Source organism: Mesoplodon mirus (genome assembly GCF_964341445.2).
Source record: "Mesoplodon mirus genome assembly, chromosome: 7".
Taxonomy (NCBI): Eukaryota; Metazoa; Chordata; class Mammalia; order Artiodactyla; family Ziphiidae; genus Mesoplodon; species Mesoplodon mirus.
This window is the reverse complement of record NC_138983.1, coordinates 31,705,467-31,849,645: the sequence shown is the minus strand read 5'-3', so window position 1 is coordinate 31,849,645 and position 144,179 is coordinate 31,705,467. Positions and strand designations below refer to the sequence as shown.

Genomic DNA, 144,179 nt, shown 5'->3' with positions numbered 1-144,179 from the left:
GCTTTTCCTTTCTGGAAGCAGGAGACTGGACACATGATTTCTTATCTCTCTGCCTATTCCAGGATCTATGACATGTGGCCTGTGAAATGAACATTTTCTTTATATGATTACCTTAACCGAAAAAAGTTAAACCCAATTTCTCTCAAAGAACTTTTTTCTCTGCTTGATTTTACATTGGACCAAGTATCTCCTTATACCTGTGTCACTCTGTGATTCTTTGCCTAAGAACAACTGGTTTCTTGATAAATATGACATTTTTCCAATCACTTTCACATGTATTATCACTTTCTATCATAACACATGTTATGATAGCAGAGTAAATCAGAGAAAGAAAGAGCTTGGGGTCAGAGAGGAGAACTGAGACTAGGTAGTATAGGAACTAGATGGTTACCATAAGAAATTTGGATATTATTCTAATTTCAATGCACTTGAAGTCTAAGGAGAGGATCTATTTAGATATTAATTAATATAATATATGTAATATTGGATAATATTTGGGTATTATTCAAATTTCAATGATCTAATTTCCTTTTGGATATTATTCAAATTTCAATGCACTTGGAGGTCTAAGGTGAGGAGTAGTATGATCTGATTTACACTAAAAAGACCACGTTGGGAGGAGATTATATGTAGGGCAGCAAGAGTGGAATTAGGAAAGCCACTTGGATAGGTGGCTACAAGGTCATGCTGATGAAAGATGATGAAGGCTTGGGCTAAGGTGGTAATTGGAAAGACAGCAGGAACTGGCCTTGATCCTCTACCAATATGTCTCATTGTTGCTTCTGTCCCAGAAGAGTGTGTGTCATTATTCCCAACCTTCTTCTGCATTGATCCAATTTCCCAACTCTTGGCTCCACTTCTTCTCTTCCTCCCCTTTTGGATTTGACTCTAGCATTGCCTCCCTCAGGTTCTTGACCACCTTCCCCTCCAAAAGGTGGCTGGATATGTATGAATGACTACATCAGGCAATATATGGACCCCAGCTGACCCCTCCCAATCAAAGCTCCAACTCTGGCCCACCAGCCCAAGCCCTGTCTACCCTACTTTTTAGGCTGGAATGGACAGACCTGTAAAGGTGGAGATTTGCATTCAAACCACAGGCATGACTCACATGATTGCCTATTACACAAAGATAGCTGTGATCTCACTAAAGTTTAGACATCTCCCCTTTACTAATGATCTCAGGCATCACCACTGCATCTCTATTTATTCTGCATTTTTCTTCACAGGAGTTTTAAGATAGATAAGCTATATCTAAATACATAACTTTTCTTTTGAGGCTTTCAAATGACTTCAGAATTTGTCATTGCCTCATACTCAATAAGGGCACAGAGCATCCTATTTTGACTCTCACAGTGTTTACTCGTATGGCTTGTACATTTCACCATGTCTCTTTTTTGCCTTTCCACGAAAAACAGAAGACATTTTGTGTGTCAATAGCTTGCTGTTTACAGAGCAGAACCTGACAGCTATGATTAATGAGGGAGAGCCTCCATGCTTTGGGATTGGCAGTAATGACTTGCATTTTCCAGTTGTGAAAAGTTTCCTCCTGCAGGAGTTAAGGAAATGTGCTTCCTGAATGTCTTTTCTTGCTTTGATCTTTGCCCGACTCTAAATGCAGGCACTCCGCTCAACTTTCAAAACGTATGCTTTGCTGGCAGTCCCACTGAGTCAACCACTAACATTTTCCACATGATTCAACTACAGATTAAATTATAAAGAGCAGAAAATCTAATGGGTTTGTTCTGCTCTGAGGTATATTTTTGCCTACCCTTCAAGTGTCTGTTTTCTCCTGCCCTGGTTTCCCCTCCCCCTTGCCTTAGCAAAGCTCTTTCTCTCCTGTTTCCTCCTTTGCTCTCCATCTCTCCCTCTCCTTTTGCTATTAGGAGCATGGGGAGTAGAGGCAGAATTCTGATTCACATCATGACTCTGCAATTTATTAGCTGCAGAAGCTAAGCAAATCGTTTAACCTCTCAGAGCCTCTGTTTCCTCCTCTGTACAATGGGAATCATGACACGTAGTTTGCAGGGTTCTTGTGAGGATTTGATATGCCATTGTATGAAGAGGACTTACTATAATACTGAGCCAAAGTGCGTGCCACTATACCCATGCTGTCTGGCCATGGGTAGCTTATTGAAGACCCTCCTTTAAGAAGGGACCCCTTATGTGTTCTTAGGTTAAAATGAAAAAGATATGTTTCAAATAAGCCTTAGACATTGTATGTATGTGTCATGAACCTGTATGAACCTCCCCATTCTAGGCAGGCATCTCAGAAGCCAAAGATGTGTTTGATCCCATTCATGTAAGAGAAGCTCCTTTGCATGTATGTGTGCATACCTCAAACATTCCTCCCTATTTAGGCCAAGAGAATGAATGCTGTTGCAGGAAATAACAGTTAGCAAACTTGCTTACCTTTCCTTTCCAAATGTTGACAGTGTCTTTGCTTTGTGCCTTGAGCATGGGGATGATGCACATGAAAGAAACTCGGGAACTCAGTACTTGGGCAGCTACAGTGAGAGAACTTGCAAATCTTGGCAACAGGGTTATCAAGTGAGAGAGAATAAGAATATTAATTCCTAATATTCATTGAGCACTAACTACATATTTGGTCCCGGGTATTCTGGAAAAGTCCAGTTTTCAGGCCTGTCAGACTAAAACCAGAGCCCATTTGTGGTGACCTCAGTATGGAAAGCATTAGGGTGACAGCATGATCTTCTTTATGTAAATCCACACTCTTGCTATGTGATTTGCTGGCCTTAACTGCCTGGTAGTCCTCTATCACAGCAGTCCCCAACCTCTTTGGCACCAGGGCCTGGTTTCGTGGAAGACAATTTTTCCACTGGTGGGGCAGGGGAAGGGGGGATGGTTCAGGCCATAATGCGAGTGATGGGGAGCGGCAGAGGATGCTTCGCTCGCTCTCCCACCCACCGCTCACCTTCTGCAGTGTGGCCCAGTTCTTAAGAGGGGTTGAGGACCCCTACTCTATAGTCTTCAGGTCATGAGCTTGCCAGGGCTGGTAGACTGTACTGATCTAAGCCCTGTTTCAGCTCGGACATATGTGGGCTTCACTAAGAGGACCCGGGGACATTTGTATGCAGCTTGCAGACTTCCTGAAGTGAGAATTTCTGAAGTTAGTAATTCTCTAGCTTGCCTGCTTCTCCCCCATGCACTCTCTACCTGCGCTGCAATGGAAGAGGCTCTGGGTCAGTTGAACAACGACTCAGGATAGGGCATGGTGATCCCTGCAAAACACACTCAGAGAAGACTTGGATCTACATCCTCTTCAGTACAAAAGCAGACAGTGTGGCCCAGTGAACACTAATCTGTGCATATATTTAGCAGTAAATCTAAGGAATAAATAGTCAACATTTCTTTTCTAATTAGAGGAATTTTGTTCACTTAGGAAACTTCAGAAATAAAACAATTTTTAACTGTTTGGCTCAAACAAAAACTCATTCAGGCTCAGAAATTGGCAAAGGCCATACTAATGATAAATACTTATCCCATAATCACATTTTCCATAGCCCCTCTAATTTCCAAGAGTTTTGTCATAAAAAGAATTGCAGTGAAAAATCTGGACTGCCAGTTTGCAATAATGACATAATATTACCAGGATGTCAGGGTTTACAGGGCTCTCCCATTTATTCGGTAAAAATCTGACCATTACCAAAGCCACCACTTTGCTTTTCATTCATTGTTAAACAACTATTTTTCAGAGAGGCTATTCATTCATTTTTCTGTTCATTCAACAAATATTTATTGAATACCTACTATGTGCAATTACTTTACTAGATTCAGAGCATAATAATTGTAATAATAATGATAATAAAAATAAAACAATAGACAATATTTTTACACTCCTTACTATGTGCCCAGCACACTATTTTGAGCATATCACATTTATTTAACACAGGTAAACCTTGCAATAACACTTCAGAAGGTTTGCTTGTAAATTGCTCAATGACCTTTCTAGAATGTCACCAATGCCAATGCCAATGCCTTCTTCTTACCTCTTCCCTGATCCCCAGCTTTGCCAGAGTCCCCTCTCTGGCTACCAGCCTCTCCTGATCTGACCCCTCCTACCTTCTAATGGAATGCTAATTCTGGAAGGATTGAGCAGTCTTTAAATCAGGAGTTCAGGGATATTTGGAGAAAGTTCTTCCTCAGTGATCCAGGGAGTTAAATAAAACAAACTTTAGATTATCTGAGAAAGAAATGTTAGAGAAAGAAAGTTAGCAGGAGAAGACCTTGACCCCAAGCTCAAGTTTTCAGGATTGAGCCAGCCAACCTGATCATGAAACCCAAGATTTCAACATTATGTTAACCTCTGTCAGGCTAAAATAGTAATAAAACCTTATTTGTAATTACATCTCTAGACACAGTTTGGCCCTGAGAGCTACACAGTCTGAGAACATCAGAGCTAGAAATAACCTTCATAAATGGAGAATCGGAGATCCAAACAAGTGAAGAAATTTATTCCAGGTCATATAAACGCATGGTATTAAGGCCAGGATGTCACAGAATCACAACCCGAGGGGCCAAGTTCATCCCATTTACCTGGTCAGTCATCAGCTGCCTGAATTTCTTATATTATAATATGGCAGCCCTGCCAAGTGATAATACAGCCCACATGCTTGCACTCCTCAAATTGTGGTGCATTCCTTTGTCTCTGGAGGAGTGCATTCAATTGTCAGAGAGTTCCAACTCTTAGAAAGTTCTTCTGCAGTTTGAATTTAAATCTCTCCTCATGGAGCTTCCACCAGTCAGGGACCCACGGCTTCATTTATCCCTTTTCCATATCAATTTAATCAACGACCCGGCAGCTCCTTTGGCCAGGCTCCTTAGCCTCCAAGCTTTCCTTCTGTAGCATAATAACCAAGGTCTCCTTGCTCTACTTTATTACCAGCAAGCAATGATTTACAGTGGTTAAAAGCATGGGCTTTGCAAACCGACAAACCTCTGGGTTGAATCTCAGTTTTACACTTACAACACAAACATCCAAGGGCAGTTTATTTATTCTGACCATAACCTGGGTTCTTTTACATGAATTGGTGATGATGATACCCACAACATAGGATTGTTGGGGTGAATAAATGAAATAACATGAATAAAATTCCAAGCACTACACCTAGCACTTCATAAGAATTCAACAAATAGATCTGAATGGATGAATGAACCAACCCCAGGTTGGGTCTTTGTATAAATTCAGCATTATTAAGGGAGCTGTATAGAAAGAATTGCAAATCTGGAGAAGACCCTGTTGGGGAGAAGGCCAAAGGAGGAATGAAGGGGAGAGGCCTGAATGATTACCCCAGAGCTGCCACGGCTTATGACTGGCGAGCTTTCCATGCAGGGCATCCTCAGCCCTTCTGTCACAAGTTCACCAGCCACGTGATAAGCCATGTAGTCCATGCTCATGGCTGTGCTCAGTAAGGGGACAGGAGGAGTCTTAAATTCAAGTCTTTTTCAACTAATTCTGGACTTTCTCATGAATGTCTGACCACATGCTAATTTGAACGTCCAAACACTAAGTTATTTTGGGAATGGGAGAAAAGGTACTTTCTATCTTATCTCTCTCCACCCCCTCACCAGCTACAAAAACAGCTGAACAGACTTTCTTAACTCTTTCCCAAAACTTTCACGTTTGGACTGAGCTCAGCCCTGGAAGGTCTCACCGTCAAGAGAAAGACCTGAGAAAGTCATTAAAGGCAAGTGAAAGCCCTGGAATAGAAATACACAAGGAAGATGGGAATTCAGTTGGCTTTTTCTCCCAGGTGATCCATCTCTCAGTAACAGGAAGATGAAACCAAAGCAAACTGTCTCAAGGATAACATCTTTTAAAGCATATAAACTTCAACATAGTGTTAAGAAGGGGCTCTTGGGCACAGACTGCCTTGCATTGAATAATGGCTCCTCCTCTGTCATCTGGGTTATCTGTGGCAAATAAGTACACCCCTTGGGCCTGTTTTCTTCTCTATAAATGGATATTATGGTCCTTATCTCCTAGTATTTTGAAGAGAACCAAATGAGAGACTCCAGCTTGGTATACGGTCTGGCACGTATGTTACACTATTTCATTAAGTATAAAAGGACAAAGAGCAAGCAGTCTTTGTCCCATGAATATGATGGGATCAAAATGATTAACACCTAGAGTCCACACTCTTTTTTTTTTTAAACATCTTTATTGGAGTATAATTGCCTTACAATGTTGTGTTCATTTCTGCTGTATAATAAAGGTAGAGTCCACACTCTTTTTCCAGTCCCTTACCTGTTTGGCCCCTCCTCTCTTCCTATCTCCTTCCACGCTCTTGGCAAAAGGAAAAAACTGCACTGACACATGATCCACCACACTTCCCAACAAAAACGTTTTGAAGGAGAAAGAACCACATGCATTAGGGGGATAGAGTGTGACATGAAAGGAAAGGGATAGAGGCCAGGGATGCTGATCGGCATCGTACAGTGGACGGGACAACCCCCACGACAAAGAATTATCTGGCCTGCAATGTCAGTAGTGCCAAGGTTGAGAAACCCTGGTCTATAATATGTAAGACATAAGGGAGCAGGGAGACAATAGGGATGTGATAGTTAGATTGAGGATCTTGAATATCAGGTTAAAATTCTTCCCAGACATAATGGGTGTATTATAGAATTAAAGGCACAAAGAAAATACAAATTTCAGAAGATTTGTATTACAAAGGTTTGTCTAACATATTAGAACACAGAGATACTAGAGACTTTCAGACATCCTGATGCAAATTCACATATTTTATATAGTATCATGGTTATAATGCCCCAACATCTGGCTGAAAAGTGAAAGCATCTATCAAGAGGCTAATTTTATCTCCTTGGCTTCAAAAGACAACTGGATTTCTGGCCCTACCATTGATTAGGGCTTCCTCTACGCTCTGGCAAGACAATTAAAAGGGATGAAGGATGTTGATTTTTCTAAGTAATAGTTTGGCATGATGTAGACAAAACATCTGGTTGATTGGCACTTTCATTTTGCACTTGGTGGTTTTGATATGGAGGAAATGTAATCATTGTTGGATGTTGGCTAGTCATCACTGTAAACTTAGCTGATAGCAGGGTTCTCAACTGGTCCTAAAATAAAGAATTGTAGGTATGAATCTTCAACTTGAAAGACCATTGCTTATAAGAAAGAGGAGCTCTAGAGTTGAAAAGGAAGAACTCAAGCATAACCTTCATTTATGTCGCCCTGTGTATGTACTCTCAGTGTACTCCTGGGAAGTTTGTGTAATCCACCAAAACATTAGATCAAGCCACGTTCCCTGGACAAGGAATATATCTGCCTGGAGAATGGGGCTCCTTTATCTTCATGCACAAGTTACTGTCTGCTCACAAACTCAAGTGAATGCATCCACCCAGAAGGGGAACATTATATTTTTGTTTTTTTTTTAGTTTCCTTTTTATTCATCTACCAAGAGGTGGCATCTTGTTCTAATTCATCTAAAGGAACAATATAAACCAGTGAAGACCGTGGTCCCTTTTTTCTGCTTTTCCAGTTCTTACATGTCTTTCCAAGCCCAGCTCATACTACCTCCCTAAAGCCTTCTCTAGGGTTCCTGTCGATGGTGATATAATGCATAACAACTGTGCTTAATAAAGACTACCTGGATCACTGTGTCAGGTAGGATATTAAAGTCTTATCAATACAAGGAGAAAGAATTCTATGATCTATTAACAGCATCTTTTAAAATTACAAGATGAGGAGGATGTAATATGTAAACCAAGTATTTTCTTTCCTCATCCTTTCCTGACATTTACTGACATTATCATTCATTTTGGTACCCATTATAGACATTAATATAACAATAGTGAGCAACAGTAGATATTATCCCTGCATTCTCAGCGCTTAAAGTCTAGTGGAAAGAATCAGTAATCAAATAATCATTTACCTTCTGATGAATTAGAGATAGTCCTAATTCTTTGCTGCTTCATCAGGAGGTGGCATTTTACATTCCTCCCCTTGAATCTGGATGGCCGTGTGACTTGCTTTGACTAATAGAATGTGGTGTAAGTGACACTGTGCCAGTTCTGGGCCCAAACTTTAAAAGGCCAAGAGCAGCTTCCACTCTTTCCCCCTGGAATCTAGCCACAAAGTTGTGAAGAACATTGGGCTAGACTACTGCATGAAGGAGCCCACATGGAGAGAGACCAGGGAAGGTGAGAGGCCATGATGGACATGACAGGGTCAACTGAGCCCCCAGCTGAATGCAGCCACATGAATGACCTCATCACAGAATGTGGAATAGAAAAACCACCCAGCTGAACCCAGTCAACCAAAAGAATTGAACAAAATTTAAATTGTCATCATTTTAAGCCAAGAAGCATGGAGGTCATTTGTTATGCAGCAATAGCTAGCTAAAACACATCATATCTAAGATAGACTTCCACCACATTCTTTTTCTATCACATTACCCTGTTTTCTTTATAGCTCTTATCACTGCCTAAAATTATTCCATTTAGGTTTCTGTTGTCTGTCTCCCCCAGCAGAAGAAAACTGTGAGAGCAGGGACCTTGTCTATACTGTTTCCTGTGATAACTTCTATGCCTAAAACAATGCCTGACACAGAGCAGAATGTTCAGTAAGCATTGTAGATTAAATGAATAGATGGACAGTTGCAACTATGATAGATGAGATAACTGAGAAGTAGATGTTGCTAAAACAGTTTGTAATAAGGGAATTAGACCTGGACAGGGAAGTCAAGGATGAGGAGATTTGTTCTGATAAAACCTTCACATGATTTGTTCAGGAGGAGAGTGGTAGAGGAGCTATTTACTTTCTAATTATTGTTCAATTAATCATTCTCTTATAAGTGACATTATCACTTTAAACTTCCCATGGTGACAGAGCATAGAAATTTTTTCAAAATATTTTTAGATCAACCTTCTGAGGATCCAGATATTAAGATATTAAGTAGGTAAGTAATCTCCTGAATTATCTAAAAAATTTAATTTTACAAAAACTGCTGAAGAAAAGATGTGGAATCTGCTCTAGTCCTCTGCTAGAAATCTGAATGAAAGGGAAAATTCTTCTTCCTCAATTTGAGAAAGTACCTCTTTCTAAATGTGAGGAAATTTTGAGGTGTATTTTGTGTTTCCTAAGTGTAGAATCCATTTGAGAAACTTTACAGGAAGAAAGAAAGAGAAAGAGTTCTTAAAGAAGAGAGTCAGTGAGAGAGAAACATGGAAAGATCTTTTTTCTCCTTCTTCCTGGAAAATGTTTCCTTGCTGGGAAACAGGAAATCAGAAGAACTCTGGAGTTGCATGAACCAAAAACCAGAATGCTGTAGACACATAGTTTCAGGGCTGTGAGTGAGTTGGTGAATAAGCAGCTGAGACCCTTCCTTCAAAGCCAAAAGATGAAGATAAGAAAAGATCAGAAAGAGAAAAGGATAAAAATGAAAACAGTTAGGAAATAATGGAGCTGATAGCAATTTTGCTATATGTGTAAAATATATATGGAGTGTGTGGTAGAATTAAACCTATTTTCTTCCTTATAGTTGTATGTATTTTATAAATGTTAGTTTTATACACACACACATATACATGCATGCATATCTATAAATATATACATGTATCTTGAGTTTCTATCTGTTTTAAAATTTTTTTAATTACTCTTTTGATCTTTGTTTAAGCTTGGTTTGGGTTGTTTTAATGGAAAAAGATAAACAGCATGAAAGGAAGAGAAATTCATGGTTATAAGACTCTGAGATGAGTTTGAAAAGAAGCACACTATCAATTTGGCACACAGAAAGACAACGAGATTCAGATCAACAGGTAAACAGAGACTCTGGCTTTATTTGGACCATTGTCTGAATCTTTGATCCACCACTTACAATCTCTAGAAACTGAGAACACTACTTAATCTTTTATCTCTAAAGGACAGGTTCTTTCAATGTTTTGAGGTATTTATGCATGAAATAATATGATGTCTGAGACTGGGTTTAAAATAATCTAATAGGAAAGGTCATGAGGTGGGAGGGGATGTGGGTAGAGGTGAAATAAAATTGGCCATGAGTTAGCAGTCTTTGAAACTGGATACAGATGACTTTTTTGTTCTATTGTCCTTACTTGAGTATATGTTTGACATATCTATAATATAAAATTTTAATGTCAGGAAAAAATAATAAAGAAAGAACAAGTTCTTTCTATTCAGTTCAAGAAATATTCTATGCTTGAAGAACCTTCTATGCTAGGTTCTGACACTACAGCAGGGAGCAACACAGCTAGCTGTTGCCTTCATGGAGTTTAGATTTTAACCAGAGAAAGAGACATCTGGAAAGTAAATTATAAATGAGCCGGGAATCTCCTCAAAAATCTTTAAGAAAAGTTCCCTTATAAAGTAGTTGAGAGGATTTTGTAAAATAATACTTATAAGGTTTCCAGGATTGTGCTTGTCACATCATAGACATTCAATAATTTGGAGTTCCAAGCCCCTTGGCCTTGAAGCAAAGAGAAAGTAGACAACCAATATCTTCCAGATTTGAAAGGTTGATGGGGGCAAAGATCATAGTTGCCTATTGTTCACCATAGTTCTAATGCTTAGATTAGATTAATGAATGACTGAATTGATACCTCTTAAAGCTTAAATACAAAATACATTATGTAAGTGTGTAGCTTTGTAGCACTGCCTGTTCTTTGAAAGCCAAACAGTGTCTCACTTACCTTTTCCAAGTCCATGGTGAGTAGCACAATGCTAAAGAAATGATAGAAAGTATAGACCAATGGGAAAACACTGGACTGGTAGGAGAAATAGTTCTCTCTCTGCCAGTTCTCACCTGTGGATCACTTCATCTCTAAATACCAGCATCCTTACTTTCAAGTAGGTTTTGAAATCTTTGCTTCCCTCACAAAATAGTCAAATGAGATAATATAAGGGAAAGTGCTCTGAAAACTACAAGACACTACACAAACATAGAGGAGTGTTATTATTAAGACACTTTCATGCTCTAATCCACTGCAGTCTGGCTTCATCTAACCATCTCTTTATTGAGACACCAGCATGTCTGCTTCCAGGATAAGGATGCATCTGCCTGTGAGAAATGGATGTTTATACCATCTAATCAGAGCACTCTCCCCTCTGGCTTGTGTCTCTCTGCTTCTCTTTGCTGGTCAAAATCCCTTCTGAAATGACACATTCTTTCCTTAGATAAGGTAACTCCTTCAGTCAAGTTTCAGTCCTGTCTTACTGGCCTGAAAGGCACTCTTTCTTCTTTATGTAGCTTTGACCATCTCTAATGGATCAAACCTTAAGTGTTCATGTTATAGTTTAATTCTCATGTGGCCATCTTATTTCATTTTGTGTGTGTTTTTAGAGGGCACTTCATTGTTGCCCCATTTATCACCAAAAATAATGACCTTCTAATACACTTTCAAACTAAACGGCCCTTTTATGGTCCTCCTTCTCCGTCCTCCTTCTCCTTCCTCTCTAAGCAATATGACAAAGTCCACCTTGCCTGCTCTAGGAATTCCCCAGCATCATCCCTTTTCTCAATAGTACCCAATTTCTTTGGGAGGAATAATCTTCCTCCCATTGTTTTTGAAGTTGATAGAAGGGTAATTCCTGGCTTGCAAATGCACACCTCCAATTATGGACCAGACTCTGGTTTAGCCATGATAGGTCTGTGACCAAAACACAACTAATCAGATGATTTGGGAACTTTGAGGGACAATTATTCTTATCATGGGGTGGATGAAGTGGCAATGACTACAACATCACCAGCATACAAGATTCTTGGTCTTGCTGGAGATATCTGTTAAATGGTCCAATCTTCCTGCATTTTTTTTGGCCTCTGGATTGATAAATATATTATACACATATTTTTTATATAATGTATACAGTATATAATATATAACATATTATTATTACATAATACATTTATATATTATATTATATTATATTATACATTGATTCCTATTGTTCCTGAGCCTAGTCTACTTACTACCATTTTATTGCATTTAAGGACATTTTCAATAAAAATCTTGAGTTTGAGGTCTTGCCTAGGTAATTCCCTTGCATGAGAAGTCAGGTTTCTCTGATATAACACCATGGCCAGCTATGGGATTAATCAAAACCACAAACTCAAGCACAATGAATATTTCAATATTGTACTCAGTTTTTCACATTGAACTATCTCATTAGCTACAAGACAAACCAATGAAATTCTTTTTTTTTTTTTTTTTTTTTTTTTTCAGTACACAGGCCTCTCACTGTTGTGGCCTCTCCCGTTGCGGAGCGCAGGCTCCAGATGTGCAGGCTCTGCGACCATGGCTCCCGGGCCCAGCCGCTCTATGGCATGTGGGATCTTCCCGGACGGGGGCACGAACCCGTGTCCCTTGCATTGGCAGGCGGACTCTCAACCACTGCGCCACCAGGGAAGCCCCTGAAATTCTTAATACATAGAAGAAAACAATAAAAGACTAACTTTCTACATGCCCCCTGTTCTTTAGTCCTTCAGTAATAGTATTTAAATTGTTTCAAGGATAATAACATTTATGCATGTTTTCTCAAAATTTTTAATCTAAATTCTAAAAGGTATAAACAAGGATCTGTATTATCAGAGCCATTTTTATAAACTTTTGATGTTTATTTTGTTGTATATCTCACAAAAATGAATATCTGGGGATAAGGACAAATGTACAATGATAAGTGTACATTTAAGTCATCTGTGGTTGTATGAATTCTGCTTATATGGTTATTTGCTTATATGAGTGCTGTAAATGGCCAGATATAATAATTCTGTGTTCTATGACCCCTGAACACTTCCACTAAATCCTTTTGCTTAAAGTAGACAGAGGGATTTTTTTTGCTTGCTACCAAGGGGCTTTTAGTCTCCTCGTGTAAAATGAATACAGCAAAATGGTTTCTCTTCACCTCCCCCAGCACACTGCCTTATATATAATAGGTTCTCAATAAAGTCCGCATAATTGAACTATTGTGTGTTATTCAGCAACTATGGTTGAATTGAATTGAATTGCCCTGAATCGAATCAAATTGAAATGAATTGGACAGGCTTTTTCTCAGACCCACAGTAACTATAAAACTAGATTATTTGACCACCACTCAGAAAATTGTGCTCACAGGAATCTTGACAGATAAGATTTCAGGAACCCCTTATTTAAACACTTCTCAGACAAATGACATGTTGCACTGTATTACTAGGATTTCTGTCAAGGATTTCTAAGTAAAATGTTATTCCAAAGAAACTACCTGTGTTTGTAGGTGGTGTGTCATCGTGAAGTGGCCATAACAGACTGCAGTGTAGTTTGGGGCTCTGGTTTAACCACAGACTCTGACTCAATGGAAACACTGGTTTGCAGAATCAGATGGAGTAATGTATGCTGAATAGGAATTGCAGATAACAGCACATGGATTGGGTTTTTTCCTCCTGAAGCTCAGAAAAAAAAAAATGTTTTCTCTCTCTGTTACTGGGTTTCTATAGTACCTCCCTTATCCAGCGTTAGATCAATGTTATTTGGCAGTTGTGCAAAAGATTGTTAAATAAAAATGAGAGATCAGAGTTATGCTCATGGGAAACACTTCTTCTTAAGCAACCTATTCAATAAGACACTTTTTAAAATAATAAGAATAGACTTTGATTTTTTTAAAAAAGTGGTCCATATTTATGTGGCTCAAAAGTTTACCAAAACAAGACTATATGCTAACTTTGTCAACTAGTATTTTTACTTTTTCCTGAAAATGAACCTCTCTCCATGGAGAGAACCATCATTGGAAACCACCGGATCTTGCTGACCACAGAGATCTGGATTTCATCAATGAGGCCACGGAACTCACTAAACACCACCACACACTTGTACTGGGTGCATATATGCCATGCAGAACATACCATCTCAACAGTTTTTCACTTTTGAACCAGTGTGTCTTTCCCCAGCTTTGCAGAACACTTAAACCTATACTTTCTTCAAAGTGATCCTTGAATACCCTGGATGAAATCTCTACCGAAGGAGACGAGACACTCAAGGCACACATGCTTCATTTTTCATCACTGATTGTGATCAGGGAGGGAGGATTTGGAGGCAATAATATGGCCCAGTTCGAAGAACTTAAGAGAAATGGTTTAGAGCAAAGCAAATCAAATAATTTTGCCACTAAGAAAAATATAAAAAACAGTTTAAACAGCTTCACTAAAAAATAAAAAAAATTAACCTTGGTGAGGACAGAACCTTTTCCCACTCAGTTATGATGGGGAGAATTTGTCTAAGGGAAGAAATAATGAGGCCCATTCTATATCATGCATGATGTTAACCCAGGTAGAATGTCAAACTCAAATCCCTTAAGTACAAATGATGTAATAGAAAGACCATCGCAAATTGGTTATCCATACAGTGAAAAATAAAATTGGATTTCTGCCTGCCCCATAAAAATCAATTCCAGATGGATTAGAGAACTAAATGTCAAAAGTAAAGGTTTTAGTGGGAAATATAAGTGAATTTCTTTCTGACCTCAATGTAGAAAGGATTTCTTAAAATACAAAATGTGCTGATGTAAGTGAAAAAATGGATGAATTTAACTATATTAAAATTAAGGCCACTTGCTAATCAGAAGACACATTAAAGAAAGTGAAAATACCTGTTATGAACTGGAAGAAGATATTTTCTACATGTATAACCAATAAAAAATTGATAACAACATATAAAAATCTTTTGGAAATCATAAGGAAAGGACAAATAACACACTAACAAATAGTCAAAGGCATGAGCACACACCTCGAGGTTAAGGAAATGCGTGTTGCCAATATACATACAGAGAAAGATCCAGTATCATCAGATATCTGGAAAATACAAATTACAACATAAGATGTCATTTTAGACCCTTTTGATTGGCAAAATAATAATAGTAGTAATAATTTTTGACAAGTGCCAAGTGTTGAAAAGAACTTAGATAATAGGTTTGAGAGGTACATATTAACTCTCTGAGACCAATCCACTGCAGGCTGATCTCCCAGAAAAAGAGATGACTTCCTGCAAAACTTCATAGAAACGAGCATTGGTCAAATACTTAAGATGACGTCAATCCCGGTTAACCTCAAGGCTTAGACCCCAGCACACTGATGATGTCCCATGATGGACTGGTGCTTCTGTGAACATGAATACTCTTGCCAGATGACAAATTCTTCCATTCACTCACATCATCATACAGCTGCAACTGATAGATTGGGACCCTGACCTCCTGATCACTGCAAGGGAAAGGCTAATGGTACCCTCTACTGAGAAGACTCAACTAGCAAGATAGGGCTGGACTAAAAGTTTTGCTATATTACTTTGCTATTTTATTCTGAAATCTGACCACATTGGGAGAGGAGCTGGAGCACGCTTAACCATAGAGATTAAAAGCCCCACAACCCAAGAACCAGGGTCTTCTATAGTCCGACATCTGGTTATGCGAAATAACTGTAATCTATCCCATAATGGGTGAGCAAAGGGTAGTTTCAAGCAGTATTCTAGTTCTTATATTGAACAGTGAGTCCTCAAGTGTTTATTGTATTATTGAAAATAAATGAATAATTATAAACAAACAACAAAACAAATGAAACCATTCATGAGCCAGTGATGAGAGTGCTTCATAGCTAAAGACTATGATTAATCCAATCCTGTGCTCCTGGGTCCAAAATAGAAGGAAAAAAATGGTTTTCAAGCTTTAACTTAGATGGTTTACCTACCTTCTCTAAAGTCTTAATACGAATTTGTAATGTAGCTATTTTTGTATCCATATTTCATACAAAGTGAGAGGATCAGAGAGGATAAGTGAAGAGCCCAACACTAAATATCTAATAAAAGGTAAGTATCAGATTTGGACTTAAGTCTACCTGATTATGTATTAGTTTGATTAAGCTTCAGTGATACTAGTCCCCAAACTTTTACTGGCTTAACACAATAGAAGCCTCCCATTCACATAAGTGTCCCAGGAGCATCATTTGAGTCAGTGGGGCAGCTCTCCTTTATGCGGTCATCAATGGACTAAACCTCTCTGTCTTGTGGTTCTATAACCCTTTAAATCTTCATCATCATGTACAGGAAAGAACATGGAATAACAGATTGGGGAAGTCATATAGGCCAGCTTTAGAGGGATACTCATTATTCCTATTCAAGCTGTGTTAGCAAAAATGAAGTCACATGGGCACACTTAACTGTGAGGGGGGCTGGGAAATGTGGGAAGAGTGAATTTGGGTGGACAGATGGCAACTTCCACCACAGGCTCCAGATCTCATGCTCTTTCCAATCTTTCCAATGTAATAGGTTGCTTCCCTCGAAGAAAATGGCAGGCCATGAGCCACAAGTTCTGTGATGCTAGGGCACATGTGCTCCCTGAACAAATGTATTCATTTTACTAGAGTATAAAAGAAACATATCCCAAGAGAAGCTGTGTGAGGTGCTTCCTCTTTATGCTTAAATCCATGGATGCATATTAAACAACTGCTTTGGGCTTCCCTGGTGGCGCAGTGGTTGAGAGTCCACCTGCCGATGCAGGGGACACGGGTTCGTGCCCCGGTCCGGGAAGATCCCACGTGCCGCAGAGCAGCTGGACCCGTGAGCCATGGCCGCTGAGCCTGCGCGTCCGGAGCCTGTGCTCCGCAACGGGAGAGGCCACAACAGTGAGAGGCCCGCGTACCGCAAAAACACAAAAACAAACAAACAAAACAACTGCATTATACATAGAGTTGGCCATCCTTCAGTTGGTAACTATAGGAGAGAAACTGCACTGACTAATGTAGTGGGTATGTGTGCATTGGCATGAATATAAGGAAGTAGTGAAAAATGTAAACAATCATAATGTTGAAAATCAGTATATGTTGGTTGTCATCCAAGACCATCTTTTCTGGGCTTTGCTTCATAAAATATAACATATTTTAAATTTGTTTTTAATTTTGGCTAGTCCATTAGAGACTGATATATTAAAGAATTACCAATATTATTTATAGGTTCTTCAGAATTAGGACTTGTAAAAAAGAGAGAGTTTTTCAAACAAAATTAAAAATTTCTGTAGAGTGTGACTAAGTTATTAGAGGGCAGTAGCAGATATTCTCTAAGTAAACATGTATATGTCATACTAACTCAATCAGTTATCTGCTTTCATGTTTTTCTAAACAAGAGTAGCCATTTATTAAGCACATACTGTGTGCTAATAGCTTTATATACATTAGATCATTTAACTACAATAATGGTATCAGGTCGCTATTAGGATTCCCAGTTTTCAGATGAAGACACTGAACTTGGTTTAACTGCTTAAGGTCACACAGCTAGGAAGGAGTAGATCAGAATTAGAATGTAGATCTCTCTGATTCCAGCACCCTTCTTCTACCTCATCATGATCAGTAACCAGAAGTCCAGCTCAGAGTCAATAATGTTATTCACAAGGTGTCAAAAAGAATGATGATTTCCTTATTTTGATTAGAGAGTTTCTACTGGGAAGGCTACAGCTGGTACTATATATGGTAAGTTTAAGTTATATCCTTGCATCTTGCCTCTCAGGGTGGTTCCAATTAGCCACCCAATTCTGACCCACTCAGACATAGGGTGCCAGACAGCTGAACTGAGGATAGAAGAGATTAAGATGTTCTCTTGGTTTAGTCATTTTGGAAGCAATGCTTATCCCTAGGATCCCACCAACTAAGAATTTTAAGATGGAGCATTTTTATCCAAGAGAGGATATTTCCAGGGCACTCAAATTATATCCTGCAAGTATAATAATTTCCCTAGTAGCATGGCTGCTCTTGACTGGAAATCCCAGTTTCACATATACTAAGTAATATGAAATCGAATGGACTTTTCCCCATTTCCTTAGAATTGACTCTTGGGAGCCTCTGTTGATGACAAAGAAGTGACAAGTACCCCACATTTTAAAAAGACCAAAAAACAAAGGTGAGCCAAATTCTCTCCAAGGCTTGTTTAGAAGCAGTAGATCTGGCTCTTCCAAACCCAACCATGTCTCAGCTACCTGAGTCATCTTCCTCTCTTCCCTGCCACAACATCCAGCCTAAATAAAAAGACAGAGAGTTAGCGGTGTGTGGGAGTAGAGAGTCATTGACTCCCCAACTCCAGCTTCTTTTGGAGAAGGGAAATATGCCTCCTAACTTTACCCCAAAGCTAATGAGGAGGGCACATAAAAGACAATCTGAGAGCCTGAGGGTGTCCACAGCAACATGAAATTGTTATCTCATTCCCTGGTTGGACCTTTGCTTAGGCAATAATCATGTTAATCTGCCTATTTGAGCAAGGCAAAGGGACTGGGGAGAGATGGCAGCATGAAGAGAGGGACATCAACGGTGAGATTTGGCAAAGGTGTGTGAAATTTTCAAGGTTAAGTGGACATGTCAAAAGGTGGTTGAACAGGAAATATCTTGCTGGTAACACACCCAGGAGGGCTGGGCACCCAGTGAGATATCAAGAGCATCAAGAAGCTGTGGGAAAAACTGCCAGGAGCACACGCTGCATGGGTTCAAAACAGTTAAGCTGGAAAGAATCTCATAATAAAATACTAGACAGTAAGGAAAGCTCAAAGGGGCCTCTTGTACCCCACAATAGAGTCGGCATGTTTGCCTTACAGGGGCATCAGCAGCCAGTCCATCTTAGCCAGCGACTCAGAGATTGCCCAGAGACATGGAGAATTGCTGAGACCTGCTCAGTTAGCGATGCTTGTACTATTCCGTCTTTTTCCATACTAGAGAGAACAAGAAAAGGCAGATAAAGAAGAGAGAGATCTAACAGGTGCCCCAGCCCTAAATCAAGCTGAAGTTGGATGTAGAAGAGTAGAACATAAGCAGTAAATTGAATATGATATTGAAGCTTTAGACTGGATTGGACTTCTTTGTACCTAAAATTTACTGGAAACCTGTGGGATCTGTTTAAAATTGTTTAGATTATTCGATTTCATTAGATTGTTTGCAAATGGTCACTCCCTCCCCCTTGACCTCCTCCATAGACTGGAAGATAATGGCATGAATCCTGCATTCATGTTGGGCTCAGCTATGGCACCTGCTTTGGCATATGGATTGTTGGCAAGAACTCAACTAGAACTATATGGATTGGTTGGCCCTTTTGCACTTCTGCTTTTTACCATGAGAAGAACATGTCTCAGGTGGTCACTGGTCCAAAGAGGATGGGATACCCATGGAGAGGACATGAACCCAACTCATGAACTACAGCCAAGCCCAGTCTAGAACTGCTGGAGCCCAACCAACTGGCACAATGTGAGAAATAAAAGGATGGATATGAGTTAATGTAGCCATTCCACCATATTTATAGGCATTACGTTGTTTACCTCCTCAAATTTTTTAAATTCAGAGAGTGCTGCAATAAATATCTCTTTGAATATATCATTGTACATATGAAAATTAGTTCTATATGCTAGAAAACTAAAGAGGAATTTCTGAGCCAAAGGCACTGCACATTAAAACTTTGTTATATACTGCTTAAATTCCCTGGAAAGCTGTTAGAGTTCTTCATATCATCACTATCTACATTCTCACCCACTGGACCTAGGAGGGCCTGTTTCTCCATGCCCTCCTAAAGACAGGCCTTAACAATCTTTTCCAATTTTACCACGCCAAGAGGAAAAAACAAAATCTCATTTTTTCAATATCATGGTTGAAGATAGTAAGGCATTACTCCATGTGCTCATAGGGAAAGTTTTCCACAATCCAAGTGAAAAAGCAAGTTGTAGAACTATGTATATAGTATAATCTCATTTCTTATAACATGTATGAACTTATACATGCCTCTTGTATAAATGTATGTATGTATGTAACTGTGTGTGTAGGCATGCCTTTATGTAAATCTAGATAAACATTAAAAACCTGGAAAGGTATTCTCCAAACTGTTACCATGATTCTCTCTGGCAAATTAATTTGGGGACAAGAGAGTAAGGAGAGAACTTCAGTCGTGTACTTTACATAGGTCCATGTTGTTTAAAATTTTATGATCATGTAAGATTTTATAAGAAAAGAAAGTGAAACAGATAAAAATATTTCCTTAAATATAAAACAAAGATCTTCATTATCCAGAATTATACAGCCATAATCTCCATTAATGATTTCTTTTATTTCCAAACTCACTAAGAAATCAATAAATTAGTATACTCATATGATACGTCACAATTCTTCTGTGCCTGGTATTTATCATTAATGTTATTTAACTTAGTAATATATCAAATATGGTAAGTTATAATAAAAATATTTGGAATGTTAGTGTACTATAAAACAAACGAATTCCAGATTTCCATTTGTATTTCAGTCTCAGAGCTCTGTGTTTATTAATTTTTTTAAAGCCATTAATGGGCCAGCCCAACCCTTTTAAGTAAGTTATTAGAAGAGTAAAGCCTTTCCATTGAGATGTTTTTATAGCTCTAGTTTATCTGTCTAAAAGGAACTCAAAGTTAAAACTCACTCCTACGTTTGCAAATCAAGGACACATGTCTGGATGAAGCATTTTTTAGTGGCTCTTGTTACTCAAGAGGACATTCTCTGAAGTAGGAAAAAATAGAGTATTTTGAGAAGTTGAAATTTGGCTAGAAAAATAATGAACCCACAAATCATTGTTTCCCAAATGTTTTATATAAATGGTGTGTTAACTCTCTTTTCCCACTGTTCGAGTCATGTAGTGAGTGAGGAGTTACCCTCTTTCTGCCAAAAATGCCATCAGAGCCTTGTGAGCTAATTGGAAAAATGATCATGAAAGAAAAACAAAGAATGTTATAGAACCCTACAAAGCTAAGAAAAAATAAAAAGTATTGTAAATACATCTGGATAAGAAAGGAATGTGAGATTTAGAATCTAGTGTCAAAGGAACAAAAGACACTTAATATACTTTCTCAAGTGCAAGTCTGCCCACAAATTGCACACACTGGACCAGGTTCTTTAAGACATTTCAGTGTAGTATATATTTTCTTCCAGTCACATTCTAAATTCATCTTCCACAGTATATTATCAAATCCTAAATCCATTTACCCACACATATGTTTAAGTCTTTTGTTGAGGTATCCAAACAGCCTGGAGAGCACTTCATTTGTTAAACAACAAATCAGAAAACAGTACTATCTGTTACTTTGTTGAATTTGATTGCTGGCTTGCAGAAAAAGTTTATGCAGGAGATACACTCACAAGAAAACAGCAAGGAAAGTTCCCTTGGATCCCCCTGGGTCTCCTAGAATTTAGCCACAGAATAAGAAACATGTTCCATCTTTGAGATCACTTGAACTTTTGCCTTAGAAACCCCCTAATTTCAAGGTGGACCTATAGGCTTCAGACCCATGTTACAGTGTTGACTTGGGAACCATTTGATAATCTTAGGAAGGCATGTTTATCAGTTTATGTCCTCAAATCCATGGGTATCATTTATTTAGTCCTATTTCCAGCTATTTGTGTTAACCTCAACCACCACCAGTGTGTTACACATCTTTCTAAATGTAAAAATCTTAATTACAAACAGCTGTTTGTAATAATGCATGCTTGACCTAACTGTGCTCAATGCTATAGACAATGTTGTGTCTTGTGTTCAACAGGTGCTTGAACGAATACAATGGTTTGCATAGCTAAATCCAAATCTGTAGTACATGTCACTAGGTCTTGGCGGGGTGGGTACAAAGTAAGAATCTCTGGGAGTAAGATTGGTCCCTTGAAAGAAATATTTTTTTAAACCTGTCTTCGAAGACTCCTCAATTTTTCCCTCTTGTTTCTTTTACTCTCATCCAAGAGCAGATGCTGCTCCCTGCCTCCCATCTTCTGCCCTAAATGATTCCTGCTCATCTGTCTAACATCATCTCCTCCAGTTCTTTCCCTTATCACCATGTGCATCTGCAGTGGCCTGTCTGTTCCTCAAGGGCACCAGACTGACTCTCCTCTCAAACCATTTTCCATTGCTCTTCTCCCTGCCTGGAATGTTCTTATACTCTCCTGTCCTCTGTTCTCTCTGCCTGCAATGTTTTTCATCCTCTCCCAAAGGCTGGCTCTCTCTCATCATTCACTTCTCAGCTTGAGCATTTTCTGCATTAAAAAAAAAGCTTTCCCTGACCGCCACAACTAATATATTTTCACTCAAATTTCTCTCCACCTCATTCCCCTGTTTAGTATTTTTTACAGCACTTACCACTAACTGGTGAAATTATCTCATTATGAAATTAGCTCATTAATTTATTTCCTCCTTATTGTCTATGTTCCTCAGTGGAATAATAGCTCCCTGAGGAGCATCTCGAAGTGTTTATGGTGGGCTCTTAAACATGCTTGTTGAAGAAGCGAGTAAATGAATATTGCAATTACTTTTAGTCTCTTCATTGCTACATAGTGATGGGGAGCTCTGGTTTTGAAGTCAGAACTGTATTTGAATTCAAGCCTTGATAATTACCAGCTGAATAAACTTTTGAAAATTAACAACCTTCTCTGAGCTCCAGTTTACTCACCTGTAAAGTAAGAATAATAGTGTCTACCTCATTGGGTTTTGTGAAGGTTGAACAAAATAGAACATAAAACACTGGTTAAAGTGTCTGCTCCACAAGAAATGCTCAGTAAACATTAGTGACAAAGTAGTGCTTCTCTCAAAGGATATTTGCATTTGAAAAGATCTCAGGAAGAGACTGAATCTTAATGAGAAGACGCTTGCCTTTCAATCAATGGGACGCCTATTACTAGTGTGGTTTCTTTTGGCAGAAAAGAGATCATGTTAAGAAAGGAAGTTAACTAGCACCCTGCACATCATAGTTTGAAGACTGTTTCCAATGGAGAAGGCAAGAACTGTCTTTTAGAGGTTGAGACACGAGGTCAGATATTAGCGAGGAGAAGGTCTTATCCAGCAGCATTTCCTGGGTGAATTTATCTTAATCAAGTATTGGCCTTGTAGACCCAGAAAATGTCAGTTTCTCAGAGTTGATAACACTAAGTGAGACTGCCTTGCAATGTCCACAATGAAACATATAAACTAGAGACCAATTTGTTGAATTAGAACAAGAAATCTTAACTTTGAAATGGAAAATATTCCTATTAGCCTAAGCTGTCCATTTTCCCCCTCTATGAAAAAAAAAATCTGTGAAAGCCAAATTTTGATATAAAAATATCTTGGTAGTCAAGGAGAACTATTTGTGGGTCTCAAACGTTACTGGATATATGCTGTCAGACACTAATGCATCCATCTGCACTACCAAATCCTTTGGTGGTGCTAGAGGGGTGCTATCAGCTTTCTTCTTCTAACTCTTGTTTTTCAATGTTTCCTCACCTTCCAATTGTCACTTTCCTTAGGTAATCTTAATATCATTTATCTTGCAACTGCTTGGGTCTTACTAATTCAGACAGGTGAGAGTTGGAAGAAATGTTTCAGCCACTCAGTTCTATGCTAATTTCCTAGAATGAATTTTCTATAATTGTATTCTCAAAACATCTTATTTTTAAGGTTTTATTATGCCTTAGTATATATTATGTTTACAATTTATGTCTGTGAGTCCACACGCTTGAAAATTGTCAGTGACTGTAGGAGTGATAAGGATTTGCAGACATTGGGACAGTTCAAAAATATTCCAGTTTCGTCCTCCCAATAACACGGTTGGATTGCAGTTCTTTACCTCCTTGAAGGGATGTGTGATGATTGACTTGCTTAACTAATAAAATGAGTGGAAGTGGTATGTGACACTTACAGATGGGAGTCTTTAAATTCCAGGCATAATTAGCCATGCTTACTGTCCCTCTGCTACAGCATCTGGTGTTGTGCTAGGTAGTAGAGACTTCATCGGTCTTGATCCCCAAGTTCATGGAGAAGACCCCACTGCCCAAACATGATGGGCATGTCATGTGTGTGAGAAATACCCCACAGTTTCTTTAAGCCATTCAGCTTTTGCAGTTATTTATTTATGCACCATAACCCAACCCATCTTCACTAACATAGAAATGAAAATCTCTAGAGGACACCTAGATGATATCACTCTTGATGTTATCTGTTTTTTCTTTCCTTCAGAAGTATTCCAGATTCACCATCTATAAATTGAGATTTTAGATCAGAAGATGTCTAAGGTTCTTCCCAACTGCAATTGTACCTCTACATTTACTGATGATTTTCCTGAGTTCTACCTTTAGGTCCATGTGCATATGGATCAATCTGTGTTTCCATTCAGCAGCCTGTTCAGATGAGTTTTCAACACTTTTGTGGTCTGATCCTAGGATATTCCTTTTTGGAGATCTTTTGGAGAAAGAACTGTGGGGTTTTTTGATAGTGTAAAGGAAGATTCCCAGACAGATTTTTGCTATTTACAAGAGATTTCTTTCCCAGAGTTTTGAGTTTATAGAAACAGATCTCACTCAACTTTTTTCATAGAAATTGGGAGGTAAAACAAAAAGCTATTGGTGACACTATGAAAAGAAAACATGGCTTAAAAAAAAGGAAAGGAAGAAAAATTACACCTAAAAACAAAAGAAAGAAAACATGGCTATCGGCTAAAAAATATTGAGGAGGGAAAAAATGGTTCATTGAGTACATGGGAGCAATACTGAAATATTTTGGGAGGAAGAAAACACGCTCATGAAAAGTAAAATATCTGCTATTAGGAATGAATGAGAAAAAGCAATGCTTAAACTAAGTGTATCAATAACCAGTCAATGGACTATGTTTCACAGGTAACAACTCTCTCAGCAGAAGTGATTACTCATCATTAAGATTTATTCAGTTAGCCAAGCAAATGAGAGGGAGAATGCCTCTGCTGAATCTTCCTTATTTCTCACATGTTCATCTTGAATTCCTCACTGAGGATAGTATATGGAATGACTAAATCTCAACTACTAATTCAAAGCCCTTTTTCTCTTCACTATCCCAGGATACAAAATACAGCTGAGAACAAAGTTAGAGCATAAAACACAGCCTTTCCTTCCCTAAGCTCGAATAACAGACTAGCCAAATGGAATTTTACCAAACTTTCTAAAATGAGTAACATTGTGTAAGCACTGTTCCCTTGGGAACTGTATGAAAATGAGATGTCTGTCACAAATGATTCTCCAAGAAAAACCCTCAAAGAAATGGGCATTTGTCTCGACCTATAGACAACTGCAGAAAATTACAAAAACCTAAGAACAGTTTAAACTAAAAAACTTGAATTTTCCCCAAATATGATAATAAAAAACATATGAAAATTTATTGAAAGTCTATTATTCATTCTTTCAACAACATTTATTGATTGTATATAAGGTGCCAAGAACTGTGCTAGATGTTTTCACATGAACTGTATCATTTGGTCAAGAACTCTATAAAGTACAGATGAATTTATAGCTCAATGGCTTACCTAAAGTCATGCACCTATAAAGCCTCTTATCCAAGAGATATTTATTAAGGTTTACTATATTCCAGCACTTTTCTATGCACTAGGGTGCATCATTAACATTTGGCTGTGGGGGGGGGGTCCAAGAATGGGAGTACAAATTGAGGCTCCTATACCACAAAGCTAAATATTTAAAGTATAAATGATACCTATGCACAATGAGGCCAAACAAACTGAAACATCAGAGTTTGGAGCAGAGAAAGATTTATTGCAGAGCCATGCAAGAAGAATGGTTCCTGCATACAGCCAACTGTATGCATCTCCTCCCAAATTCACATTCAGTAATGTTGCATTGGCAGTTTGAATTTGGCCGTGGTGGGAGAATTTACACCATGGCAAATGGAAAACACTACAAATTGGTTCATTGTTTTTGTTGCTGTTGTTGTTTTCAGAGAGCCTCTTGTTAAACATTTACCAGCATACCACTGCTTGTGACAACCTAACTGTTGAACAAAATATGTTCTATCCCCCAAACTTGAAAAACATACCTTCAAAATAATCTAGGAGGCCAAGTTTGAATTTATAATTCCCAGATTCCTGTTGTTCTGCACCAGAATTTGACAGGGAAGGGAGAGCCAGCCCATAGACTCTAGCCCCCAGCCTGCAGCCTGAGGCCACAGCTCTGTCCACTTCTCATCAATCTCAAGTTTCACCCTTCACTGGGAGGAAGATCATGTGGACACTCGAGAAAACACATGTAAGCTCATCTATCTGTACACCACACACACAGGTAGAGCTGCCCCTGGACCACACCTTGGGCCTAGGGTTTTTCATGTCAGGGGTGCTGTACAACCTCAGTGGCCTAGCAGAAGAGAAGAGAATGGTTACAGACCCTTGTAGCAGACATAAGTTTTTGCAGGTCTGAAATGCCAGGGTCTGGATTCACAGAGCATCATCTAGAATGTAGGGATGGTACAGGTGCCAGGTGGGTCCCCTGGTCCCATGTGAAATCACCTATGGGGAGTGGTATGGATAGAGAGGGGCCAGAGTAGAGCCCCCTAAAACACAGGGCACAGCATAGAGTCCTCTATTGTTTGTTCTAAGAATGATACTAAATACAGAAGTCTCAAAGTCCTCATGGAGCTCATATTTCACTAAGAGGACATATAATAGTTTAAATATCAAATATTTAAATATTTAAAACAAATTATTTTCAAGATCAAATTGGTTATATTACCACCCCTCTTTAAGACTAGTAGTGACTATTAATCATAAGATTAATAGTGACTGTTTATGGACAGATTATTTATTCAGAACTTACTAAGTTCTTAAAGACTGAATGACAAAATTCAGAGCTTGGCTATTGATTTTAGTTCACAAAATGATTACCAATATTTACTTTTCATCACAGTATTTGTTATGATGTCTGAGGAAGAACCCAGGACAGTTTCCCACTCGATATAAGTGTTCCTTCTACCTACCTGAATGAGTCCTTTTGCAGATTCTGGGCGGGGCTTGCTCCTTGTTCATGGGTCCCATCACCCTAGATAATGAAAGTATTTTTGTTATTTACCTGAAAATTAGAAACTTGTGGACACAGAGAGCTGGTTTTTCAGTGCTTACAAGCATATCACTGGGTTACACATATGTATGGTAAATACTTCAGTGTAGACTAAAACAAATTATTAACAGCTATTACTTTTGGGAAAAGTAATTCAAAAGAAAGAGAAGGAAGGCTTTTTATTGATTGTATTTCCATATTTTTCTTAATAATAATATGAGGTCAGTGGGATTATGGGCCATTTTGGTTTTCTTCTTTATAGAGAAGTATGTATAAATTATAGTATTTTTAATATCATTAAATTTTTTGTGTGTTTTCAACCTTTATGAAATGAATACAATTTAAACAGAAAGAACGCTACTATCTATTGACTGTATAGGAAGTATCATGTGTAAATCCTGTTAGTTTTTCCTCCTTCATAAGTGGAAATGGTGTAAGCAGCAGAATCTTTCCATGGGCACTAGATTTCACTAAAACTAAAGAGTTCTGCCAGTTAACAATGTTTTCTTAAGCCCAAGTCACCCTCTTTAGCATCACCAGATGCTACATATGATACAGGTATGTTGCCACTGGAGTCTCCAGGCTCCAGTGGCTTTCCTCCTCTGGAAACACCACCCACCTTCAAATCTGCGAGTGAGATTTTGCTCAGTCTCATCAAATTCTGCCACTTGGACAACCCCAAAGAAGCCTTTCAAGTAATCAAGACCATCTTTCATTTGTGCATGCTGACTGAAATGAGGGCATCATTCATTCTATTTCTGTTTAAAATAAAAATGGAATTACAATGTGTTTCTAATGTCTAACTCATTGGCTGTACTTAAGTTCAATTAGCTGTCCTTAACATGGAATTAACTTTTAAAATAAACTTTTCTTCAGCTTAAACCTAAAAGAAACACATGGGCAAACTATCAACATTTCTGGCTCTGGTACGGATGTCACCTCTTGTGCGTTTTGTGACCTTCTGTAGTCCATGAACCTCTACAGTCTCATTTCCTCTATCTGAAACCCAGAATTTTAATATCGTTTGCCACTGCCAGGATAGTACACTGAAAGACCATATATGAAAACAAGCTGAAAACTGTAAAGGGTTAATACAGATAGAAGAGAGGCCTCAGGGAAATGCTTTTTTTTTTTTTTTTCAATCTTAAAGGGGCTTCTCACAGTCAAGAGTAGGATTTGTCTGTCTGTTTGTTTTCAATGTGGGAATTAATTCTTTATGTGCAGGTGTTTAAACTTTAACCTTAACAGGTTTGTTTGTTGATTGTTGTCATTTTGTTTTCTTTCACTCTTCTGTTAGAAACCGTGTTCATGCAACCCATTTTTTTCAACAACGTTCTGAAAGCTGGAACAGAATTTACCTAATTTATTCCAGTAATTGTTACTAAAGCATAAAGTGTGAAATAAAAGTCAGTGGAGTGTACAGACACCAAGGGGGGAAAGCGGCAGGGGGCGGTGGTGGTGGTGTGATGAATTGGGAGATTAGGATTGACATGTATACACTGATGTGTATACAATGGATCACTAATAAGAACCTGTTGTATAAAAAAATAAATTAAATTAAGTTAAATTTTAAAAAGTCAGTGGAGTGTATTTCTACAATATTATGTCATCTGAATGCTTAAAATATAATTAACTGATTGCTTCTGGCATACCTATCACCTCAGTTACTGTGGGTTTAAAGTGCTGGCAACACTGATGGAGGACCCCTATGTCCACACAGCTTCTCCTCTCGTATGTGGGAAATAAAACCTGCCTGATTTTCACTGGATTCCTGTGTGTCAGTCTTTTGACCTGGAGACTTGGGGGAGGGAAGGAGAAGATGGAGGAGGAGACCACTGATGAAAGGACACAGCTTAAGTTTTTACTGTGAAAGAGCTGACAGGGCATCATTAATGGAGGGGATCCTGCAGTTCTGGAAGGGGGGAGTTGTCCTGGGCAGGAGACCTTAGAAGAGGCCACGGAGAATGGATCTGCATTCTCTCTCTCTCTCTCTTTCTCTCTTCTTCTCTCTCTCATTAGCTCTTTTGTGGCTGCCTGTCTGAGTCTCACAGCTGTGGAGTCTTTCAGGCAAGAATCAACAAGTTGTGGGCTGAGGCTGTTTGGGTGTCTTCCTGGGAAGGGTGGTGTTTGGTGAGAGGAGGGCAGAGGGCTCATAGGTCACTTTCCTGGACTTCAGTTGCCACCTGCAGACTTTCTTTTAATGGAATCTGGACCCCCGTTAAGAACTAGGACCTGAGACTTGCCCACCAGCCCTCCCCCTACACCAGGCATGCACATACTGAAGGCCTGGCAGCCCACCAGCCCTCCGCCTGCACCGGGCATGCACCTACTGAAGGCCTGGCAGCCAGACTCTGGGTCCCTGGCAGGCTGCCCACCCCGGTCTTTCCCTTTTGTTGCCTTAAGGGCTGTGTGTTGGGAGTCAAGTCACTTGGCAACCAGGTGCCTTCAGAAAAGCCCCATGCTCTCTGGCTGCTACTGTTCACTCCAGCCAAAGCGGCAGAGAAAGGAGGGCATTGGGCTCAGGGGGACCATCCCAGCCTTCCTACTAGCCCCTGAGAACTAGTCAAGCTCCCTCCAAAGAGACCATATGGAATATTCTATGGACACGGAGGTACCGCCTCATCTCTGCTCAGGTGGGAGCAAGTAGCTCCTCCCTGTTAAATGTGAATCTCAATGTCTTTTCTCCAAGTGCGTTTTTCAACAATAAAGCTGTTGCTGTGAACAGGTGGGGCAGGAGTAAAGGAGTTCCTTCACTTGCTGCTGCTGGCTCAGGGGCAGGAGATAAGACAGGTGAGAACTCTTCTCCTTCTACCAGGAAAGATTCTAACTATGGCAATGCATTGCACTGAGTCCTGGGGTTTTATGGTTTTAGGCACTAGTAGAAGTTAAAGTATTTTCTCTTTCTAACTAACTCCTTCTCCTCTAGGCCATAAAAGCTCTTTACTTTTCTTTCTTTTTTTTTTTTAATCTCCAAGCACCCGTCAGGAGTTGTTACACCTTCAGATTGGGACATCCTTCCTCATTTGCAAACCTCAGCTGTGTCTGGGGGCAGGGCAGCAGTGGCGTTGCCAGGAACAGGAAGAAAGGCTTCCAAGTCAGAGCACTACATCAGACGTAGGGAAACTGGGGGCAGATGCATCTGGAAGGTGACGGGCATCAAGAGGCTACCTGCCCAAAGGACATTGAAGATCAAAGCTGATGTTTTCTTTCCTTGGTAAATTTTGCATGACTTGGCACACAACGCACATCTGAGAACAGGTATAATTGAGCTCAACTTTCCCTTATTTTGAAGGGCTTGTGGATTCGGGTCTACGGATTGGGGGTGGGGTGGGGGGAGTATCCAATTGGAAATCCAGTCACATGCATCTCACAGCCATGTGGGCTGAGACGGGGATGGTCCATCAGGCATTAGGAATAGGCTTGATTTTGGAATGCAGTGGATCTGATTGCTTCTTGGCAGCTTCCTTTTCCCAATTATGTTTGGCTTAGTCTAGTAGTCAAATTACTTTGCAGTCCCTAAGCTGATCCAGGAAGCATACAGAGGGCACAGAGAGGATACTGTCTAAAAAGTAGACTGGGTGAAGGGGGAGGGAGGGTTCTGGCTGGAAATTGGAAATGTTCACTAACTAATCCACAACCCAGCCCAAGGAAAGTGACTGTATATTATACTTTGGCCCTTTGTTAAGCCCCCAAACTGAATGTAACATACTTTTTTAGAATATTGGTCAATTAAGGCTATTGTGCCCTCTTTCAATTATTTTGCTTCCTGAATATAGCTCAAGAAGACATATGACAGGTATTTTGAATTGATTTTATTTGAAAACATAGAAATTCTCATAATGAATATATGTTCTGTTTCAAAGATTTAGAAACCTTAAAATCTAAACCCAGTACTCTGCTTTACCTTGGTAAACAAATGAATTGATAATTTGAGTTTCATTCTGAATGTAGTAGTGCCACCAGACTGAAGCTAAAATTTTCCTTTTTATAATTTAGAAAGGAAGTGTTTGCATAAAATGTGATACTTTAAAAAAAATGTGGTACTTTAAATAAGGGAGCAGTCAGAAGGGTAAACCTACTCAAGAGAATGGGCCAGTTTTACTAATGGTTTTATTCATTATTCCCATGAGAGTATATTCATGAATTATTAAGTAACTCAGCCACTTATTAAATCAAGTTAGAGAAAAAAAGCAATAACTTCTAAAAGTTAAAAGGACTTAGGTAGCAAATGTAATGAGGAGAGCATGTATGTATTCAAACCATATTAAGGTTCACACATTACAAATACAGTTTGGTCAATTTCTACCTTACCAAGTGGAAATTGAGTTTTATGATTTAAAGGTTGTATATAAAGGAATAATAATATTTTAAGCCTTTATGGTGTAATGTCTGAAAACTTCTTCCTGTTCTCTCCTTTCAATGATGAAATGTCGGATGGTGAGGTCAACCAACAACCAATAATCCTGAGAGTTAGCTGTTATTTTAATAGTACCTTTTTGGTAAATTGAAGTTATTGCCTGGAAAATTATTCAGCCACAGATTCTCCATGAGGTAGTCCTGTGTAGTGGTCACAATTTCTATTTCCTCTGCCTTCAAATCAGTTTCTTTACCTCTTGAAGCTTAAGAGCATCTGTAAAAGGGAAGTGATGGAATGGATCTCACAGTGTTTTCTGGAGGATTAAATAAGGTTTATGCAATCAAAAGTATCATTAGAGCAGCTAGAGCATAAAAAGTGCTAAATACATGGTTTTGTGATATACCTCACACACCTACCCATATGATTTGCATGTTTCTTGCATTTTGATCATTTTTTTTTATCCTAATACCTAAAAGCAGGAGGTTAAACACAGAGAATCCTATTCTATGACAACAAGTCTGATGACTTACCAGAGGAAGAGAAAATAGATATTAATAGATCCTGACATTTGATAACATGAGTGCACTCTATCTGGTCTTCCATGATAAAAATCAGTCCAAAAATGACAGCCTTTTATTTTGGAGGGCGAGTAATCTAGCAGATGAATCAGCCTTCTCAGGTGCATATTATTAATCTCCAGCAATTTTAATTTTGTATATGGTAACCATGTAGTTTCTACATCAACTTCCTGAGCATCCTAACTAAAACCTCTGATTCAAATTAGTTGTAATTCACATTTGAGGAATTTTTGCACTCTCTTGTATAGAACCAGAAGCTGTTCACTTTCTATGTGTGTACTGGACTGGCAAATCCAGGTTTGGGGCAACCTCTCCCACTAGCCAGCAGTATGTGCTTGGACAAATCATACCCAACATCTCTGTGCTTCCACTTTCCTTGCATAAAAAAGGAGGCTACTGGGCTTCCCTGGTGGCGCAGTGGTTGAGAGTCCGCCTGCCGATGCAGGGGACACGGGTTCGTGCCCCGGTCCGGGAGGATCCCACATGCTGCAGAGCAGCTGGGCCTGTGAGCCATGGCCACTGGGCCTGCACGTCCGGAGCCTGTGCTCTGCAATGGGAGAGACCACAACAGTGAGAGGACCGCGTACCAGAAAAAAAGAGGCTACTTAACCCAGTGATATTGAAGATTGTTTCTTTCCAGCTCTGAGAGTTCTAGTTCTAAGTTTCTTTTATTTCCAAGATCAATACATAAGGTAACTTTCAGAGCTACTTTCTTGATTTTCCAAACCAGCTGACAAAATTTGAGTTTATAAAATTTTAAAGATGACAAAAATTGCACCCATGGCTTAAGTAAGATAATCTCTAAAACAATTTAGTTGTGCAAAACAGGAGTGACAAACACACTTCCATAACTCTGAAGGGGAAAAATATGGTAAGTGAGTTTGGAAGGAAAACAACAAAAACAACACATATGCATCAAGTGATGGGATGAAATTAAAAGAAATCTGTCCCATCAGATAGTAATCCCCCCTGACCCTAATCCAAGGTCTATTTTCCAGGATAGGTAAAACTACTTCCTCCCACAAAACTCAAGCTGATATTTCATAAACGAAATTATACTTGTGAATAATAAGCAGAATAGTTAAGTATAAAATAAATAAACATTTTCATTTTATAGGACCTCTTTAATTCAGCAAAAAGATCACACTGAGATAGATATAAAGATATACATATATATAATATATATATATATATATATATATATATATACACATACATATCTAGGAGCATCAATCTTTCTCTTTTTCTTTTTTTCTCTTTTCTTCAGAGAAACACAATAGTTTATCAAATAACTAAATGGTCATTATGCTTCAACAGGGCTCAATTTTTTTTAACATCTTTATTGAAGTATAATTGCTTTACAATGTTGTGTTAGTTTCTGCTTTATAACAAAGTGAATCAGCTATATTTATACCTATATCCCCATATTCCCTCCCTCTTGCATCTCCCTCTCACCCTCCCTACCCCATCCCTCTAGGTGGTCACAAAGCTCTGAGCTGATCTCGCTAACAGGGCTCAATTTTAACAAGTCAAATTGAAAAACAGATTTCAACAAATCACACACATGTACAAGCCTATTCATTTTCATGAAGAATCTGCTTTCAAGTTCTGATGATACTTGATGGTTTCTTCCTGTTTAAATTTTCAGCCCATTTGCCCCAATACAGCTTTAAATAAATCAAGAAAAGTTGAAGAGGGAAACTGTTTTCCCATTGCTCCCTGCTTTTGTTTGGATTACCATTCACATTTGTCATGAAGTTGAGAAAGGAATTGTGAAGTGTAAAAATAACCCACCAAGTTCCTTCATAGATACCCAAACAATTTAACTTCAGCAACACCCAGGTCTTTCCAGTTCTTCCACCCTCTCCCAGGTGCCTCAGGCAGCCTCCATCAACCACCCTCCTGATGTGGCCACCGTTCTCAAAATACCCTCCTCAGAACATCCATTTCAGGAGGGCTGGGGGGAAGAGTCTCAGTTTCCCCTAATACCTGGGAATGCACTTTCCCTCTCCAGTTCAAATTTTCTAGGCAGAAGAAGAAAAAGAAAGAAAAAAGAGAGAGAAAGCCTAAAAGGGAAGGTTGGGTTGTAATTAGTGTCTGTTAGTGCAGATACATCTATTAGTGTGATCAGCTCAAGAGTTAGTGTGACTTGGCACAGTGCCAAGTTAAGTGCAGAACAGTATTTATTGTGGTAGGAGATGCACCCTTCAAATAATGTATCCATTAAGAATTCAATGTGTTATGACCCAGCAATCCCACTACTGGACATATACACTGAGAAAACCATAGTTCAAAAAGAGTCCTGTACCACAATGTTCATTGCAGCACTATTTACAATGGCCAGGACATGGAAGCAACCTAAGTGTCCATCGACAGATGAATGGATAAAGAAGATGTGGCACATACATACAATGGAATATTACTCAGGAATGAAAAGAAACGAAATTGAGTTATTTGTAGTGAGGTGGATGGACCTAGAGTCTGTCATACAGAGTGAAGTAAGTCAGAAAGATAAAAACAAATACCATATGCTAACACATATATATGGAATCTAAAAAAAAAAATGGTTCTGAAGAACCTAGGGGCAGGACAAGAATAAAGACACAGACGTAGAGAATGGACTTGAGGACACAGGGGAGGGGTAAGGGTAAGCTAGGATGAAGTGAGAGAGTGGCATGGACATATATACACTAACAAATATAAAATAGATAGCTAGTGGGAAGCAGCCGCATAGCACAGGGAGATCAGCTTGGTGCTTTGTGACCACCTAGAGGGGTGGGATAGGGAGGGTGGGAGGGTGATGCAAGAGGGAGGGGCTATGGGGATATATGTATATGTATAGTTGATTCACTTTGTTATAAAGCAGAAACTAACACACCATTGTAAAGCAATTATATCCCAATAAAAATGTTTAAAAAAATTCAGTGTGTGAAATTTATAAAAATCCTTTCTACCAAGACATTTTCAAGCTCATTAATAAACACTTTATTGACAATGAGTTAAGCTTAGAATATACACTGATACACATGAAAGTTTAATGATAAAAATAAGGATTTTTTTCCTTAATTGTCTTACTACTTGGGAGAACTTAAGATGGTATCATCTGTATTCTGATATTCCCCAACCTCTTTCTCCTGCTGTTAACTTCGGTAATTGCCATAGATTTTTCACTGGGCAGTGATGGTTCCAGTTAATTTGGGATATTATAACCAGACCCTTAAATAGCATACAACACATAAGAACAAAAAGAGTAAACATAATAAACTTTTCTCTAGCTCAGAGGTTGGCAAATATTTTCTGTAAAAGGGCAAATATATTTTTTGGTTCTGCAGGCTGTATACATTCCCTGTCACATGTTCTTGTTTTATTTTTTCAAACCTTATAAGAATGTAAAAACTATTCTTACCTCATGGGCTGTACAAAAACTTCTGGCCCACAGGCAGCGGTTTGCCTGTCCTTGATCAAGTTATGTAAGCCATGCTTTTACTTCAGTAGATACAATCTTACTTAAATACAGAATAGAGTTCTATTTTTCCTCCCCATATGTAAAGCTAGAGTTATCATTCAAATATATATTAAATATCTTCTATGTGTCTGCTGCACTAGAGAATACAAAGATCACCATGAAGTTTCAGACCTCAAAAAAAAGTGAGATAATTATGAAAGTAAACAAAAAATAAGGAAGACTGGGCACAAATGGCATTGATAGTTGTCTGAAAGGCTCCAAAATGCCTCCTTAAAGATGTCTATATGAGTAAGTCTTAAAGGGTGTGATCAATGCTGCTGAATGCATATTAACTCTATCTTATTCTCCTTCCTCATTAATAAAACATTGATTTCTGCAGAGCAAGCATGTGACTAGTAAACAGCTATGTTTCCCAGCTTCCCTTGTAGCTAAGGTTAGATTGTGATATAATTCTGGTCAGTGAAATATACTTGGAAGTCGCTAGATGGGGAAATGTTTAAAAATGAGGTAGACTTAGCTGCCACATGATGTTTTCCCTTTTCCCTTCTTCCTCTCTGGAATGTAGATGTGGTATCGGTGATGCAGCAGTCATTTTGCAAACATGAGGCAAGAAGTAGAAGGAGAAAATCTACCAGTAGCCTGGGCTTCCCATGGTTCTGTGAAATCACATTACATTAATGGACAGTCATGTTGGGACTTCTTTTCACACAAGAAAAATAAACTCCTTGCTTATTTAAGCCGCTATTTGTCAGATCATCTGGATACAGATAGGTTGGCTCATGAAAAGAAAAGTTTGTGAAAGGTCATTCCAAGCAATGGGGACAGAATGAGCTGAGGAACTGAGATTTGAAAGTATGGAGGTTGAATGATAGAAAATATTTAGTTTGGCTGGAGCCAGTGTACTTGGGCAAATAGTTAAAATAGCACAGGTATGATTACACTTTCAATTTGTGGAGTATTTTTCTCCCTTAAAAAATTTCCAGAGCTTTTATGCAAACACAAAAGTGCCTGTGTCATTGGTTCTGAACTTATTATCTAAAATTACTGTGAGAAAAACAAGGAATTCTTTTCATCTGGATCCTGACTCAGCACGTTTATCTTGTTTACTTTTAGTCACTGTGTTTCTGTTTACAGCTCATGAAATACTCTCATCAGAACAAAGGTTCTAGCATAGATAAGTGAAACCACAAGCTCAAGAAAATAGCAGAAGCCAGAGTCCATTTGAAATGAAGTCAAGTTCAGAGCCGATCTTCCTGAGAGTCCTTTTAACACTGATTTGTCATAGCAGGTAGCTGACAAGATTTACCCTCAAGGACCAGAAACATGCACTGTGCCATCCAAAAGGCAGAAGTGCTGGATGGGGCTCATTTGATGCGAATCCTCTGGCAAGATGGTGTAGAGTCTGTCTACCCCGCTGTGTGGCTGAGGGACAACTGTCAGTGTCCTGACTGCTACCTGGATTCTGCAAAAGCACGGAAACTTCTCATCGAAGCTCTTGATGTGAACATCGGTATCAAAGGCTTGACGTTTGACAGGAAAAAGGTAACTATCTCTAAATTATCTCTGCCTTCTCTCTCAACTTAAATAAAGGAACTAGTCTCCAATAATTTACATAATGAATTATATTTTATTTGGTCATATTTCATATATATAAAACCGTGATTGCATAGTCCTTGGTGCAAAGTCCACATGCTCACTAAATGGAAGCTTCTGCTATTATTATTACTATTTTTATTACTGCTGCTATTATTTTAATAAAATGTACAGTGTTGCTCATTATTCCTTCAGTGAGTGGCAGCCTTGAAGGCACAATCAAACTATGTCTCTAATAAAAGGAATGCCCCTGGGCTTCAGTTTACTCATCTGGAAATGAGGGATACTAACAAAATTTGTTCCTAGAGATGGTGTGAAGATTCAATGAGCTAATACGGATAAAAATCTTAGCATGTGGCTGGCATATGGTGAGCACTCAAAAACTTGTATTGATGAATATTTTTAGTTAAATTCGTGAGTAAATGTGTAAGGCTTTGTATGGGATTCCTGAAAGCATAGCTCTCAAAACCACAAACTAGATGTGGCCTCACCCTGTGTTTCTCTCTTCCAAATTTGCTAAGATAGTTATCAGGAGAGCAAGTGTGACCAGCAAGGTCATCGTCTCCCACTCCTGTCTCCATCTCGAATTAAGAACTTTACCCCCAGGGTTCACAGCTTGCTAGCTGTGGGACCTTAGACATGTTATTTCCTCTTACTTTGCTCACCTGAAAGATGTGAATATTAGTTATTGCTTCTCCCTCAAGTTGTATGAGGACTAAGTGGGTTATATTTATAGTGCTCATTGTATAGTGTACACTCAAAATGGTGTTATTCTTACTATTATTATCTGCCTCATCATCATCATTACTATTTCTGACACTCTTGGAAGGAATATTAATTGATCTCTAACTTCAAGTCATCACAGAAAGTTTAAGGACCACAGGTTTTCAGAATATAGAACAAGAACTCAGATCTAGCCAGGTTTTATATCTTTGTGATAGTTAAAGGGCCTCAGATCTCAGCTGTATCCCCTTGGCTTTCAGTTTCTTTGTTTTCCAAAAGCTTATTCTATGCCTGTGAGTATATAAGTTAAAAAACAGAAAGAAAAAAGAGCAAGGGCTAATTAGATTCCCTGATAACCTTAAATAACATTCAGAAACAGCAAGAGTGGAGAACCAAAGTACATAGAAGCATAATATACGTTTACGTGATATTTGCTTTCTGTATTATAAGGTTCATATCACGTGGCCAAACGACCACTACAGTGAATATGAAGCTGACTGGCTGAAGAAAAGATGCTTTTCACTGCAGGCCAGAGAAAAGATCCAGAGAGAATTGTTTTTGCCAGGTAACCTTGCTATGGTCTTCAATGTCCTTTAAAACTTGTCCGGTAAGCAATTTGCTCAGAAGCAAATTAAAACCCTTGTGCTTTGGTTAAAATATTATTGTAATTTATGTGGAATGTTTAATGATTTACCAACACAGATCATGTAGGTAGAGATGGAAAGAATCATAGAGCAGTTCTAGACATTCTAAAGAGACAGAAAGAAAAGAAATGCAGCAAATATTTATCCTCATCATCTAACACAAAAACTGGCACACCATAGACACTCCACAAGTGTTCCCTGCGAAGCAGCAGGATGAACCAGAGGCAGACTTGCCCTTAATAATTTTATCTAAGGCCAGAACCACACAGAATCAACAAGGCAAAAATTCCTAATCTGGCATCAGATAAAACTATGTGATCTATGAACCTCATGAAATGATATACACAACATTGACAACACTGAGTGTGCATGTGAGCGTGTGTGTGTGTGCATGTGAGCGTGTGTGTGTGTATGTGTCAGGCTTGTGCACAGCAAATTGCTTGGGGAGAGTTTATCTGAATCCCAAGGGAATCTGTGAACACAGAAACATTCAGAAAATCTCCAGTAAACAGATTCGGTCAAAAAGGAAGACTTTATTCTTTGTTGGTTTTTTTTTTTAATTTCCTTTCAGTCTTTTTTCTTTTTTTATTGAAGTATAGTTGATTTACAATGTTGTGTTAATTTCTGCTCTACAGCAAAGTGATTCAGTTATACATATATATATATATACATTCTTTTTTATATTCTTTTCCATTATGGTTTATCACAGGATATTGAATATAGTTCCCTGTGCTATACGGAAGGGCCTTGTTGCTTGCTTATCCATCCTATACATAATAGTTTGCATCTGCTAACCCCAAATTCCCACTCCATCCTTCCTCCACTTCCCCCTTGGCAACTATGAGTCTGTTCTCTATGAAGAAGACTTAATTTTTTATCTGAGAGACAAAGTAAATAGTTAATATAGATTAAAAGTTAATTTTTAAATACGATTTTTGGAGAGACACAGTAATACAGCTCAAACAGAGGTGCTGGGGAGAAGTGGGAAGTATTAATACTTTGCTCTCTCTGTATTTTGAAGATTTGTGTCATATGATGTGGGTCAAAGGCCCACAAATTCATGTTTTCAAATTCTGAAAACATGCTGATTCATATGTATTTACTAGAACCTTGGCTTCTACAAACACACTAACAAGCCAACTTTCCCTGAACATTCTTTTCCACTGTTTACCAGATATATTGGGCCACTGTCCCTTTGGACAACTGACCAGCCTTGCTGGATTTTATACACACCTCTTCTGGGATTTCTGGGTCATACACCAAGATAGAGATTTTACCTTACTCCTTTCAAATCTGAAATTCTCAGATGTGTGTGGTAACTGCATGGTTTTCAATGTTAGACTTACAACAGTTTACTGGGTGTGGAGATGTTACTAAATAGCCAACTTGAGCCCCACAGCTTCACCTTGTCCCATGGTTATCAATAGGGTATGACGTGGTCCCCTTCCTGTTCAAGCATAGTCCAGTCTTATCAAGAGCTAGCTTCCTCCATTCTCTTAATCTCAACATTCTGACAACTGACAATGTTTTGCTCTAGTGCTTTCTGTCTAAACCACCAGGAATCCATTTTCCTCTTTATCTAGTCCAGCTAGCTGGTAGAATCCAGATGGATATCCAGGGAAAGATGTTTTTCCTGCCTTCCCCCAGTGAGTGCTTTACTAAATTCTTCAAAGAGTCTTCAATTGCAAAACTGAGTGGCAACTGTCTGGGTCAAATAGTAATATCACAAGTATATTATTACTTTTTATTTATTTTAGATTTCTTCTGGTACTCAAAATATTTTTCCTTAACTCTGCCCTAACTTTGTAATCCCGTTGGATTTTACTTTAATTTCCTTTGAGTTCTTCTTTTGATTATTTTCAGGGAATAAAAACCAACTTTTTATTATTACAGCTTATGCTTCTAAGCATTGTAAAAGTATATGGCTACCCCCTCCATTAATATTTCTCGACGGGTTCAATTTTATAGCTTACATTTCTCAGTACTATCAGGCAGTAGCAGGATGGAAATGATACTACATTCAGTTAAACAGTGGAAAAAACTAGTCACACTGACAGGCTGCAATCATGAATAATATAAGGAGGACTGGAAACTATTTTAATGGTTTAAAACAAGATCAGATTTTGAAAATATATTCTCAAGCTGTGCAACTGGTAGGTGAAAGAAGAAATTAATGGACCATTTTTGAAATATTGTTTCTATGGCTTTTTGCCTGTAGAATTTGACACCTTATTTCCCTGCCATTGCATATTTTCAAACATTCATACTCAGAACAAGTAAACAAGCTCAGTTACATTTGTCAAAGAATTTTGTTTTTAGTCCTCAGTAGCAATGTTTCCTCTGCTGCTCTTTCCTTAGAGTGAGGAAAGACTTTTAAAATCTGGCGTCAAGATGCAGATCACTTTTCCTTGATCTTCACTTGGCACTAGATGTTGAACTCAAAAATGAAAAAAAAACATCAGCAAGAAAAAACTCTTGTCATGGGACAGCCACAGCTGGAAAGAAGGCATGGGTAACAATCATTCCATCATAAATTTCTATTCAACTGCACGTATATCGCGCACCTATCTTGTGTGGGAAGCTGTAAGGAAATACCAAGTTTTAAAAAGACATGGATTCTGTCCTAAAGGATTTATCCAGTCTAGGAGGGGACACTAGCCATGGAAAAAAATAAGTATAGTACATCATTTTAAGTACATGAAAGTGTGCATAGAAGGTTAATTAGAATGTAGAAGGACTCTGAAGAAACAAGGAAATGGGACTCAAATAAGAGTTAATACTTGAGCTGGGTTTTGAAGGGTCTGTCAGACAAAGATAGAAGGAAAGGAAATTCTCAACAGAGAAAAGGGTATGTAGAAAATCAGAGAAGCATAAAAGGGCAGGGTAGGTGTAGGAAACTGCAATTAGTTTAAAATATGGGTGAAGTTAAAATTGTTAGGCAACAAGGAAGGAAGTGGCTTAAGTACCCTACTAAGAAGCTCAGCTCTAAACCCTTAGGCAAGGAAGTTTGCTCAGCACAGAGGTCAAGTATGTTTCCTTCCATTAGTTTCCCAGGCTGATTCTCTTCCTAAAATTCTAGAGAAATGAGTTTAAGGTCTTTATAAGCTTGAGAAGATTGCTTTACTTATTTTCATTAGGATGCATTTTATATTTTCAGAGTTGTAGCTTTCTGATTTTTACCAAATGTATATAATTTCGTAAATGCCTACAAGGTTGTGAATGTCTTCTTAGCTTCCTTTTTCTCTTGATGCATTCTCTCTGCCTCCAGTGTACCCCTTTGGTTCTTGGTTTGTACTTATCTTACTAAAGACGGTGAAGTGATCAGTTCTGTGTTGTAGAAAGGTCTTGGTCATGGTCATCTGTGCTGGATGGATTGGCATGGGGAGTGCCTGGGAGCAGGGTAACCATAGCATGGCCTAGAAATTGTCCTGTAAGAGCCATTAAGAACTTAAACTAGGGAAGTAGCAGAGAGGATGGGGATAGAATTTGTACTCAAGAGAAACATATACTGACCTGGAGGACAGGAGGTTGCTGGCCCTCTAATCTCTACCAATTTAAAACCAGACTGTTGAAGCCTTGCATGTGAGTGTTTCCAGATAGGTGGATGAAATGGAAGACTTTAATAAAACATTGGCAATATGAAGATTTTTTAATATAATTGTATTTTAGCCTCCATGTGAAATTTACATTATACACTCATTTTTTGTGACTAACTTCATGATGCAAAATTCCCAAAATAAAATTGATAAGACTAAAATGGGAAAAAAATCAATACATAGCATGATCTTATATATATGAACCTAAATATCTGTTCTTCTTATTAACACTCAGAGGCAGAATGAATGCTTGTTTTCCTATCTATCTCCTTGAACTGGTACTGAAATGTTTGTATATTATTCTCTGACATCAGTAGTATTTGTCATTGTAAACTGAGATTTTAAATGTGGTAATTTGAAGAAAATCTTTTGTTCTATGGAAGGAGTCTGCTCAGTTTTCTCAGCAGTGCAGGGAGTGAGTACATTGCACGGTCAGAAAAGGATATTTCCCCTTGTTTTGATATGCCCCACTTTAGCAGAGCAAGTCTTCACCTGTGTAGTTTATCAGACTACAACCCTTCGGTACATAGCTATGACTCCCTCCTTTGTTTCAAAAGGAATATGCTACAAGAGAGGTGAAAATTCTCAAGGAGATATAAGGTCCCTCTAAGATCTCTGTGCCTTGCACATGGTGAAAAAAAACAAACCAAAAAACAGAGCTTCGCCTTTCTTACAGAGGGCATGTGTTTCCTTGAAGATGAAGCTTTCTATTATAGTGCAAAGAACAGAATTGATTTGGTACCTAGGCTAATTTTACAGAAATTTTCCAAAAGAGAAAAAATCACTATCTTTGAAAAAAATTAACAAGTAATGTACACAATAAACATGCCTAACTCCCATGTAATATTTCATCCATGTCCCTAAGCTTTGCCCCATGCTTCTCCCTTTCTTAAACCCCTAGAGGTGGGAATCTGCAATGCATGTCAGGGATGGGTGAGGGAATTTTTTCACGTATTACTTGGTAATTATAAAAAGGACTGGGGGGTTGTTTGTTTCAAGCTGCCTTAGGATGTTCCAACTGTATCAGAACTGCCAGGTCAGAATGGCTTCAGAAGAGCTCTGTTAAATCAGCTGCATTAGAGCAATCAACTCACCATGTCATGTACCAAAATACATTCCCTTCCCAAGAAAGACCTTATAAAAATTCCTTCCCTGAGGTCATCCAGGCTCACACTGTCTGATGCACAGGTGGGAGAATGGTTCAAAGTCTTCGTAAGTTTAAGAAGCCAGTCTCTATTCTACTTTGTCTGCCATATGTGAAATGAACCTATTGACTTTCAGAGAAATGTCTTTGGGGTTTTGATGAAATGAATACAAGTATCTTAAATGCTTGTGAGTTTACAAATGCATATTTTGCTTCACTTTTTCTCTGTGCCATAGTGATGTCTTCCAATGTGTCTTGTTCTTTTCTGAATTACATATCATTTATCCCACTCAGTTTCTGCATTGTACTTGGTAAACGTGGGCATAATATGTAAAGGGTCTAATATCCCTCCATGGGCTGTGAGTCAGTGAGTCCAAGATGGGAGATTCACAGCCTGGGAAGTACCCTGCTGTGCTGTGTACCCAGCAGAGGCCCCGAATCTACAGGTTGTTCCCACAGCCATCTGCCTAGTTTTTGATTCCACTTGTAAACTCTAGGTCAGATCCTTTTTCTTTTGCCTTTTCTCATATCCATCCATACCTCCAATTAGAAAATACATAACCACATACTCAGAGATAAGTATTGGGTTGACCAAAATGTTTGTTCGGGTTTTCGTAAGATGTTATGGAAAACCTGAATGAACTTTTTGTCCAACCCAATATTAAAGATGTCTATTTTACAACTAGATACATTACAGAAATATTGGGGGGAAAAAAAGCCTGTGTACTACATCTATTACTTTTTTAAATATAATTTTTATGTAAGAAACATTATATTCTTTGTAAAAAAATCATTTTTTTTTAGTTAACAACTTCATAAAACAAAGTATCATGCCATCATCCAACGTTAGTGTGAAATAGTATTTTGAAAAGCTGGTGTCTTCAAAAGCTGATATCTTTAAAAGACTTGAAAAAGTTTGAGGATATTTTTGAGAACCTAAAACAAATCTATTTTAAGGAAGAATTATTATGTTGTATTCCCTTTTCATATTTTTTCAGTATACTTACCACATCAAAAATTAAGAAAGGGCTTCCCTGGTGGCTCAGTGATTGAGAGTCCGCCTGCTGATGCAGGGGACACAGGTTCGTGCCCCTGTCCGGGAAGATCCCACATGCCACAGAGCGGCTGGGCCCGTGAGCCATGGCCGCTGAGCCTGCGTGTCCGGAGCTTGTGCTCCGCAACGGGAGAGGCCACAACAGTGAGAGGCCCGCGTACTGCAAAAAGGAAAAAAAAAAAAATTAAGAAAAATATACTAACTTTTTTAATTCTTGGAAAAGTAATTTTCTAGACTTACACTAAAGTAAATTTATTTCTTTTCCTTCCTTTTTCTTTTCAAACAGGGTAGAGTGGGCTTTTTTTCAGTGAGTGAAGAACTTCCATTTCTCACAAACAAGACTTACTTTTTCTTGCAGCCCAGGAATAAGTTTTATAACATTGGCAATTGGACTGCAAATTCAGAATTTATAAATTTAGAAAATTCCAAAGTGTGGCAATTTCAAGAAGTAAAGTTGGATTGCTTTATATGCTAGCTTCACTTTTACCAAACCTACACATAAGTTATAAACAATTACTTCTCACTTCTGGTTTTACTTTGTTCTTCAAGATGACAGAACACAGCAGAACAACTATAGTTTTGGAATAGTAGATATCTTCATCATACTTAAATTTCTTCCTTAAGATTCCAGTCCCAAACTTTCAAATATGCCCATGGAAAAAATTGATTTTTAATTTCTTTTTAAAGTTTTCTAACCCTGTAGGAAAAAATTGATTTTTAAAAAGAATTTTGATGTTGCTATTTACCCATTCTGTGTATTTGCATAATATCTAGCTGAGCAAATTAGGTAAATAATTTTTAATCACTGCTCCATTGAATGAATTCTCTAACTTTATTCTTTTCCTCAAAATTATATATATTTCTCAATCTGTAACTTTGCTCTTAATCAAAAGAGCAGTGTAGCACTGAAATTAAAAGTGCTCTTGAACTTAGTTCTTTCTAGGTCTGTGATCTTGAGCAATTTACTTAACCTGTCTATGCCCCTAAATCTTTAACTGCATGATGGTACCTACTTATCACCTTGAGTAGCGCCATGTTGAGAGAAAAACAGTGACTCACTTTACATATTAACTCACTTCATCTTCACAAGTTTCCCTTGAAAACAGTTGTAAATAACTACAGAGAACAGCCTTGAGAGACTTCTTGAACTTCTTGAACAGTATATGTTTACTGTTCAATGAAACAAAGGAAATGAAAAAATGTAGAATTCTATTAGTAAAATTCTTTCTCCTTTTTTCCATTAGCTGTCAAGCTTCCATGCACATCACCTGTTTGCCCAGAGAAGACTGACATTGAAAAGATTTTAGGGGGAAAATGTTGTATAGGTTGTCCTTCTTGCCAACAACTTAGCTGAAGCCTTTTATTATCTCACACTTGAATTACTGAAATAACATGGCCTCTGTGTTCACTCCCAGCATGCACAACTCTGCAGGGTAATCTTCCCGATGCCCACCGTCATCTTTCTTCCCCCCTGGCTCTGGTGTTTCACTGCAGCACAATAAAGTCCAAAGTCTTCCCTGGGACTTTCTAATCATCCCACAATGTAGTGCCCCCTCAGCAAGAATGTGGATTCTTAATTTTGTCCAAACTCCTAGTTTCTCAGATCACTTATTCTATTCTTTCGGTCTGGCCAAACTTCACCTTTCCATCCTACAAGGTCCAACTCACATCCCAAAGAAGCCCTTTACCAACCTACCCTATATTTATATTTATCCCCAAGTCAAACTACAAAATAGAGACCAGAAAGAAAGAAAGCCCAGGAAATGGACATAATTTCACTGGTAACACTAAAATGCAGAGCTATAATGTAACAATGGAAGCATATATATTTTTCTAAAAGAATTTTGTTAGAATTTGTTAGGAGAAGAAGTGAAAGAATGTGGTCTGCTAGGAAAGCGCTTCCCCCCATGAAACAACACAGTGTTTTGAAAGGAGAACAGCTTTAGAGTCAGCAGAGGGGCTTTGACTTTCTTCTCTGTGAACTTGACCTATTGTCATAAATGATCTGACTCTCACTTTTTACTTCACTGAGACATGATGGAAGTTTCTAGCCCAGAATAAATTGGTCAAGCACAATATATGATGGACAACCAAAAAGGAGATGTATAAAGTGATTTACTTGGAGCAATAAGAAAAAATGAGGAAAACCAGAGAAAATGTGAATCCTCTGATGGGAGCAGATGGTCTTAGGTAATCCTGTTTCACACACAGTCTTTCCCATCTCAGTTGATGGCAACTCCATCTCTCAGGCAGCAGGACCATCCTAGACTCCTCATTATCCCTTATACAAGCTACACACACAATGTGTCAAGAAAATCTACTAGCCCTATTACCAAACAATCCAGAATCCATCCACATCTCACTACCTCCACCACCAACCCTCCATCTGAACTACCAACAGCATACGCTCTCTTCCTCCCCTTCCTCTTCCCCTACTCCTTTGCCAGTCTTCCTTCTTCATATTTTTAAAGCATTGCTGTATGCCAGGCACAGAGCTCAATGCTTAATATGTATTACTCTATTTAATCCTAGCAACAAATTTACAAAGGCACTATCATTGTAACCAGTTTACACATGAGGAAAATAAGGCTGATAAAAGTAAGTAACTAGTCCAAAATCAGAGGCAAAGAAGTAACAGAGCCAAGGTTTGACTGAAGAACATCTGCTTTATTGAATGCCTTTCTGTCATCCCCCACCTCTTCTATGTGCTTGCAGCAATTTGTGCCAGCTACTCTTTTTGTGTCGCTGCAATTATTGCACTGAAGGGTCAATGTTGGTGTATTTGACTGTCATCCCCACTAGACAATTGGAATCCAGCGAAATAGCTAATATTAATAACAGGTACCGGGCTTCCCTGGTGGCGCAGCGGTTGAGGGTCCGCCTGCCGATGCAGGGGACACGGGTTCGTGCCCCGGTCTGGGAAGATCCCACATGCCGCGGAGCGGCTGGGCCCGTGAGCCATGGCCGCTGAGCCTGCGCGTCTGGAGCCTGTGCTCCTCAGCGGGAGAGGCCACAACAGTGAGAGGCCCACGTGCCGCAATAAAAATAAAAATAAAAAAATAACAGGTACCATTTATTGAGCATCTTCCATGCATTATATTTATTCAGCAAGTACTTAATGAGTGTCAGCTATGTACCAGCCTCTGTTCTAGGTACTGGGAATGCAGTGATGAACAAAACAGAGGTAGACTTTATCTGTAAGGAGTTTACATTTTGGTAGAGAAAGAGATCGCAAAATTTACAAATTTATCTACATTAAGTCAAGTGGCCATAAGGACTTGGGCACAGGCAGGTTGGTCGATGTGGCAATGGGGTGTATGGAAGTCTCTTCGGAGTCCTTCTAATTTTTTACTGAAATGGGAAGCAAAGTTATCAGCTAAGCATGAATAGGAGGAGGAAGTGTGGGAAGTTTGAGGACAGGGAACGTGAGAAACAGTCAGCTAGGGGAGCACAAGATAGAGTTAACTATAGATTAATGGGTGTGCAATAAAATCGCTCATCATGGTATGTTTTCCTCCAGCCATGTTCAGCTGCTCTGGGTCAAGTTCAGATTTAATTAAGTATACAATGTCAAGTTCTTTCTAGGTGTCATCTCATTTAAATTTCCCAACAACCCTGCAGGTTGTTTAACTCTGTATTTTCCAGATGAAGAAATTGAACTGAGAGAATGTATCACTTTCTGAAGGTCATGTAGACGGAAAGTATCAGAATTCAGATTTGAATCCACATCTGTCACCTTCAAACCTTGAGTGATGAATTTTGACACAAAGTCCCTATCAAATTGGACCCGCATCCTTGTGCTCGCTTTGGCAGCACATATACTAAAAATTGGACCCACATCCTCAGCTCTCTATGTGCTTAGTATGTTCTCAGTGAACTAGCTTTGGAAACTTGGCTGAGGAGGAATTCTTACACATTCTGGTTGACCGAAAAGTTAATATGCGTCAACAGACTTGAGACTGCCAAAACAAGGTTAATTAGATTTAGGCTGCCTGAATAAAAATGTAGTAGCGAGCCCACCATGCTGGCACGCCTATAGTATTATGTCTGATCTGAGATGCCCAGGCTGCTGTGGGACATCAGCAAACTTGAAAGCATCATCCAGAGGAGAGCAGAGAGCATAGTGCAGGGCTTGGGAGCCATAAAACATGAAAAATATGGGAGAGAAAGAGACTATTTAGCCTTGGAAAGAAAAACTTAGCTCAGTGCCTATCTTTATACACATCTCCAAGACTGCCATATTCTGTGTGATTCTGGAGCACAGAATTAGTGCCTAAAAGAAGGTGACAGAGGTAGATGTGCCTCTGCATAAGGAAGAAGATTGTGTTGATTGGAGCCATCTGGAACCAGGATGGGCTGTGCCATAGAGAGATGTGTGCTCTGGAATTAAAAGCCATCAAGAGGGTGTTCTGTAACCTTTTAAGAGATGTCAGAGGGGATAGTCACAACAAGGACAGAGGGTAAAACTGAACTTTCTGTTAGTCCTGTCAATTCCAATGAAGTCTGAGATAATAATCTCCCTTCTCAACATCCTTTGGTGCTTGTTATCCTTTGACAAATTTTTGTCTGAATATCCAGAGTCTAGTTCTTTGTGTGGGTATCCCAGCTCTGACATATATTAACTGTGTGACGTTGCATAACTTAGGTATGATCCTGACGCCTGTCTAATCTATAAAGGGGGAATAAGATAGAACCTCTATTATGGGGTTGTTGTGAGGATTACAGGGATCACTCCATGTAAAGTGCTTAGAAGGGTGCCTGGAATTACAAATGCCCAATAAGTGTTCACTCTCATTTTTTCAAATGTTTTTCACACACTCCCCTTTAGTGCTGCTTCATTATTTCATGAGTTCTTGTTTTTTCCAACTAAATTATCACTCTTGTCATAGGGCTGAGCATATATATATTACCGGGTACTTAATAGTTCAAAACAAAAATGTGTTTCTCTTCTTTCAAACAACATAAACTTGTTTAGAAACATCTTTTGAACATCCTCAGGGAGACTTTTCAAGTTTGGTGAGATTATCACCTAGAGGAAAGGTTTTATGGATTTCTCCATCTTTTAAAATACTAAAGTGTGCTCAAACACTCCTTTTTCAGGGGTTGCTTCTTGTTTGCAGTCATCATTAGGAAATAAGCAAAGATTTGTTTAGGATACAGAACATAGCAGTTTTCTGAAAATCTACTGGGTGCAAGCCCTAGGCTATATACCAGGGGGAGGAAGAGTAAGGGGGCAACAGTGGTGAGGAAATAAAGATAAGCAACAGGATCTCTATAGTTTGCAAGGATCATACAGTCCAGTGGCAGAGAGAGAAAGATAAGGACCTGCTTGACCCACACTTGCTTACTTTTTCCCTTCATCTGCAACACCCACCCCTTTGTCTCATGGGTCCTAGCTTCAGTGACTTTGAGTTCCTCCAACAAGCTAAGAGATCACCCCTCTTCCTACTGTCTTTCCTTGTTAGACACTTTCCCTACCCTTTGAGTGACTGGCTTCTCTCACCTCTCAGGATGTGGCTTAAACAGCTTCTTTTCAGTTACACCTTTCTTATCCGTCATGTCTAAACAAATAAGTTCTCCATCCCACTCCCAATGATTATTTGTCAATATACCCCATTTGTTATGCCCACATCACTTGCTACAACGTTTATTTTTATGTATTTATTTGTTTGCTTCATTGTTTATTCACTTTTTCCATCCCAAAGGCAGCAATCACATCTATTTTTATTCACCAATGCAACCTCTTTCGCATAGCCAGATTTTCGGCAAATACATGTGGAGTAAGTGAAAGATCCTTTCAGCATAAAGTGGTGAGCACAGGGACTCAGGTGCGTATTGGTGCTGGGGATCACAGAAGATAGCCATCTAACCCAGTCTTGGAGATCCTGAAGGAGGGCATTGCAGAGGCTGTCACTGCCCCATCAGACCTCCTCAGCACTCTTCCCATACTTGCCAACAGTTTGCTGTTGCAAGATTGCCAAGCTCCTGGAGGGTTCTCTCTGCCTGAGGGAACATGCTTGGCCAACACACAGGGAAGGCCAGAAAGACCAAGGAGTGAACACCCAGAAGCAGCTCTCAACCAATAAGGGGTAGGTGTGGGTGGCCTCTGCGTCTCAGCTTCATTGTCCCTGGGTGGGACAACTCTGTATCTGAGTATAGTCTACAGTGTTGCCATGAGGTCCAGCAGTGCTGAGCCCCAGCTGCAAAAGCAGTAACCCGTTCATTGAAACACCCTCCAGAGGCCCCCTTCCCTTTCTCACTAACCCATTTCCTATTGGTGCCTCCAGGGAGACCTCCTTAGTAAAATTGCATTCAAATCCTCATCTCAAGGTCAGCTTCTGGAAGATCTCAATCTAAAAAAGGACAAGTGACCAGAATTTTGAAAGGTGTGTCGAGTTCACTAGACAAGAGGTAAAAGAATTTCCAAAGAGGGCAGGATTTCATTAGTACAGAGAAGAGAATCAAAGTCCCAAAATCTGGGGGTCAGATTTTGATTATGGCTGGGCCCCTGCAGGATCTTTATAGGGAAAGATAGTAAGCAATCAGCTGATCATCAGCCCATGAGATGAGCTGTTTCAGAGCCAACAGCACAGTTCGGTGCAGATAGACAGAAGGTCCTAAACTCTTGAAATAACACATTGCAACCCTGCATGCTGTACTCGTGAATCTTTAACTGAAGAGCTTCTTTGTGTCTTTTCCTTTTTTGAAATACAACTCAGGATCCAGGAATGTGAGGCTTAACCCTGAAAAGGAAGCCTTGTACAAATGGTGTCTTGAAAGCCAGCATGTAGCCTGTTCATAAATTTTATGATGTGTGAAGCACATGTTCAAGGAAGTATTTATTAGTAAGTCCATAAGTTAAATTAGAAAGGGTGGTTCATGCCTTAAATATTCCGTCATTTTCCATACTGTTTATGTTTCCAGACCCAAGTGTGAAATTTAAATTTTCTTTTAATGTATTCACCTAACAAATGATTTACTCTAGGTCAGCATGTTTTCTTATGGTCCCCAGTAGTGAAGTTTTGCAGTTGGCGGGGGGGGGGGGACTGGGAAAATGCTACTAAAATACTTTTTCAATGGCAAAGTTTCTGTACAGAAATCATAGAATGATCTTACTCGTGGATTTATTAAGAAGATGTAGGTTATTTTGCCCGGAAAATTGGAGTATTTTATATCAGGGATGTTTTGATGAATTTGGAAACTGGCTAGTCATAGTGCTGTCTCTGAAAGTCACAATTGGCATAACTGAGTCTGTGAGTGGCTCATATTAGGACACAGATCCTGTGATGGGTTGTGGCCCTTGGTCACTGATTTTTTCAAAGCTCCTGCCAAGGTACACCAAAATAGGAGCTATAGTTGGAAAACTGTAAACTCTGTAGAATTTAAAAGGTATTGTGACCAACCCCTGATTGTAAAATCCTATGAATTTGAAATTATGTATAGTACAGACTATGCTATGTATGATATGAACAGCCTTATACTGAGTTTTATACTGAGTCTTTGTGTGAATATGGTTAATTTTACACGTGTAAAGAGTAACAAATTTATTAAAAGAATCTAACTCATTTTGTATTTTTAAAACAAAGAATATCGTGTGTGTATGTGCATGTGTGTTTGAGAGCGTGTGTGTGTGTGTGTTACTCTATAATGGGAAAATGACTCATGTAGAAACAAAAATTCATTAAAATATGCTATAATTATATATAGATGTATATAGTGTGTGCCCTTAACAGAGCCTTCTTGAATCCACAAAATGCTCAAACTACGAAAGTTTTGAAAATATTTACATCTTCTGAAAGTGTTTTTTCCATCTCTATTTATTACATTTCCCTGCTACACTGTCACTAAAACTCTCTGGAAAGTGATAAAGACCTTGAGTAAAACCAGACTGGCATGGATCACTGACATATACTGGCATAAATTTAAAAAAAGAAGCTAGCTGATTTTTAAGCCTTGGTTCATTTCACAAAAGCAATGAATAGCAATGCTGTCAAAGAGTTGTGCCATGAAACCTAGTCATAAAGCTTTTTCTGCATTTAAAATCCTAACTAGGAGGGCTTCCCTGGTGGCGCAGTGGTTGAGAGTCTGCCTGCCGATGCAGGGGACACGGGTTTGTGCCCCGGTCCGGGAGGATCCCACATGCCACGGAGTGGCTGGGCCCGTGAGCCATGGCCGCTGAGCCTGTGCGTCCGGAGCCTGTGCTCCACAACGGGAGAGGCCACAACAGTGAGAGGCCCATGTACTGCAAAAAAAAAAAAAAAGAAAGAAAAAAAATCCTGACTGGGAACCAAGGTTTTTCTTTAAACACTCATGCTTGAACATGTCCAGACAGAGTGTTCCTAATTGTAATTTGCCCTGCTTTCTTTTTCATCTAGAAAGTAGATTTCCTTTGTAGGGGATAGAATAAGCTGTGGACATTCAGACATAGGACTTAAGAATACATGTAACAACAGTATTTCAAGGCATTAAATGTTTATTTTCTGTGTAGTTGTTGAAATTACAGACTTTAGAATTAGTCACCTGAATTTGCCTAACTAGCTCTGCAAATCATTAGCTGAAAGACTTGGATCTCTGTTCCCTTCTCTGTAACATGGGAATACTGAAAGCATCTATCGCATATATTTATTACGGACATTAAAAGAAATAAGGTATGGAGAGCACCTAGCACTGTGCCTGACACCTAGAAAGTATTCAGCAAATATTAACTATTATATTATTATTATTATTATTATTATTATTATTAGTCTACTATGTGTCAGGCACTGTACCAAGCTCCTTGCATAATCTCATTGCATGATCAACATATGATCTGCAAGGTAAATATAAGTATGGTTATTTTATAAATTAAGAGATGGAGGATCAGCGAAAAGATAAGGAAACAAGCTGGTAAGAAGCAAGACAATGACTCAAACCCAGGCCTCTTTAGCTCCATGTTCTTTATTCTATTCATGTCCTGTTTCATACAGTATCAGTGATATGTGGCTATTTAAGTTTAAATTTAAATCAGTTTGAATTAAATGAAGGAAAATATTTAGTTTCTTTGTTCCACTAGCCACATGCCAAGTCTTGATAGCCACATGTTATTAGCAGCTATGATTCTGGATGGTACAGATAGAGAATATTTCCTTCATCTGTTCTATTTGACAATATTGCAGTCTAGACCATACTATCTCTCCAGTCTGGTTTGCTCTCAATAGGTCAAAAATTTTTTTTCTTTTAAATATTATAAAAAGGCTCATCAATTAATTACTTAACCCTTTGTAATAAAGACAACACATTGCTATAGATGACCATGTAGATCATATCTAATCCATCTAACAGTCTACACAGGAATGAAAAATTTGCCCTTGGCCAGATCATCACAGTGCCCAAGAACTAGGAGAATCCTCAGCTGTAGTCTAGATGATCTTTTTATTCAATAATAAGAACCCATGGTGATGGGAAATCCTAAAGCCAATGTGAAAATGCAAGATGAGTCTCCACCTCTCATCTACCTCTAATACTCTATGGACCTATAACTTTCATTTGGGGCTCAACAAGCTTAAAGCTGTTTTCAATATTTTTTAAGTTTTTGGGTGTAGTCTACATAGGTGTAAGCTTTGGAAAGAGGAGATAGTGATTTATTATGTCGTTAACACTGATATTTTGCCCAGGAAATTTTTCTCTTAACTGGAAGCCAAATGACTTTTCTAGCTAAGTAGCCAATAAGCAATATTTATGATATGTATCACCTTCTTTTCACAGACCTTTTTGATTAGTATCAGATATTACAATCTGGAGACTGTAAATGAAATGGGCAAATGGGAGTGGCAAAGCAAACAACCATATAATCCAATATTCAAAACAAAGTCGAATAGATTGCCTCTTTGAACAAAAGCTCCTTCATATAAAGCCAACTCTTATTAGAGAGCAGAGTAGTGCAGCAGAACCGCGCTGGGCCCATAAAACCAACTTTGATTTCAGAAGAAATAGTTGAGGCATGAGGGACAGACCTGAGGAACTTCATGCATATAAAAGAGCAGCTGGCATCGTAGAAGGAGCATTAGGTAAGGGATCAGAAGATCTGATATCTCTATGGTATCCTGAACGTACTTCAACTATAGCATCTACCATATTATGTTATTTATTTTTCAGTGTTTCGAATCTTTCCAGTGTTTTTTTTTTTAACATCTTTATTGGAGTATAATTGCTTTACAATGGTGTGTTACTTTCTGCTTTATAACAAAGTGAATCAGTTATACATATACATATGTTCCCATATCTCTTCCCTCTTGAGTCTCCCTCCCTCCCACCTTCCTTATCCCACCCCTCTAGATAGTCACAAAGCACCGAGCTGATCTCCCTGTGCTATGTGGCTGCTTCCCACTAGCTATCTATTTTACATTTGGTAGTGTACATATGTCCATGCCACTCTCTCGCTTTGTCACAGCTTACCCTTCCCCCTCCCCATATCCTCAAGTTCATTCTCTAGTAGGTCTGTGTCTTTATTCCTGTCTTACCCCTAGGTTCTTCATGACCATTTTTTTTTCTTAAATTCCATATATATGTGTTGGCATATGGTATTTGTCTTTCTCTTTCTGACTTACTTCACTCTGTATGACAGACTCTAGGTCCATCCACCTCATTACAAATAGCTCAATTTCGTTTCTTTTTATGGCTGAGTAATATTCCATTGTATATATGTGCCACATCTTCTTTATCCATTTATCCGATGATGGACACTTAGGTTGTTTCCATCTCTGGGCTATTGTAAACAGAACTGCAATGAACATTGTGGTACATGACTATTTTTGAATTATGGTTTTCTCAGGGTATATGCCCAGTAGTGGGATTGCTGGGTCATATGGTAGTTCTATTTGTAGTTTTTTAAGGAACCTCCATACTGTTCTCCATAGTGGCTGTACCAATTCACATTCCCACCAGCAGTGCAAGAGTGTTCCCTTTACTCCACACCCTCTCCAGCATTTATTGTTTCTAGATTTTTTGATGATGGCCATTCTGACTGGTGTTTAAAACATAATATGCAAATCATTAGAGAAATGCATATTATGTTTTAATTGTCAGTTTCCTTGTCCAAGTCTCCCATAGACTATGAGTTCCTGAAAACCTACTGCCTATCACAGTGTCTCACGACATGGTAAAATATTAGACTTATTGAAAAAATAAACCAACAAAAAATTATTGGGTAGCTAATAGAATCAAGGAAGACAAAGAACCTGTATTTTACACCATCCACCCTCCAAAAGAAATTATGATTATATCCCAAACCCTTCACACCCCATTGTTATCGCTTTAGCCAAATTGCTCTGGCCCATGTACTGAGCTGCTTCTCTTTGCCAAGCTGACTTGGTTTAATAGTAAATTCTAAGTTTTTTCTCTAAAAGCACTTGATAAAAAACACTGAAAAAAAAAGGAACAGGAACAGCTATAGTTCTTTCAGTTACGGTTAGTCCCACAAAGAGAAGAGTTAAAACAAAAATTAGGAACCAGTGGCTGAATATAAACTCGACTTCCTGAGAAGATACAGTAAGTCACCTGGAATGTATTCAATACTGAAGAATATTAACATTGTCCAAAATAATGAATGCAGCCACTAGGGAGGACTCATTTAGAGTTTGCAACTTAGGTCCTGAAAATTCTGCCTCATTATGCATTATGCAATATTATGCAAACTTTGGCAATATATGTGCCCCCTCCCCGCCCTGATACACACCTGCTCATCTCTGTGAATGTCCTCATGCAACTCGCTGATGGGAGATCAGGAAGTGGCTTCCTGCACCTGTAAGTATCTTTGCTACTACTAAACCAACATCTGATTCCTAAGAAATCCTTGGTTCTGCAGAAACAGCCGTGCTGACATCAAAGAAGAAATGATTCCCAATTTACAACTACTACAAGGGAACACTGACCCAATCTTTTGTCTTAAATTGGAGGCTCTGGCGTTGTTTTCTGTAACATGACATATATTTCCCAGTTAGAAAAGGGAGGCATTGCATAGGATGATTTTGAGATCATAAGACCTAATTCTGTCACTTGTTAGGAAGGCTTGCCTTCCTAAGGCAAATTCTTTCCCCCAAAATGAAGAAATCAAGTGGATTAGCTAGAGTGGTCTTTGCTGAATGTAATTGTTAATATCTGAGTTATTTTCCTTGACAAAATTATGTTTCCTCTGTGTTCTACCTCCTTTGAGAGAGTCTGGTTTGTAAGCAAATTATTTTCTACATTTGTTTTCCTTTCTGTTTTTTCAAGTAAACATTTTTATGAGCCATAAATCATGAGGAATCAGAAAATAAAGAAAGGTATTTGACTTTATCTCATGTGGTATTGTCACCAAAGCGTTTGTGTGTGCCATGAGCACAACTTTCATCTTTTCCTCCCCATGGACAGTTTTTGCTGACTCCTGTGAACAAGTTGACCCTAGAGAAAGCTTCTTATCAGGTAAAATAAGAGGAAGAAGGAGCAGTTCCTACCATGGCAAACACTTCTCACCCCGACCCCCAGGGATAGGCATAAGCTGTTCTAGCACATGATTCTGATTTTATCTCTATTTGGAATTGAGCAATATAACTTGGCTGTTAAAATACACAATATTTCAAGGCTATTTCTAAGCAATGTCCAGGCAGAGAAGCCCTAAGGATCTCTGTATCAGGAGCCATTGCAAGCTAAACAACATTCTCTTGACAAATGTGCTATAGTGAATACCTGTCATGGATCTTCCACAATTGTAGGCAGAAAGCATAGAGTAGACTGGCTTGGGTCCAGGGAAGAAGAGCTGGTAACTTGGGCATTTCTAATATGACTAAAATTTAATCAATTCCATGATAGAACAAAGGTCAGCTTCCATGAACTAGTCCCTTCTCTGAGGTTCTCACTGTATGTTAAAAACAGTGCAATCCCATCTGGTTTCTTCTTTTTCTTAATTCACAGAATGTCAGTACTGGGGCTCAGAGTTCCAGCTACCTACTCTGGATTTTGAAGATGTTTTAAAAGATGATGAGCATGCATACAGGTGGCTCTCCAGGCTCAAGAAAGTCGGCATAGTGCGACTCACGGGAGCATCTGACAAACGAGGAGAAGTTTTAAAACTTGGGAAAAGGATTGGTTTCCTTTATCTCACATTTTATGGGTGAGTCACCAAATAGTTGGTATTCTGCCATTATATATAGGATTTGATATACTTTCCAGACAGGGGACTCTTTTGATTAATGATATAGAAATTTCCACAATGTCTTGACAGGAAGTCAGATGAAAATCTAAAAGTGGGATTTCTCTGAGAATGACTGGAATGAGGTCAGTTGCCAAAGACAGGATAGTTAAAGTTCGAGGATTAATTTGCTAGGGCCGCACAACAGAATACCATAGACTGGGTGGCTTAAACAACAAAAGTTTATTTCCTCACAGTTCTGAAGGCCAGAAGTCCAAGATCAGGGTGCTGGCAGGTTTGGTTCTTGGTGAGCGCTCTCTTCCTGACTTGCAGTTGGTCACTTTCTCACTGTACCTTCACATGGCCTTTCCTCAGGGTACCTGCACTCCTGTTATCTCTTCCTCTTCTTATAAGGACACCAGTCCTATTGGATTAGGGCCCCGTCCTTAAGATTTCATTTAATCGGAAATTCCCTGGCAGTCCAGTGGTTAGGACTCCACGTTCTCACTGGAGAAGGCCCAGGTTCAATCCCTGGTCAAAAAAAAAAAAAAAAAAAAGATTTCATTTAACCCTAATCACCTCCTTAAAGGTCCTTTCTCTGAATGTAGTCACATTGAAGTTTAGTGTTTCATCATATGAATTTGGGGAGGACACAATTCAGTCCATACCAAGTGGGATAGAAGACTGTTTCTCTAAGCCTTTTAAAAAATATTCAGCTTTACAAATGTGAAAGTTTATTAAAGTTTTACCTCCCAAGAGTTGGCACAAAATTAGGTTGGGCCCTGGGGAAATGAAACCAGCCACCAGATGTTTTAAATAAAGCTAATATGCAGAAAATTAAGTCTACACACTTTAGCAAGTAACAGGAAATACAATTGATTTTCACTTTGGAACAAGAGGCTGTTTGCATAAGAATTGCCTGGGAGGTAACATTAATTATGGATAAGAAAACACTAGCAACAGGAAACACTACCTGGAAGTGGGGGTACGACTGTATTTCTAATCTTTAGGGTGAGCCTGTCATTTGCGATGGAGACACTTATTCTTGGGCTCAGAGTAGAGGGCACTAAAAGTGAAAAGGACCTGCAAAATGCAAAGTTTGCAAACTGGTAGCACATGGGCAGTATTCAGATGTGTTTTGTTTGGCTCACATGATGTTGAAAAAAAATGGAATCAACATTTAAAAACTGGGAGCTTTTACATTAAATATGGAGTTGACTTTTCTTGAAAAATCAAACGTAGCAACAACTGAGCTTAAACCCCTGCTTGCCAGCAACCTGCTGGAGGTAAGAAAAGGCTGAGCCCTGAAGAGAGCATATTCTCACTCTCCAATTTTGCGAATTCTGCCCCCAACTCCCACCTCAGACCTGCAAGAGCCCTGCTAACCTTTGACTTTGCCCTTAGGTTTGCTAATCTAGAGCAAGAACTTGTCTGTAGGTAAACAGAAGGTCAAAAATATTCAGTCACTTGCCTCCAATGATTTGAGCATGTTTATTCATGGTAGAAGACTCTATCATGTTTAGGCTTGGATGACCCAGTCCCCACCCCCATCCCAAGAACAAACTTTTACCATTAGCGAGTTTGTGTCATACAACATTTTTATCTCCCCTACATCTGTAAGAATTTAAGCTTCCTTAACAGATTACAGCAGCAACAGCAGACAAAGGAAAGAGGAAGAGTCTTGAAATTATTAAGAGCCCCAACTGTATTATTTTCTCTCTATTTATTTTTCACAACATTCTGGAATAGATATTATCCGAGTTCACTAATGAGGAAGCTGAAGCCCAGAGAATTAAAGTATAAACCCAAGTTTCCACAGATAGTAAACAAGGAACCAGAGTTGGAATCTGTGTCTGTCCCATCCCTGGGCTTTCTAATCTACCTCACTATCAATCATAGTATGAAGGAAGAACATGGAAAAGATGCTTTAGGGTGCTGGAGGTAAACAGAACACTTCAAATATCTTCTAAGTTCTTTTACTTCATTTTTATTTGCTGACAACAGACTTTTTGCACTGATGCCAACACATTTCACAGTTTTATTACAGTGGCCAAATTTGGGGCTCTTTGTTATGGTTCCCTAACTTCCACCCCCATCCATCACATTAAGGGTCAGATCCTTAGTCCTGATTTATGACTTGTGTTTTATTTTGTTTTGTTGTTACAAATCCTAAAAAAGGCTTAATAATTTGGCCACTGCTCTAATATTGTGAAATTTATTGGAATGAATACTAAAGGTTTGTTGTCAAAACAAATCAGACTTCCTACTACTCTTCCATTCCCTTTGTCCAAGATCTTTGCATCTCACCACATAGTTTACCTACACAATTTCACCTTCAGCAGTTGATCACATTTCTTCCCTAAATCTCTCAAACTATACCACACTCCAGAAAATGCCTTTTTTTCCACCTTACTGCTTCTTCCACCAATGATTGCCAAGATCTCTTTTTTTAATTTTAATTTTTTTTTTTTTGGTAATTTCTAATTCCCTACCTCAAGAACTTAACGATGAGAACGGTTTTGTTGTTGTTGTTGTTGTAACTTTGATTTTGTTTGTTTGCTTACTTGTTGGGGGGGGGTTTATCAACAGAATGAGAAAAGTGAATATTTTCCCCGAAGTTACTTGCCTTTTCTATACTGTTGTTAGGGTAACATGAGATTTTTTAAAAAAAGGAGATATTTAAGACAATGTTTCTCAACCTAGGCTGCACAGTGGAATAACCAATTTAAAAAATACTGACATCTGGGTCCCATCTCCAGAAATATTTTTTTAACAGGCCTTGGATTTGGCCTGGGTATCAGGAATTTTAGAAACACTTCAGGAGATACTCATTTGCAGCAAAGGTCATAAGCCTCTGGTTGAGAGGAAGGGTAGTTCAAGAGAAGGCAGGTCACAGGTGGTATGGAGCTTGGTTTCTTTACATCCTCTGAACTCTCACAATTATGTAGACTAAATGGCACTTGTCATGTTCTTCTTTGTACTGTGGTAATGCCTGGACATGACTTTAGAACAGAATCAGTAGCTGCCTTAGACAGGGTCTCTCCCTTTTATATCTTTGTTTCTCCACTGGCCTTACTCTTATTTATTTATTTATTTATTTATTTATTTATTTATTTTTGCTGTGTTGGGTCTTCGTTTCTGTGCGAGGGCTTTCTCTAGTTATGGCAAGTGGGGGCCACTCTTCATCGTGGTGCACGGGTCTCTCACTGTCGCGGCCTCTCTTGTTGCGGAGCACAGGCTCCAGATGCGCAGGCTCAGTAGTTGTGGCTCACGGGCTTAGTTGCTCCGCGGCATGTGGGATCTTCCCAGACCAGGGCTCAAACCCATGTCCCCTCCATTGGCAGGTAGATTCTCAACCACTACGCCACCAGGGAAGCCCTGGCCTTACTCTTGTTTGAAAAATAACTAGTTGGTGAGTGAGTGAACGGAAAGAATAAATGAAGGCAATAAATAATGAAGGCAATAATAATAATGCCAGAAATAGGAGAGGGACAGAGAAAGGAAAGTGGGGAATGTTAAAGGTAAACTTTGTTTTCCGGATAGATTTTTCAAGGAGCCTGGTTTCCGCTCTTGCTTAGATGCCAAAAACAATAATAGCTTGATGCTACTTCACACGTGCTTGCCTTGGGAAACTAACCTAGTACTTTTCCATTCGAATAGGGTTACTAGTTTAGAGAACTTAAATGGCGTGGGTCTAAAGTGAGAATTATAATGACTATTTTGGGGTTTTGGCTGCCATCTACATTGTTAGATTGTTGGTTGGATAAACAAAAACAGTAGATTCCAGAACTTTCTGTAGTTTTAGCATATGGTAGGCAAGGAATAAATGTATAATGAATAAATTCACACCTAGTTTTTAAAAGACTATAAAGCAGCTGACAAATGCAATAATTATTAGAGCATTTCATATTATAAAATTATGTTCACCTACTAAATCAAAATGGCAATAGCTTTGAGGATAAATGTTTACATCATTTTCCACAGCTGTATTTTCTCAGATACTTGTCATTTTTTGACAGTGCATCATCTAGGCAATATTTTTTCATGTAGCCATATGAAATGCTCAGTAACCTACTGCCTTAATGATGAAATATTTCCTGGGAGAAAAGAATAAGAGTTGGTAAAGAAACTTCCATTGTCAATTTTGTCAAATACATATACATGTGGAGCAGTATGTAAAAAGATGACCTTTTCAGGAGGATTTAAACCTTTGACTTGGAACAATGTAGTTTTTACAGAATGAGGCCAAAAGCCTCATCCCATATCCCTGACCACACCCTGCCCCCACAAAAGGAATAAAAATAGCTTTCTGGATCATTTCTTTATTGAACAAAATTTCTGAATTTTATGACATAATTTAACCCAATGGGAAATAGTCATTGTAAACTACACTCCACTGCCATCTTCAATGACTGAATGCAAGTTAGAATAATACATTCGACAATGCATCCTACAGAGTAAACCTTAAAGAAAGTACAATCACTGTCAGTAAAAGAGAATGTCCTGGTCGGTGGTATTGTCATCTTACTCATCCATACAACAACCATTCCTTGAATACTTTACCACATGCAAGGCACCATGCCAGGCATTTTGTTCTGAACTAGATCTGGGTTTCTACTTTATGGAAAACTATCTTTGGTGATTGCTGTATATGGGTGAATATAAAGAGTTGAGTTACTTCATCTAGATCATCTGGAACAATAAATATTCCATAAAACCAAGGAACAAACTGTAAAGTACCCCTGGACTTTTGGCATTACAAATGAGGGAACAAGATAGTCAATACATGCCAACAGTAAATAAAAAGTAGCACATAGCTGAAGGGTGATGCTCTGCCAGCCTGGTAAAATCATGGTGAAGATGGGGTGATATTCAGCTATCAATATGGCAACTAGAGAGAATGAAACCAGACTCCTTAAACTTACACAGGCTACCACTGTATAAATAGGTGTGACATTACTACATACATATTTAATTATGACTATATAATTCCATACAGCTCCTCCCCCCCATCTCAAGCTAGCCCAACTTAGATGCAAACCATTTTATCCACCAAAGAGAGTTGATGGGGAACAACTACAGCCATAGTTCCTTTCTCACGTTGCTCAGATTGCTTTCCTCCCTTCCAACTTAACACCTTCTTTCTTGCATGCATCTCCCTCACTTTTCCATCTCCTTTATCCTGTCTACAAACAACCTGTTCCAAGTCCTCCTCTGATTTTGACTGCTTTTTGGCCTTTCGTGCCTTTGTTGTTTGACCTATTAATCTTCCCCCTCCTGTGTTCCAACCACCATCCCTGCTACATCCTCCCTTGATCTGGTAGCCTCTGCAGTTTTAAGGGAGAGAACCCCTCTCCCAACCTCAGCTCTGTGAGATCACTCCCAGCGCCACATCCCCATGCCCAGGCATTACAAGAAAACAAAATAAGTACCTTACTACTCATCCTAGGAGCCAGTTTTGCATTCTGAACTGCCCATCCAGAAAGAGAGGTGGAAATTCCCTTCTCTCCCATATATTCCTAATATCTAGTTAGACAATTTCTGTTTCCTGTGGAAGATTCCACTTTTAGGGATAATGCATGCAGTGTGAAAGAAGATAAACTACTGTGTTGTAAAATATCACTACTGTTAGTTTGCTGGGTTGTAGTAATATTTGCTAGTCATCATATTTTGAGACTGTAATTAAGACAACAATGAGAAGTTCACGTGCTCTTCCCTAAAAAGGCAAAAGCATAACCTGAGAATTTCTTCTCTTATTAGTTGGACAACTAAATTAACTGGTGAGGTCAGGGTATTACTATTTATATGTATGTGTGTGTGTGTGTGTGTGTGTGTGTGTGTGTGTGTGTGACACAGAGATGGGGTGGGAGAGGAGGGTTCAACATCATATTTTTTAGTGTTTGCCATTAATATTGTGTATTAACTAGTTACCTTGCTTGTGACTACTAGCCAGGATAACCTTTGAAAATAAGGCATGTATATCTCATTGCCATTGCCACCATCATATTGAGCTCTTTTCAGGAAGAAACGGTGGCCTGCTCAGTACTAGCTTGGTGTCTCACACACACTTATCTCTCAGGAAACGTTAATGAAAGGGAATGTATGCTGTGATATTGAGAAATTCCATTTGATCAAGACATCAAAAATTCTTTCTTAACATTGTTGACATTTATCAGTCTTTAGAAAATTTACCTCATGAACAACTCATCAGAAAGTCAAGAGGAAGAAAAATACAAATTTCAACCTTAGCTAGCAAAACTCCTCTTTTCCAGATCAGAGCCCAGAAGTTCAGTTCTTTCTTCCTCTTTCTTCTTTCTAAGAATATTTTATATTCTAGCACAAGCAAGATGCAGTAACACATGTAGCAAGGATTAGACTAAGAAGAATAATCAGGTGAAAATTTAAAAATATATTTTTCTGAAACACTAATATCAGGAATAAAATAAAGATGATGAGAGACAATGAGGAATAGGGGTAAAAGCAAAGAAATTTATGAATCTTGGTGGTGGTCAAATTTTATCTTGTGGAGACAGCATGAAAGATACGTAAGTGCTGAATAAAACTTATAAGGCCACAAATTGTAGTGGAAAATAAATAAACACTTTGAAACACTTCCTTCCAAAAAGTTTAGGAAAGAATTGAGGACCCAATGCCCCAGAGCATCTGTATTGCCTTACTGCCCAGAGAGCTGCCCATGGGACCAATAGGGAAGCAGAGCTTAATCATGGCTTCACCACCAGCTATTTGTAGGTGAGAAGTTGGTGTAAACTTTTCTTTTAGTTTCCCAGAGTTCTATGATTCTCCTCTACTGAGGCCTTGTTTCTCTTTCTAAAGGAGTGTTTTAATACCTATCATGCCCTTTGAGGCCTTTGGATGAAAATTTGCTGGAAAAAATCAAAAAATGCTACTATTGCTGCTGAGTTTTGCATCTGCATGAGTACCTTGCATGCAGGCTTCATGAGATGAATAAAATAATGTCAAACAGCAAATGTTTCTATTGGGCTGTTTGTCAAATGCACCAGCCAAGCCAGTTAAGAATTAACATTATTGAAATAGCCTCTGGGGAGGACAAACATATCTCCTTTCCAGCATTCACTGGATTTCTGCTAGCATTTCTGTAAACCAGCCCAGCAGCACTTCACACATTAGCTTGTATTAGAGATTGAGGATGTATGAGTGAAAAATATGATTATTCTTTGGCATCTGGCCCCTTAGAAATTGTTCCTATCATTACTACTTCCTCCAGATCTGCTACTTGCTTGATATACATGTTACTAGAAAACATTTGTGAAGTGTGGGGACTGAAGAGGGAAAGAAAAAACAAGTTTACCCATTTTGCTGAAGTTTCTAGCCAAGCAATTGCTAGAGAAAACCACACAGCCCTTCTTGAATAAAAATGGCTATAAAATAAAAACTAACCTAGAAGCAATTCAGACTTGGGAAGAAAACAAAGAAAACTTGTCTGAGTTCTGAATTGAGTTGTAATTTCATCCTACTTTGTGAAAAATCTGCACTGAGATTTCTTAATGAGTTGTTTTAGATTTAGTACTGATCACAGTATTTGAGGATTGGGTTGGGGGAAGCTTTAAAATGTGTATTCCTCTGAGTATTAGGGTTTCCCAAGCAGAGTAACAAGCTGTGTTCTTTCGGCCATTGTGAGTCCCAGTTTATGTTATCAGCCAAGAGCCAGTCTCTGGAGTTCCCTTTGTTATCTTAGGTTTCACGGTAAAGTAGCTGCCAAAAAAACCACTTGAATATGAGGTCATCTCATGAATGAAAGGAAAAATAATTTCTGTATCTGATGCTCCTCTAGAAATCACTTGAGGAAGTTTATAGGCTACCCTACTAAGGCAGTTGCTTTTACACAAGCCCTCTGATCCCCATTACCTCCTTGGTTGTACTCTGCACAGCCAAGACAGGCAGCTGCTGTTATTGGGATGGGAGAAAATAATTTTCTATTAAGCGCTTTTTATGTGCTAAGTATTGAGCTCTATGCTTTACCATCATGATCTTGAATCTTGACAATTCTGATAAGAATCATTATCCCCATCTTAAAAGTAAAGAAACTGAGGCAGAAGAATCAGATGCAAACTCAGGTTTACTTGACTCAGCAGTCTGTAATCTTTCCCTTACAACATGCCACTATGGTGGTTTGTTGATATTAACATTTTCCCATAATCCCTAATGCCATAATAATTGTTGACTAACAAATGTGTCTTCGACTCATACTGCTAGCCCAGATGCAAGGGAATAATTTGACAGGATTATGTGGAAAGTTCTCAAACTAAACCATAATGACAGTACCAGACTATTCATTCCTTTCCCCTCTTTTAAATTCAAATTATAGCCAACTGTTTATGCAAAGGGAAAATGACAGTTGACAAACAGATAACTTGTCACAAGAGAAGATAAAGTTTATTTTTTTTTCTTTTTTAAAAAAATTTTAATTTTATTTTATTTATTTTTTTATAGAGCAGGTTCTTATTAGTCATCAATTTTATACACATCAGTGTATACATGTCAATCCCAATCGTCCAATATGTCACACCACCACCACCACCACCCCGCCACTTCCCCCCACCCCCCCCCCAGTGTCCATACGTTTGTTCTCTATATCTGTGTCTCAGTTTCTGCCCTGCAAACCGGTTCATCTGTACCATTTTTCTAGGTTCCACATATAGGCGTTAATATACGATATTTGTTTTTCTATTTGTGCCTTGCTTCACTCTGTACGACAGTCTCTAGATCCACCAACGTCTCTACAAATGACCCAATTTCGTTCCTTCTCATGGCTGACTAATATTCCATTGTATATATGTACCACATCTTCTTTATCCATTTGTCTGTCGATGGGCATTTAGGTTGCTTCCATGACCTGGCTATTGTAAACAGTGCTGCAATGAACATTGGGATGCATGTGTCTTTTTAATTTATAGTTTTCTCTGGGTATATGCCCAGTAGTGGGATTGCTGGATCATATGGTAATTCTATTTTTAGTTTTTTAAGGAAACTCCATACTGCTCTCCATAGTGGCTGTATCAATTTACATTCCCACCAACAGTGCAAGAGGTTTCCCTCTTCTCCACACCCTCTCCAGCATTTGTTGTTTGTAGATTTTCTGATGATGCCCATTCTAACTGGTGTGAGGTGATATCTCATTGTAGTTTTGATTCCACAGGCTGCAGGATTGTAGTTTTTCTTGCTTCTAAAGTTTATATTTTAATGTTTCACATTAATAATCTAAACTAGCATCCAATTCTTGTTCTGATGAAATAAATTAAGCACAGTTTTCCTTTCACCCCCCCATAAAACTATTAAATATGCTTAATGTGGAAATCTTATAGTTTTTTTTTTTTGCAATGTACTACATTCTAAGTTTTTCCTAATGAAGGCCTTTGGAACTTTGGAGCAAATTGCTGTAACGTTTTTCTTTATGTTTTTAGAGGCCACTGCCATCTTTCTATCATTACCTGTCTTCATTTTTATTGTTGGGAGTATTATTAACCTTTAAAAATAAATTTTCAAAAAATACTTCTCATGGTAGAATATAGATACAGAAAAATCACATAAAACAAACGTATAGCTTAATGAATTACTAAGGCAAACACCCTTAAATACCATCCAGTTAAAGAAATGGAACATTGCCAGCCACTCTACAGCCCATCCACAAGTCTTAACCAATCACAAACCTCTCTTTTCTCCCCACATGTAATAGTGCCCCTGAATTTTAAGGTATTCACTTACATGGTTTTCTACTTTAAAGTATTAGCACCCAAGTGTGACTTCCTTAGCACTACAGTTTGGTTTCCCAACTTTTTAGTTTTCTGATATCTCTTTTCCTTACCTACAATCAGTTCTATGTGTAAACATAAATTTATTAATCAGAACCAGTGCTATGTCAATGTACTTCTATTCACTTCGGTTGCCTGAAGCCCATTCTCTTGTAAATTCCTCAGGGAGAACTCATGGGAACAATAGTCTCTGAATTCTTGCATATTGAAAGCAACTTAAGACCTTTATACTTGAAAATCAGCTTGGCTGAATATCAAATTCTTGGCTCACAGCATCTCTAAGATGTCAGTATGGTTTTATTGGTAATCTAATTTTCTTTTCCTTATAAATAATTTGATATTTTTACCAAGATTCTCAAAAGATTTTATTTTCTTTAAAGACCAGTAATTTTATAGACGAATTCTTCATGTTGGTTGCTCTGGAGTAAATTTTTCAGGGAATATATGGGTTGATCTTTCAGTGTGCAGTTTCGAATCTCATTTTTTTAATTTCAAGAATTTTTTTGAGTTGTAGATTTTAGTATTTGTTCTGTTCTTTACTTTGAGTTTCTTCTCTTGAGGGCACCTATTATGTATATATTAAATCATCTTTGCCTATCCTCTTAATTTGTTACTTTCTCTCAAATGTTCTTACCTTATTTTTAAAATTTTTTAATTGAAGTATAGTTGATTTAGAATGTGTTAATTTCTGCTATACAGCAAAGTGACTCAATAATACACATATATACTTTTTAATATTCTTTTCCATTATGGTTTATCCCAGGATATTGAATATAGTTCCCTGTCCTATACAGTAGGACCTCATTGTTAATCCATTCTATATGTAATAGTTTGCATCTCCTTACCCCAAACTTCCAATCCATCCTTCCTCCAACCCCCTCCCCCTTGGCAGCCACAAGTCTGTTCTCGTGATCATGGTATCTTCCCTGCCAGGTAAGTATACAAGTTTGTTCTCTGTGTCTGTGACTCTGTTTCTGTTTCATATATAAGTTCATTTCTGCCATATCTCAGAATCCACATATAAGTGATATCATATGGTATTTGTCTTTCTCTTTTTGACTTACTTCACTTAGTATGATAATCTCTAGTTGCATCCATGTTGCTGCAAATGGCATTATTTTGTTCTTTTTTATGGCTGAGTAGTATTCCATTGTATATATGTACCACATCTTCTTTATCCATTCATCTGTCAGTGGACATTAAGGTTGTTTCCATGTCTTGGCTATTGTGAACAGTGCCAACATGAACATAGGGGGACATGTATCTTTTTGAATTATAGTTTGGTCTGGATATATGCCCAGGAGTGGGATTGCTGGATCATATGGTAATTCTACTTTTAGTTTTCTAAGAAACTTCCATACTGTTTTCCATAGTGGCTGCACCAGTGTACATTCCCACCAACAGTGTAGGAGGGTTCCCTTTTCTCCATACCCTCTCCAGCGCTTGTTGTTTGTAGATTTTCTGATGATGCCCATTCTGACTGGCGTGAGGTGATACCTCATGCCTCCCGTTCCGTAGGTTGTCTTTTTGTTTCGTTTATGGTTTCCTTTGCTGTGCAAAAGCTTGTAAGTTTGATTAGGTCCCATTTGTTTATTTTTGTTTTTATTTCTATTGCCTTGGAAGACTGACCTAAGAAAACATTGATATGATTTATGTCAGAGAATGTTTTACCTATGATCTCTTCTAGGAGTTTTATGGTACCATATCTTATGCCATTTTGAGTTTATTTTTGTGTATGGTGTTAGGGTGTATTGTAACTTCATTGATTTACATGCTCCTGTCCAACTTTCCCAGCACCACTTGCCGAAGAGACTGTCTTTCTCCCATTTTATATTCTTCCCTCCTTTGTTGAAGATTAATTTACCGTAGGAGTGTGGGCTTATTTCAGGGCTCTCTGTTCTGTAAAATTGATCCATATGTATGTTTCTGTGACAATATCACATTGTTTTGATTACTGTAACTTTGTAGTATTGTCTGAGTGTAGGAGGGTTTTGCCTCCTGCTTTGTTATTTTTCCTTAGGATTGCTTTGGCAGTTCTGGGTCTTTTATAGTTTCATATAAATTTTAGGATAATTTATTCTAGTTTTGTGAAAAATATCATGGGTAATTTGATACCTCTTTTTTTTAACATCTTTATTGGAGTATAATTACTTTAAAATGGTGTGTTAGTTTCTGCTGTATAACAAAGTGAATCAGCTATACGTATACATATACCCCCATATCTACTCCCTTTTGCATCTCCATCCCACCCTCCCTATCCCACCTCTCTAGGTGGTCACAAAGCACCAAGCTAATCTCCCGCTGCTATGCTGCTGCTCCCCACTATCTATTTTACATTTGCTAGTGTATATATGTCCATGTCACTCTCACTTCATCCTAGCTTACCCTTCCCCCTCCCCATGTCCCCAAGGCCATTCTCTACATCTGCGTCTTTATTCGTGTCCTGCCTCTAGGTTCTTCAGAACCATTTTTTTTATATTCCATATATATGTGTTAGCATACAGTATTTATTTTTCTCTTTCTGACTTATTTCACTCTGTATGACAGACTCTAGGTCCATCCACCTCACTACAAATAACTCAGCTTTGTTTCTATTTATGGCTGAGTAATATTCCATTGTGCATATGTGCCACATCTTCTTTATCCATTCATTTGTCGATGGACACGAAGGTTGTTTACATGTCCTGGCTACTGTAAATAGTGCTGCAATGAACATTGCGATACATGACTCTTTTTGAATTATCAGTTTACATTCCCACCAACAGTGCAGCAGGGTTCCCTTTTCTCCACACCCTCTCCAGCATTTATTGTTTGTAGACATTTTGAGGATGGCCATCCTGACTGGTGTGAGGCGATACCTCATTGTAGTTTTAATTTGCATTTCTCTAACGATTAGTGGTGTTGAGCATCTTTTAATGTGTTTGTTGGCAATCTGTATATCTTCTTGACAGAAATGTTTATTTAGGTCTTCTGCCCATTTTAGGATTGGGTTGTTGGTTTGTTTGATATTGAGCTGCATGAGCTGCTTGTATATTTTGGAGACTAATCCTTTGTCAGTTCCTTCATTTGCAAATATTTTCTCCCATTCGGAGGGTTGTCTTTTCATCTTGTTTATGGTTTCCTTTGCTGTGCAAAAGCTTTTACATTTCATTAGGTCCCATTTCTTTATTTTTGCTTTTATTTCCATTACTCTAGGAGGTGAATCAAAAAGGATCTTGTTGTGATTTATGTCATAGAGTGTTCTGCCTATGTTTTCCTCTAAGAGTTTGATAGTGTCTGGCTTTATATTTAGGTCTTTAATAAATTTTGAGTTTATTTTTGTGTATGGTGTTAAAGAGTGTTCTAATTTCATTCTTTTATATGTAGCTGTCCAATTTTCCCAGCACCACTTACTGAAGAGGCTGTCTTTTCTCCATTGTATACTCTTGCCTCTCTTATCTAAGATAAGGTGACCATATGTGTGTGGGTTTATCTCTGGGTTTTCTATCCTGTTCCATTGATCTATACTTCTGTTTTTGTGCCAGTACCAGACTGTCTTGATTACTGTAGCTTTGTAGTATAGTCTAAATTCTGGGAGCCTGATTCCTCCAGCTCCATTTTTCTTTCTCAAAGTTGCTTTGGCTATTCAGGGTCTTTTGTGTTTCCATACAAACTGTAAAATTTTCTGTTCTAGCTCTGTGGAAAATGCCATTGGTAGTTTGATAGGTATTGCATTGACTCTGTAGATTGCTTTAAGTAGTATAGTCATTTTCACTTTGTTGATTCTTCTAATCCAGGAAGATGGTATATCTCTGCATCTGTTTGTATTATCTTTGATTTCTTTCATCAGTGTCTTATAGTTTTCAAAATACAGGTCTTTTACCTCCTTAGGTAGGTTTATTCCTAGGTATTTTGTTCTTTTTGTTGCAATGGTAAATGGTAGTGTTTCCTTAATTTCTCTCTCAGAATTTTCATCATTAGTGTTTAGGAATGCAAGAGAGTTCTGTGCATTAATTTTGTATCCTGCTACTTCACCAAATTCATTGAGTAGCTCTAGTAGTTTTCTGGTAGCATCTTTAGGATTCTCTATGTACAGTATTATGCCATCTGCAAACAGTGACAGTTTTACTTCTTCTTTTCCAACTTGGATTCCTTTTATTTCTTTTTCTTCTCTGATTGCTGTTGCTAAAACTTCCAAACCTATGTTGAATAATAATGGTGAGAGTGAGCAACCTTGTCTTGTTCCTGGTCTTAGTGGAAATTTTTTCAGTTTTTCACCATTAAGAATGATGTTGGCTGTGGGTTTGTCATATATGGTCTTTATTATGTTGAGGTAAGTTCCCCCATGCCTACTTTCTTGAGGGTTTTTATCATAAATGGGTGTTGAACTTTGTCAAAAGCTTTTTCTACATCTATTGAGATGATCATATGGTTTTTATCCTTCAATTTGTTAATATGGTTTATCACATTGATTGATTTGTGTATTTTGAAGAATTCTTGCATCCTGGGATATACCCCACTTGATCATGCTGTATCATCCTTTTAATGGGCTGCTGGATTCTCTTTGTTAGTATTTTGTTGAGGATTTTAGCATCTATGTTCATCAGTGATATTGGTCTGTAGTTTTCTTTTTTTGTGACATCTTTGTCTGTTTTTGGTATCAGGGTGATGCTGGCCTTGTAGAATGAGTTTGGTAGTGTTCCTCCTTCTGCTATATTTTGGAAGACTTTGAGAAGGATAGGTGTTAGCTCTTCTCTAAATGTTTGATAGAATTCGCCTGGGCAGCCTCTGGGCCTGGGCTTTTGTTTGTTGGAAGATTTTTAATCACAGTTTCAATTTCACTGCTTGTGATTCATTTGTTTATATTTTCTATTTCTTCTGGGTTCAGTCTCAGAAGGTTGTGTTTTTCTGAGAATTTGTCCATTTCTTCCAGGCTGTCCATTTTATTGGCATATCATTGCTTGTAGTAATCTCTCATGATTCTTTGTATTTCTGCAGTGTCAGTTGTTATTTCACCTTTTTCATATCTAATTCTATTGATTTGAATCTTCTCCCTTTTTTTGTTGATAAGTCTGGCTAATGGTTTATCAGTTTCATTTATCTTCTCAAAGAACTAGTTTTTAGTTTTATTGATCTTGAGTATGGTTTCCTTCATTTCTTTTTTATTTATTTTGATCTGATCTTTATGATTTCTTTCCTTCTGCTACTTTGAACTTTTCTGTTCTTCTTTCTCTAATTGCTTTAGCTGTAAGTTTAGGTTGTTTATTTGTGGTGTTTCTTCTTTCTTTAGGTAAGATTTTATTGCTATAAACTTCTCTCTTAGACTGCTTTTGCAGCATCCCATGAGTTTTGTGTCATCATGTTTTCATTGTCATTTGTTTCTAGGTATTTCTTGATTTCCTCTTTGATTTCTTCAGTGATCTCTTGGTTATTTAGTAACGTATTGTTTAGCTTCCGTGTGTGTATTTTTTCCTCTAATTGATATCTAGTCTTAGAGGGTTGTGGTCAGAAAAGACACTTGATAACGATTTCTATTTTCTTAAGTTTACCAAGGCTTGATTTATGACTCAAGATATGATCTATCTTGGAGAATGTTCCATGAGCACTTAAGAAGAAAGTGTATTCTGTTGTTTTGGGATGGAATGTCTTATAAATATCAATTAAGTGCATCTTGTTTAATATGTCATTTAAAGCTTGTGTCTCCTTATTTATTTTCATTTTGAATGATCTGTCCATTGGTGAATGTGGGGTGTTAAAGTCCCCTACTCTTATTGTGTCACTGTAGATTTCCCCTTTTGTGGCTGTTAGCATTTGCCTTATGTAGTGAGGTGCTCCTATGTTGGGTGCATAAATATTTACAATTGTTATATCTTCTTCTTGGATTGATCTCTTGATCATTATGTAGTGTCCTTCTTTGTCTCTTGTAATACTCTTTCTTTGCAGGTGAACTGCCTATTTCCTCTTCATTTGTTTGGTCTGGTGGGTTTTTACCTTGCTCCATAATCTGCTGTTTGTTTCTCTGTCTTCTCATTTTGCTTACTTTACTGTGTTTGGCATCTACTTTTGGCAGGTTGCAGGTTCGTAGTTCCCATTGTTTTTGGTGTCTGCCTTCAGTCGGTAAGGCTGGTTCAGTGGGTTGTGCAGGCTTCCTGGTGCAGGGGACTAGTTAGTGCCGGTGTTCTGGTGGATGAGGGTGGATCTTGTCTTTCTGGTGGGCAGGACTGCACCCGGTGGTGTGTTTTGTGGTTTCTGTGAACTTAGTATGATTGTAGGCAGCCTCTCTGCTAATGGGTTGGGTTGTTTTCTTGTCTTGCTAGTTGTTTGGCATGGGGTGTCCAGCACTGTAGCTTGCTGGTCGTTGATTGGAACTGGGTCTTAGTGTCGAGACAGAGATCTCTGGGAGAGCTCTTGCCAGTTGATATTACATGTGGTTGGGTGGTCTCTGGTGGTCCAATGTCCTGGACTCTGCTCTCCCACCTCAGAGGCTCAGACCTGATACCTGGCTGGAGCACCAAGACCCTCTCAGCCACAGGGCTTAGAACAAAAGGGAGGGAAAAAAAGAAAGATAAAATAATAAAATAAATAAAGTTATTAAAATTAAAAAATATATAATTAAAATTTTAAAAATGAAAAAGTCGTTTAAAAAAGAGAGCAACCAAACCAATAAACAAATCCACCAATGATAACAAGCACTAGAAACTATACTAAAAGAAATGGACAGACATAACCTTAGGACAAATGGTAAAAGCAAGCCTATACAGACAAAATCACACAAAGAAGCATATGGATACACATTCACAAAAAGAGAAAAAGGAAAAATATATACATATATATATTAAAAAAAGAAGAGAACAACCAAATCAATAAATAAATCTACCAATGATAATAAGCTCTAAATACGAAACTAAGATAAACATAAAACCAGAAACAAATTAGATGCAGAAAGTAAACCCCAAGTCTACAGTTGCTCCCAAAGTCCACCACCTAAATTTTGGGATGATTCATTGTCTCTTCAGGTATTCCACAGATGCAGGGTACCTCAAGTTGATTGTAGAGATTTAATCCCCTGCATCTGAGGCTGCATGGAGAAATTTCCCTCTCTCTTCTTTGTTCGCACAGCTCTGGGTGTTCAGCTTTGGATTTGGCCCTGCCTCTGCATGTAGGTCGCCCTCTGGCATCTGTTCTTTGCCCGGACAGGAGGGGGTTAAAGGATCACCTGATTTGGGGGCTCTGGCTTTCTCAGCCCGGGGGGCGGGAGGGAAGGGTACAGAATGCGGGGTGAGCCTGAGGCAGCAGAGGCCAGCATAATATTGCATCAGCCTGAGGGGCACTGTGTGTTCTCCTGGGGAAGTTGTCCCTGGATCATGGGACCCTGGCAGTGGTGGGCTGCACAGGCTCCCAGGCGGAGAGGTGTGAATAGTGACCTGTGCTTGCACACAGGATTCTTGGTGGCTGCAGCTGCATCCTTCGCATTTCATACCCGTCTCTGTTGTCTGCACTGATAGCCGCAGCTCACGCCCATCCCTGGAGCTCGTTTAGGCGGTGCTCTGCCTTCTGTGGGCACTCGGGGAAGGAATGCCCTCACCTCGCACACCCCAAAACAATGGTCTCTTGACCCTTAGGCAGTTCCAGAGGTTTTCTCGGACTCCCTCCCAGCTAGCTGTAGTGCACGAGCCCCCTTCAGGCTGTGTTCACGCAGCCAACCCCAGTCCTCTCCCTGGGATCTGACCTCTGAAGCCTGAGACTCAGCTCCCAGCCCCCGCCCACCCTGACGGGTGAGCAGACAAGCCTCTCGAGCTGGTGAGTGCTGGTCAGCACCGATCCTCTGTGCAGGCATGGTATCTATGACTGGCCATCTAGATTAGGGTGAATCTAGTAAATTAGCATTCAAACCAATTCCATGAAATACAGTGCTACCTTAACATCATAATTTTAATGTACAGAAGATTTTGATAAAATTCTTGAATAGATGAGGAAAAATAGGGAAAGTTCTAATCAAATGTTGAGAATGACATGAATAGCTCAGTGAAAATACTTAGGCTTATTTAATAACATCTTTGGCAAAAGCAGTATTTGTACACTGACAATTACCTGCCCCAGTACAATTCCAAGCAAGTCTACACCATCAGATTTAGATGCTATACTGAGCCTGCTTCCTCTGCTTTAGAACAATCTGGTCCTGCACCTCTATTTCATTACTCCTGATAATCTGCTTGAGTTGTTTCCTTTCTTAGAACAACCTAAGAATATGTCACTAATAAGAGGTGCATGTAAGTACACCGTAATCTCACTAAGGCCCCACAAGCAGACTTTTTAAAAATGCTTTCTACACAGGCCAATGGATCATGCTTGCATTTATTTCTGCTATGTTTCATTGGAGATTTGGATTTGAGAAGGATAAGTGAAAGCTTATAGTCATAGAAGCCTTCCTGGCATGACTCATTTCTATAAGGAGGTAGAAAGGTAAATCAAATGACATTTCTAAGATTTTTCCAGACTTATGCTATAACTATTAAGAGAATGTTTTATGATTGGAACTGGCAAACTCCTTTCCTGGGATTTATCATTATATGTGAGCATAGACTTTTAGGCTATACATCCCATACCATGCCTAAGACACTTTAGGGCTATAAAATGTTTACCATCCCCTGCCAGTTAGCTCAGAGGGCTGGAGAACTGCTTTGAAGAAGCCAAGTCACAAGCCCCATCCCTGTAGAAGCCAGTTAGTGTCAAAGAAAAGATCTGTTCCCTGCCTAAAGCTTGCACCTTGAATCTCAGCCAGCTCTTGGCCACAGCACTCAGTTCATTTACCCTTGATCATAGGAGGAACCAGGAAAGAGAATGTAGATGGATCAAAGCAAAACCATCATCACTCTTGGACAGAAAATCTAAATAAAGTCATTTCCTCCTGACAGTGTCAAGAGCATCATCTTCTTAGAAGACATTATATATTCTATAATTTGATGAAATTATTCTTTTTGTATCCTTAAATCCCTTCCTATATGTAGATTATTCTTGGAATGCTAATGTTGACAATAGTCTGAATCTGTATTATATATGGACCATGGAATGACATGAACTTCATAGAGAACATGTATTTCTTGGCTATAGTCATAACAATATAATGGATTGCCTGACTCATACTTGAGTTTCAGCAGGCTATACATACCCTTTTCTCCTTTCACTAGGTCTCTTTCCAGTTCATGCCCACATATGGATGGCTCTTTAATTTTAATGAAAGTTATACCAGGCTTTCCACCCTAAATTTTAATGAGAAAAAAAAAAAAGAGCAAAATAGCTAGTTTCATTCTCAGTCCCAGAGAATGGGGAAGAAGCCCAACTTTTTCATTTCAGATTCCTCTGCCTCAAATACATCTCTCAGACATTCACATTTCTCCTTCCCTTATTTAATTCAGGTTTCTATGAAAAATTTCAGCTCTTTCTAGAGTACTTCCCAAAGCATCATTTCCACCATGATGTTCTCCTGGCCCCAAACATTATCTCCTTGCCTTGTTTTATTTTCTTTATAGCACTTATCTCTATCTGATATTAGATTTGGTGATTACTTGTTTGTCCTTTTTGTTCCCTATTATATTACTAATGCTAAAACACTACCTGGAATAGAATAGGTTTTTTCAATATATATTTATTGAAAATGACTTAATATGAACATAAATTAACAAATAGACATTATAACAGCAATAAAATGGCATGCATGTATAGTGACATCTTTTCAAATCAGCTTTAGTTTATTTTGAGACACAGCTTCCTTCCAATTACCCATTGTTTCAATCTTCCAAGGAAAAGCCTTACAAAATCTGAATAATGGTTGCTTCTCTTGCCACAGAGTTGCAAGTAATCTCTAGTTATTATTTTAATTAACTTTTTTTTTTTGAGGTACGCAGGCCTCTCACTGTTGTGGCCTCTCCCATTGTGGAGCACAGGCTCAGTGGCCATGGCTCACAGGCACAGCCACTCCGTGGCATGTGGGATCTCCCCGGACTGGGGCACGAACCCGTGTCCCCTGCATTGACAGGTGGACTCTCAACCACTGAGCCACCAGGGAAGCCCCTTAATTAACTTTTTATAATGTTTAAGTCAAGCTATTTTTTGGTAATAGAGGTAAAATTGACATAACATAAAATTAACCATTTTAACATGTGCATTTCTCTGTCATTTAGTACATTGGCAATGTTGTGAAACCATTACCTCTATTTAATTTTAATCCATTTTCATCAGTGACGTTACTTTTTAAAAAACTTATTATTCATCTTGGAGTGGTAGAAAACTAACCCATTACATAGCAAAATGGTAAATAAAGGAAAGAATCAAGCATTTATCTCATCATCCCTATTTAAGCTATTATATGGGGTAAACAAACAGTAGATGACGGAAAATGAGTCTTTTTAAAAGTATTCCAACTGATAAATAAAAAAGAAAGTATTAATTTGGTATTTCACTGTTTGGAATCCCCAATGAATTAGTGGGTCTAGCCATTGAGCACGAGCAACAAATATCACAAAAAGAAAGACATCTAGATATTCTGTGCCTTGTAATAAAAGAACACAATCACATCTATAGTTTTGTCAAAGAGAGAAGAGAGAGTCTGCCCAAGCCTCTGCATTTAGCTGCCAATTTTCCAGAAACACAGAGGACAGGGAACATGTTGAACTATACCATGAGTATACAATCTGCAAAGTCCAGGCTGTGAGGAGCTCTATAGGGCAAATTCACTAACTTCTTCAAATAATAAATTGTAAGAAGTATAGGCTGGAAGAGAAACATATAGATTAAGAGACTTAAAAGACATAACAATTGTTTTTAATGGGCAAGATTAAACATAGTGTCTTAGGATACACGTTCAGGGAATAAAAATGTAAAGAAATGCAAAGAAATGATAAATATAGAAGTCATGGTCATGGTTATTCTAGAGAAGAGAGAAAGGATGGTGACTGGGACAGGGCATATGTTTGAGCTTAAAGTTCTGTTTCTTGATCTGGGTGAAGTTACAAGAGTGTAATTAAAAATTCATTAAGTTCTCCCTAAGATCAGGAATAAGACAGAATGCTGTTTTTTACCACTTATATTCAACATTGTACTAGAAGTTTCGACAAGAGCAATTAGGCAAAAAATAGAAATAAAAGGCATCCAAATGATAAAGGAAGAAGTAAATCTATCTCTCTTCCAAGATGGCATGATCCTGTATGTAAAAAAACCCAAAAGAATACACAAAAAAGTTACTGGAGCTAATAAATGAATGCAACAAAGTTGGAAGATACAAGATCCATGTGGAAAAGTCAGTTGTTTTATGTATATCAGCAATGAACAGTCTGAAAAGGAAATTAAGAAAACAATTCCATTTACAATAGCATCTAGAAGAATAAAATACCTATGAATATATTTAACCAAGGAGGCGAAAGACTTGTAAAATGAAAACTACAAAATGTTGCTGAATGAAATTAAAGATCTAATAAATGGAAGGACATCCTAGATTAATGAATTGTAAGACATAATATAGTTAAAGATATAAGTACTAACCAAAATGGTCTACAGAGTCAATGAAGTCCTTGCCAAAATTCCAATGGTCTTTTGGCATAAATGGAAAATCCAATCCTCAAATTGATAGGAAATTACAAGGGGTTCTGAATAGCCAAAACAATATTGAAAAGAACAAAGTTGGAGGACTTACCCTTCCTGATTTTAAAACTTACTACAAATCAACAGTAATCAAAATATTGTGGTACTGGGATAAGGATAGACATATAGACTAATGGAATATAAGTGAAAGTGCAGAAATAAACCCATACATCTATAGCTGATTGATTTTTAAAAAGGGTACTGAAACCATTCAATGGGGTAAGAATACTCTCTTCAACAAATGGTACTAGGCCAACAGTATACCCACATGCAAAAGAATGAACTGGGACCTCTTACTCACACCACTTATAAAAAAATAATTCCATGTGGATCAATTATACAGCTAAAATCATTAAATTCTTAAGAGAAAACATAGGGGTAAATATTCGTGACCTTGAATTAGGCAGTGGATTCATACATATAACACCAAAAACGGCAACAAATATAAATTAATAGGACTTCATCAAAATTAAAAACCTTTGAACATCAAAGGACATTCCAAGAAAATGAAAAAACAGCCTACAGAAGAGGCAAAAAATTTGCAAATCATGTATCTAAGGATCTAGTATCTCAGATATATAAAGAACTCTTACAACTTAATAAAAAAGACAATTTTAAAATGGGAAAAATACTTGAATACTTTTCTTTAAAGTAGATATACAAATGCCCAACAAGCACATGAAAAGTTGCTCAACATCTTTAGTCATTAGGATATCACAAATCAAACCCACAAGCTGCCACTTAACACCCACTAAGATGGCTATAAATAATTAAAAAACAAACAACAGACAACAAGTGTAGTGAGGATGTGGAGAAATTGGAACCCTTGCACATTGCTGGTGAGAATGTAAAATGGCTCAGCTTTTGTGGCAAACGATTTGGTGGTTCCTCAAAAAGTTAAAGATATAATTATGACATAATTCCATAATTCCACTCCTAAGTATTACCCCCCCAAAAAATTTGAGAACAGTTATTCAAATAAATGCATGTTCTTGAACATGTTCACATGTTCAAACCAGGAATATTCACAATAACCAAAGAGTAGCAACAGCGCAAATGTCCATCAAATGATGAATGGATAGAAACATTGTGGTATATCCATACAATAGGACATTATTCAACCATAAAAGAGAATGAAGTACTGATACATGCTACAACATGGATGAATCTCAAAAATATTATGTTAAGTCAAAGAAGCCAGACACAAGAAGTCACATATTGTATGATTCTATTTACATTAAATAGCCAAAAGAGGTAAATCCATAGAGATAGAAAGCAGATTGTTGTTTGCCAGAGACTGGAAAGAGGACAGAATGGGAAGAAACTGCTTAATGGGTAAGAGGTTTTAGTTTGGAGTGATGGAAGTGTTTTGAAACTAGATAGAAAGAGGTGTTGGTTACCAACATTGTAAATGTTCTAAATGCTTCTGAAGTGTTCACTTTAAAGTGGTTCATTTCATGTTCTGTAAATTTTGCCTCAATAAATCATTTTTTCAAATGCATTAAGCTATTAAAAAACATAACCTACACCCATATACACCTCTTTATAAATTCTGCACTCTTTTTTGGAGAGAAGAAGAGAAATGAGGAGATGCTGATTCTGAAACGGTTACTTTGGACAAAGAAAGGTCAGACTCTTTTCCTGACTCATAGGCATTATGGTAATTATTTCATAAAATGAAGTTTCCATTTGCCCCATGTCTCAAGTTCATTCTAACACATTTCCTCTGGCATAGTGACAGCCTGTTTAAACACGTTTCTTGTATTTTACAGACACACTTGGCAAGTGCAAGACAAAATCGATGCAAACAATGTGGCTTACACAACTGGGAAGCTAAGCTTTCACACTGATTATCCAGCCCTCCATCATCCACCTGGGGTAAGGTGAGCCTCAACATATTTTCCACAGGGCAGGCCAAGGACTAATATCCTCCTGCATTTTGAGCCTAGAAGATTATATGTTTCACTAGCTAATTTGTCTTATGTAGATCTTTCTCCAAACACAATCCAAACTCAGAAAATCTCTGTACTTAAATCCTGAATAGCCTCATATTCCCAAGGAATAGAAGATTTTCATGTTTTTTGTTTTTGGGGTTTTTTTTTTACATTTCTTCATTTCTCCCTGGAAATAACTATTGGCATTTGTTGCTTCGCCAAGACATTTTACCACAGTTGTACATCTTGAGGTCTTTTGGCACATTTACCATTCCCAAGAGAGTTAAAAGAGAAAATAAAACCAGGGAACACAATGTAGAGTTTTTCCCACAAATCACATGGCTACCATTCATATCAGTTAGCTATTGCTGCAAAAAAAAAAAAAAAAAAAAAAAAAAAAAACCAAAAAAACAAACAAAAAAAAAACCCACTCCATAACTTCACAGCTTAAAAGAACAGCCATTTACTTAGCTCATGTCTTTACAATTTAATCTATGTTCAGCTGGGTAGTTCTGCAGCTGCTGAGTCTGCTAGGGACTGGTTGACCTAGGTGGTAGCTGAGGTGACTTGCCCCTGCTCCATCTGATCTGTCATCCTCTCCCTTCAATCAGCAGAATGTCATCTCTGCCATGTTTTATTGGTCAAAGCAGGTCATAAGTTTAGCCCAGATTCAAGGGGTGAGGAAATAGAGGCCACCTTTTATGGGAGAAGCTGCAAAGGTGTACTACAAAGGAGTATGAATACAAGAAGCAGAATAACCCTGTCTGGTTGTGCAAATCATCTACTCTCCCAGCTATCAGATACTTCATTGAGGAGAGAGATGTTCACCATGGAACCACAAATCCTCCAGATTTTCTGGAAGCCTCCTCTTCCACTACATTGTTACAAAATTACCATTTTACTAAACCAGCTACATTTTTACAAAAGCATCATTTTGTTAAACCAAGAAATAAATGGTCAGGAAACTACCTTTGAAAAGATATTTTGTTCCTATTTTTAGAGCTAAATGAGACTAAATGAAATAGCCACACAGAAATTTATATCTTCAAAGGTAAGTGGAAATTTGGGGGCAGTTCTCTAGCTAATGAAGGTGAAATGGGGGAAAATCAAAATTCCTGTGTTTTTCATCATATTGACTGGACACATTTTCCCTGTGCCTTTGTTACCCCATTGTCCTCATCAGTATTAACTAAGCTAGTCTAGTATTTGACTTTACGTGTTTATTTTGTTGATTATAAAACACCACATGATTTCTCTGAACTAAATGACAACAGTGAAATGACCCTCAATAGTCACCTTTTTGGGTAGGGATTGAGGGGAAGTCACACAATGTGATTTGTTTTAAATGTGGTCCAGAAATTTTCTAAAACCCTGAGGGTTAAAAGCCAAACTAATCAGCTCAGTTCATCTGCCAAAGACAGGTTGGAGAAGTTAAATGGAATAAAGTTTTTAAAATTAGACTAGAAAACTAGATTCTATTTGAATTTTTAAATTATCTGCTTTTTATGAGTTTATGTTTGTTTCTGGGTTAAAATTGAAAGCCTATGGAAAAGTGATTAAATGACTTCATAAATGTCCCTGAAGTATAAGGCTTGCCATTTTCATAGCATTTTATATTATTTTTTTCTGCATTTTATATTCTTTCAAAGCATTTTTACTTATATTGCTTTATTTGATGCCTCTTAGAATTCCTTTAAGGTAGACAGGAGCCATCATGTCTTTTTATGTTAAATGACGAAATGGTACCCAGCATGGTTAAATACTTTCACAGGGTGACATCTGATAGGGAACTTGAACTTGAAACCAGGCCTCCATCAAGTTTTTTCACCACACCATAGGGATCTTGAGTTGGACTTTCTAATTACCATAATTTCTATAAAATGTTGATTATTTATAGACATTGTCATATATTACAAACTCTTGAAATACAGGAATTGAATCTTATGCTTCCATAAATTTCAAGACTTAACCCAGCACCTTGCATGTAATAGAGACTTAATAAATATGCCAAAAAGAGGTTTAAAAATGCCACAAAATTGTACCAATCTCTATCAGCAAGTGCAATATCCAAATCTAAGTGACCTGATAGGAGATTTTTAAATAAAAAATGATTCCTGAAATGTCTAGATTCTGGTAAAATAATGAATAAAATGTAGCCACCTGCTTGTGCTATTGTTTAAATTTCCATTTTGAATTATTCAGGGATTAAACCAAAGTTTGAGCTCTTTTATAACAAATAAAATAAATCAATGTTCTTTTCAGTACAGATGAAATTATCTGGATAATGAGTTACCTGTTGAGAGTTCAGTTTGATCAATTTCAATCACGTGGGGGAGGATAAGGAGACATCTTTAATGAAACACAGATGTTGCTTCCTTCACTGTCTTTGTCTGGGCCAAAAGTCACATGCTGCCATAAAGTAACATTTAAAAAGAAAATATTTTGGGTTCTGAATGACTTACATGACATCAAATTTGGTTTTATACACATCAGGCGTATATTTACCTTTTGAATTCACGATGAAAATATTGTCTGGCTCCATCGTCTTTTTTCTTTCATAAGATGGCATTACATGTAAATGTACAAAAGAAGATTATTAGTTGTCCTTGCCACATGTAAAAGACATCAGCTGACCTTTTTTTTTTTAATTTGTATTTGCAATATTCTGTGACTTCATTATGGCAGAGTATAAAAGGATTTAAAGAACACTCAGATTCTCCCAAAGACAAAGTTATGCTATTGCTTTGCCTTCTTGGAGTTTGGAAGACTTGAGTTTGATATTTCCATTTCATCTTCTTTTTAATCATGCTGTTTCACCCCTCATTGACCTGGAGATGAGATAATTCTCTACAATGACTTGGTCAGCTTATGCACATATTTTTTCAAGCTTAAAAAAAAAGGCATCAGCTTAAGAACTGAACCATTATTCATTTAGATCAGTTATCTCCTAATAGCAAAAAATAAGGTATTATCAACCTGTAATGGAAGTTTAAGTTTACAAAACACATAAACACACACACCACATAACATCAAATTAGTAAGAGTACTATAAAGGGACTTCTCCTATTACAGGAAAGGAACTTGCTGTATGAGGACTTTGAAGCAAATAGGCTGAGGTTTGAACATTAGCTTTGCCATGTATTAGCAGAGTTCTTACCAGCTGGCCAGTGTTTACACCTGACTCTCAGTTTCTTCATCTATATAATGGAGATGAAATTATCAAATTCTAAGGACTGTTGTGAGGAATTAATAAATATGCATTATAACATCATAATTTAAGATCAAGTATGTATAAAATTTTAAATATTGAGAAATTTTTTGTGGACTTGGGAGGAGGCAGAATTTGTGTTCTAGATCTGCACTATCCAATATAGTAGTCACTAATCACCTATGATTGTTTACATTGTAATTTAAGCTAATTAAGTTACACTAACCACATTTCAAGTGCACAGTAGTTGTATAGGACTAGGGACTACTATATTGGGCGGCAGAGAAGAACATTTCCATCAACACAGAAAGTTCTAATGGACAGCACTGCCCTAACCATCTATGGAGATAACCAAGCCAAATAGATATTTTCCCCACTTATCCTCCTAGTCTGAGTATTTGATTATATTTGCCTCTTCCTTTCTACAAGAACTGTCAGACACTGGCTTTTATTTTTATTTTATTCAGTAAAGAGGAAGTTTTAGTTTATAGTGTTAGTTTCTTTAAGCTGAATAGTGTTAATTTCTTTAAGCAGAAAAATTACTGTCTAAATTTAGGTGTTAAAACTTTAGGTATTCAAAATCACTCACCCATGCTGACTTACCAAAAAGAATCATATAACCAAGGAAAACAAATCAACTCTATTCAAAAGAATATTGTTAAAATATTACTACATTTAGTTTTTCAAAATGAAATAATGTTAAACATTTTTCCCTAACTCTTAGTAAAAGTAACTAACACTCCTTTTGGTTTCTCATTCCCAGTGTATCTTGGGCTTATTCATCCTCATAGCCACATCCTTCCTCATTCCCTTATCATTATGATTGAACTACTGCATTAGATTCTCAAGTAGTTACTCTCTCACTAGTTCCCCCTCCCTTAAAAAATGTACCTTTTGTCAACATCACTAGACTAATAATTTCCAACTCAGTCTTGACTACATTACTTCCATATTCAAAAGACTTTAACAATTCCCCTCTGTGCACAAGAAAGTCCAATATCTTTCATCTGACATTCCAGACTCTCCCTGATGAAATCCTAGATTATCTTTCCAGCTGGATCTACTATTCCCAGTTGTGACCCTTTACTGCAGCCAAACTTTTTGAGACCCAGTGAAGTATGCATTTCTGCATATCCATCAACACTGCCATCTGATTAGCTCTTGCCATTCTATTCTATGTATCCAAAATTTTATCCATCCTCCTTTGCCCATGTTAAATCCCATCTCCTCTGTAAAGTCAACACAGAGTGCTCACTCAAAAGATCACTGCTCTTATGATCTGTGCCTTTTGTTTACTAACGAACATTATATGCCTGTGCTCTTGTCTTCAACTGTAACAATGTTTGAACTATAAATTATTGATTACAAGCAACTTTTTCTCCCTAACCTCTTTCTCTGTTGTCACCAAAGAGACAGATATAAAAGGTTTGCTGATTTTAATTCAATTACTTTTATGAATCTTTCCTTAAAACTGTCAAAAATGTTAAGTGTATACCATTTAAAAACATAGTTCTCTGTTGCTTTTCATAGGTTCAGCTTCTGCACTGCATAAAGCAAACAGTCACTGGGGGTGATTCAGAAATTGTAGATGGATTTAACGTATGCCAAAAGCTCAAGGAAAAAAATCCTTGGGCATTCCAGATTCTGTCCTCCACTTTTGTGGACTTTACAGACATTGGAGTGGATTACTGCGATTTCTCCGTACAATCCAAACACAAAATTATAGAGTAAGTACTGTTTCTAAATGTCTCAGAGCAGTAAAACTGTTGACAGCAAAGGCTTCATTAACCTAAAGTTTAAACAACAGAAAAATTCAGTTAACTCCCGAGTTTTAGTTTTTATTAACTGTTTAATCCAGTTCTTGAATGAAAGAGGAAAAAAGAACATTATCACCATTAAAAAAAACTCTTTATCAAATTCCCTGTTCTTAATCAATATAAGAAAATAACTAAGACTTCATGTATACTTCATTTTTTAAATATAAGTTCTACAGAGTTATAATCAGTGTGATTGTATGCTAATCAGGACCCTTTCAGAAGTGAAAAAATATAACTCAAATTAGGTAGGTCCAGGAGTTTAAAAATATCATCTGATATTGATCTCTTTTTTTCCTTCACCTCTTAGCCAACATATTCTCTGTGTTGGCTTCATTTTCAGAGATAATCAATAGAAGCTCCAAGTTTTCATTGTTATTAGAGCTGGTAATCACAGCACACAGAAAACACTTATTTCCCAATAGCTAACACAAAGATGTAGATTCGCTGCTCAACATGTGTTCAAGTCTATACTGGAAGCAATCACCATGGCTAGGAAGTCAGAGAATTCTGACTGGCTGTCCCTGGATCACATGCTCATCTCTGGAGTAAGGTCAGCCTCACATGAACCAAAAGGGCTGAGAATGAAACAGTGACATGTCCCCAGACTGATGCCCAAAACTCATATGTTCCCTACACAGAATGTTTTGTGTGCTTTTTTCATTTAACATTATTTCACAATAATTTTTCAAGTATCTACAAGGGCTACACATTTATTCTCTTATATGAGAATTATCCTACATTGTATTTCTAGGACATGTTTTATTTAATCCAACCTCAGTTAATGAATGCTGGGGTGTTTTCCAATTTTATAACTGAGTTTGTATTCTTCTTTTAGGAAAAATAACCAAATAATATGAAAATAAACTCATTTAATAAATAATCAAATCCTCAGTATACTAACTCAGCTTTCTAATATACACATATGATCTTCATTTATTCATTCAACAACTATTTACTGAAGCCAGTCACTCTTCTTGGTGCTTGGGATACATCAGTGGACAAAACAAAGATTCCTGCCTTCACGTAGCTTACTTTCTAACAGGGGAGGGGAGAATTAGGAATTTTAAAATAGATGAGTAAATTGCAATGAATGTTAAAACATCTTAAGTGCTTAAGAAAAAAGGAAAAGTAAGGCAGGACAGGGGAATCTGTAGAGCCAAAGACTTAGGGAGGACAAAATTTGTATCATTAAATAGTGTGTCAAGGATAAGTTTTACTGAGTAGGCAATATTTGAGCAAAAACTTAAAGGAGTGAAGGAGTTTGTCCAGAAGATGAGCAGCTAGAGAAAACTTCCTAGGATAACCCTAAGAAGATGCTTGGTGTGTTCAAGGGACAGCAATGAGGCCAATCGGGGGATAGTATTACAAAAGTAGACCAGGTGGGGGTAAGTTTATATAGAGCCTTCCTAGTCATTGTAATAACATTAGCTTTAATTCTTAGTGAAAAAATGGCTTGCTGGAAGATTTTGACCAAAAGAGAGGCATCTATATTTATATAAAGTCATTTACATTTTAAGTGGATCACCATGGCTGCTGTGCTGAATATAGTGTTTAAGAGCAAGGACAGAAGCAGGAAGACCAGCTTGGAAGCTCCTACACGACCAGAGGTCAGAGATGAGGGTAACTTGAACATGAGTGGTCCAGGTGGTGATAGCAGCAGTATGGAGAAGGGTGTGCTTGGGGATATATTTTGCATATCGAAACAGCATATTTTCATGACAGATTGAATGACGGTGTGAGAGAAAGATGTCAAAAATAAATCCTAGTTCATAATAACATACCCTGAGAGGTAGGTCATTGAGGTGGGAAAAGGATAAACTAGCTCTTGAGATTCCCAGTTTTAACAGGACAACTTTCACTGTTTAAAAGTTAACTTAGAGGGCAGACAGCAGAAGCAAGAAGAACTACAATCCTGCAGCCTGTGAAACAAAAACCACATTCGCAGAAAGATAGACCAAATGAAAAGGCAGACGATTATGTACCAGATGAAGGAACAACCTAAAACCCCAGAAAAACAACTAAAGTAAGTGGAGATAAGTGAACTCCCAGAAGAAGAATTCAGAATAATGATAGTGAAGATGATCCAGGACCTCGGAAAAAGAATGGAGTCAAAGATCGAGAAGATGCAAGAAATGTTTAACAAAGACCTACAAGAATTAAAGAACAAACACCTAGAAAAATTAAAGAACAAACAAACAGAGATGAACAATAAAATAACTGCAATGAAAAATGCACTAGAAGGAATCAATAGCAGAACAACTGAGGCAGAACAACAGATAAGTGACCTGGAAGACAGAATTATGGAATCCACTTTTGCAAAACAGAAAAAAAAAAAAAAAAAACAAAGAATGAAAAGAAATGAAGACACCATAAGGCACCTCTGGGACAACATTAAACAAACCAACATTCACATTATAGGGGTTTCAGGAGAACACAGAGAGAAAGGACCTGAGAGAATATTTGGAGAGATTGTAGTCAATAACTTCCCTAACATGGGAAAGGAAATAGCCACCCAACTCCAGGAAGCGCGGAGTTCCACGCAGGAAAACCCAAGGTGAAACACGCTGAGATACATAGTAAACTAACTGACAAAAATTAAAGACAAAGAAAATTTATTAAATGCAAACAGGGAAAAACGACAAATAACATACAAGGGAACTCCCATAAGGTTAACAGCTGATTTTTCAGCAGAAACTCTACAAGCCAGAAGGGAGAGGCACGATATATTTTAAGTGATGAAAGGAAAGAACGTACAACCAAGATTACTCTATCCAGCAAAGAACTCATTCAGATTTGACGGAGAAATCAAAAGCTTTACAGACAAGCAAAAGCTAAGAGAATTCAGCACCATCAAACCATCTCTACAACAAATGCTAAAGGAAATTTTCAAAGTGGGAAACACAAGAGGAGAAAAGGACCTACAAAAACAAAAACAAAACAATTAAGGAAATGGTAATAGGAACAGAGATATCAATAATTACCTTAAATGTGAATGCATTAAATGCTCCAACCAAAAGACACAGACTAGCTGAATGGATACAAAAACAAGACACATACATATGCTGTATACAAGAGACACACTTCAGACCTAGGGACACGTACACACTGAAAGTGAGGGGGTGGAAAAAGATATTCAATGCAAATGGAAATCAAAAGAAAGCTGGTGTAGCAATACTCATATCAGTTAAAATAGACTTTAAAATAAAGAATGTTACATGAGACAAGGAAAGACATTACATAATGTCAAGGGATCAATCCAAGAAGAAGATATAACAATTCTAAATATATATGCACCCAACATAGGAGCACCTCAATACATAAGGCAAATGCTAACAGCTATAAAAGAGGAAATCAACAGTAATACAAAAATAGTGGGGGAATTTTAACACCTCAATTACACCAATGGCCAGATCATCCAGACAGAAAATTAATAAGGAAACACAAGTTTTAAATGACACAATAGAACAGATATATTTAATTGATATTTATGGGACATTCCATCCAAAAACAGCAGATTACACTTTCTTCACAAGTGCACATGGCACATTCTCCAGTATGGGTCACTTACTGGGTCACAAATCAAACCTCGGTAAATTTAAGAAAATTGACATCATATCAAGCATCTTTTCTGACAATGACACTATGAGATTAGAAATCAATTACAGGGAAAAAAACGTTAAACAATGACACTATGAGATTAGAAATCAATTACAGGGAAAAAACGTTAAAAACACAAACACATGGAGTTTAAACAATACGTTACTAAATAACAAAGATATCAGTGAAGAAATCAAAGAGGAAATCAAAAAATACCCAGAGACAAATGACAATGAAAATATGACGATCCAAAACCTCTGGGATGCATCAAAAGCAGTTCTAACAGGGAAGTTTATAGCAATACAATCCTACCTCAAGAAACAAGAAAAATTTCAAATAAACAATCTAGCCATACACCTAAAGGATCTAGAGAAAGAACAACAAACAAAACCCAAAGTTAGTAGAAGGAAAGAAATGATAAAGATCAGAGCAGAAATAAATGAAATAGAAACAAAGAAAACAATAGCAAAGATCAATAAAACTAAAAGCTGGTTCTTTGAGAAGATAAACAAAAATTGATAAAACATTAGCCAGACTCATCAAGAAAAAGAGGGAGAGGACTCAAGTCAATAAAATTAGAAGTGAAAAAGGAGAAGTTACAAGGGACACCACAGAAATACAAAACATCAAAAGAGACTACTGAAAGAAACTCTATGCCAATAAAATGGACAACCTGGAAGAACTGGACAAATTCTTAGAAAGGTATAACCTTACAAAACTGAACCAGGAAGAAAGAGAAAATAGGAACAGACCAATCACAAGTAATGAAACTGAAACTGTGATTAAAAATCTTCCAACAAACAAAAGCCCCGGACCAGATAGCTTCACAGGACAATTCTATCACACATTTAGAGAAGAGTCAACACCCATCCTCCTCAAACTCTTCCAAAAAATTGTAGAGGAAGGAACACTCCCAAACTCATTCTATGAGGCCATAATCACCCTGATACCAAAACCAGACAAAGATACTACGAAAAAAGAAAATTATATACCAATATCACTCATAAATAAACATGCAAAAATCCTCAACAAAATACTAGCAAACAGAATGCAACATATTAAAAGAATCATACACCATGACCAAGTGGAATTTATCCCATGGATGCAAGGATTCTTCAATATATGCAAATCAATCAATGTGATACACCATATTAACAAATTGAAGAATAAAAACCATATGATCATCTCAATAGATGCAATAAAAGCTTTTGACAAAATTCAACACCCATTTATGATAAAAACTCTCCAGAAAGTGGGCAAACAGTGGGAACCTGCCTCAACATAATAAAAGCCATATACAACAAACCCACAGCAAACATCATTCTCAATGGTGAAAAACTGAAAGCATTTCTCTAGATCAGGAATAAGACAAGGATGTCCACTCTTGCCACTATTATTCAACATAGTTTTGGAAGTCCTAGCCATGGCAATCAGAGAAGAAAAAGAAATAAAAGGAATACAAGTTGGAAAAGAAGAAGTAAAACTGTCACTGTTTGCAGGTGACATGATACTATATGTTGATAATCCTAAAGATGCCACCAGAAAACCACTACAGCTAATCAATGAATTTGGTAAATTTGCAGGATACAAAATTAATGCACAGAAATCTCTTGCAATCTTATACACTAACAATGAAAGATCAGAGAGAAAAATTACAGAAACAATCCCATTCAGAATTGCAAAAAAAGAATAAAACACCTAGGAATAAACTTACCTATTAAGGTAAAAGACCTGTACTCAGAAAACTATAAGACACTGATGAAAGAAATCAAAGATGATACAAACCAATGCAGAGATATACCATGTTCTTGGATTGGTAAAAACAATATTGTGAAAATGATTATACTTCCCAAAGCAATCTACAGATTCAATGCAATCCCTATCAAATTACCAATGGTATTTTTTTACAGAACTCAAACAAAAAATCTTAAAATTTGTATGGAGACATAAATGACCCGAATAGCCAAAGCAGTATTTAGGGAAATAAACAGAGCTGGAGGAATCAGACTCCCTGACTTGAGACTTTACTACAAAGCTGTAGTAATCAAGACAGTATGGTACTGGCACAAAAACAGAAATATGGGTCAATGGAACAGGATAGAGACCCAAGAGGTAAACCCACGCACCTATGCTCAACTAAACTATGACAAAGGAGGCAAGGAAATATAATGGAGAAAAGAGAGTCTCTTCAATAAGTGGTGCTGGGAAAACTGGACAGCTACATGTAAAAGAATGAAATTGGAACACTCCCTAACACCATACACAAAGATAAGCTCAAAATGGATTAAAGACCAAAATGTAAAACCAGACACTATAAAACACTTTGAGGAAAACATAGGAAGAACACTCTTTGACATAAATCACAGCAAGATATTTTCTGACCCACCCACTGGAGTAATGGAAATAAAAACAAAAATTAAAAAATGGGAACAAATGAAACTTAAAAGCTTTTGCACAGAGTGAAGTTAGTCAGAAAGAGAAAAACAAATATCGTATATTAAAGCATATATGTGGAATCTAAATAAATGGTACAGCTGAACCAGTTTGAAATGCAGAAATGAGACACAGATGTAGAAAACAAACGTATGGACAAAAAGAGGGAAAAGCAGGGGGGGTGGGGGTGGGATGAATTTGGGTATTGGGATTGACATACATACACTAATATGTATAAGATGGATAACTAATAAGAACCTGCTTTATAAAAAATAAAATATAATAAAATTCAAGAAAAAAAAGAGAAAATAAATGGTAAGATTGTAGATTTAAACATGACCTTATCAATAATGACATTAAATATATATGGGCTAAATACAACAATTTTAAAAAGTTACCTTAAAACCCTATGGCAAATTACCATTTTGTTGTGACACAATATTGTTGCAGACTCTTCAGGGTTAGAGAAGAGAGGGAAAAAAACAAAAACGAAAAGAAAAAAATGCTTAGCTATTGAGTGAGATTTTTTTTTTAACAGCTTTACTGGAGTATAAATGTTTTACAATGGTGTATTAGTTTCTGCTTTATTACAAAGTGAATCAGCTATACATATACATATATCCCCGTATCTCCTCCCTCTTGCGTCTTCCTCCCTCCCTCCCTCCCTAACCCACCCCTCTACGTGGTCACAAAGCACCAAGCTGATCTACATATACTATGCAGCTGCTTCCCACTAGCTATCTATTTTACATTTGGTAGTATATATAAGCCCATGCCACTCTCTCACTTCGTCCCAGCTTACCCTTCCCCCTTCTCGTGTCCTCAAGTCCATTGTCTACGTCTGCATCTTTATTCCTGTCCTGCCCCTAGGTTCTTCAGAAACTTTTTTTTTTTTGGTTCCATATATATGTGTTAGCATATGGTATTTGTTTTTCTCTTTCTGACTTACTTCACTCTGTATGACAGACTCTAGATCCATCCACCTCACTACAAATAACTCAGTTTTGTTTCTTTTTATGGCTGACTAATATTCCATTGTATATATGGCCACAACTTCTTTATCTATTCATCTGTCAGTGGACACTTAGGTTGATTCCATGTCCCAGCTATTGTAAATAGAGCTGCAATGAACATTGTGGTACATGACTCTTTTTGAATTATGGTTTTCTCAGGGTATATGCCCAGTAGTGGGATTGCTGGCTCATATGGTAGTTCTATTTTTAGTTTTTTAAGGAACCTCCATACTGTTCTCCATAGTGGCTGTATCAATTTACATTCCCACCAATAGCACAAGAGGGTTCCCTTTTCTCCACACCCACTCCAGCGTTTATTGTTTGTAGATTTTTTGATGATGGCCATTCTGACTGGTGTGAAGTGATAACTCATTATAGTTTTGATTTGCATTTCTCTAATGATTTGTGATGTAGAGCATCCTTTCATATGTTTGTGGGCAATCCATATATCTTCTTCAGAGAAAAGTCTATTTAGGTCTTCTGGACATTTTTGGATTGGGTTGTTTGTTTTTTCGATATTGAGCTGCCTGAGCTGCTTGTATATCTTGGAGATTAATCCTTTGTTAGTTGCTTCGTTTGCAAATATATTCTCCCATTCTGACGGTTGTCTTTTCATCTTGTTTATGGTTTCCTTTGCTGTGCAAAAGCTTTTAAGTTTCATTAGGTCCCATTTGTTTATTTTTGTTTTCATTCCCATTTCTCTAGGAGGTGGTTCCAAAAGGATCTTGCTGTGATTTATGTCATAGAGTGTTCTGCCTATGTTTTCCTCTAACAGTTTTACAGTGTCTAGCCTTACATTTAGGTCTTTCATCCATTTTGAGTGTATTTTTCTGTATGGTGTAGGGAATGTTCTAATTTAATTCTTTTACACATAGCTGTCCAGTTTTCCCAGCACCAATTATTAAAGAGGGTGTCTTTTCTCCATTTTATATTCTTGCCTGCTTTATCAAAAATAAGGTGACCATATGTGCATGGGTTTATCTCTGGGCTTCCTATCCTGTTCCATTGATCTATATTTCTGTTTTTGTGCCAGTACCATACTCTCTTGATGACTGTAACTTTGTACTATAGTCTGAAGTCAGGGAGCCTGATTCCTCCATCTCCGCTTTTCTTTTTCAGTATTGCTTTGTCTATTCAGGGTCTTTTGTGTTTCCATACAAATTGTGAAATTTTTTGTTCTAGTTCTGTGAAAAATGCCATTGGTAGTTTGATAGGGATTGCACTGAATCTGTAGATTGCTTTGCATAGTATAGTCATTTTCACAACTTTGATTCTTCCAATCCAAGAATATGGATCTGTTTGTACCATCTTTAATTTCTTTCATCAGTGTCTTATAGTTTTCTGCATACAGGTCTTTTGTCTCCTTAGGTAGGTTTATTCCAGGTATTTTATTCTTTTAGTTGCAATGGTAAATGGGAGTGTTTCCTTAATTTCTCTTTCAGATTTTTCATCATTAGTGTATAGGAATGCAAGAGATTTCTGTGCATTAATTTTGTATCCTGCTATTTTACCAAATTCATTGATTACCTTTACTAGTTTTCTGGTACCATCTTTAGGATTCTCTATGTATGGTATCATGTCATCTGCAAACAGTGACAACTTTACTTCTTCTTTTCCAGTTTAGATTCCTTTTATTTCTTTTTCTTCTCTGATTGCTGTTGCTAAAACTTCAAAACTATGTTGAATAATAGTAGTGAGAGTGGGCAACCTTATCTTCTTCCTGATCTTAGTGGAAATGATTTCCGGTTTTCACCATTGAGAATGATGTTGGCTGTGAGTTTGTCATATATGGCCTTTATTATGTTGAGGTAAGTTCCTCTATGCCTACTTGCTGGAGGGTTTTTATCATAAATGGGTATTGAATTGTGTTGAAAGATTTTTCTCCCTCTATTGAGATGATCATATGGATTTTCTCCTTCAGTTTGTTAATATGGTTTATCACATTGATTGATTTGCATATATTGAAGAATCCTTGCATTCCTGGGAGAAACCCCACTTGATCATGTTGCATGATCCTTTTAATGTGCTGTTGGATTCTGTTTGCTAGTATTTTGTTGAGGATTTTTGCATCAGTGTTCATCAGTGATATTGGCCTGTAGTTTTCTTTCTTTGTGACATCTTTGTCCAGTTTTGGTATCAGGGTGATGGTGGCCTCGTAGAATGAGTGTGGGAGTGTTCCTCCCTCTGCTATATTTTGGAAGAGTTTGAGAAGGATAGATGTTAGTTCTTCTCTAAATGATAGCTTTCGCCTGTGAAGCCATCTGGTCCTTGGCTTTGTGTGTTGGAAGATTTTTTATCACAGTTCCAATTTCAGTGCTTGTGATTGGTCTGTTTATATTTTCTATTTCTTCCTGGTTCAGTCCCTGAAAGTTGTGCTTTTCTAAGAATTTGTCCATTTCTTCTAGGCTGTCCATTTTATTGGCATACAATTTCTTGTAGTAATCTCTCATGATGCTTTGTATTTCTGCAGTGTCAGTTGTTACTTCTCCTTTTTCTTTTCTAATTCTATTGATTTGACTCTTCTCCCTTTTTTTCTCTTGAGTCTGCCTAATGGTCTATCAATTTTGTTTATCTTCTCAAAGAACCAGCTTTTAGTTTTATTGATGTTTGCTAATGTTTTCTTCATTTCTTTTTCATTTCTTGCAGATCTGATTTTTATTATTTCTTTCCTTCTGCTAACTTTGGGAGTTTTTTGCTCTTATTTCTCTAATTGCTTTAAATGTAAGGTTAGGTTGTTAATTTGAGATGTTTCTTGTTTCTTGTGGTAGGACTGTATTGCTATAAACTTCCCTCTTAGAACTGCTTTTGCTGCATCCCATGGGTTTTGGGTCGTTGTGTTTTCATTGTCATTTGTTTCTACATATTTTTTGATTTCCTCTTTGTTTTCTTCAGTGATCTCTTGGTTATTTAGTAGTGTATTGTTTAATCTCTATGTGTTTGTATATTTTACAGATTTTTTTCCTGTAATTGATATCTAGTCTCATAGCATTGTGGTTGGAAATGATACTTGATATGATTTCAATTTTCTTAAATATACCAAGGCTTGATTTGTGACCTAAGTTATGATGTATCCTGGAGAATGTTCCTTGAGCACTTGAAAAGAAAGTGTATGCTATTATTTTGTGATGGAATGTCTTATAAATATCAATTAAGTGAATCTTGTTTAATGTATCATTTAAAGCTTGTGTTTCCTTATTTATTTTTATTTTAGATCATCTGTCCATTTATGAAAGTGGGGTGTTAATGTCCCCTACTATGATTCTGATACTGTCAATTTACCCTTTTGTGGCTATTAGCATTTGCCTTATATATTGAGGTTCTTCTTTGTTGGGTGCATAAATATTTACAATTGTTATATCTTCTTCTTGGCTTGATCCCTTGATCATTATGTAGTGCCCTTCTTTGTCTCTTGTAATAGTCTTTATTTTAAAGTCTATTTTGTCTGATATGAGAATTGCTACTCCAGCTTACTTTTGATTTCCATTTGCATGGAATATCTTTTTCCATCCCCTCACTTTCAGTCTGTATGTGTCCCTAGGTCTGAAGTGTGTCTCCTGTAGACAGCATATATACAGGCCTTGGTTTTGTATCCATTCAGCCAGTCTGTCTTTTGGTTGGAGCATTTAATCCATTTACATTTAAGGTAATTATCAATATGTATGTTCCTAGTACCATTTTCTTAATTCATTTGGGTTTGTTATTGTAGGTCTTTTCCTTCTCTTGTGTTTCCTTCCTAGAGAAGTTCCTTTAGCATTTGTTGTAAAGCTGGTTTGGTGGTGCTGAATTCTCTTAGCTTTTGCTTGTCTGTAAATGTTTTAATTTCTCTGTCAAATCTGAATGAGATCCTTGCCGGGTAGAGTAACCTTGGTTGTAGGTTTTCCCTTTCATCACTTTAAATATGTCCTGCCACTTCCTTCAGGCTTGCAGTGTTTCTGCTGAAGGATCAGTTGTTAACCTGATGGGGATTCCTTTGTAGGTTATTTGTTGTTTTTCCCTTGCTGCTTTTAGTGTTTTTTCTTTGTATTTAATTTTTGATAGTTTGATTAGTATGTGTCTTGGCATGTTTCTGCTTGGATTTATCCTGTATTTGACTCTCTGTGCTTTCTGGACTTGATTAACTATTTCCTTTCCCATATTAGGGTAGTTTTCAACTATAATCTCTTCAAATATTTTTTCAATCCTTTTCTTTTTCTCTTCTTCTTCTGGGACCCCTATAATTCGAATGTTGGTGAGTTTATTGTTGTCCCAGAGGTCTCTGGGACTGTCCTCAATTGTTTTTATTCTTTTGTCTTTATTCTGCTCTGCAGTAGTTTTTTCCCCTATTTTATCTTCCAGATCAGTTATCCATTCTTCTGCCTAGGTTATTCTGCTACCGTTTCCTTCTAGAGAATTTTTAATTTCATTTATTGTGTTGTTCATCATTGTTTGTTTGCTCTTTAGTTCTTCTAAGTCCTTGTTAAATGTTTCTTCTATTTTCTCCATTCTATTTCCAAGATTTTGGATCATCTTTATTATCAATACTCTGAATTCTTTTTCAGGTAGACTGCCTATTTCCTCTTCATTTGTTTGGTCTGGTGGCTTTTTATCTTGCTCCTCCATCTGTTGTGTGTTTCTTTGTCTTCTCATTTTGCTTAACTTACTGTGTTTGTGGTTTCCTTTTCGCAGGCTGCAGGTGCATAGCTCCTATTGTTTGTGGTGTCTGCCCCCAGTGGCTAGTGTTGGCTCAGTGGGTTGTGTAGGCTTCCTGGTGGAAGGGACTAGTGCCTGTGTTCTGGTGGTTGAGGCTGGATTTGTCTTTCTGGCGGGCAGGTCCACATCCAGTGGTGTGTTTTGGGGTGCCTGTGACCTTATTATGATTTTAGGCAGCCTCACTGCTAATGGGTGAGGTTGTGTTCCTGTCTTTCTATTTTTTGGCATAGGATATCCAGGACTGTAGCTTGCTGTTTGTTGAATGGAGCTGGGTCTTAATGTTGAGATGGAGATCTCTGGGAGAGCTTTCGCCGTTTGATATTACGTGGAGCCAGGAGTTCTCTAGTGGACCAGTGTCCTGACCTCAGCTCTCCCACCTTCTCGGCTCAGAAGAAAAGGAAGGAAAAAAGAAAGAAAGATAGGAATAAAATAAATAAAATAAAATAAAGCTATTAAAATAAGAAATAATCATTAAAAATTAAATAATTAAAAAGTAACAAAAAAAGAAAGAAAAAGAAAGAAGAGAGCAACCAAATGAAAAAACAAATATACCAATGATAACAACTGCTAAAAACTATACTAAAAAAAAAAAATGGACAGACAGAAGCTAGGACAAATGGTCAAATCAAAGCTATAAGACAAAATCACACACAGAAGCATACACATACACAGTCACAGAAAGAGAAAAAGGAAAAAAATCTATATATATATACATATATATATGTATATATATGTGTGTGTGTGTGTATATATATATATATATATATATATATATATATATCGTTGCTCCCAAAGTCCACTGACTCAATTTTGGATGATTCGTTGTCTATTCAGGTATTCCAGAGATGCAGGGTACATCACGTTGTTTGTGGATATTTAATCCACTGCTCTTGAGGCTGCTGGGAGAGATTTCCCTTTCTCTTCTTTGTTCGCACAGCTCCCGGGGTTCAGCTTTGGATGTGGACCCGCCTCTGCGTTGTTGGTCGCCTGAGGGCGTCTGTTCTTCGCTCAGACAGGACGGGGTTAAAGGAGCTGCTGATTCGGGGGCTCTGGCTCACTCAGGCCGGAGTGAGGGAGGGGTACAGATGCGGGAAGATCCTGCGGTGGCAGAGGCCAGCGTGACGTTGCACCAGCCTGAGGCGCGCCATGCATTCTCCCGGGGAAGTTGTCCCTGGATCCCAGGACCCTGGCAGTGATGGGCTGCACAGGCTCCCCAGAAAGGGGGCGTGAGCAGTGACCTGCGCTCGCACACAGGCCTCTTGGCAGCGGCAGCAGCAGCCCCAGCGTCCCACGCCCGTCTCTGGGGTCCGCTCTTTCAGCCGCAGCTCGCGCCCGTCTCTGGAGCTCCTTTAAGCGGCGCTCTGAACCCCCTCTCCTCGCGCACCAGGAAACAAAGAGGCAAGAAAAGGTCTCTTCCCTCTTTGGCAGCTCCAGACTTTTTCCCGGACTCCCTCCCGGCTAGCCATGGCGCACTAACCCCTTCAGGCTGTGTTCACGCTGCCAGTCCTCTCCCTGCGCACCGACAGAAGCCCAAGCCTCAGCTCCCAGCCCCGCCCACCCCGGCGGGTGAGCAGACAAGCCTCTCGGGCTGGTGAGTGCCGGTCGGCACCGATCCTCCGTGTGGAAATCTCTCTGCTTTGCCCTCTGCACTCCTGTTGCTGCGCTCTCCTCCGTGGCTCCAAAGCTTCCCCCCTCCGCCACCCGCAGCCTCCGCCCGGGAAGGGGCTTCCTAGTGTGTGGAAACCTTTCCTCCTTCAGGGTTCCCTCCCACTGGTGCAAGTCCCGTCCCTATCCTTTTATCTCTGTTATTTCTTTTTTCTTTTGCCCTACCCAGGTACGTGGGGAGTTTCTTGCCTTTTGGGAGGTCTGAGGTCTTCTGTCAGCGTTCAGTAGGTGATCTGTAGGAGTTGTTCCACGTGTAGATGTATTTCTGATGTATTTGTGGGGAGGAAGGTGATCTCCGCGTCTTACTCTTCCACCATCTTGAAGGTCTCCTTGAGTGAGATTAACTGAATATCTATCATCATAATTTGCTTTTGTTATTTTTTGCAATAACATTCTAGAATTTGGCCATTATCAAGGTCTCAGGGATATCCATAGAGAATATCAAGTGGTTAACATTAATTCACTTAAAATGTATTTTTAACAACAGGAGATGAAACAAAGTGAGTTTTCAGTTAATCAAGGGCCTCGGTCCCCTGAGTGTTTGGGTTAATTTTCCTGGTGGTTAAATCTTTTAAATCTTTTGAGATGCTTATGTCCTATCTAATACAAAAAGATCTTGGAGGCTGCTGAGAAAGTTAAGTATCATGCAGTACAATAAAAAACAAAGTAACTAGGACGAAAATAATAGTGAAATTAAGCTATAGTGTTGCATCCTACTGGTTAAAAATTCAGTCACATGAACACAACTCCTCTTGTTGTCTGTGAGTTGTTGGTCAAGTGACTTATTCTTGCTAAGCTACGAAAAGGAGTAATTGTCAGTTAAAAAAAAAAAGAAAAAGTGATATTAATACTTACTACATAACAATTATAGTGGGAATTATAGAGATAATATACAGATAGCCCTGTCAAAGTGCCTGGATCAGAAAGGGCAGAATAAACTTTAGCTAGCCATAATTTTCATAATCCTACACATTTACTGGTGATAGATTTTAATTTCAGCTCTGAGTTTCTAAAGACCAAAGCAAGGAGGGAACATAATCCGTTTGCAAGATTTGAGATGCTTTTAAAGTCTGAAATAAATTTTTCTTGCATAAAATGTGATGTGGTGGGCAAGACCATAGTGATATTCTCACAACAAATTCACATCACATCTCTCAATGAGAAATAATATTTTAACTAATGAGTCGTATCCACAGCATCCACTTGGATTGTAGAAGATGATTCAACAGTCTTTTCCTTGGGTTCTTTTATTGACATCACTGATGATGTTTTGCTTTTACTAATTTGCAGTCACCATGTTGTTTGTTTCTGTTTAAATGCTTGTCCTTTATGCATAGCTAATACATAGCTGGTTATTCCTTATCTTTGGGGGCTTTTCACCCTTCCTCAGCATATAATCCTGCATCAAGACCTTCCTTTCATTCTGTTTTTGCACACAGAATATCCTGCTTACTAAGATTCAATTTTGCATTTTAGGTTGATCTTCAAGATGCCAGCCACTCATCTCCCCTAACATTCTTCAATCCTCAGGATAACATCTCTAGACCTCAAAACTAAATTTACTTTCTATTTCTCCTCAGGTCATTATTGAGAATGTTAAATAAAAAATGTGTTTCTTATTTTCCCATACAGAAAGTAGATACCAGGTGAAAAGAGACAGAGGCTGTGTTACACACATGTACACACACAGAGAAATTGCTTATTTTTGCCCACATGTGTGAACTCTGGGAAATTAAAACTTAATACAATGTACCATGGGACACACAATTCTGATTTCATGAGATTAATGAATCACGAAGTTCCTTTAAAGATATGTGAGGATACATACCTGGACTCCAAAAGAGAGAGCTCATAACTAGCATAACCATTCCCATGCAAGAATTACGGTGTTAGTGGGAAAAAAAAACATCACCAGAGTGGCTGGGATGGAAGACCCCAAGAAGTTTCAAAGATGTGACAAACTTGTCAGTGTCATGGAGGATGACACAAAGGGTGTCATTGGTATATGTACAGAAAATAATACAGGGGGAGAGGAGGGAATGTGGGTCAGGAGCAGTCAGGCTAGAACTTTAAAGATAAGATGAAAAGGCAAAATGCCCTCAGAAACTGTGAAAGGGGTCTGAAACCAGCAGTATGAACACTAATGGGGCAATTGAAAGGCCAAGCACTTCCCTTTGTACCCCTCAAACCCAGAGGTCCACAGTCTCTTCTGCTGACTGACCTCTTCCTTGATTCTTTGTTCATAAAGCCACAACCTGCAGGCCACAGAGCATCCTTTATCTATGTGGAGAAGATGGGGCAACAGGGGAGGGCCCTTCACTGCCTATTCAGTCATATTTGTATTTTATCAATATATATAAATTCAAGTTCTAAGAGCCTTTTCTGAAAACCTGTTCCTTTCTTACATTCTTTCCCTATATGGTTCAATAGGTAGTTTTCAGTCACTATTCAATAAGCAAAGAGTTGCTGCTAATCAGTATTTCTTAGAGTTTATCATTACACTTGCCATTGGCTCAGAGGATTGACTATTATCTGAGGCACAAAGCACGGGGGCCCAGATAGCCATACTTTGTGTATCACAGGCCATTGCATCCTTCCTCCCATAACCTAGCTTGTTGATAATGGTTCACTCTGTGTGAGCAGCTAGCTAAGTGTAATCTAGACCCCAAATCAGTGTCACCAACCCCTGCAACGTGTGACAGTCTGTTCGGTTTGACCCATCAGTCAGCTGTTGGTTCACATTACCACCTCCTAAGCTGGCCCAGGAGTAATTCTTGGCACTTTGTCACCATCCTTGCCCACCTTCAGTTTTTATCCATCCCTCCTGTACCTAAAGAAAAGGTAAAGTTGGTTGATGTTTTAGAACTGGAGAAAAGTTCACCTTCCGAATAAGTTAAAAAAAAAATTGTGTCTCTTCCTTTTGTCTCTGTGTCTAAATGGTCATGCCTCACTAATTATAACCAGCAAACTTAAAGTTAGAAATAATGTTATCATTTGTTACATTGAAAACAGTATTATGTTACATTGTCATGATCATGATTTATATTCTAAGAAAGAATATAGAGATCACAATATTAGGATCTCCCAAGTTACTAAAAAGACCTTGGTACTCTCTAAATGTACTGAAAAAATACATACAAAGTTATATATGCAACAAATATTTAATAACTGCCTGTTATATCCAGGATCTATGTTAATTGCTGGCAATACAACGTTAAATGACATTCAGTATCAGTCTTCTAGAAGCCTATACACTAAGATACATAGTATAGATGGAAAGATCCAAAGAATGTGCCTCAGGCTAGATTCTTCTTTCTCTGTGCTTCAGTTTCCCCATCTATAAACTAGGGATTGAAATAGAACAGAGTATTTCCAATTTTTAAAAAACAATTTTTTCTTCCCCATATTGTTCCAGTAAAATCATATTTAAAACTTCCATAGATGAAACATATAAAGTGATTGACCTATGAACTGTAACAAAAATATTTTAATATGTAAAAGCTACAGTTTTAAAGAATAAAGAATGAATTTATTTTCTAAACAAACAAATTTTAGCTGGAATTTCTCAGAAACATTTATTTTAAATTAATTTGAATCAATTCTGGCACTTATGTAGTAAGATTTCAAAAAATTCTTGCTAAATGAATATGTGAAAAAAACAAATGAGTACATTGTACCACAGATAACCTTAATATCTTCTATACATGTGTTTGGATTCTTTAATATTGTATTTCAGAAATATCTTCCAAGATGAAATGACCCTTACAAATGGAAACAGATACTTTATGACTTCTATATTTTAACTTTTTCTCTTTGAAAAATAGATTAGACGATAAAGGCCAAGTGGCTCGCATCAACTTCAATAATGCAACTAGAGACACAATATTTGACGTACCTGTTGAAAGAGTTCAGCCTTTTTATGCTGCTCTGAAGGAGTTTGTTGACCTCATGAATTGTAAAGAATTCAAGTTTACTTTCAAGATGAACCCAGGTCAGTGAACACATTTTCTCAGACAACTGAAAGAATGGATTTTCTTCAACCTTAACCATTTAGCACAATATCTAGAGCAGTGTTTCTCAAACATGGCATGTGGAACACTAACAACAGAGTCTTGGTGAGCAGCCAACTTGCTTAAATAGCAGACTCCTGGCCCCTACCCTTCCTCTAAATTGACTCTCCAGACTTTAAAATACTTATTTTAATAAGTCCCTAGGTAATCCTTAAGCACACCAAAATTTAATAACCTCTAACCTAAAGAATAAATATTGAAAGACAAGCTACAGACCAAATAAAATCTCATGTCTGATATTAAGACTGATGACTTATATTTTCTATTTTGATAGCCAATCAATACAAACTGAAACCTGTACTTAATTCTTCTATCTTGGCAAATACATAAAATTATCTCCATGAGCCTCACTCTAAAGTACATGAGTAGGGTTTACTCATTACTCTTATCTGATCTGGTAAACATGGTGCTACCTGAAATAAAGTAGTACTTGAAGTATTCCAGCCACTTGGATAAAGGAGCAGAAAGCACTATGGTTTGTCTGGACCATCTCTACTCAATAAAGTGACATCAAACTTGAGGCTTTTGATATCTAAAATAAAAAGCATAATTTCTCCCTCCTGCTGATTGGGCCAAGTGGAAGATACTTTTCATGTGTGATTATTTTTTGAATTGATCTTTGGTATAATAAGATAATACTAGAAATCTCCATAAATCCGCTGCTATGAAGTCAACACCAAGTTGAGTTTAAGAGCAGCAACATGTAAAATGGAAATACTATGGGTGAAAAATACCCCCAAAATAGGAGTTGGAATTCAAGCTTCACCATTCAATGGCAGTGTGTCTCCTGGCAAGTGCCTCAACTGCTCAGAGCTTCAGTTTTCTCATGTATGAAAATATGAGATAATACTCTCCTTTCAAGATTTTTATGAGGCAAAGAAATTATGTACATAAAATACTAGGAACATGAAAGACAAACCAAGAATGTCACTACCCTTATAATTGTTTGAAGCTGTTAAAGTAGAAATAAATACTTCTTAAGTCAGGAGGAGAAAAACAAATACCATATGATATCACTTATATGTGGAATCTAAATTGTGACACAAATGAAACAGACTCACAGACATAGAGAACAGACTTGTGATTGTCAATGGGGAGAAGGTTGGGGAAAGGGATGGATTGGACATTTGGGGTTAGCAGATGAAAACTATTATATATAGAATGGATGAACAACAAGGTCCTACTATATATCACAGGGAATTATATTCAATATCCTGTAATAAACCATAATGGAAAAGAATATAAAAAAGAATGTATATATAACTGAATCACTTTGTTGTACAGCAGAAATTAACACAATATTATAAATCAACTATACTTCAATTTAAAAAAAAGCACTTCTGAGTAAGAGATAAGTAACCATCAGCAAGAACAATTCAAAAGTTTTATACAGAGATAATACTTTAAGTAAGAATTATAAGAAGTGTCTAAAAGGGCCCCCCAAGCTATGTAGTTCAAATGTCAAAAGGTCTAAAGCAGTCTCCATTCAGTGGGCCTGATTTGTATGAAAAAGCAAATGCGCAGTTTTAGGTAAAGAAATAAACATATTGCATCTTGATGTGAACCAAGTAGCAATGCTGTTTTGCAGTTTACATTTTCTAGCTCAGCAAATCATTTACACACAGAATTATATTCATATTGAAAAAAATCTTCTGTCTAGGTGATGTGATTACCTTTGATAACTGGCGCTTACTTCATGGCCGACGGAGCTATGAAGCAGGAACTGAGATATCCCGCCATCTAGAAGGAGCTTATGCCGACTGGGATGTGGTCATGTCAAGGCTTCGTATCTTAAGGCAGAGTGTCCGGAATAGAAACTGAATCTCCTGTCGATAAGATTCCAGTGAGTGTATTTTATAAGATATGGCAAGGTTATTTGTCTTCACAGGCCATGAGCCATGTCAGTAACACATTAATTTCTTTAACACAAGAGTTCTCTTTTCTTTGTAGTCATATACACTGCCAACTTTTTAGATGTTGTAGCCATGCTCTCTCTTTTTCAAATAAAGCATCTCTTCTGTCCAATTGCTTATATGATCTAATTTATTTTGCCCATCTGTGAGAGTCTCCAGAATGCCTTCAAATAGTTTTGTATCAAAGTCTTTCTTCAAGTAAGGCTTCTTTTAAATAAAGCTTTTGTTTCAAATAAAGGTTGTGTTTCAAAGAAAACTTGTCTCAAAACATGTTTCTGCTCTGTTGCCTGGAGGGTCTCATATTCCATGACTTCATATGACTGTCTTTAGCATGCTTGGGAAGAGGCTTCATATTTTCAAAGATCTCTTTTGTTTACTCTTATTACAGAATTACATGACCCCAATTTCCAGACCTCACCAACCTGGTGATCTCAGCATTTCTTTTAATACCTAAATTATGATACCAAATCCAAGAATATGCCAAATGAAAAGAAAATCTAGTTCCATCCCCCACCAAGTTGCTCTTGCCCCAAATAAATACTCCCAAGCACTGCCAGCATAGCTTACCCCTGTCCGTGGATCAGTTCTCCTCACTCCTTGCCTTTAACTAATAACTAGAAAAGGTAGAACCAAGATGCATGCAACACTCATAAGTGGACATGTTTGTTAACCTCTGGACAGGTTGACTTGCTGGTCTTGGCTTCTTATATGGCCACTGCCTTGCCTCCAGTGATGGAACACAGGTGTCACCACCAGCCATGAAAGTTCCACTCCGGTTGTGCCCAGTCCCTTCCCTACCTCTGCCGAAAAGGGGAGTCTCAGCATTTCCATTTGCTGAAATCCTGGTAGTACATAGATTTTTAGTCCATACATTTTGGGACCTAACCAAGCCTCCTATTTCAAAAGTCTTAATCACTGCCACTGCTGTAGAGCTCTACCTGTCACCTTAAGACCGAGTGAAAACACTACTTCCATCCATGCTTTAACTTTTGTTTCACACTCATAGTGTGCCCATGGCACTGGGAGTCTGGATCAAAAGTGTCTTAGGCCTATGTCAGCACACTCCTCTATTTTCTGAACTCTGGTAGTAAGTCCACATCGCCTGCCAAGGCTCCTCTTTCTCTTGGAACGCTGCCCCTTTCTGGGGCCTTCTTTGTCCTTTCCCATCATCTGGTCTTGCCTGGGGCTACTATAGTACACCACACATGTTTGATTCCTCTATACTTCAAATGAAGTGGGTTGGGTTCTCAGTCCCACTTCTCCTAAGAGACTCCTAGAATGAAAACAGGTAAGTTCAATGGGGGGCATGGTTTGATTTGAAGAGGCTGCATTCAATACCTGAAAACAAATAGTTGCTGGACTAACCCTAGCTCCATCCATTTACAGAATCTAAACCACAAGCACTTGCAACACTAAAGTGACTTGTTACACTTTTATTCATTCGACAGATATTTAATCACATACCTGGTATATATCAGGCACACTGCTAGACTAAGGACAGAAGGACTTGGGATGTTCCTGCTTATAGTCTGGTAGAGGAACAGATAAGGATGTAGATGACGATGTGTTATGTTAACAGAACCGTTCATAGGAAGGCAACCAATACTGGGGAGGTTAATGAAAGCTTCAGTGTAAATTGAATGAGTGTTAACAGTAGTTTTCCTGGCAAAGATGGGAAAATGACTTTCCAAGTCAAAGGGCAGAAAAGGCACAGAGAATTGAAAGTGGTCACAGTGCAGGCACTGAGAGAGTAGAACATAGCAGGGTTGTAAATCCTGGGATTGGATGCCTAGGTTCAAATTGTAATAATGATAATCAGTTAACTATGTGTCTTTGGACAAATAACTTCTTCCCTTAAGCCTCAGATTTCTGTCTATATATGAGACTAATAACAGTTCTTATCTCATTAAATTTTTATGTGGATTAAGTAAAAGTTCATGTAGAACAGTGTTTTCCCAAACTTCTCAGATGATAAGAGTCATGTGTGTGTGTGTGTGTGTGTGTGTGTGTGTGTGTGTTTAATACAACTTCCCAGACTCAGTCCCTGAAGACTATGACTCAGTGGATCTGGGCTAAGAACTAGGGACTGTATTTTGAGCAAAGATCCCAGGTGATAGGCATCAGCAGAGAAGTTTGGAAAATATTAATGTAAAGCATTTAGCATGGTTCCTAGCTGAGGGTACACACTCAATAGATGTTAACTATAATTAGATATAATAACAGAGGTTGTAGAGGGAGAGGGTAGATAAGGATGGAAAGAGATATATGATGCCAGAGAGGGATATAGGGACCAAGTCATGAAATGTCAAAATGTATGTTGCACTAAAGAGCTGACATGTTATCTTGAAAGCAATGAGGAGCCATTTAAAGGTTTTTAAACAATAAAGTGCCTTGGTCAGATATTCATTTTTTTAAAGATCCACCTGGCTACATTGTGGAGGAAATTGTAAATGAGCAAGGCTAGAAGCTATACATCCACTTATGAGGTTATAAATCTACTTACTGTAGGAAGCCAGATGAGAGGTTAAGAAAGATTGAACCAGAATGCTGGGAGAGGGAATAGAGAGATACTTAGAAGGCTAAATCTAGAGAACTTGGTGCCTCTCTGTATGTAGAGAATGAATGAGATGTCCAGGATTCCTGCTGGGTTTCTAGTTAAGAAAAATGGATTAACAGTGATTCCATGCTTAAGAAGAGAAACCACAAGAGCAGAAGAAAGCTTGTGGGTAAGACAATGAATCCAGTTTTGAACAGACTGAACTTGAATTGTCCTTGGACTAGTCCATTTGACAGTTGGCTCTGTATATACATACAGCTCAGGACAGAGACCTGGACTGGAGATCTGCATGTGGAAAGTATATAAATGATGGATGAAATCATTACTTGTTTTCCTGGAGACATTTAGTGATCATGACCAAAATTACAAGCCTCATGATATGATGATAAACTAATGATATTGGCCTAGTTTGTGGAATCAGTTACACCCTGAACATATCAGCAGTGGCTTACATTCAAAATCAGCTAGATCTCTTACATATCATATTTTGTCACTAGACGACAACATTCCATACCAGCGCCCCATGGACTGGCTGCTTCCTTCTCTGCTGAAAAATTATTTCTGCCTTGGAAAGAAGGGACAAAAGGATTGGATGCCATTGCAACAATTTCTGAAGCATTATATAGGACATGACATATTATGGGCTATGGCAGTTGGTGCTGACTGAAGATGATTAGGTTTCCTGGATATAATAGTCTAAAGATTTGACTTTCCTCCAAACTCATAATAGATCTGATGCAACTTGGATTAGAATTTACCCCTATTTGGCAGCATGGACTCTTACTGTCTGTTCTATTTCTCAGATTTGACTTGCAGAATATTAGCTTCTTGGCTGGTTAATCAGAATAACTTCACAGGTCACCAGAATGACCTGTCACAAGGTATCTTTGTTGTTCTCTATTTCCCCCCCCCCCAATGGACCATTAAAAGGTAAATAAGTGAGTTTCATTAGAGGGAATTTATGCAAAAGAAGGAAATCCATGGAAAAGCTGAGTGACACTGAGGGTAATTTCTCTGTTCAGAATTTAAACTAAGAAACAGAAGACACTTTATGAACAAAAATACCATTTTATGTTAAATATCATTTTGAGGATAGATTTGAACCAAAAGTTCTTGCAATGAAAATGTGATCTGTTCAGACTAAATGGCTTAGAACATACCTCTGTGTCTCTGCACATACTTTTCCAACTGTCTGGACTATTCTTCCCTACGACCTTTTATGCCAGGAAAACTCATCTTCCTCCTTTCACCTCTCTTGTGAATCCTTCCCTGATTCTCCCAGTCAGGCTTAAGCACCCTTTCCTCTGGCTCCCAGTGAGCTTTACATAAATGTTTGTATATTCATCTATTTATTCTATCAATATTCATGAGCACCTACTATGTGCTAGACACTATTCAAGGCATTGGTAACACAGTGGTGAGCAAGACAGACATAAAGGCCCTCATAGAGCTAATGGCCTAGTGGTAATATCAGGCATTGATCAAGTAATCACAGAAGTAATTAATTACAAATTGTAGTAAATGCTATAGGTGAAAAGTCTAAGATACAAAAGCATAAAATAAGAGGATAGGACTAATTTGAAGGGAGTGGGGCTCAGCCTTCCTTGAGGAATTGACTTTTGAGTTGTTTGATGAAGAATGATATACACTAATGGTACTTTTGACATCAAGAGAAACTCTTAATCTAAAAATAAAGAAACTTTTTATCTCACAGAACATGAAGTCCAGGAATGAGGCAGTCTCCCCATATCACATTTCCTCAGTCCCACTCCTCTGTAGCTCTCTTGCTTCTGCCTTACTTCATATGTGTGCTTCATCCTCAAGTTGGTAAAATGGCTACAGAAGTTCCAGGCATCACATCCAGACATGGCTGTGTGAAAAGGAATAAAAAGTCTGATATTTTTCTTGGAAGCAGAGAAACTTTTCCTAGAAAGCTCTCTTTCTTGGAAGCAGAGAAACTTTTCCTAGAACCCCTTCTATAGGCTTCCTCTCATGCCTTCTCAACCACAATTGTGTCAAATACAATCTCCTAAGCTAGTGACTGAAAAAGAAAATGAGATTTCCATGTTTAACTTAGATGAATCAGTATCTGCCCTTGGACAGGGGAGGTAGTCTCTATCACTGGTGCAGGTTGTTGTGTGGAGAAGAGCAAATAACTAAAACATCAGGATGAAGATTAAGGTTAGATGATGTGTAGGCAACCACCAGTGTCTGCTCTAGATAGGAGAGACTTGTCTAGGTGAAGGAGAAAAGCAGGCAAGGAGAGCATGGCAGGCAGACCAAAAAGAGTAAGGGCTCTGATATGGAAGGCAATATGGTACCTCTGAAGAAATAGATGAGCGCCATGAGTTTAGAAGCTGAGTAGCCAACCAACAGTGTCCAATAGATTATACACTCTTTAGACAGAGATATATTCATTAGTGTATCCCCAGTGCCTAAGTATGTGAAATAAATGAGTGAAGCTAGGGCATACTAGTACTCTCCATTTTATATCCTAGGTCACAACCCCAGAACCTCAGTCATCTAGAAAAACCTCAGTTTTTGTGCCAGGTGGGACCTCATTTCTTTTCCCTCTTCCACTTGTATAACACATTTTATCTGTGCACATACCCAATTTTAGCCTCAGAAGCTTTTTCATTCTCTACCAGGATCAGTCCATTCACCAATTTAAAACATCCCAGCAGGGAACTTTCAGTTTTTAGACCAGCATGCAAGGAGCTTCAAAGCCCTTGCTCTCTTTACAACAAGTAAAAAGTAAAACAAACTGAAAAATCAACAACACTTCCTAGATCCATCAAACAAGTGAGGTCACAGAGCAAACTGCTGTGACAAACTCTACAGACAAACAAGCAAGTACAGAAAATCGCAGCTTATAAGAGCAGAAACATCCACAGGACCAGTGCCAGGGTAGGAAACCCTAATTTATAATTGACAAATTGTTAGAGGCTCAGAGTGGACATATCTAAGAGGCAAAATCTCTAGGGGACCCCAGTCATAGGGAGGTCCTCACATTTTTGTGAGTTTTACCTTCAGGAGCTCTACAAGTTCTCATAGTGAACATCAGAGAAAAATCCCCTGCTCTTCCAGCAGGGGGAGGGAAAAGGAACCATTTTAAAATGTGCCAGATTATTCTGTTCTTAACAAAGCCTTCCCTCAGGGGAAACTATGTTACCAGAGCCTAATCTGTTGGTGCTATATCAGAGCCTAACCTACCTGAGGGAAGGGAAACACAGAGCTCCAGACCCCTCCAGCCAACCTGTCTCACCTAAGAGAGTGAAACTGAGATATACTGGTGAAGTTCACAGTCCAGGGGCATAAGTTCACCAAGAGACTGGGACCTAATCATAAGACTAAGGAACCCTTTCCTCACTCACTATCTTACCATTACATTATTAAAGACCTATTTACTAGTTTCTTTTACCTAGTGTATCATGAGCACATTTCAACAGAAAGTTACAAGGCATACTAAAAGAAAAAAACACAGTTTGAAGGGACTGATCAAGTATCAGAACCAGAGTCAGATATGGCAGTTGGACTTATCAGACCAGGAGTTTTTTAAAGTTATGATTAATATGCTAAGGGCTTTAACGATAAAACGAGAAAACTTGCCAGAACAGATGGATAATATAACCACAGAGATGGAAATTCTAAGAAACAATCAAAAATAAATACTAGAGATAAAAAATACTATAATGGAAATGAATAATATCTTTGATGGGCTCATTAGTAGAGGGGACACAGCTGAGGAAAGAATCTCTGAGCTTGGGGATATGAAAATAGAAATTTCCAAGAGTATTAATCAAAGAGTAAAAGGAATGAATAAAAAGAGAACAGAATATCCCAAAACTGTGATACAACTACAAAAGATATAACATATATGTAATGGAAATAGAAGAAAGAGAGAAAGGAATAGAAACAATATTTAAAGCAATAATGAATAAGAATTTTTCCCAAATTAATGTCGGACATCAAACCACAAATCCAGGAAGCTCAAAGAACACCAAGCAGGATAAATATCAAAAAACTACACACAGTCATATCATATTCAAACTTCAGAAAATCAAAGAAAAAGAAGAAATCTTGAAAGAAACCAGAGGAAGGAAACAACTTACCTATAGAACAGTAAGGATAAGAATTACATGTAACTACTCCTCAGAACCCATGAAAGCAAGAGAGTGGGGTGAAATATTTAAGGGGTTGAAAAGAAAAAAAAAAAACACTAAAATTCTACAGAATGCAAAATTTTCTTTCAAAAATTAAGGAGAAGTAAGAACTTTCTCAGACAAACAAAATTTGAGGAGATTTGCTGCAAGTAGTCTGCCTTGCAAGGAATGTTAAGAAATTCTCCAGAGAGAAGGAGAATGATATGTCAGACACTCAGCTCTACAGAAATAAAGGAAGAGCATTGGAGAATGGATAAGTGAAGGTCAAATAAAATATTCCAGCACCTGAAGCAGCAGGTAGGTCCTCAAGTATTTGGTTAAATTAATCCCTCAGCCTCTGTCTCTGATGAGAGTCCACTTTTTACTAGATTCTTTTAGTCAGGACCTGAAACAATTTGATCCAATCATCTTCTCACAAAACATTTTTCTTGAATCTAATATAAGTAGATAGCACTGAGTGCTTTCCATATTGATAATGTTGATACAGGGCTATAGTATTAGCCTGTTGATATCAGACTCTAGTCATTATATTGTAAAACCAAAGAATCTTACTGTCTCTTTCATGGACTTCTAGGTCCAGTGATTTGACTTTGAGAATTACATGAATACCCTGAAAGTATATGTAAAAGTCTGGGTGTATTTATGTGTGTGGTATGTGTGCACATTTTTCTGAGTCAAAGGATCATAATTTTATCAGATTTTCATAGATCACTTAGATCCCTTGTAAAAATTAAGAAACTATTCTTATAAATTCTCATTATGTCCTTAAAAGAAAAAAATATATAGTCTCTTAGGCTATTAGTCTTTTAAAACTTTTGAAAACACTTTCAACCTATTATCTTATCCCCCCAACAGTTCTCTGAAAAGGCAGAAACTGTTCTACCTTTTTCCCAGTAGATAATACAGCCTTCTCATCTTATTTAGTAGAACACTACATCCAAATAAGATGAATTTGTGTTCCTCTTTACTTTTTCAATACTACCAGTTAACAGAAAAAAATTCAGTCCCATAGAGAGTTGTTAGTCTTTACCATAGGTAGTTTTGACTATCCTTTTTATTTTTACTAAAGAAACCAATTATTATGTTATTGTTTGGTTATTACAGAACCAAAATGAATTCCTTTGATGAAGGAGATAAAAGACCTATACTCGGAAAACTATAAGACTCTGATGAAAGAAACTGAACACAACACAAAGAGATGGAATGATATACCATGTCCTTGGACTGAAAGAATTAATATTGTTAAAATGACCATACTACCCAAAGCAATCTACAAAGTCAGTGCAATCCCTATCAAAATACCAATGGCATTTTCACAGAACTAGAACAAATAATTTTAAAATCTGTATGGAAACACAAAAGACTCTGAGTAGCAAAAACAGTCTTGAGAAAGAAAAATGAAGCTGGAAGAATCATGCTCCCTGACTTCAGACTGTACTTCAAATCTACAGTAATCAAAACATTATGGTACTGGCACAAAAACAGACACATAGATCATTAGAACAGTACAGAGCCCAGAAATAGACCCACACACTTATGCTCAATTAGTCTATGACAAAAGAGGCAAGAATATACAATGGAGAAAAGATAGTCTCTTCAAACTGTACAGCTATATGTAAAAGAATAAATTTTCTCATACCATATACAAAAATAAAATCAAAATGGATTAAATACCTAAATGTAAAACCTGAAACCATAAAACTCCTAGAAAAAAACATAGGCAGAACTCTTTGACATAAATTATAGCAATTTTTTTGGATCTGTCTCCTAAGGCAAAGGAAACAAAAGCAATAATAAACACCTAACTAAACTTAAAAGCTTTTGCACAGCAAAGAAAACCATCAACAAAACGAAAAGGCAACCTATTGAATGGGAGAAAGCATTTGCAAATGATCTAACAAATAAGGTGTTAATATCCAAAATATATAAACAGCTCATACAACTCAATATCAAAAAAATGAACAACCCAATCAAAAAATGGGCATTTTTCCAAAGAAGACATACAAATGGCTAATAGGCACATGAAAAGATACTCAATATTGCTAATTATTAGAGAAATGCAAATCAAAACAACAATAAGATATCACCTCACACCTCTCAGAATGGCTGTCATCAAAAAGACCACAAATGACAAATGTTGGGGAAGATGTGGAGAAAAGGGAATCCTCATACCCTATTGGTGGGTTGTAAATTGGTGCATCCACTGTGGAAAACATTATGAAGGTTCCTCAAAAAACTAAAAGTAGAACTACCATATGACCCAGCAATTCCACTTCTGGGTATATATCTGAACAAAATGAAAACACTAATTTGAAAAGATACATGCATCCCAAAGTTCATAGCAGCATTATTTATAATAGCCAAGATATGGAAGCATCCTAAGTGTCCATCAACAGATGAATAGATAAAAAAGATGTGGTATATATATATATATATATATATATATATATACCACATCTAATACACAGCATTGTCATTATAGATAACAATACTGTATTATTAATATTTACTTGAAAGTTGTTAAAAGATTAGATCATAGATGTTCTCATTACAAAAAGAAATGTTAATTATGTGATGTGATGGAAGCATTAGATAACACTATGGTGGTAATCATATTGCAATATATGCATATCAAATCCATATGTTGTACACCTCAAACTTACACAATATGTCCATTATATCTCAATAAAGCTGAAAAAATGATGCACAAGTATACTGTGAACAGATTTCAAATTTCATTTATGCTAAAACTGTAATTTTTTTTCTAATTCTGTTCTAGTTTTAATCATTTGAAAAAAGAAACAGATGGAGTTAACAGATGTAATTAAGGAAAATATTTCTTGCTTAAATACTGTATACTTAATATAAGCATTTAATTAAATATTTGAGTAGCATTAAGTGCCATTTATTTTGAGGAAAAAAAGGTCATTTTTTTCATAGCTTTTGTTATGAAATTTTTGCCTGATAATCACCCAAGGTTGATTTTTCAGAAACTGTTTCTAAAGTTTAAACTTCTTTTTCCTCCCAGAAATAATGAAATAATTTGCATGACACTCCAATAAGTCCTTAGATTTATAAAACAGAAAATGGTCTTAAATGCCATTTAATTAGCTGTTTCCCCATGTATGGTAACAATAATATTAAAAGTAGATTTGATTATTTTAGCACTTCAGGGATAGACTTTTTAAATTTTTAGTTGTTATATATTTTATACTTACAACTTTCTAATTATAGTGATGATTGGTTTTCCATTTATGGTAATGATATGAAGTTCTCTTTTCAAATTAAACTTAAATAACAATTAAAAGAAAAATATTTCTATTTTTTTAAGTTGCTTGGATTGGGATTTTGTTTTTTTGTGTTTTCTTGTGGGGTTTTTTAAAATAAATTTTATTTATTTTATTTTTGGCTGCATTGCATCTTTGTTCCTGCATGCGGACTTTTCTCTGGTTGCAGCAAGCAGGGGCTACTCTTCATTGTGGTGCACAGGCTTCTCACTGCACTGGCTTCTCTTGTTGCAGAGCACAGGCTCTAGGCACGCAGGCTTCAGTAGTTGTGGCACGCAGGCTCAGTAGTTGTGTTTCACGGGCTTAGTTGCTCTGCGGCATGTGGGATCTTCCCAGACCAGGGCTCGAACCCGTGGCCCCTGCATTGGCAGGTGGATTTTTAACCACTGTGCCACCAGGGAAGCCCAAGAAAAAATATTTCTAATAGCACAGGTGATACTATTTTCAAGGTGATACTCCACTGACTGAAGTTGGGAAAATGTGGATCATCTTATGAACAAGCAAACAGAAAGAGAGAGGAGAAATTACTTTCCATGGTTATACATAATGAGTGACAGAGCCAGAATTCAAACACATATTTTGGTTTCCCGTTCAGGTTTCTTTCTTTTTCACATTGTGAGGATTTCAGTTTCACATGGAATTAGGCTGGCTCCTTGCTGCTTCCAGATTTCTGACCAATGGCTTCACTTTACTTTCCCTGTGAAGTAATCCCAGAATTGACTCAGAGACAAAAGCGAAAGGGCACAAAGGTCATTTGAGGGTCTAATAAACATGAGAATCTAAATCAGTGCAAAATTCTCAAATTATGGAGCACATAAATATCACTGGGAAGCTTGTGTAAAATGCTGACTCCCGATACACCCCCATTTAGATTCAGTAGACCTAGGCCTTGGAGTCTTGATATTTAACAAGCATACCAGGGAACTGGCTGTAGGTGGTCCATGGATCACACTTTAAGAAACACTGTTCTGAACACATGGCCCAAAGGAGGCATTGCAATCCTGACTGAAAAGGCCTCTGGGACTTTTAATAGCCACACATTGTCTGCACTTGTTTCACTGTCCTCTCTCAAAGATTTCCTTTATTTTCCTTTGGTATACCAGTAGCAAAAGAAGTATCACAGAGAGGGTCTCCTTACCCTATTCTATGTTAGTAGATGTCAGCAACTACATCTGTCTGTCAGCCCCAAGAAGTCATATTTCTTCCTCAGCCTCTTGTCTACCACACATTTTCTTTATAAACTGAACATTTCCTTGGAAGCATTTACCATAGCTGCAATACAGGGTTTTCTGAATAATTAATTATTTGGGTTTATTTTCCCCCCTGGACATCGTTATACTCATAATACACAGTATACATGGCACCCAGAAGACACTCAATGAAGGGTTGCCGAATAAACAAGCAGAGTATCACTTTGGGATACAAACTTTTGAAAATGATCCAAATTTCACACTTTGTAGGTAGAGAGAAGAAAATTTCCCTTCCTTTTATTTTTGGAGAAAGTGACATTTCCAAATGTCATACTGTGATATGGCCTGGAAGATATTGGTTATAAATATTCTCAAATTGTTGAAATCTATATAAAGAAAAAACATTTACCATGCATGCAAAAATGGTATTTTGGCTTGTTTATGTATGATGTAAGCAGCGGCACTGAGCTAAGCTTTACATTCCTTGGAGACCATATGGAAAATATCACTGTCTATGTTGCTTGATGAGCCCAAATATTGCTATGGTTTCTCTCCAGGAAATAGCAGTGTGCTGACCCAGCTGCTTAGTGTTCATTATGTATTTAAAAATACAAATCACAAGGTTTCCCTTTTAATACATTTATGCAAAATTACAGATCTTACCACCTGAGATTTTCTAGGTTAAGTCATATTCAGAGAAACCTAAATCATCATAAGGAGCTAGGTAGTGAGGAAGCAGGGTACAGAAGATGCAATTCATATAGATATGTGTTTTCATTTTAAGACATAAATCAAGCATTTCCTTTTTAATACACGGGCAAAATTGCAGTCCTAGTTGTTTCGAGTTAAGACATACATAGAGAGATTTAATTCTTGGACCAGTAGTGGGTCAGGGCCAGATGGCAACAGGATGCAATGAATATAAATATGCACATGAAAAGAAACCGTATTTAGTGGTTTCTGTTTTTCCCCCATACAATTTGCTTTCAAATTTTAGGCAGAGTCTTTGAAATGTGGGATTCAACCAGCATTAAAATGAAACCCTTGTGAAAGCTATCATTTAATGATTTCTGGAAAGTCCTGCACTCTTTCTTGGATACCACTGAAATTATTGGTGGTGATAAATAATGTACCTTCTTTCCCAGGAACCAAAGGAACACCTGATATCAAGTTTACAGAAGCCCACATCTGAAGCCATCACCAAGGTGTTCCCCACTGGGATTATCTGCTGAAGAAACTGAACCAGGATCCAACTGGAAAGCCTCTTAAATAAGACAATCTAAGATACCATTTGCTTTTCCTTAGCAGCAACCACTAATAATGTAGCTTTTTAAATTAACTTTAAAAAACAATGTGGTATTTAAAAAGAAAAACAGAAAAAGGTATGATTCGCTTATCAATAAGTCAACCAAACTAGATGACCCTTACATCAAAAGCTAATTTTTGGCAAATTTTATTTTAAATATTTTGGCATATAAAAAATGATTCAGCAAGTATATCCAATTAAAATAGGGAGCCATAGCCAACATTAGTGATGCTGGATATGAGTCTCATTCTTGGTGATAGGACTGTCCTGAGAGTAACTGCAGCTAAGTTACTACTGATTCAAGAGCTTAATAACAAAGCCACTTTATTTATTATGGTATTGGTACTGAAATAGTCAAACAGAAATAAAAGGATCAATACCTTATTAAGTGATGATAAAACAACTGACTGTCTTTCTGGAAAAATAAAATAGAGACATCCCTATCCTAATCTTACATCATCCACAAAAATAAATTATAGATGGATAAATGACTTTAATTTTTTAAAAAGAATAAAATCTTGAAAATAAACCTAGGAAACTGCATGCACAATCTGCATTGAAAAGCCAGAAGTTATAAAATAGAAATTATAGCCATTTGACTATGTAGAAAAAATTTTACAAGTTTTTTGTCTGAATAGAAAACCAGCAGGTGTTGTTGCTGGCTTCTTGCCAAATGTCAAACTTGATAAAACCATAGACATAAGAAGGAAATATGGATTCCCAGAATCATCAAGAAAACGTGAGAAACCCTGGAGAGCATGATGACTGTCTTGACCCGATTGTATAAGAAACAGATCAATGCAGCCTGGGGCCAAAGATGGTCTGAAAAGCAGTGAGAAGATAAATTGGAGAAAATCTTTAAAGTTCTCTTCTTGTTCTCAGGCTGTTACTTTGAAAAAATCATGGCCTGTCCCTTCAACACCCAAATCTACAGCAATAGCACAGCCACAGGGGTCAGCTAGGTAAAATCTTGATTTTATGGCAGCTCAGTAGCCATAATGAGATGAAGAATTATTGAAAATGGGTACAGCTGCCAGATGCTATCCTTCTACTCTAAAACCCCAGGATTGGCAATATTACCACCTATAGTGTTGACATCCTCACCATGTTATTTTTTCCTAAGAGTTAAAAGAGAAGTTACCTGGTAGAGTGGCACTAAACAAGAATGATCTTATGGTGCTATGTTGTAAGCCCTCTTTCTTCCCCTCTCCTCAAACTCACTGAGGTGGACACAGACTAGGACCTGACCTGTGGCCCTTCATTAATATTCATTTCCAGTGTAATTGTTATCCCTAGGTCAATGTGATCTCACAAGATAAAATAATAAGTCACCTGAAGATATGGCCATTATAAAAGAAAGGCAGCAACTAAAGAAACAGCCAGAACAAATGGCTAATAATTTAAAATAAAAATGAAAATATATATTTAAGGAGATAAGGAAAGATAGTAGTAATAGAGTAATAATAATATTCATAAAAAGATATTAAGAAAAATAACAGATATGAATAAACACAGTATTTAAAATTGAGAGCATAATATATGAGACAAACAGCAGGATGAAGTCAGTTAAAAATAAACTAGGGGGCTTCCCTGGTGGCGCAGTGGTTGAGAGTCCTCCTGCCGATGCAGGGGACACAGGTTCGTGTCCCGGTCCGGGAAGATCCCACATGCCGTGGAGCGGCTGGGCCCATGAGCCATGGCCGCTGAGGCTGTGCGTCCGGAGCCTGTGCTCCACAACGGGAGAGGCCACAACAGTGAGAGACCCGTGTACTGCAAAAAATAATAATAATAATAAACTAGGGAATTCATCATTAGGACAATTCAATTAAATAGAAATAAAAAGACAATATAGTAAAATTTTTAAATGAAATTGACAAAAATCAGTCCCAATTTAACTGCAATTAGAATAAATATAAATGGATTAAGCTCACAAATTTAAAAAAAAGGGACTATCAAATGGGAATTTTTTTTAATTTAAATTTTTGAATTTTATTTTTTTATAAAGCAGGTTCTTGTTAGTTACCTATTTTATACATATTAGTGTATACATGTCAATCCCAGTCTCCCAATTCATCCCACCACCTCCACCCCACCACCCCACTTTCCCCTCTTGGTTTCTATACGTTTGTTCTCTACATCTGTGTTTCATTTCTGCCTTGCAAACTGGTTCATCTGTACCATTTTTCTAGGTTCCACATATGTGTTAATATACAATATTTGTTTTTCTCTTTCTGACTTACTTCACTCTGTATGACAGTCTCTAGGTCCATCCATGTCTCTACAAATGACCTAATTTTGTTCTTTTATGGATGAGTAATATTCCATTGTGTATATGTACCACATCTTCCTTATCCATTCATTTGTCGATGGACATTTAGATTTCATGAGCTGGCTATTGTAAATAGTGCTGCAATGAACATTGGGGTGCATGTATCTCTTTGAATTATGGTTTTCTCAGGGTATATGCCCAGTAGTGGGATTTCTGGGTCATATGGTAATTCTATTTTTAGTTTTTTAAAAAACCTCCATTCTGTTCTCCATAGTGGCTGTACCAATTTACATTCCCACCATCAGTGCAACAGGGTTCCCTTTTCTCCACACCCTCTATAGCATTTGTTGTTTGTAAATTTTCTGATGATGCCCATTCTAACTGGTGTGAGGTACTACCTCACTGTACTTTTGACTTACATTTCTCTAATAATTAGTGATGTTGAGCAGCTTTCATGTGCCTCTTGGCGATCTGTATGTCTTCTTTGGAGAAATGTTTATTTAGGTCTTCTGCCCATTTTTTTTTTTTTTTTTTTTTTTTTGTGCTGTATGCAGGCCTCTCACTGTTGTGGCCTCTCCCGTTGCAAAGCACAGGCTCCGGACGCGCAGGCTCAGTGGCCATGGCTCACGGGCCCAGCCACTCCGCGGCATGTGGGATCCTCCCAGACCAGGGCACGAACCCGTGTCCCCTGCATCGGCAGGTGGACCCCCAACCACTGCGCCACCAGGGAAGCCCTTCTGCCCATTTTTTGATTGGCTTGTTTGCTTTTTTAATATTGAGCTGTATGAGCTGTTTACATATTTAGGAGATTAATCCTTTGTCCATTGATTCACTTGCAAATATTTTTCCCACTCTGAGGGTTGTCTTTTCGTCTTGTTTACAGTTTCCTTTGCTGTGCAAAATCTTTTCAGTTTCATTAGGTCTCATTTGTTTGGTTTTTTAAATTTCCATTACTCTAGTGGGTGGGTCAAAAAAGACCCTTTAGGTGTAGTGTTAGATTGTTTAGGTGTAGTGTTAGATTGTAGTGTTTAGGTGTAGTGTTAGATTGTTTATTTGAGATTTTTCTTGTTCCTTGAGGTAAGATTGTATTGCTATAAACTTCCCTCTTAGAACTGCTTTTGCTGCCTCCCATAGGTTTTGGATCATCATGTTTTCATTGTCATTCATCTCTAGGTATTTTTTTATTTCCTCTTTGATTTCTCTACTGATCTCTTTGTTATTTAGTAACATATTGTTTAGCCTCCATGTGTTTGTGTTTTTTACATTATTTGTCCTTGTAATTTATTGCTAATCTAATAACATCATGGTCAGAAAAGATGCTTGATATGATTTCAATTTTCTTAAATTTACCAAGGCTTGATTTGTAATCCAACATGTGATCTATCCTGGAGAATGTTCCATCTGCACTTGAGAAGAAAGTGTAATCTGCTGTTTTCAGATGGAATGTCCTATAAATATCAATTAAATCTATCTGGTCTATTGTGTCATTAAGCTTATGTTTCCTTATTAATTTTCTGTCTGGATAATTGTCCATTGGTGTAAGTGAAGTGTTAAAATCCCCTACTATTATTGTGTTACTGTCGATTTCCTCTTTTGTAGCTGTTAGCATTTACCTTATGTATTGAGGTTCTCCTAGGTTGGGTGCATATATATTTATAATTGTTATATCTTCTTCTTGGATTGATCCCTTGTTCATTATGTATGTCCTTCCTTGTCTCGTGTAACATTCTTTATTTTAATGTCTATTTTATCTGATATGAGTATTGCTACTCCAGCTTTCTTTTGATTTCCATTTCATGGAATATGTTTTTCCACCTCCTCACTTTCAGTCTGTATGTGTCCCTAGGTCTGAAGTGCGTGTCTTGTAGACAGCATATATATGGGTCTTGTTTGTGTATCCATTCAGTGAGCCTGTGTCTTTTGGTTGGAGCATTTAATCCATTCACATTTCAGGTAATTATCGATATGTATGTTCCTATTACCATTTTCTTAATTGTTTTGGGTTTGCTTTTGTAGGTCTTTTTCTCCTCTTGTGTTACCCACTTAGAAAACTTCTTTTAGCATTTGTTGTAGAGCTGGTTTAGTAGTGCTGAATTCTCTTAGCTTTTGCTTGTCTGTAAATATTTTAATTTCTCTGTCGAATCTGAATGAGGTCCTTGCCAGGAAGAGTAAACTCGGTCATAGGTTCCTCCCTTTCATCACTTTAAATATATCATGTCACGCCCTTCTGGCTTATAGAGTTTCTGCTGAGAAATCTGTTGTTAACCTTATGGGAGTTCCCTTGTATGTTATTTGTCTTTTTTACCTTGTTGCTTTTAATAATTTTCCTTTGTCTTTAATTTTTGTCAGTTTAATTACTATGTGTCCCAGCATGTTTCTCCTTATGTTTATCCTGCCTGGGACTCCCTGTGCTTCCTGGACTTGGGTGGCTATTTCCTTTCCCATGTTAGGGAAGTTTTCAACTATAATCTCTTTTAATATTCTCTTGGGTCCTTTCCCTCTCTCTTCTCTTTCTGGAACCCCTATAATGTGAATGTTGGTGCTTTTACTGTTATACCTGAGGTCTCTTAGGCTGTCTTCATCTCTTTTCATTCTTTTTTCTTTATTATTGTCTGCAACAGTGAATTCCACCATTCTGTCTTCCAGGTTACTTATCTGTTCTTCTGCTTCAGTTATTCTGCTACTGATTCCTCCTACTGTATTTTTCATTTCAGTTATTGTATTTTTCATCTCTGTTTGTTTGTTCTTTAATTCTTCTAGGTGTTTGTTCTTTGATTCTTCTAGGTCTTTGTTAAACATTTCTTGCATCTTCTCGATCTTTGCCTCCATTCTTTTTCTGAGGTTCTGGGTCATCTTCACTATCATTATTCTGAATTCTTTTTCTGGAAGGTTGTCTCTCTCCACTTCATTTAGTTGTTTTTCTGGGGTTTTATCTTGTCCCTTCATCTGGTACATTGTCCTCTGCCTTTTCATTTTGTCTATCTCTCTGTGATTGTGGTTTCATTCCACAGGCTGCAGGACTGTAGTTCTTCTTGCTTCTGCTTTCTGCCCTCTGGTGGATGAGGCTACCTAAGAGGCTTGTGCAAGCTTCCTGGTGGGAGGCACTGGTGGTAGGTAGATCTGGGTGTGGCTCTGGTGGGCAGAGCTCAGTAAAACTTTAATCCGTTTGTCTGCTGATGGGTGGGGCTGAGTTCCCTGCTGTTGGTTGTTTGGCCTGAGGCAACCCAGCACTGGAGGCAACAGGCTCTTTGGTGGGGATAATGGCGGACTCCAGGAGGGCTCATGCCAAGGAGTACTCCCCAGAGCTTCTGATGTCAGTGTCCTTATCCCCACAGTGAGCCACAGCCACCCCCCACCTCTGCAGTACACCCTCCAACCCTAGCAGGTAGGTCTGGTTCAGTCTCCTGTGGGGTCACTGCTCCTTCCCCCAGAGTCCTGATGTGCACACTACTTTGTGTGTGCCCTCCAATAGTGGAGTTTCTGTATCCCCCAGTCCTGTTGAATTCCTGCAATCAAAACTCGCTAGGCTTCAAAGTCTGATTTTCTGGGAATTCCTCCTCCCATTGCCAGACCCCCAGGTTTGGAAGCCTCACGTGAGGCTTGAAACTTCATTCCAGCGGGTGGACTTCTGTGGTATAATTGTTCTTCGGTTTGTGAGTCAACCATCCAGTGGTTATGGGATTTGATTTTATTGTGATTACACCTCTCCTACCGTCTCACTGCAGCTTCTCATTTGTCTCTGAATGTGCGTATCTTTTTTGGTGAGTTCCAGTGTCTTCCTGTCGATGATTGTTCAGCAGTTAGTTGTGATCCCAGTGTCTCTCAAGAGGGAGCGAGCACACATCCTTCTACTCCGCCATCTTGAACCAATCTCCTCAAATGGGAATTTTTAAAGTTTTTTTAATCTAACAATATGTCATTTATCAAAGACATTTAAAAGGAAAAAAACACAGAAAGAATGAAAAAATGATATATGAAGAAGATATTGGACAAAATAAAATGTGACAACAACCTGTAAAAATAGTGTTTAAGACCAAAATAACCCACAAGACACAAAGAGGAGCACTGTACTAACTTATGCATAGCAGTATACACTGTGGACCACCACCAATATTCCCCTTCAGAAAAAAGACATTCATTCACTCCATTACCAAGAGTATTAGCTTCTAACAGCTCACAGCTGAGTGTCATTATCCACTAAAATAAATTAGGAATTCTAGGAAAAGTGGTTGATTCCAGAGCCATCAGAGAAAAATAATTCCAGATCCAGAGGGAAAGTACAGGTTAAGCTAGAATATCTTGTGCCAGAAAGAAAGACGTGCTTTAAGCATCATAGTCATGTCAAAGTGATATAAGAGCCAGCTTGAAAGGATTCCACTGACAATATGGGATGATTTGAGTATCAAATAAATTATTATGGTGACAGATTGCATAAAGAGTAATATCTGAGTCCATATTAATATAAATAAATAGATGGAGATTAATGGAAATCTCTACATTGCAACAGAATGTCAATTAATAACATAGAAGGGGGACTTCCCTAGTGGGGCAGTGGTTAAGAATCCATCTGCCAATGCAGGGGACATGGGTTCAATCCCTGGTCTGGGAAGATCCCACATGCCATGGAGCAACTAAGCCCGTATGCCATAACTACTGAGCCCATGATCTAGAGCCCACGAGCCACAACTACTGAGCCTATGGGCCAAAACTACTGAAGCCTACATGCCCTAGAGCCCACACACTGCAACTACTGAGCCAACACACCACAACTGAGCCCATGCATTGCAATTACTGAGCCCACATGCTGCAACTACTGAAGCCCATGTGACTGGAGCCCATGCTTCTCAACAAGAGAAGCCACCACAATGAGAAGCCTGCACACTGCAATGAAGAGTAGCACCCACCTGCCACAACTAGAGAAAGCCCACACACAGCAACGAAGACCCAACGCAGCCAAAAATAGAATTAAAAAAAATGATCTTCTCAAAAAAATAATAATAATGTAGAAGGAATAATGGAATTAGAAAACTACTATGATGGTAATAACTGATTCAGATAAAAAATCATCAATTAATATTGAAACTAATGGGTGAAAATTTGTTAAAGAACAGGATATTTACATAATCTCAAAGTAGTTTCCTATAGGTTATTTATTAATTACTTATGAATATAATTGTTTATTGATTAATAAGTAAAATACTTATAAGTAGACTCTAACATAGAGAAATCTTACAGACACCATCTTAACCAAGTAATAAAAGTCAATATCAAAAGTGATGATTAAAATAGACACCATCTGCTTCCTTATATGAAGAAATGAGAACACGGCATCATTCTGTGATATACGTGCCCAAGGACAAAAAGTGTAAAACATTAATTAAACATGAGAAAATATTAGATAACCCTAACTGAGTAACATTCTACAAAGTAACTTGCTTTTACTTCTCAAAAATGCCAACATCATGAACAACAAGGTAAAAATGAGAAACTCTTCCAGAATGAAGGAAACTAAAAAGATCACAACTGAATGCAACAGGTGATCCTAGATCCTGGAGAAAAAGGAAAGGGTGCCATTTACAAACACATTATTGAGGCAATTGCCAAAATTTCAATGGGGTCTGGGTTTGAATAGCAGTATTATATCAATGTTATTTGATTCTAATAGATGTCCAATGGTTCTGTAGGAGGGGGTCCTTTAAGCACTTAAGAATAATAAGGCATTAAATCTTCAACTTATCCTCTAATGTTTGAGAAATAATAATACAATAATAAAAATTATAAATTAAATACATAGAGGAAAAATGAAAAGATAAATATAGTAAAATGTTAACTTTTGGAGGATTTGAGTTAAGATTATACAGATTTCCTTTTTACTATTCTTGCAACTTTTCAGTAAATTTGAAAGGAGAAAGGAAAGAAGGAAGGAATCTTTGAAATGAAGATAATAATATCTACCTTGTAGATTTAAGTAATATGTGTAAAGTGCTTTGTGCTGTGACTAGAATCTAGAAGATGCTCAATAAATGATAGCTATTTTACAGCCTGAAGCTCTCATAATATACCTATGCAGTGGTTCTAATGGACTTTTGAAAAAGGTTTCTGACAAGTTTTACTTCTCTTTAACTTAAAAGGATATTGTAACATACAGGGATATTTGAGTTATAGGAATCTTCCAGAGTTTATTAAGTCCATAAAAATGTGTACTAACTCACCATTTTCCCAAATGTTTTAGTGAAAAGATTTCTACTGACAGTCCTTTACATTCATATAATGCATATTCCCAAATACCATCTCACTGGATACTCATAATGACCCTGTGTGTAGTTAAAATTATTGCTCCCATTTTACAGATAATAATCTAACAAAAAACCTTATGATTACATATTATATGTAAATGATTTACATATAATAAATGGTGGGTGCAATCTCATGTTTCATGACTCTAAATCTAGCATGTTTTCTTCTACTTAGAATTAATGTTACCATATTGTTCAGCATGACAGAATATTATATAACTCAAACAAATTAGTTCATCTGAGGTGAGTAAAATCTTGCTGAAACAAGACTGGCAGTACCATTTAGAGAAGACAATTTAAAAGGAAACTAGACTATATAGGAATAAATAAATCTAGCAACAAACATGAAAGATTTAGATAAAAAGCAATGTTAACTTCACTAAAGTGCTTTAAAAGACCAGAACACTGTAGAGATACCATGGTCCTGGATATAAAAGTTCAATATTATAAAAATGTCAGTTCTGTTCCAGTTAATAAATTCATAATAAAATGCAATTAGAACCATAATTCCAACTGGATCACCTATAAACTGTGACAAGTTAATTCTAAAATTTATGTAAAGATAAAATGTGTAAGTATAGCCAAGAACATTAAAAATAGAACAAGGGGAGGAAGGGGGATTCTTCCCTACCAGATGTCAAAGCAAATTGTGTTGTAGTGACAAAAACAATGGTATTGACACAAGAAAAGAAGACTCTTTCATGGTATAAGATAGATTCCAGAAACATATCTATAATTTTATTTGTGATAAAGGTGACATTTCATATCAATGGGGAAAATATGCTCTTTTCAATAAGTAGCATCAAAAACTATTGGCCATACATTTTGAAAGCATTAAATTTAGACACCCCCCCACCTCACTCTGTATACAAAACTAAACTCCAGATACATTATGGGGTTAAGATAAATGCACAAAATATGAACATATAATAAGAACTATAGGAGAATATTTTATAACCATGGAGGAGGAAAGACGTTCCTTGACAAGACACAAAACGTGGAAAATAAAAGAAAGATTGGACCTCCCCAAAATGTAAAACTTCTATACAAGAAACATCATTATACACAAAGACAAAAATCAGATGACGGACTGAAAGCAAATATTTGCAAAATATTTAACAAATGACATTATAGGGAAAATATAAAAAATCGCAAATCATTTCTTAAAAATTACTAATAAGGAAATGGTAAAAAGACATGAACAAGCAGCTCACAGAAGAAGAAATGTGATTGGCCAATAAATATATAAACAATACTCTATCTCACTAGTAATTGGGAAATTATAAATTAAACAACAGTGAGATATTTGTATCTATCAGATTGGCAGAATTTTTTTAAAAGACTAATATCAAATAATGAGTCAGAAATGAGGAAAAGGATACTCTTACCCAGAGGAGTCAGAAAGACAAGGCTGGTGAGATGTGGGAGGACAAGCAGAAGTTCTAGATGAGGAAAGATGAATAAAAACAACCACGCTTCCTTTCCTGAAGGAAGGCCAAGATGAAATAGGGATGAAGCCTCAACTTTAAATCAAAGCCAGATTTTTGTATTATTACTTGGAATTTAGCATGGTAATTAGTGCACTGAGATGGTATTTTGTGACTTGAATTGACTAGAGAAGGCACAAGACCTAAATGCACTCTCATCCAGGGCAGGGGAAGACCTAGCTCCCCAGATAAGGACCAGTGGGAATACAAATAAAACTGCTCTATGATTATCTATGAGTTATGCTTAGTAACCATTGTATACATATATAAATAATATATGTATTATATGTGTATGAATATATACATATACTAAAAAGATACAACTAAATTGTTGCCAGAGGTTTCCTCTGGAGAAGGAAGTGGGAAGGTGGGAATTCTCAAGAATTGTACGTCTCTTTCAACAGTGGTTCTTAAGCAATTGTTACTAAATTGCAGCAGATTAATTCTGTGGCATAATGAATTAAAAGAAAGAAGGAAGAATGATTCTGAGGCTAACAAAACCATATCTTATACAAATAACAAAGAAGGAAAGATTCCATCCTAACTCATGTCCTCATCATTTCTCACCTGAACTGTTCGAATCAGTCAGAACTTGATTCAGTTCTTTACTCTGGTTTCTTATTGGCTGTGTGATATTGGGCAAGTTACTTAGCTTTTCTGAGCCTAAATTTCCTCACTTGTAAACTGAGGTTAATATTGTTATATTTACCTCTAGATATTATTGTGCAAATTAGATATTATGCAAGAAACAAATGACATTTTGTTTGAAAATTAGCCCAGTGTCTCAATCCTTATGTTTAATATAAATATTTAACACTGAATACTTATGATAGTACAAATACTTAATACTTATATTAATATACCATACTTAATGCTCAGTATATGGTAACTATTGATACTGTAAGAAATTCCTAACTGACCCCCTACCTCTAATCTCACCACCATCTAGTCTCACTATGACAAAATTTCCTTTCCAAAATAACAGTTATGGCAACTCCCTATTTTAAAATTTTCTGATTTTTCATTACATTCAAGATGAAGTCTAAAATCCTGAATAAACATCAAAGCCACATTTTCTAATCCTTCCCCTACCACCTATGACCCCTATATTCTACGTATAACAATTTCCAATCTCCCAGATATGTCATATGCTTTGGAACCTCTGTGCTTTTGAGTCTGTCCTTCCTTCTCATCCTCTAAGCCTCAGCTTGGACATATCTTCTCCAAGAAGCACTCCCATTTCTTTCCATACTCTGGGAGATAGTCCTTCTTCATGGCTCCTCTGTATAACCCTCTGTTAAAATCTATTTCATTTTACCTCATATATGTAATCCCCCTTACTTGGTGGAGCCATACAAAGTGAGAGAAACGAGCATATACTGAGTACATCTAATGTGAAAAACACTGTTTAGCATTCCACATTATGTTTTTAAATTATCCTTAACAGGTAAGGAAACAGATGCTAAATAGCTTGCCCATGGTCATTGGGTGACTCAGGTGGAGAGTTGCTAGAGAAACCCAGTCTTTCTACTCTAAAGTCCAAGTTTCAACTCCTTGGCCTTGTACCTCTGGTGTTCCCAGAACTTGCTACATGATTTAGTAAATACTTTAGTAAGTACCAGGGATGTAATGTACAACATGATAAATATAATTAACATTACTGTGTGTTATATATGAAAGTTGTTGAGAGTAAATCCTAAGAGTTCTCATCACAAGGAAATTTTTTTTCTTTTACTTTATGTCTATATGAGATAATGGATGTTTACCAACCTTATTGTGGTAATCATTTCATGATGAATATAAGTCAAATCATTATGCTGTACACCTTAAACTTATACAGTGTTGTTTGTCAACTATATCTCAATAAAATTGTAAGAAAAAAAGTCAACCCCAAAATGACCTAGATTCAGGGATTATCAAACAATGATTTTCAAAAAACGATTATGACTATGCTCAAGAGATAAAAGAAAATATGCCTTAATAAATCAAAATAAGGAAATCTCAAGATATGGACGCAACCTATGTCCATCAATAAATGAACGGATAAAGAAGATGTGGTATATACATGCAATGTAATACTATTCAACCATAAAAAAGAAAACATTTTGCCATTTGCAGCAACGTGGATGGACTTGGAGGGCATTACACTGAATGAAATAAGTCAGACAGAGAAAGACAAATACTGTATCATGTCACTTATATGTGGAATCTAAAAACCACAACAAACTAGTGAATATAAGAAAAAACAGAGTCACAGATATAGAGAACAAACTAATAGTTACCAGGGGAGAGAAGGAAGGGGGGAGGGGCAATATAGGGGTAGGGGAGTAAGAGGTACAAACTACTAGGTATAAAATAAGCTACAAGGATATATTGTACAACATGGGGAATAGAGCCAATATTTTATAATAACTACAAATGAAGTATAACCTATAAAATTTTTGAATCACTAATTGTATAACTTATATAATAGTGTACAGCAACTATACCTCAATTAAAAAAAAAAACTTTACTCTTGCAAAAAAAAGAAAAAGAGGAAATCTCATCAGAGAAATAGAAAAATTTTAAGTGGACTAGACTGAAATTTTAGAACCAAAATATACAACATCTGAAATAAAATTAGCTGAATGTGCTTATGATTATAATGGTAATAACAAAGAAAATACTCAGTAAACTTAAAGATAAATTAATAGAAATTATCCCAGCTGAAGAAGAGATAAAAAAAAATTGGCAAAAAATGCACAGAGCTTTAGGAACTTGTAGGAAAAACTTAAAATGTCCTAGCATGTGGATAATTTTAATCCAAATGAAGAAAAGAGAGAATGGAGAAGAAAAACTTATTTGAAGAAAGAATACTGAAAAATTCCCATAGTTGAGGATATATGTACTGATCCACAGTTTCAAGAACCTCAGCAAACACTAAACAGGATAAGTATGAATAAAATCACATCTAGGCATATAATAGTCAAACACCTGAAGCCAAAGATAAAGAGAAAAAATCGAAAGCAACCAGAGAAAAATATATTTCATAAAGGGAAACAAGGATGCAAATAACCAAGAACTTCTTATCAAAACTTATGGGGACCAGAAAACAGTAGAACAACATCTTTAAATCACTGAAATAAAACTGTCAATCTAGAATTCTATAGACAATGAACACATTTTTCAAGATTGAAAGTGAAAAAAAGCCACTTTTTTATAACATTAACTAAGAGAATTGATTGCTGGCAAATCTACAGTGAAAGAGGTACTACAATAACTTCTTCAGACTAAACAAATTTGATAACATAGGAAAACACAGTTCTTTAAGAATGAGCAAAAAGCATCCAAAATAGTAAAAACTGAGTAAATTAAAATCCAAGTTTTCTTTCTTAATGTCCTCCAAATACATATAAATACTTAAGGCAAATATCCTTGTGATACTTAATTTGTTGTGCCAACTTGACTGGGCTGTGAGATGTCAGGTAACTGGTAAGACAGTATCTCTGAGTGAGTCTTTGAAGGTGTTTCTGGAATTTTGAGGACAGTGGAAGTTTTCTGTATGATACTATAGGGGTGGATACATGTCATTATATGTTTGTCAAAACCCATAGAATGTAAAACATCAAGAGTGAACCCGAATGTAAACTATGGGCTTTGGGTGACAATGACAAGTCCATGTTAGTTCATCAATTATTACAAATGCACCATGCGATGCAGGAGGCTGTGGGTGAGGAGGAATGATCTGTCCTTTCCACTCCATTGTGCTGTGAAATTAGAACTCTTAAAAATTGTTTACTAATTTAAAAAATAATAAATAAACTCTAAAAGCACATTTACATGTTCAATACATCTGTCCTCCTCTAGCTATGGGTCTAATGGAAATACAAAAACAGCAGGCTCTAGTATTGTTAAATTCCCAAGATTTTGCTTTTTAATATTTTATTTAAAGAGGTCCTAACTTTGATCCAACCACTTAAATGAAAAAGAATCTGGACTGAATCAGAAACTAAATTTTATTTGGAAGAGGTTTGAACAGTTTCCATCATTTGATTCTTTATAAATGCATCCCTTAACCACTCCCTGATTTTCTATTTGGGGAATTCTAGGTAGAGAAGGTGTTTAGGCTGCTGTGTGGTCATCAGTGCATACTGATATAGGAAGAAAGAAGACGGGGAGGAAGAGAAGGACCCCGTGGGGAAAGGAGGGAAGGAGAGAAAGAAGGAAAATGTAGTTTTAAGTACTCTCTTTTTATAACTTTGCCCTCGGCTTCTACAACAGATTATAATTTGATAGCCTAAAAATAACCATTTTACGATTGTCAGATCCCGTCCTTATGGAAAATGGCTTTTTCATAATATTTGCGTTTGGAAAAAATATAGGCCAATTTTGCCAGGTGCCTTATCTGTGTTGTACTGTCAAGAAATCTCTCTGTAGAATCACAGCAAATGAAACCAGCGTATGTTGTATTTAATAGGGTTTATAAAAACTTATTTTGAAGGAAAAAAATAAAGAAAACATAACTCTTAATAGAATCATAATGGAAAAGTATTTTTTTAAGTGATCTTAAATGCCACCTAAGAACTATCTGGACCTAATACAAAGGAGAAAGAGATTAGACTAGAGGGCTCCAAATTTAATAAAACAAAACCTACATACAGAAGTGCTGGCAGACTAGCAAAAAGGGACTTAGTCAACAGTTATGTCCCCATCACAGTAGGCACAATTACAAGCCCCCTAAGATGGACTTGCACAAAATGGTACCCTTGATGCAGAGATCTTTTCCATTCCTGCATAAGGGGTTTTCCCTTTCCTTGAGTACCTAAGTTATTCACTAAGCCATTAAAGGAAAGAACCCCAGAGGTTGCCAGAAGGTCTAATACCCCAGCCAAGTTAATTCTACATCTTCCCTGCATACTTCATACCTGCTTCTTTACCCTGTCTCCTAACTCAGTGAAGAACTCCATCATTCATCCCATTGCCCAAGCCCTAGGAGCAATTCCATGGCTCTCCCTCTCCCTCAATCTCAGCATCCAATCACTTACCTAAACCCCTTTGATTCTACATTTAAAATGGAGTTAAACTCTGCACACTCTCCTACATTACCCTTGTCACTTCCCAAGTAGAGGTTCCATCATCTCTTTCCTAGTCTAATACTCTCCTCCCCAGCCTCCCTTGAATCTTGTAGGGATGCCCCCCATCTATTCTGCCCTTAACAGCTAGGTCAACTTACAACACACAAATCTAGCTCATCCTTAGCTATTATGTAGCCGTATTGCCATAACAGTTCTTTCAGACTGAGTGGTCACTGCATTTTACCAGTTGTTAAACACTGAATATCAGCCGGATTGCTAATCCTGTCACTCTCTTCCTTAAAGCCATTCTCTTATCTAAGATTTATTGCCTTCAGGATATAGTCCAAACTGCTTAGCAATACAAATAAGGCAAGATAATTTCCTAAAATATCAACTTTTGTTTGTTATTACCATTGCCACCTAATGCTTGATCCAAACAGGTAACCAAGCTTTGTAATTTCTTGCTTTGGGAATTCCCAAGGAAGAAAATTAGAAGCTGAAGAGTTTTGTAAATGTCTAAACCTTTTAAAGAAATTAGATTATGTTAGACTGCCTGGAAGGTTAGGGGAAGAGGGAAGTGATAAAGTCACAGGAAACAATTGTAGGACACTGGGGGGAAGGAGAGAAGTTTTTGAACAGTAGGGATCCAAGCCCTACACCTCAACAGTAAAGCAAGAAAGTGGAAAGACCTTGAGAAGGAAAGCAGAACGGCTTAATCTGGGAATCCGGATCCTAGACACTAGAGTTCCCACCTCAACAAAGATTCTCCTGGGTGACGGGAAAGCAGCATACGCGCGGGAACCATGAAGGCTGAAGCAATGGGTTCTCCATGACAACCACTGTGGACACATGACTGATACCCTAAGAGGCCTCACTAATGGCATGAACCTGCAAGCATGGGATGCTTCAAGAATATCTAAAGTGTTGCCTCTCTTATGCCCTCCTAAGGCATCCTACAGTGTATTTCCTTTCACTGTTTTTACTCTCAATGCAATTACTATTTATTTGTCAGACCAGTAGATGGCAACCTTTCTTTGTAAAGGGCCGGATAGTAAATATTTTAGCCCCAAATCACAATCTACACAGTCTGTTGCAGCCACTCAACTCTACTAAAGTTGCATGAAACAGCTAAAGACAATGTAAATAAATAATGGGTGTAACCCTGTTCCAACAGAACTTTACTTAGGAGCCAAAGTGGTGAACCAGGTTTGGCCCAGGGCCAGATTTTTCCAACACCCCCCCCCACCCAGTTCAGCATATTAAACTATTAGTTCACTGAAGTCAAAGATGGTATCTTTTTCTAATTTAGCAAAAATTTATTGAGAATTTACCATCAATATTCCTGAAAAGCTGAGCAACGGGGTTTAATAGTGAATAAGACAAAATCTGTGCTCTAATGTAGCCTAGATTCTAACACATGGGGAGAGAGTAAATAAGCAAAAATCAATAAAATCTGAGAGCAATCAGTCTTATTGACCAATGAGGTTCAGCTTCCTGGCCTAGCATTCAGTACCCATAAGGACTGAGAATACTTATATTCAATGAACATGTTTGGTACTAGGAAGTTTACACTCGACCCTCAGTGCCCCTATTCCTAAGCAGCCAGGGGCCTAAGCTGCTGAGAATTCTAACAGAAAGTGGATCCCCAAGCTGGCCGTAAAGCAGCTGGCTCAATCACTCATCATTTAATGAAGCCACAAGGCAGTACCTGCCTTCAGCCCCCACCAAGAGAGTGTTGAGGACCAGGAGCTGGAGAACAGCCATCTTCAGTGTGGGTGATTCTCCAGAACACTGTACCACCTGCTGAAATGACAAGGGATAAGTGCTTTTATGGTAAGCTGAATAAAGACCCCCAAATTTATCCACATCTTAATCCCCTGAACCTGTGAACTTTGCAGATGTGATTAAAGGAAGGATTTTGAGATGGGGAGATTATCCTGGATGACCCAAGTGGGCCCAATCTAATCATAAGGGCCCTTCTAAGAGGGATTCCAGAGGGTCAAAGTAGGGAGCAGAGGTAGGAGAGAGAAAAGGGGAGGGGGTGAAAGGTCAGGAGGGAGATTTGAAGATGCTATGTTGTTGGCCTTGAAGATGGAGTAAGGAGCCAGGAGCCAAGGAGCACAGATAGTCCCTAGAAACCAGAAAAGGCAAGGAAGTTATTCTCCCCTAGAACCTCCAGAAGAAACTCACCCTTCCTATACCTTGATTTTAACCCCATAAGACTCATTTCAGACTTCTGATCTTCAGACCTGTAAAATAATAAATCTGTGTTGTTTTAAGCCTGTGGCAATGTGTTATAGCAGTAATAGGAAATGATTACGGTCCCTCACGCCAGAGCTGGCACAACTCTGAAGACGCCTGCAGGTCTTTTGGGTCTTACCGTAGATGACCAGACCCACCATGCCAGCTCTGTGCTTGTGGCCCCTGCTCCAGAGGCAGATATGCAGAGATGCCCAGGCACCACCAGAGAGGCTGGACGAAGTGGGGGCCAGCCCAGGATCGTGCTGTGCTCTGCATCTTTCTTCCCCTTTGGGAGCGTTCTCCATCTGCTCCAGCAAACCCAGCCCAGCCAAGGCTTCTGCAGGACTATCCTCCCCACTCCTCACCTCCCCATCAGCCTTGACTCACACCAGGCCAGCAGGGCTCCCTGTGTCCTTGATGAGAAAATCCTGTTCTTGGACCCATCTCAGCTGTGCAGCTCAGCTCGCTACAACCAATCCACCAGGCACATCAAACAAGCTTGTGTCAATTCCTAAATTTCAGGTACAAGGAAAAGGATCATTTAGGAAGGTGTTTTATCCTTTCTGGTTTTCTAAGTTACATAATTGGAAAGTATAAGGCTAACATCTGCAGGAATAACCCATAGTCCAAGCAAGAAAAGTGGAATATATTTTCCTCTCCAGGGACCTACCAATTTGTTCTGTGGGTAATTTCTGAGATGTTAGTAAGAATTACCAGCTGTCTGCTCTCAGTGTGGAAAACTAAAATAAAGTGCAATGCAGAGTCTCTCTCTGAGAACTAGGAGCTTGAATCCCCTTCCTGTGGAGATTAACTGTCCATAAGTGGTTAGAATTAAGGGGACAATGAGATGAGAGGCTATGACCTTCCCCTGCGGGTGCTGTCGGGAGCTCAGAGTCAACAAAGCACACTTCTGAGCCTGACTGCCACAAAGGCCCTCTTCGGAAAAGTGAGTCTGATTATTTTTTAATACTTATTGATTGATCAACAAATTGGTTTTATTGCATGACTGGATCTATAAAATAGACTAATTTTAAAACTATATTTAAATTCACTTTAAAAAGCTAACATGACATTTGTCTGTGTACATGCAACAATTGTTAAATCTTCTTTAAACTGATAATGTGAAACTGTAAAAAAAATGAACAGAATATTCTAAGAATATGCACCTGGGTCTAATCCTGTGTCACACAATATGCTACTGAACACTTTGTTTTGCATAATCTTAGTTTGAATTTTTTCATAAAATTGTCTGAAAACTTCAAAGTAGCATTTTATCGTTATTAAATTGATAATAGCTTAACTGACTCCTCTCAGTAGGTCGTCATATATTTAATTCGAAAATACTTTTTTTCTACAGGTGCTAAGGTTCCTAGAAAACTCAGGGCAAAATCTACTAAATAGAGAACGTTAGCATTTTATTTTTTATTAAATGTATAAAAGTTCAGCCCAAATGTGACCAAAGGCACTTTATTTTTGCCTCTATTTAAATCATATTTATTTGATAAATATTTTATTATAAGGCAACCGTTATCAAAAAACTTGTCTCTGATTGTTTTGAATGTGTCACCAAATTTAGAGTCTACAAAATTATAGGCCTTCTTGTTTTTACTCCATTCTGGAACAGAAAACAAACATACCCCATTAAAATTTAGAATCTCCTTCAAAAATATTCTTCCCAAAGTCAAGATATTACCAAGCACCATTCAGTTTCTCCTATGATTTTGTCTTTCATTTGGAACATTTAGTCCTTGGCAAACTCTATGTCTAATTTCTATATCCCCAGCACCAGCACTGTAAGATTGCCAACAGCTGTTGCTTCTCCCCTCATCTCCTTAGATGCATGTTTCTCTTGCCTTCTCTGTCTCTCTGTCTGGCCACTTAGAAATCAGTGAAGACCTCCAGGGGAAAGGCAATTTAGAATGCTTGACCACCTCCATGGGCTTCCCTTCTCTCTGGGATCTTGGCTCCTTGAGTCCTGACTGCTTTAGTAACAATCTGATCCCTTAAAACAGATTTTTAAAACATCTTCCACCCTTTCTAGTATTTTTCTGTAGGGAGTTGGTCTGTTGTAAGCAAACCCAACACAGTCTAGAAGAAATGGACTTAGATCTGGGATAAAGACATGCATTTCTGATCAGCAGAGACTGAAGACAAGGGAAGTGCTTAAGCCCAGGTGGTGAGACAGGAAAGCACACAGTACTGGAGGCGTATATCCTATTACAGCTTAGATTTATGGGTCTGAGCACTGAGACTTCTAGAGGCCCCATGACAGCATGAGGCCTGTTCAAGAAACACTGAGACTTTTTTAACAGAAGAGCAGGACTCTTGAAAAGAGAAGAGTCTTTTCAAGGTCAGCTGCCACTATGCTAGGAGCAGTCCCTCAACTAGTCCTCACAACAACTCCAATTATCAACCCCTTACAACAGATGAGGGACTTGAGATCCAAAATGATATAACTACTTGCCTAGATCACACAGCTGATAAGCAGTAGAATGGGAATAAAAACTTGGATCTCCAGACTCCAGGTCCAAGACTATTTCCATGACCCCATAGCTGCTCACCTTTAGGAAGGCAACAAGAATTTCAGGTTCTAAAATCAAGGGGATCCTATTCTCCCCTCTTTATTCTACAAGTATTACTGAACACTGACCCTGTGTCAGGAGATGGGGAAGAGAAAAAGAAGGTGACCTAGTAGAGAACTCAAGGAAACACTAACATTTAGGGTCATGCAAGGAGCCATAAGTGTTTATAGAATATCAAGTCCTCAGTGAGACTAGGTCCAGAGGCAGAGTCAGTGGACAGATGGAGGGGCCAGAAAACGAGCCCTGTCACAGGTGCCATGTCTTCTGAGAGCTTGCAACTATGTAGCATAGCAGTCACATATTTCCTTATCACACAGTGATGCAAATCTTTTTTGGGGCGGGGGGGGTGAGGGGAGGAGAGAAAATATCTAAAGAAGCAAATAAATTAACCCTACGAGCTTACAGGGGTAGAAGACCTCTGTACAGATATAAGACCCACAAAGCCAAAAATGTTTACTATCAGACCTTTACAGAAAATGTTTGCCAGCTTCTGGCATATGGTGAGTTCAGCCAATGGGAGCCATTACTGGGAGACTGAAGAGCCAATGAAGGGAAAAGCCAGGGTATTTCTCCATCCTGCTCTGCCTTGGGTATCATCTCAGATGGGGTATGCCTCTTCCCCATGGCTCAGGCTCCTGTTGTCAGCCTTCTCTGGCTCCAGGCTCTGAATGGTGACCCTAGCCCTTGGGCTCAGGTACCACCTTCTCTCTTTGTTCCTTCCAGCCTGGGGATAGTAATGATTTCTTATTGTTGATCTCTGGGTTGCCTTACTTCCCTCTTAGGCATCATAGCTCTTTCATCACTTGTGTAACCAATTACCTGCATTGTTTTCTATGTTTTAAATATGAACTCAGAGTAGCTCAAGTTATCCTGGTAGATCCTGGTGGTATTGCCCTGGTCTAGTTGGCTGGGATGGTAGGATACTGCTGCCCTCTTCCCAGCCTTGGACAGGGAATGAAGTGATCATGCAACTGACAACCATGTCCCCTGCTGCTGACTTGCAGGAAGTAACGAGATAAAGAGAGACAAAACAGTGGCAGGGACCCTACCTGAGCACTGAGGACACTGGAAAGAAGCATCTTCAGCCCCACGTTGTCTTTCAGCCATCTTGACATTGGTCAGCCCAGCAAAGAGGGATTCAGAGGCCATTTGGTATAATATTTCCCCTGGCTAACATTAATGTAACCTAATTCTCCATCAGGCTAAGCAAGCAAACAAATCATTCTTTGTCAAGTGTAAAGTTGTCACTTTCTGACACACAAAAGGGAAACAGGCAGACCCTGTGAATTGTCAGTTCACTCATAAATCTCAAGTTTGAAGCTTTTTGTTGGAAAAAGTGTCAAATATTTCTGAATTTATAGCTCATTAAATCGATCTATAGTATGTTTAAATTTATGGGGTTTTATTTGCAGAATAAATGTGCACTTGCTTCTAGTAATGCTCGCAATAAAAATAAAATCTGTTCTGAGTTCCTTAGCTATGGGGTAATTGGCATCAGTCAAGAAAACTCAACTCAACCCCCAGAAAGAGAGGTTAGCTACCTTCAGATTTATCTGAGTTCATTTACTGCCTTGCTTGCACTCAAAATTCTCATATTGAGAGAATTACCTCCGTTTGCAAGGTTTCCTTTCAAGGAACAAAGAACGCTACACAGGGAGCACTTAAAGCTCATAAAATGGAGAATAAAAGACAAAACTGGCCATTCTGACATTCAAAGGAATAAAGCATGGAAAAAGTAAACATTCTTATGGTTGTCTAAGTGTAATGAACCATGTGGCACCAAATGACCCATATTTGGAGCAATTTCTGAGTAAGAAAATGGAGACTTGCTGAAGCAGATTGAGAGGAAGTGTGTTCCACGATGAAACAAGATCATAGGGCCCTTTGGGTAGATTAGGGCTTCACCCGGTGCCCCCAACTCACGTTTCCATCTAGAGGAGGAAGCTTGCAGATTGCAGTGCCTGGGCCTTCGAGTGTGTTCTTTAGGCAGGACCTCCATCTAGTGGTTTGCCCTGGAAATTGTCCCACAGCCTTGATCTCACACACACACAAACACACACACACACAATTTCCTTACACAAACTTGTTGAAAATAGAAAAATAGATTTCTCTCTTGTTGCCTGGCAGAGTTCCCCTTGAACCCACTGGACCCTGTCCCTCCATCCCTAAGGACTGAAGATTTCTTAACCTCTCGATTTTGTCATACCCTCTTCATTCATGGTGATGTCATCCAGTTTACCTCTTTGCACATAGAAGAAAAGTGATTTCTATGACCTAGAGGAGCAAAGCTGTGTGGGTGTGTATTGTGTTTGTAGTATGTAGTGGTGTGTGTGTGCGTGTGTGTGTGTGTGTCTGTTGGGCTGGGGTGTGCCGAGGACGAGCTCAGTTGTGAAACAGAGTGGGCTATGGCAATTGCTAAAGGTGGGGATGTAGGATACAGATCAGTAAGAAAAACAGGAGAAGGAATGAATGAGAATGAATGAGTGGGCAATGAGATACAAGTAGATACACAAACACTCAGGGTAGGGACAGCATGGTGCCTCACAGGACTGCGAAGCAGAGTGTGGCCGAAATGCGAACAGTATCAGCCAGGACATGTGTGATTCATAGCCCTGAGCAAGTGACCTCGGGTTTCCAGAGCCCCCCCCCCCACCTGCATGTGACTGTGATCACATCCTTCTCTGACTGAGCTTCTGACATTCCATCAGTGTATTTCAAAGATTCTTTGGCCACATACCACTTTGCAGTTCTAAGTGCTATGGACCCTCTTCTTCTATGTGTGTGTGTATATATATATATAAAATTTGGTACACAATTTTGATGGTTTCAGGATGCCTCCCCAAACCATCCCAGATCTCTAGGCTCACTCTTCTGTAAATAATATGCCTGTGACAATTCTTAGCACTGGTGCAGTTTTCCCTGTTCTTTAATATTTCCTCACTTCCACCCTTCACTGTTTTTCAGTGTCTTCTTCGTGTGCTCTCACATATCATTCAACACCAATGACTCTGTTTTCCCCTTCATTGTTTCTACTTGTGTTTCCCATTAATCGTTCGTGTCTTTTCTCTCCATCTACGTGCTTCCTTTATTTGACACGCCTCCTTTTAGCCACACGAAAAGCAGAAGGGTTTTGGGGGTTTTTTGTTTGTTTGTTTGTTTGTTTGTTTTTGCGATACGCGGGCCTCTCTGTTGTGGCCTCTCCTGTTGAGGAGCACAGGCTCCGGACGCGCAGGCTCAGTGGCCATGGCTCACGGGCCCAGCTGCTCCGTGGCATATGGGATCTTCCCAGACTGGGGCACGAACCCGTGTCCCATGCATCGGCAGGCGGACTCTCAACCACTGCGCCATCAGGGAAGCCCAAGCAGAAGCATTTTTAAAGGAAATCTTTTCGCCCACCAAGGGAGAATCAGAAAACACGACATGAGAAAGAAGATGAATGATAGTAGGTAGGGAAGGAGTTCTAAGAAGCCATGAAGGTGTGAAAATGGAGAGAAATACAGAAATACATCAGATAAAAACCCATCAATTTTAGGGCAGCAGCTTTCAGCTTTTGTGAGTTTATGGCACATTTACAAATGCTAGTTTTTGGCAGCATAGCTGAGGTGAATGTGTGGCAGAATTTTTTTTTTTTGCAAAGATGACCAAAACCATGTCATTCCACAGACTCTTCTTAAAATGTGACTTCACCCAGTGAAAGGTGGGTCTATGTCCCCTGCCCTTGAATATGCGTCGTCTGTGACTCAGAACCAATAGGATGCAATGATAGTAAATCCAAAGCTGGCTCAGAAAAGGTGAGGTTCCCTCTGCCTTGTCCACTGAAATACCTGCACTGGGGCTGTTAGTCAGTGTGCAAGCAGCCCAACTGTTCTGAAGCTGCCATGCTGTGTGGAAACCAAACTAGTTCATGTGAAGAGACCACATGGAGAAGCCCCGAGACTTCTCAAGAAGGAGGGATACAAGGACGAGAGATACCTGAGTGGTCCCCAGCTGCTTCAGGCCCCTGCTGTTCCAGCGGCAGCTGCCAAGTGACTGAAACCTAAGGAAAGGCTCCAGAACCATTCAACAGAATCTTTCCCCCAAATCATTAACCCACAGAAACCAAGAGAAATAATAAAATAATTGTTGTTTTAAACCACTAAGTTTTGGAGTAATTTACTGTACAGCAGCAGGTGGTTGGAACAGAATGAAAGACGTAAACCAATACTGAACAAGTCAGGAATCATTAGAAGGTAGTCACTGCTACACAACCATCATGCCTCACACTGGCTACAAAAATATGCTCAATTTCTTCCACAGACTCCCCTCAGCAGTGTTCACTTTGGAAGATACTCAAGCTCCAGTAAATACTCTTTCTTGGACCCTGGCTTGATATTATTATCCTATACCCTGCCCTACAGGGCCTCTCAGACCAACTCAACTTAGTGTTTAATTTAACAGACATTAACATGAGAGCAGAAGTATTTTCATCAAAATCTAGTGGCTCCTCCAGCCCTCACACCTTGGTTTCGGATACCATTCTTCAGTAAAAGAACAAGGGCTCCTTGGTGGAGTGGCCAATTCCAGAGGTGGGGCAGGGGAAATACAAAGTGGGTCTTGGAGAATCTGCAGAAGTGGAGAATGTTGCAGTGACAGAAAGTAAATAAGTGCTCAAAAAAAAAAAAAAAAACCAAAAACAAAAGGGGTGGGGGGAGGAGGTATGTCAAAATTTAGGAGTTTGGGATTAACAGATGCACACTACTATATATAAAATAGATAAACAAGGACCTCCTGTATAGCACAGGGAACTATACTCAATATCCTGTGATAACCTGTAAGGGAAAAGAATCTGAAAAAGAATATATATATATATATATATATATATATATATATATATATATATATATATGTGTGTGTGTGTGTGTGTGTGTGTGTGTGTGTGTATAACTGAATCACTTTGCTGTACACTTGAAACTAACACAACATTGTAAATTAACTATACTTCAATTTTAAAAAATTTAAAAAAAAAAACAGGAGTCAAACTGAAAGAGCTTGCAATGGCCAAAGCTGGAACACTTTCATCAAAATAACATAGTATTAGATTATTACCCAAAATACAAAATATGTATTCATGACTACCCCTCTTATAGATAACAGTTACATAACTATATTATAACTATATTGTTATTAATAACAATAAATTTTTACATATATTACTTACTACGTGGCAGGTCCTCTCCTTAAACACTTTTAAATATTAATTATGTTAATCTTTACAGCATCCTGTCAGGTAGATATTATTGTTATCATCATTTTTACAGATGAGGAACCCTGACTTGACACACAGGGTGTTGTGAGGATCAGATGAGATCAGTCCTTGGAAAGCAGAAACGACACAAGGTGGAGTAACATTGTATAGTCATCGCACTCCATGAGACCATATCTGGGGTACTTGGTCCTTCTGGGTAGCTATAATTAAGGTTCTGGCATCTCAGATGATAAGAGCCAGACATCACTGGCAATGGAATTTCTTCTAGATGACTTCATTTTGCAGCTGGGAGTTTCTCCTTGCTATGTTCTTCCAGCTGTGTAACATTAAAACAAGTTTCCTGGCCCTCATGTAGATGTAATAAACTTATTAATGTCCTATAACAAATCCCATTCCCAGAGTGGATTCTGCTATTTATTACTAAGATTCTTGACTAATACACATGCTTCCACTGGCTGACAGACTTTTGAAGTGGGAAAGAATATGTAGAGGTTACGGAATTTGAACTATCTCTTAATGTGAGAGAACTTTTTAGAGTAATCTTGACATTCAGCCTCCTTCTTATTCCTTCTAGGAAAAGGGGATTCACTTTTGCTGCTTGAAATCCTTCACAGTACACAATGCTTTCATCTGGCATTCCCTAACATGTCTTCCATAAGAAAATTTTTGCATATACACATTTAGGATTCCGTGGTTGGTTACATTTGGAGAATAACTGCTAAGTTAAATAGTTACATAGATTTCTTTACTGCAGAATTTCTCAGAGCCTTTCACATACTAATATTCATAGATAATTTTCAAGAAATAGTAAACTGTGCAATTATTTTCCAAACATTTAACCAAACATTTTTCTTTTGTGATGAATCTCCAAGAATTGATGTCACACTAGATGCCTTTTATGATACTTGCCTTAAATTAGTGGGTTACCAGAAGAATAGGAATTTCAGCTTCAAAATAGACCAGTGAAGAGGTTGTTTGTAAACCAAACATCATTTGGCCCCCTTAGAGAACATTACAGAAAAGCCACCAACTACCCAATCTTGAGTTCAGCACTTTTTTTCCAAGATCCGCAACTCAAGAAGAACCCTGCTGGAGTGACCTGAACTGCTGCCTCTGTTCTGGTGTTCCAGGTATCTACTGATACATTACAGGTCACTCTGACACTGTTACAAAAATAGTATAGAGGGTTCCTACACACCCATCACCCAGGTTCCCCTAACCTTAATACATGACCACAGCTAAGCTAATGTGGTACAATGCTACTGACTAAACTACAGACACTATTTAACTTTTGTCAGTTGACCTACTAATGATCTTTTTCTATCCCAGAATCCTATCCAGTATCCCACATTATATTTAATTATTATTTCTCCTTAGTCTCTTCCAACCTGTAACAGTGCATCAGCCTTGTCTTTCATGCTCTTCACACACTTTTGACAAGTACTAGTCAGTTATTTTGTAGAACGTCCCTCAATTTGGTTTTATCTGATGTTTCCTCATAATTGGAATACCGTCAAACTACATACATGATATCTGGCTTCTAAGAGGGAAGAGAGAAGCTGCCAGTCCTCTTAAAGCCTGCCAAGCAACACTTGGCTGCATTCAAAACAAGGCATAGAGCCATCCCAG

The 144,179-nt window shown here is 37.9% G+C and overlaps 1 protein-coding gene across 2 annotated transcripts; it reads left to right on the top strand.

Moving 5' to 3' along the window:
• Nucleotides 1–29,574: 29,574 nt before the first annotated feature.
• On the top strand, nt 29,575–105,182 carry BBOX1 (gamma-butyrobetaine hydroxylase 1). 2 transcript variants are annotated; one of them, XM_082629211.1, is made up of 8 exons: nt 29,575–30,086; nt 36,515–36,771; nt 37,996–38,110; nt 56,911–57,109; nt 80,307–80,412; nt 85,207–85,403; nt 102,715–102,881; nt 104,621–105,182. In XM_082629211.1, the coding sequence occupies exons 2-8, from the start codon at nt 36,553–36,555 to the stop codon at nt 104,779–104,781; spliced, it is 1,164 nt and encodes a 387-aa protein (XP_082485337.1). In that variant the 5' UTR covers nt 29,575–30,086; nt 36,515–36,552; the 3' UTR covers nt 104,782–105,182. The 2 variants fall into 2 exon arrangements, with proteins under 2 accessions (XP_082485337.1, XP_082485336.1); XM_082629210.1 differs by lacking the exon at nt 29,575–30,086 and having other exon boundaries at nt 36,467–36,771.
• Nucleotides 105,183–144,179: the final 38,997 nt, after the last annotated feature.

What these genes read in the sequence shown, in the direction of transcription:
- BBOX1 (XM_082629211.1), top strand. Translation starts at nt 36,553, where the DNA reads ATGCACTGTGCCATCCAAAAGGCAGAAGTGCTGGATGGGGCTCATTTG. An exon ending in TGACGTTTGACAGGAAAAAG is followed by an intron (nt 36,772 to 37,995) that starts GTAACTATCTCT and finishes CTGTATTATAAG; the next exon opens with GTTCATATCACGTGGCCAAA. An exon ending in CTTTATCTCACATTTTATGG is followed by an intron (nt 57,110 to 80,306) that starts GTGAGTCACCAA and finishes TGTATTTTACAG; the next exon opens with ACACACTTGGCAAGTGCAAG.